At 49.4% G+C, this 140,826-nt stretch overlaps 4 protein-coding genes across 8 annotated transcripts in view; 3 read left to right on the top strand and 1 right to left on the bottom strand.

Moving 5' to 3' along the window:
- Positions 1-12,335: 12,335 nt before the first annotated feature.
- GOT1L1 (glutamic-oxaloacetic transaminase 1 like 1) lies at positions 12,336-18,126 on the top strand. The gene is made up of 9 exons (XM_025394879.1): positions 12,336-12,547; positions 13,550-13,731; positions 14,689-14,800; positions 15,058-15,167; positions 15,387-15,479; positions 15,574-15,724; positions 16,539-16,704; positions 17,191-17,333; positions 17,922-18,126. Exons 1-9 carry the CDS (start codon positions 12,433-12,435, stop codon positions 18,095-18,097), a joined length of 1,248 nt encoding a protein of 415 aa, XP_025250664.1. The 5' UTR covers positions 12,336-12,432; the 3' UTR covers positions 18,098-18,126.
- A 32,971-nt stretch (positions 18,127-51,097) lies between these two features.
- Positions 51,098-90,193, top strand: RAB11FIP1 (RAB11 family interacting protein 1). 2 transcript variants are annotated; one of them, XM_025393984.1, is made up of 6 exons: positions 51,098-51,530; positions 73,836-74,278; positions 76,615-77,422; positions 78,762-80,660; positions 81,410-81,518; positions 89,789-90,193. In XM_025393984.1, exons 1-6 carry the CDS (start codon positions 51,160-51,162, stop codon positions 90,005-90,007), a joined length of 3,849 nt encoding a protein of 1,282 aa, XP_025249769.1. In that variant the 5' UTR covers positions 51,098-51,159; the 3' UTR covers positions 90,008-90,193. The 2 variants fall into 2 exon arrangements, with proteins under 2 accessions (XP_025249769.1, XP_025249770.1); XM_025393985.1 differs by lacking the exon at positions 78,762-80,660.
- A 13,173-nt stretch (positions 90,194-103,366) lies between these two features.
- On the top strand, positions 103,367-109,118 carry BRF2 (BRF2, RNA polymerase III transcription initiation factor subunit). The gene is made up of 4 exons (XM_025393337.1): positions 103,367-103,644; positions 104,614-104,673; positions 105,779-106,100; positions 107,786-109,118. The coding sequence occupies exons 1-4, from the start codon at positions 103,491-103,493 to the stop codon at positions 108,507-108,509; spliced, it is 1,260 nt and encodes a 419-aa protein (XP_025249122.1). The 5' UTR covers positions 103,367-103,490; the 3' UTR covers positions 108,510-109,118.
- Positions 109,024-140,826, bottom strand: part of ADGRA2 (adhesion G protein-coupled receptor A2) — a 46,487-nt gene continuing 14,684 nt past the window's right edge. The window contains exons 2-19 of one of the 4 annotated variants that reach the window (XM_025393333.1): positions 138,224-138,295; positions 124,197-124,268; positions 123,845-123,916; positions 123,619-123,690; positions 123,165-123,328; positions 122,260-122,473; positions 121,639-121,803; positions 119,712-119,910; positions 119,080-119,229; positions 118,789-118,950; positions 117,498-117,722; positions 117,129-117,345; positions 115,071-115,279; positions 113,934-114,061; positions 113,384-113,507; positions 112,743-112,888; positions 112,160-112,249; positions 109,024-111,923 (exon numbers count right to left, since the gene is read on the bottom strand). In XM_025393333.1, coding sequence (XP_025249118.1) covers positions 110,651-111,923; positions 112,160-112,249; positions 112,743-112,888; positions 113,384-113,507; positions 113,934-114,061; positions 115,071-115,279; positions 117,129-117,345; positions 117,498-117,722; positions 118,789-118,950; positions 119,080-119,229; positions 119,712-119,910; positions 121,639-121,803; positions 122,260-122,473; positions 123,165-123,328; positions 123,619-123,690; positions 123,845-123,916; positions 124,197-124,268; positions 138,224-138,295 — 3,754 coding nt within the window. In that variant the 3' untranslated portion in view covers positions 109,024-110,650. The remainder of the gene's footprint in view (positions 111,924-112,159; positions 112,250-112,742; positions 112,889-113,383; positions 113,508-113,933; positions 114,062-115,070; positions 115,280-117,128; positions 117,346-117,497; positions 117,723-118,788; positions 118,951-119,079; positions 119,230-119,711; positions 119,911-121,638; positions 121,804-122,259; positions 122,474-123,164; positions 123,329-123,618; positions 123,691-123,844; positions 123,917-124,196; positions 124,269-138,223; positions 138,296-140,826) is intronic. The other 3 variants (XM_025393335.1, XM_025393334.1, XM_025393336.1) reach the window with 3 other exon arrangements.

Genomic DNA, 140,826 nt, shown 5'->3' with positions numbered 1-140,826 from the left:
ATATTCGTAAAAAGCAAAAAAAGGTTGAAGATGGGCCTCAGACTCCCATACAGGAAAATTGGCCTTCAAAGTTTTTAACTCCAGAGAGGAAGCAGCTGAGGCTGCAGAGCTAGACAAGGAGAAAAGAAGGGCTGTGCTTCAGGCACAAGCTCTAGTGGCTGCCCTCCAACCAGCGTTGCCCACTCTGCCGGCAGGGAAGACACAGGGCAAGTCTCCCAAGGGCGCTTGCTTCAAATGCGGAGACCCAGGACACTAGGCAAACCAGTGTCCCCAGGCCAAGCCAGCCACTCTGTCTCGTCCATGCTTTAAGTGTGGCACAACTGGGCATTAGGCAAAACTGTGTCCAAATCCTCACCTGCCTACCACGCCATGCCCAACCCGCCAACAGGAAGGACACTGGAAGTCTGATTGCCCCGCCAGCAGGGCAGGCATTGCGCCTCAATGTGGTGCCTCTCCTCAAGGGTCGGAAGGCTCCTTCCAGCTCCTACACCTGGACGACGACTGACGGTGCCCACACTCGGAGACCCCTGTCACCCTCGCCGAGCCTAGGGTAACTCTACAGGTAGCGGGTAAGCCAATTTCTTTTCTCATCAATACGGAGGCTGCCTATTCTGTTTTGTCAACCTATGGAGGTCCTAGCCAGCCATCCACTATCTCAGTAGTTAGGGTAGACAGTAAACCGTCTAACCCTCGCCAGACCCCAATGTTAAGTTACTGCCCGGACTATGCATGCTTTGCCCACTCTTTCCTCATCATGCCCTCTTGTCCCACCCCCCTCTTGGGACGAGACATCTTAACCTAACTCAAAACATCTATTCCCCTTCCCTTTCTCCAGGTGACCAGGTTCTACTCAAGGATCAACACCCTCCTCAAATTTTCCCGCTACCTCACCATTTTTCATCTTAACTTAACTGACTTTTCCCTCATAAACCCCATAGACACCCTCCTTCCCGATCCATCCCCCAACCAGTGGGTTTCCCAAATTTTTACTCTCATAGAAGACCTAGCTTGGCATGGTGCCCTTTGTGAATTCCTAATTCCCATACTAATCCTCTGCCTTATGTTATGTCTTGCTCCCATTTTAATAAAATTTCTCCGAGCCAAGGTCCAAGAGATCACCCGAGTCACCTTCAACCAAATGCTCCTGCATCCCTACACCCAACTGCCAACCTCAGACCCTAACTACGCCCCCTAACAGCAGGAAGCAGCCAGCCAGACAACGGCGACCCAAATTCTTATAATCAATAAGAGGTTGGACTGTTTGGGTGAAGGAGAAAGGACAAGATGGAGGAAGGTGAACAAGAAGGCATAAGACATGTTGCTTCCGGGTTCTTCCTCACCAACTTTCCCGCGCGTGGGAAAATGCAGCCCACCCCGGGAAGATGCAGATCAACCGAGCATGCGCCAGGTGATGTCAATCCGAAGAGATCGAAACTTACCCAGCCACACCTATGGAGACGCCCCTATCACACCCTTATCCCACCCACTGCCCTCCCCCTTCCAGTACCAATGCATAAAAGTCTGCCACTGGCAGGAGCCAGCGTGACTTCTTCGGCCCCCGCATTTGTGGACCGGAGAACATCACCTGAGAGCGCCGGCGCGACTTCCCTGGCCCCCCACACCTGAGGACCAGAGAACTTCGCCCGAGAGTGTGTGCATATTTGCAATAAAAGACTGCCACTTTCTTATGTTAAAAAAAAAAAAAAAGAAAAAAAGAAAATGTTTTAAGGAGGAAGTGGTCAGTTGTATTACATGCTGTGGAAGCATCAGATCAGAAGAGGACTGAGAGCACATAACTGAATTTGGCAGCGTGAAGTTCTGGCATTTGTGATCTCAGTGAGACCAGCTCTGTTGATGTGGTGGTGATGAAATGCTGATCAGATTGGATCTGAGTCTATTTAGTGTTGCCATAAAGGCACACCTGAGGCTGGGTAATTTATAAAGAAAACAGGTTTATTTGGCTCACACTTCTGCAGGCTAGAAGACTGGACATCTGGGGAAAGTCCCAGGCTGCTTCTCCCACTCATGGCAGAAGGCGAAGGGGAGCTGGTGTGTGCAGAGATCACAGGGCGAGAGAGGAAGCAAGAGAGAGCATAGGAGGGAAAGCTGCCTGGCTCTTTCCATAGGTTGCTGCAAAAGTAATTGCGTTTTTTGCTATCTTGTTTTTTTAATGGCAAAACCTGCAATTACTTTTGCACCAACTTATCAACAACCAGTTCTCACAAGAACTAATAAGAGTGAGAGCTCACTCACCACTGTGAGGAAGGCACCAAGATGTCCATGAATGATCTGTCCCCAAGACCCAAAGACTTCCCATTAGGCCCCACCTCCAACATTAGGGATTGTATTAGTCCATTTTCACACTGCTGATAAAGACGTACCTGAGGCCGGGCGCGGTGGCTCAAGCCTGTAATCCCAGCACTTTGGGAGGTCGAGGCGGGTGGATCACGAGGTCAGGAGATCGAGACCATCCTGGCTAACATGGTGAAACCCCGTCTCTACTAAAAATACAAAAAACTAGCCGGGCGTGGTGGCGGGCGCCTGTAGTCCCAGCTACTCGGAGGCTGAGGCAGGAGAATGGCGTGAACCTGGGAGGCGGAGCTTGCAGTGAGCTGAGATCGTGCCACTGCACTCCAGCCTGGGTGACAGAGCGCGAGACTCCGTCTCAAAAAAAAAAAAAAAAAAAAAAAGACGTACCTGAGACTGGGAAGAAAAAGGGGTTTAATGGATTCAGTTCCATGTGGCTGGGGAGGCCTCACAGACATGGCGGAAGGCAAAAGGTGTGTCTTACAGGGTGGCAGACAGGAGAGAGAACTTGTGCAGGGGAACTCCTCCTTATAAAACCATCAGATCTCATGAGACTTACTCACTATTATGAGAACAGCACAGGAAAGACCTGCTCCTACAATTCAACTACCTCCCACTGGGTCCCTCCCATGACACATGGGAATTGTGGGAGCTATAATTCAAGATGAGATTTGGGTGAGGACACAGCCAAACCACATCAGGGATCAAATTTTAACATGAGATTTGGACAAACATCCAAATTATAGCAGATTGAGCCCAGTAGAATATGGGAGGGGAAGAAGTGGAGATACAGTACAAAACGCGCTTTCGTTTGCTGTCGTTCTGAAAAGGAGCAGAGAAGTATGATGTGGCTGATCACCATGTTGTTATTTTGGTTTGTCTGGGGACTGTTTCCCAGAATCCTTGTTAGATTCTGGGTTAGAGCTGGACAAAAGAAGAACATATTTTGTTCTTTCGGTTCATCTGGGGACTCTGTTTCCCAGAATCCTTGTTAGATTCTGGGTTAGAATTGGACAAAAGAGGAACATACCCAATCTCTGGGAAGTGGAAGTGGAGCAGCAACCTTAACGTCTGAGACCCAGGGTGAGACACAGAAGCCAAAGTAGTTGGAGGCCCCCACTTGCTTTAGACTCTCCTTCACCCACATTCAGCTCTGTTTCCAGACTGTTGGCCCTGTACAGCACTGGAGGACCTGGGCCCATCAAAACACACCTGGCTGCAACACACAGAGGCAGTAGCTATACAGAAGCCACACCTTTTGGCCCGGTGCGGTGGCTCACGCTTGTAATCCCAGCACTTTCGGAGGCCAAGGCAGGTGAATCATTTGAAGTCAGGAGTTTGAGACCAGCCTGGCCAACATGGCAATACCCTGTCTCTAGTAAAAAAATACAAAAATTAGGCTGGGCGTGGTGGCTCATGCCTGTAATCCCAGCACTTTGGGAGGCTGAGGCAGGCAGATCACCTGAGGCTGGGAGTTCGAGACCAGGTTGACCAACATGGAGAAAACCCATCTCTACTAAAAATATACAAAATTAGCTGGCATGGTGGTGCATGCCTATAATCCCAGCTGCTCAGGAGGCTGAGGTAGGAGAATCGCTTGAACCTGGGAGGCAGAGGTTGCAGTGAACTGAGATCATGCCATTGCACTCCAGCCTGGGCAACAAGAGAAACTCTGTCAAAACAAAACAAAACAAAAAAATTATCCAGGTGTGGTGGTGGGTGCCTGTAATCCCAGCTATCTAGGAGGCTGAGGCAGGAGAATTGCTTGAACCCAGGAAGTGGAGGTTGCAGTGAGCCAAGATCACGCCACTGCACTCCAGCCTGGGCAACAGAGTGAGACTCCATCTCCAAAAAAAAAAAAAAAAAAGAAGAAGCCACATCTACCCTTAGACCTCTCTACATGGTCCCACTTCTGTAGCTGCATGCATGTGGCTCCTCAGATTTCCCTGCAAGCGCAGAGATGCCCACCCAGGTGGGTTCTTTCAGGAGCCTGATTAGTGATTGTCTCCGATTCTGCAGCTTCCATCTCTGGGTCTTCACTTCCCCAACCCCTCCCCTGGTTGTGTGAGGTCGGATCCCCATAATACCTACATCACTCACAGCACCTCTGTTTCCTTAGTGAACTCTTGCTTGATAGATACATGGGCTAACAGCTGGAGGATGTGAGGTCAAGGGAATGTTGTTTGTTTTTAAGATGGGGGTTTAGCTGCCTGTTTATGCCAAGAGAATATTCTAGTAGAGAGGGGGAATTAATGATATAGGAAAGGAAGGACAACTGCAGGAGGAATGCAGGCTGTGAGCAGCAGGGCTGGGACCCAGGGGACCAGGGAAGACGCTGGACTGAGATAGGGGCACAGGGCACTCATCCATTGTTTTGAGGGAAAAGGCAGAGTAGGTGGACACCTGTGTGAGCAGACAGATAGCTATGATGGCAGCCTGTGGATATCTCTTCTGGTTGGCCAGGCTCTGCGGCTCACGTCTGTAATCCTAGCACTTTGGGAGGCTGAGGTAGGTGAATCCCTTAAGCCAGGGAGAAGGTTGTTGCAGTGAACTGAGATTGTGCCACTGAACTCCATCCTGGGCGATAGAGCCAGACCTTGTAAAAAATAAAAATAAAAAATAAAATAAAGTATCTTCTGATTGCTTTTATTGTCTCAGAAATAAGATCAGCAGCTGACAGCACCGGGAGGAAGTGCTGGTTATTTGAGAGAGGGAAAGGTGGGACCTAATTCTGAAATTTGGTCTTTTGTGGCTGCCTGGTCTGTGAACCACCTTCTAAAGCTTGGAAAATTCTTCATTTTCTGAGTGTTGGTGGTTGCTAGATCCCACATCCCACCATGGAGGCTGAAAAGACCAGACCTTCACTCCGGCTACGCCTTAGCGAGGGCATGGGCGGGACACGGGTCATATGAGGAGGCTCAGTCAATCAGACGCAGACTTCCTGATCTCAGCCTGGGGCCAGTGAAGTAAGGTAAGGAGGTTGGAGAATCTTTTCCCAGAGCAGCAGCCTCAGTGGGGTGGGCGAGGTTCCATAGCTCTCTAGGACCTGTGGGGCAGCAAGGGCGTCAGAGGAAGGTGAGGGTGGAGCCAGTCACAACATCCTCTGCTGTTTGGCAGTGGGATCCTCCTCGCCAGCTTCCATCAATTCATCTTTTTTTTTTTTTTGAGACAGAGTCTCACTCTGTCGCCCAGGCTGGAGTGCAGTACTTGAGAATCTTGGCTCACGGCAATGGCAACGGCAACCTCTGCCTCCCGGGTTCAAGTGATTCTCCTGCTTCAGCCTCCTGAGTAGCTGGGATTACAGGTGCTTGCCACCACACCTGGCTAATTTTTGTATTTTTAGTAGAGACGGAGTTTCACCATGTTGACCAGGCTGATCTCGAACTCCTGACCCTGTGATCCGCCCTCCTTGGCCTCCCAAGGTGCTGGGATTACAGGTGTGAGCCACTGCACCCGGCCTTGAGACTGAGTTTCACTCTTGTTGCTCAGGCTGGAATACAATGGCATGACTTCAGCTCACTGCAACCTCCGCCTCCTGGGTTCAAGTGATCCTCCTGTATCAGCCTCCCAAGTAGCTGGGATTACAGGCATGTGCCACCATGCTCAGCTAATTTTTTTCTTTTTTAATTTTTTTTTAGTAGAGACAGGGTTTCACCATGTTGGCCAGAATGGTCTCGAACTCCTGACCTCAGGTGATCCACCTGCCTTGGCCTTCCAAAGTGCTGGAATTACAGGCGTGAGCCGCCATGCCTGGCCATCACCAGCTTCCTTCTGTGGTTTGGTCTTGGTGGTGCTCTGTGCTGAAATCTCCAGCCTCCCTGTCAGTTACAAGAGCCACCTGATATCCTTTCAATAAATTCCTCTTGGACTCAGCCAGAATTAGTTTCTGTTGCTTGCAATCAAGAATCCAAACTGATACTGAGAGGAATTAGAGGCTTGACTCAATGAACGTTCTTTCCAACTTCTCTCTGCATCTGCATACAGTTGGCATCATTTTTTCTGAGTTTCTTGCATGTTAGAGACCAGTAGCTTCTGGAAGCTTTAGGATCATTTCTTTATAGTTCTATGACTGGAGAGTAATGATGGGTGCTTTTTCTCTTCCGACTCCAACAGAAAATCCCAGGAAAGTACTCCGAAAGGCCAGGCTTGAGCCACATGTCTCTTCTCAGAGCAAGCACTGATCTGAATGCTGGTGTTCTCTCAAATGTGTATACTGAAACATAATACCCAATATGAGAGTGTTAAGAGGTGGGGCTTTTTGGAAAGTGATTAAGTCTTGACGGCTCCACCTTCATGAATGGGATTAGTATCCTTATAAAAGAGGCTGGACTGATGAGAGATGGGAACTTGGGGCCACAAGCATGTCATCCCCTTTTATTGGCTGGCCAGCTACCAGGCAGAGCCTCTGGCATGAGCCAACTTCCCTCTCCATTTACCTCTCTTCTCCTCCCACTCCCACTCCCCAGCCCTGGGCACTCCACATAGCCTGCAGTTGTCCAGAGAAAAACCTCTGTTCCCCTCACTGCTGGGACAGTACTGGGGACCTTGGAATTTTTACCAGGTTTGAAAGTGTGAGGCCAACAGACAAAAAAAAATAGCTATCAAAAGATGGTCTTTAAGAATTTAATGGGCTGGGAGCTGTGGCTCATGCCTAGCACTTTGGGAGGCCGAGGTGGGTGGATCACTTGAGGTCACGAGTTCGAGACAAGCCTGGCCAACATGGTGAAACCCTATCTCTTCTAAAAATACAAAAATTAGCTGGCTGTGGTGGTGGGCGCCTGTAATCCCAGCTACTCAGGAGGCTAAGGCAGGAGAATCACTTGAACCCGAGAGGCAGAGGTTGCACTGAGCTGAGATGGCACCACTGCACTCCAGCCTGGGTGAGAGAGTGAGACTCTGTCTCAAAAACCAAACAAGCAAACAACAACAAAAAAGAATTTGGAGGCCAGGCTTAATGGCTAACGTCTAATCCCAGCATTTTGGGACTCGGAGGCAAGAGGATCACTTGAGCCCAGGAGTTTGAGACAACCTGGGTGACATAGTGAAACATCATCTCTACCAAAAATTAGAAAAATTAGCTGGGCCTGATGGTGCACACATGCAGTCCTAGCTATTCCAGAGGCTGAGGCTTGATCCTGGGAAGTTTGAGGCTGCAGTGAGCCTTGGTCTCGCCACAGCACTCTAGCCTGGGCGACAGAGTGACATCCTGTCTCAATAACAACAATAATAATAATAATCTGTAATGAATGATGCAGCAAACACTGCTGACTGTCTTCCCAGGATCCCTTCTCCCCTCTCCCATTCCTAAGAGCACCTGGAATCTCAGGAGGAATCTTTCTCAGCTGGACACCACCCTAGGCTCTAGGTGGTTGGTTTAAACTGACCGAATATTCCATTCTCAGCCGTGATAAGATTAGGGATGGGCAAGGGACTCAACTGAAGCCAAGGAGAAACGACAAAGGGGCCCAGGGAATTCAGGAAAGAAAAAGTAAACGTTTTATAAAGGAAAAATCTCAAATATCAGGACCCCTCCAAACTTCTTTTTTTTTTTTTGAGACAGAGTCTTGCTCTGTCACCCAGGCTGGAGTGCAGTGGTGCTATCTGGGCTTACTGCAACTTCTGTCTCCCAGGTTCAAGCGATTCTCCTGCCTCAGCCTCCATAGTAGCTGGAATTACAGGTGCCTGCTACCACACCCAGCTAATTTTTGCATTTTTAGTAGAGAGCAGGTTTCACCATATTGGCTGGGCTGGTCTCAAACTCCTGACCTTAAGTTATCTGCCCACCTCTGCCTCCCAGAGTGCTGGGATTACAGGTGTGAGTCACTGTGCCTGGCCTAATTTTTGTATTTTGGTAGAGACAGGATCTCAAGTGCCTGTAATCCTAGCAGATGGGGAGGCTGAGGTGGGAGGATCACTTAAGGCCAGGAGTTTGAGACCAGCCTGGGCAACATAGCAAGATCTTACCTCTGCAAATTTTTTTTTTCCCAAAAAGGGGGCTGCCGAGAATTCTGTTGTATGGATATCACTATTAATTTAAACATTCTTTCAGTAATTGAAATTTGGTTTATTTGCAGACAAAACTGACATGTAGATTTCCTTAAGTGTGTATCATTTCACTCATGTGCCGCGTCCCATCCATCATCCAAAGCTTTTTTCTTTTTTTTTTGAGACGGAATTTCGCTCTTGTTGTCCAGGCTGGAGTGCAATGGCTCAATCTTGGCTCATTGCAACCTCTGTCTCCCTGATTCAAGCGGTTCTCCTGCCTTGGCCTCCTGAGTAGCTGGGATTACAGGCACAGGACATCATGCCCGGCTAATTTTTGTATTTTTAGTAGAGACGGGGCTTCACCACGTTGGCCAGACTAATCTCAAACTCATGACCTCAGGTGATCTGCCCACCTCAGCCTCCCAAAGTTTTGGGATTACAGGCGTGAGCCACCGTGCCCAGCCCCATCCACTTTTGTTCTCACACCCATAGTCAGCCAGAGAACCAGCCTGAAGCATTCAGGACAGCAGAGCCAAGGGGACGCCAGAGAATGAAGCTGGGGCCCTGATGATAACTGAGTCCCTCTGGACTGAACTTCGACTGAAGTCAGATGTACCCTGGCCTGCCCAGTTAGGTGCCAATACATTCTCTCTGTTGCTCAAGCTGGTTTGGACTAAGTCTTTTTTAAATTACCTGCAGCATAAAAGGTTCTCATTGGCACACAATAAAATCCTCACAGCTGAAATGTTTTTTGTTTGTTTGTTTGTTTTTTGAGACAGAGTCTTGCTCTGTCGCCTAGGCTGGAGTGCAGTGGCCGGATCTCAGCTCACTGCAAGCTCCGCCTCCCGGGTTTACGCCATTCTCCTGCCTCAGCCTCCCGAGTAGCTGGGACTACAGGCGCCCGCCACCTCGCCCGGCTAGTTTTTTGTATTTTTTAGTAGAGACGGGGTTTCACTGCGTTAGCCAGGATGGTCTTGATCTCCTGACCTCGTGATCCACCCGTCTTGGCCTCCCAAAGTGCTGGGATTACAGGCTTGAGCCACCACGCCCAGCCAGCTGAAATGTTAAGTGAAGAAAGTATGATGAAAATGACACTTAAATGTTGATAGCAATTACCTTAAAATACAAGTGTCAAAGAACAGAAACCAGATGGAGGTGCACCCGGACTGAGGTAATGGATTGGTTGTAGGGAATTTGTGTGCTTCATTATAATTTTTTGATGCTTTTGAGTTTTCTACAATAATATGGACTACTTTCATAATCATTTGCCTCAAAACATGTTCCCTGGAAGCATAGCCTGAGACAGGGGTTCTGGGGCATGTGACTTAGGGAAGGAGTGCCCTTCAGGAAGAACCTGGAAGGGAGTGAGGGAAGCAGGATTGTGAAGGGGAACGAACCAAGCAAGGATGTGGCCTCAGGTCAAGTCTAGGCTTTGCCTGGTTGGGGAATGGGCCCTGAAGTGTAGACTGAGCAACAGAGGTGAACCAAGACAAGGAAGTTGGCCATTTTTCTTTTTCTTTCTTTCTTTCTTTCTTTCTTTTTTTTTTTTTTGAGACTCTAGCTCTGTCACCCAGGCTAGAGTGCAGTGGTGCGATCTCAGCTCATTGCAACCTCCGCCTCCTGGGTTCAAGCGATTCTCCTGCCTCAGCCTCCTGAGTAGGTGGGACTACAGGAGTGTGCCACCATACCTGGCTAGCTTTTGTATTTTTTGTAGAGACAGGGTTTCACTATGTTGGCCAGACTGCCCTCGAACTCCTAATCTCAGGTGATCTGCCCGCCTTGGCCTTCCAAAGTGCTAGGATTACAGGTGTGAGCCACCACGCCCGGCCATTTATTTTTATTTTTTGTTATTTATTTATTTATTTATTTATTTTGAGATGGAGTCTCACTCTGTCACCCAGGCTGGAGTGTAGTAGAGAGATCTTGGCTCACGGCAACCTCTGCCTCCCATGTTCCAGCAGTTCTCCTGTCTCAGCCTCCCTCCCTACAGGCGCCCGCCACCATGCCTAGTTAATTTTTTGTGTGTGTTTTCAGTAGAGACAGGGTTTCACCTGTTAGCCAGAATGGTCTCAATCTCCTGTCCTGGTGATCTGCCCGTCTCGGCCTTCCAAAGTGCTGGGATTACAGGCGTGAGCCACCATGCCCGGACTTTTTTCTTTTTTAAAGACAGGATCTCACTCTGTCAACAAGGCTGGAGTGCAGAGCCATGATCATAGCTCACTGCAGTACCACCACGCCCAACTAATTTTTAAACTTTCTGTGGAGATGAGGGGTGTCTCTATGTTGTTCAGACTGGTCTTGAACTCTTGGGCTCAAGTGGTCCTCCCGCCTCAGTCTCCCAAAGCGCTAGGATTGCAGGTGTGAGCTACCATGCCTGACTGTGGCTGACCCTTTGTATGCCTAAATCAGGCAGTCATTGGCTACCCCTGTCGGTGGGGGTGAAACCTCCAGGTGGTCTCTAGGCTAGCTGACTCCTGCCAGCCAAGCGCAGTTCTCCAGAGAACGTAGGCATCTAAGCCTTGTCCACCCGCGAAGCAGCAGCTGGGGCAGGACACATTGGTGGTGGTGAAGGCCTTCTGGGTGAGACATCAACAGTGTTTGCAACAATCATTTAAAGAGTTATTTAACATCAGGCTGGGCGTGGTGGCTCACATCTCTAATCCTAACACTTTGGGAGGGTGAGGCAGGCAGATCACTTGAGGTCAGGAGTTCGAGACCAGTCTGGCCAACGTGGTGAAACCATGTCTCTACTAAAAATACACACACACACAAAAGCCAGGCGCAGTGACTCATGCCTGTAATCCCAGCACTTTGGGAGGCCGAGGCGGGCAGATCACCTGAGGTCGGGAGTTCAAGACCAGCCTGGCCAACATGGAGAAACCCCTTCTCTCTACTAAAAATACAAAATTAGCTGGGCGTTGGTGGCGCATGCCTGTAATCCCAGCTACTTGGGAGGCTGAGGCAGGAGAATCTCTTGAACCTGGGAGGCAGAGTTTGCAGTGAGCTGATATCACACTACTGCACTCCAGCCTGGGCAGCAAGAGTGAGATTCCGTCTCAAAAAAAAAGAGTCGTTAAACATCAAAAGGGAAAGAAAGCAAGCAGTGTGCAGACTGACTCTACAGAGGCTGGCTCTTTTCTCCCCTTAGCCTCTGCTATCTATACTTACTAGTTGGCTATCATTGAAACTTAACAAATGGCCAGGTGTGGTGGCTCATGCCTGTAATCCCAACACTTTGGGCGGCCAAGGCAGGCAGATCACCTGAGGCAAGGAGCTCCAGACTAGCGACAAAGCGAGACTCCATCTCAAAAAAAAAAAAAAAAAAGAAAGAAAGAAAGAAAGAAAGAAAAGAAAAAGAAACTTAACAAATGTATATAGAAGTCTTGGCTCTAGATAACTGAAATGGGACTAGCTTAGTGAACTGCCAGTTACATTACTTCTCATAATAGGATTCTTTATTAAAACAACTGTGGAAGAAAACAGTTCTTGCTTTCTATTCCTTTTTAAATCTGGGGCATTTTGCGAAATGGAAATTAACGCCTCGACTTGCATTGCTGTGTGATCTGGGGTTTTCACTTCTGCACGGGAAGCCCTGCCTGGCTTATTGGCTGCCTGCCTTGCCCTATGTCTTTTATTTTTAATTTGTATAAATGTGTGGAGTACAAGTGTAATTTTGTTAGATGCATACATCACATAGTGGTGAAGTCAGGGCTTTTAGGGTATCCATAACCCCGATAATGTACATCATATCTGTTAAGTAATCTCCCATTATCCTTGCCCTGTTGTTGAAGCAGTTGGCTTGTTATTTTGGATTGAGCCACTTGGTGCTAGAGAAGAGAAGGCATTGAGTGAGGGAAACGTGCTTGGGAATTCTGGAGATTGTTATCCTGCCCTGCCCACTCTCTCAGGGGGTTCTCCTCAAGTACCCTGGAATGGTCCCGTGGCCCCTGTGGATCGCCACCACAAAGATTATGAGGTTCTGTTGTCCTGGCAACCAGTTGTCCAGCGCCTCTGCATTGGAGTTGCTAAGGTTCCAGGAAGAGGCAGGACTGCCCGGCCCAGCCTTGGAGGAAGACTTCTGGGCAGAAACGGAACACAGGAGCAGAGACACATAGTCTTGGCCCCAGTTTCATCTCAGTTATGCCCACCCTTTCAGTGTTCATGGATGTGCCCCTTGCTCACAAGCTAGAGGGCAGCTTGTTAAAGACCTACAAACAAGATGATTGCCCAAACAAGATGTTCTTAGCCTATAGAGGTAGATGCCTAGCAGTTCTGAAGTATAAGACTTAAGTGATGGTAACTGGCTCTAGGAGGACAGTGTTCCCTGCTGCAGGGGGAGAGGTGCGGCCCAAGCTTCTGCGGGTGGAGAGATCTTTTCTTATTAACAGAATTACCCAGTGGGGAAAAGTGCAGATAAGGTCCCAGGTCATTCCATGCTCTCTGCCCTTCTCTGGGGGCTTCTAGGGATTTGGTGAGAGCTATGTCCTCTTCCACAACTCTATGCTTGGGGGCCTGCAAGGCCATCCCACACTTCTTCAGCCTCTTACCTCCTCTTCCTCTCTTTCTCTTCCTGTTCTTGAACCAAGAATGGTTCTCCAAATTGAGCCTTCTGATATGCAACTGGGGCTCCCCGCTGTGAAAGTCAGGGTTAGCTTTATTTAGCTTCATCTACCTATAACTCTCATTTTGCATATTATTATTATTATTATTATTGTTTGTTTTTGGAGATGGGGTCTCACTCTGTTGCTCAGGGAGAAGTGCAGTGGCAAGATCTCAGCTCACTGCCACCCTTTGCCTCCTGGGCTCAAACCATCCTCCTGCCTCAGGCACCTGAGTAGCTGGGACTACAGGCGCTGGCCACCATGTCTGGCTGTTTTGTATGTTTTTATAGAGACAGGGTTTCATCATGTTGCCCAGGCTGGTCTTGAACTCCTGAACTCAAGTGATTCACCCACCTTAGCCTCCCGAAGTGCTGGGATTATAGGCTTGAGCCACTGATCCCGGGCTTGTATAATTTTTAACTTTTAAAATGACATAGGTTTCATTTGTCTTTTTTAAAAAGACAAAAATGATACACGTTCACTAACAGCATATTGTTTTCATCAAGCAGAAAAGAAAAGGGAAAGTTGTGTTTTCACAGGCACCTTCCCACAGCCCCACAGAGTCCAGGACAGACTTTTTTGCGGGCTGTCTGCAGAGCTCAGCCCCAGGGGCCCAAACCAGGCATCTGGAGCTTCCTCTGTGGTTTTCCTCACAGTCTGCATGACAAATGAAGGCCATCCCTGGATTTCTCTCGTGGTGCAGAAGACCCGACTACAGATTTCACAGGATCCCTCCCTGGATTATGAGTACTTGCCCACCATGGGCCTGAAATCATTCATCCAGGCCTCTCTAGAACTCCTCTTTGGAAAGCACAGCCAAGCCATTGTGGAGAACCGGGTGAGAAGGCGGGCCCTCCCCTGGCTCATCCTGACACAGAGAGTGGGGCTCTGGGTCTGCACAACCTTAAACCTGAAAGGGACCTTGGAGGGCACCCTGGTATTGATAAAGGAGATACCTGAGGCTCAGAGAGTCCACAGCTTTAGCCATAGAGTCAGGATCGGAATCCTAGTCCAGGTATTCCCTCCTCACACTGCTGATTTGAAAGCTCTTTTGAGATACGAATGATCTGAATTGGAGGTGGTGTTAGTATTCCCGTTACTGTTTTATTTTTCAATGTATTATATATATATTTTGAGACAGAGTCTCACTCTGTCACTCAGGCTAGAGTGCAGTGGTGCCATCTCGGCTCACTGCAACCTCCACCTCCCAGGTTCAAGCAATTCTCGTGCTGCATCCTCCTGTGTAGCTGGAATCACAGGCGTGTGCCACCACGCCTGGCTAGTTTTTGTATTTTTTGTAGAGACAGGGTTTCACCATGTTGGCCAGGCTGGTCTCAAACTCCTGGCCTCAGGGGATTCACCCACCTTGTCCTCCCAAAGTGCTGGGATTACAGGCATGAGCCACCGTGCCTGGCCTCCATTACTGTTTTAGAGTGTTATTTCTATTTCTTTTTATTTTTTAATGTTTATTTACTTATTATTTTTTTGAGATGGAGTCTCACTCTGTCACCCAGACTGGAGTGCAGTGGCCTAATCTCCGCTCACTGCAACCTCTGCCTCCCAGGTTCAAGTGATTCTCCTGCCTCAGCCTCTTGAGTAGCTGGGATTACAGGTGCGTGCCACCACATCTGGCTAATTTTTGTATTTTTAGTACAGACGGGGTTTCACCATGTTGGCCAGGCTGGTCTCAAACTCCTGACCTCAGGTGATCTGCCCACCTCGGCCTCCCAAAGTGCTGGAATTACAGGTGTGAGCCACCGCGCCAGGCCTATTTCTGTCTATTTCTTGATGGCAGGTAGCGGGTGTACATACTGTTGGTGACAGTGGTGCCTTCCAGCTTGGGGTCCAGTTTCTCAGAGCTTGGCATAAGGATGCTCGTATAGTTTACATCATCTCTTCTCAAAAAGGTTAGTCTTACCCAAGATGAGGGTGACAGCAAATCCCCATCCCCTGTTCCTAATCCTCATCCCATTTGCCATCTTCACTGTTATCCCTCATTCTCTGTCATGAGCAAAATGGCGGACAAGCCAAGCTATTTATGTCCTTTTCCTGTTAATGTCCCACCTTCAGCCAGTGACTCTCAGCCTCACACTCCAGTACCTCTGCCTCCGTCTCTCTGTTTCCCATGTACCAGTTAGTGGGGGGGGGGGCTATGTTCCCACAGAACTGCATGGACTCGTCTTCCAGGACATGGGCTTTACAGTTTGTGAATACTCCATCTGGGACCCCAAGAAGCTATGCGTGGACCCCGACATACTCCTCAATGTGGTGGAGGTAGAGGGGCCCTGCTCAGAAACTCCTCCCCAGAGCTGACTTACAGCCTAATGTTCCTCTCCTCCCCACACCTCTTAAGTCATCCAAGACCTTTTCCAGGTTTGAATTTGCCTGGCCCTTCAATGGTAACTAACATGGAGGAGGACTTCACCCCCAAATGCCCTGGGGCCGCCACTCCTGGGTAAAGGTGAAGCCTGATGAGACTGTCTGTACTTGCAGCAGATCCCACATGGCTGTGTCCTTGTGATTGGGAACATTATCGACTGCAAGTTGACACCAACTGGGTGGGCAAAGTTGGTGTCCATGATAAAGGTAAACCCAATCTCCCGCCCAGCCTTCCTGTCTTTGACTCTCTGCTCTCTCCTCCATCCATCTCATTCTTTTTTTGTTCTCCTTTCTCCTACAGAGCAAGCAGATATTCCCATTTTTTGATATTCCCTGTCAAGGTTTATACACCGGTGACTTGGAAGAAGATACTAGAATCTTACAATACTTTGTGTCTCAAGGCTTTGAGTTCTTCTGCAGCCAGTCTCTGTCCAAGAATTTTGGCATTTATGGTATGGTACAGGCAGAAGAAGGGAGGGTCTATTGCTGAAGTGAGGCCGGGCTCACAGCAGTGATGTTTTTGATATCTCCTCCTTAGGAGGGAGCCAAGGACTCCAGGGAGAGCACTATAGAGGCAGAAGTGGGGAGCACTGAGCTAGAATTTTGTTCTGTTACTCAATCTAGCCACCCAACCCAACTTGACTTAGATCATTTCACCCCCTCAGGCCTCTGTTTCCTCAACTATAAGATGAGAGGGTGGGGCTGGCATGGTGGGTGACACTTGTAATCCCAGTTGACACTTCCCAGTCCCTCCTTTGGGAGGTCGAGGTTAGGTGATCACTTGAAGCCAGGAATTCAAGACCAGCCTGGGCAACACACCGAGACCCTGTCTCTACAAACAATTAAAGAAATCAGTTGGGCATAGTGGTACACACTGGTAGTCCTAGCTACCCGGGGGGCTGAGGCAGGAGGACTGCTTAAGCCCAGGAGGTTGAAGTTGCAGTGAGCTATGATTCCACCATTGCACTCTAGCCTGGGTGACAGACAGAGAGATAGTCCCTTAAAAGAAAAAAAGGAAAGGAAAAAACAGAAGAGTAGAACTTAGTGATTTTTCAAGTTCCTTCCTCCTGTAAGACTCTGACTTATGGGTACTTTTGCTGGAAGGAGAGCCTCTGGCAACTTCCCAGAGCCTGAATAGCACCCTGGCTGGGCTGCGATGAGGGTGGCTCAACCCTTTTTTCTGCGAGGTTGGAGGTTGAGATCTAGGTGAAGGCCTTAGGAGTGGAGGAAGGGGCTGAGGCTGAGGCTGTCTTCCCAACACTGCAGATGAAGGAGTGGGGATCCTAGTGGTGGTGGCAGTCAACAACCAGCAGCTGCTGGGTGTCCTCTCCCAGCTGAAGGGATTAGCTGAGGCCCTGTGGCTAAATCCTCCCAACACGGGTGCACGCATAATCACCTCCATCCTCTGCAACCCTGCTCTGCTGGCAGAATGGTAAGGGTGAAGGCTGGAGCAGGAAGGGATAGGAGGGGCCCTGGGTGCCTGCAGACCTGCTGATCCACAGGATTCAGCAGGGTGCTTCTCTCCTGCCCATGTGAACTTTTTACTCCATTCATTCATCAACATTTACTGAGGACCTGATGTATACCAATGGCGGTGCCTATACCAAGGGTTGCCTTAGGGGACAGAGTGATAGGACATTTGTTTTGCACCCAGGCCAATGTTATCTGAACTCTTCCAGGTTGCTCGGGGAGATTAGACAGCATCAGGGGCTTGCAACTCTGGCAAAATCTGCCTGGGAGCCTCCTTGGCTTGCTTAAATTAATAAGGGATCAAATCTCCCTCCCACTCATAACCATCCCAGAGCCTCAGGCACTCTGTTGGGGACCTTTGAAGGTAAAAAGAGTGGACTGGCAATGAGGGAGGTTTGAGGGCAAGGGAGTCCTCACGCCCTCCTTTCTCATTGTCCTTCCTTGGTAGGAAGCAGAGTCTAAAAGAAGTTGTAGAGAACATCATGCTAACCAAGGAAAAAGTGAAGGAGAAACTCCGGCTCCTGGGAACCCCTGGGTCCTGGGGTCACATCACTGAGCAGAGTGGGACCCATGGCTATCTTGGACTCAACTGTAAGGGTCTGGGGGCAGGTGTCCCCCTTTCTGACCTTTGGCCTGTATTTGAGCATTAAACTTCACTGACTAGGTGACCAGTTCCTAGCCTCACTCCAGATTTTGATTCTGTCCTCTGGAAAACGGGCTGCTTTAAAGACACCTCTGGACCCCCAGAAGTACCGACACTCCCTGTCCTTCACAAAGCAGCCTGGGTGCCTGGTGCAGTGGCTCATGCCTGTAATCTCAGCACTTTGGGAGGCCGAGGTGGGTGGATCCCCTGAGGTCAGGAGTTCGAGACCAGGCTGGCCAACATGGTGAAACCCTGTCTTTGCCAAAAGAACAAAAAAGAAAAAGTAGCCGGGCATGGTGGTGCATCCCGTAATCCTAGCTACTTGGGAGGCTGAGGCAGGAGAATCACTTGAACCTGGGAGGCGAAAGTTGCAGTGAGCCGACACTGTGCCATTGCACTCCAGCCTGGGCAACAAGATCAAAACTCCATCTCAATCAATCAATCAATCAATAGAAAATGAGAAAAGAAACCAGCCTGGGCTAGAGGAGAATTCGAGATGGCCAGTCTCAGGATCTGAGACCTTGTCGTGATTTTAGCCCAGCAGGTGGAATACCTGGTCAGGAAGAAGCACATCTACATCCCCAAGAACAGTCAGATTAACTTCAGCTGCATCAATGCCAACAACATAAATTACATCACTGAAGGCATCAATGAGGCTGTCCTCCTCTCAGAGGGCTCAGAGATATGTCTTCCAAAGGAAAAAAAATCCTGATTGGAATAAAACTTTAGTCTTTGCAAAAATCTTGTGCTGATTATTCATTGCTACAATTAATTTATTTACAAAGCACTTTCTTCGCTTATTTATGAAGCAATGGGCTGGCCTCAGTACAGAGAAAGAGAGAGAGAAAGAGAGAGAGAGAAAGCCCCGGAGGGGAAGGGTATATCTCCCTTCATTGGCCATCTTATATTTATTGAGCACCTACTACATTAAGGCCCTGAGCTGGCCGTGAAAGGGAGTACAAAAACAGGTATGAATCAGCCTGTTTTCTCCAGACACAGGAGACAAGCCTTAGTCGGGAGACAAGCCTTAGTCACATAAAACACTTAAGTAACATTTTAAGGCTGAATGTGATAGAAGTCAGAATGTATAAACAGAAAATGTGCCAGGAATTTAGAAAAGAAATACCTCAAAGTGGGCCGGAAGAGATGGGGAGCATCTCATGAGGAGGTAGGACTTGATTGGGATATTGTTAGATGAATGGATTGGATGAATAACAACTAATGGAAGCTGGAAGGACATCCTAGGTCAATAACAGCCAGAGCAAGTGTCACTGACATGATAAGAAAAAATAAATGTTTTATCGGGCATCTACTAATACATGGGACTCTGTAAACCCCCAGTATACCAATAGGTATATGACAAAGTTGGTGCCCTCCACTCTTGTTGGGGAGACACAATTTACGTGGTTGAAAGGAAAAACTCACTTTTCTCTCTCCTCTACTGTGATTCTCCATTCTGACACAAGATTGTATAGGGTTTTCCCCACACAATTAATTCAGTTATTTGGTGGACATCAGTTGGGTGCCTTAAAATTCAATAGATTATTTTTTTTTCTTTTCTTGAGACGGCGTCTCGCTCTGTCGCCCAGGCTGCAGTGCAGTTGCACAATCTCGGCTCACTGCAACCGCCACCTCCCAGGTTCGAGCGATTCTCTTGCCTCAGCTTCCCAAGTAGCTGGGACTACAGGTACGTGCCACCAGGCCCGGCTAATTTTTGTATTTTTGTTAGAGACGGGGTTTCGCCATGTTGGCAAGGTTGGTCTTGGACTCCTGATCTCAAGTGATCCACCCGCCTTGGCCTCCAAAAGTGCTGGGATTACAGGTGTGAACCACTGTGCCCAGTTCAATTCAATAGATTCTGATACTATCTACCTGGAGTTAGCATCAAATTCCAGAGGTGAAGGACTCAGTTCTGCAAGACTGTACCCCACTTCAGATGCTAGTCACATATCCAGTGGTGTGACCTGTGCATCTGCTATAAACTGGGGGTTCCTACCACTCCTTCCTTGGGTTTGATAATTTGCTAGAACAATTCGCACATCTCAGGAAAATAGTTTACTTACTAGATTATCAGTTTGTTATAAAAGGATACAACTCAGGAACAGCCAGATGGAAGACATAGGGAAAAGTGTGAGTAAAGGGGCGTGGAGCTTCCATGGTCTCTCCTCCTGGTTCCCCCTCCCAGTTCCTCCATGTGTTCGCCAACCTGGAAGCTCTCCCAAACCCTTTAGTTAGGGGTTTTTATGAAGGCTTCACTGCGTAGGCACGATGGACTGAAACACTGGCCGTTACTGATTAACTCAACCTCCACCCAGTCCCTCTCCTCTCCCCAGAGGTCACATGTGGAGCTAAAAGATCCAACGTTCTAATCACATTGTCGGCCCCTCCCACAACAAGTCAGCCCTCCTCATGGGCTTTCCAACAGTGACCTCATTAACATAAACTCAGCTGTGGTTGAAGAAGTCTCATTAGGAATAATAAACAGTGCTCCTTTCACTCTACACTTCTTAACGCTTTGGAAATTCCGAGGGTTTTGTTTTATTTTTTTGAGATGGAATTTCGGTCTTGTTGCCCAGGCTGGAGTGCAATGGCATGATCTCGACTCACTGCAACCTCCGCCTTCTGGGTTCAAGCAATTATCCTGCCTCAGCCTCCCAAGTAGCTGGGATTACAGGCATGCACTACCGCGCCTGCCTAATTTTGTATTATTATTAGTATTTTTTTTACTAGAAACGGGGTTTCACCATGTTAGTCAGGCTGGGTTCGAACTCCTGCCTGACCTCAAGTAATCCACCTGGCTCAGCCTCCCAAAGTGCTGGGATTACAGGTGTGAGCCACTGCGTCCGGCCTCCAAGGGTTTTTACGAGTTCTGTGCCAGAAACTGGACAGAGACCAAATCCATTTCTTATCATAAATTTTAATACCACAATGATAAAAATGTAGATTACAATAAAAGGTGACATGTAGTAAGTGCTAATGACTGTTTTAGTAAAGGGTTAGCCCAGGAGGACTTAGTTACCCAAGCCCTGCATATTCCAAGGGTCTTCAGGACTGGGCCTCACTGGCTTCTGGGGTATGCATCCAGGCCCTTGAGTGTCCTACCCAGTAAGAGTATCTTTGTGGCTCAAGACCTTGGGATGCATCTATTAGTTTGACTTCTTGGGACTGGAGACTGAGCAGCTAAGCTCTGTTATATGGGTACTGCATGACTATGTAATTGATCCCCAGTAAAAACTCTGGACACCAAGGCTTAGGGGGGCTTCCCTGGTTGGCAGCACTTCACACGTGCTGTCACACACTGGTGCTGAGAGAATTAAGCACTGTCTGTGTGAATCCACTCAGTGAAGACAACTGGAAGTTTGTGCCTGGTTTCTCCTGGACTCCACCCTGTGCCTTTTTCCCTTGCTGATTTCATCCCGTTGCCTTTCATGTAATAAACTGTAACCACAAGTGTAACAGCTATGCTGAGTCCTGTGAAAGCCTGCAGGTGGCCTCAGAGACCTCCAACACACACGTTCAATTAGATTCAGAGCTGGGTTTAGCAGGAAGATTCAGGCAAGCCCATTTTCAGCTTCCTTGCATCCCCTGAGGATTGCTCCTGCAGGGAGTACAGACAAGTGATCAGCCTCATAGGGTTGGGCTTGAGATCCCAAAACCTGGCTGCCAAGGTTAGTAGGCTCCTGCCTGGAAAAGAAAGTCCCCTTTCCATAGACTGTAATTCTTATGAGAGGTAGCAGAGTGATATGGTTTGGCTGTGTCCCCACCCAAATCTCATCTTGAATTGTAGCTCCCATAATTCCCACATGTTGTGGGAGGGACCCACTGGGAGATAATTCAATCATGGGAGTGGTTTACCCCATACTGTTCCCGTGGTAGTGAATAAGTTTCATGAGATCTGATGGTTTTATATGGGATTTCCCCTTTCACTTGGCTCTCATTGTCTCTTGTCTGCCACCATGTAAGACGTGCCTTTTGCTTTCCTCCATGATTGTGAAGCCTCCCCCGCCACGTGGAACCATGAGTCCATTAAACCTCTTTTTCCTTATAAATTAGTCAATCTCAGTATGTCTTTATTAGCAGTGTGAAAACAAGCTGATACACAGGGCATCTGAGTAGAGGTGATTGTGAGGAGGCTTGCAAGAAAGTTCATAGAACAAACATAGCCATCTCCTCTGGCTTCCTGTTTAGAAATGGGTTTTATTTTGAGCCCCTGTATTTGTCCACAGTCTCAGGTTCTTCTTCAGGTCTTCTGATGGCTCCTTTGTCACCAGGTTCTAAAGACTTCTTGTCCCAATGTCAGAATAACTCTAGAGAACCCTCAGTGCTTGCAGATGGCGGGTTTTAACTATTCTCAAAGGCATACTAGCATGAGGAGATAATTTATTCAGCCAACGTTCTCCCCACCCTCCTGAGCCTAAGACAACAATGAACTCTCATGTTATGGAGGTCAGAAAGCTTTGAACTACTAAAGCAAGACCACTGTTTTTGACCTTTCATACTAGTGGCTTACTTGAGCCACAAGGATTTCTAGTGTACCCAGCCCAGGATGCTGGCAGGATTTGGCAGAGAGACTGGTTGTCCTCTCAGCCTTTGTTCGTAATTGGCTTCCATACCCCACTATTGACTTCACACTCAAGATTCACTTCAACCCTTCTTGAAAGTTTTTTCTACCGAAACCACCTCTTTTTTTTAAAATACAGTTTTAATACAGAGTCTCGCTCTGTCACCCAAGTTGGAGTTCAGTGGCACGATCTTGGCTCACTGTAACCTCCTCCTACCGGGTTCAAGCAATTCTCCTGTCTCAGCCTCCTGAGTAGCTGGGATTACAGGCACCTGCCACCGAGCCCAACTAATTTTTGTATTTTTAGTAGAGACAGGGTTTCACCTTGTTGGTCAGGCTGGTCTTGAACTCCTGACCTCAGGGGATCCACCCGCCTTGGCCTCTCAAAATGTTGGGATTATAGGCATGAGCCACTGTGCCTGGCATAAATCACCTCTTAAAGTTAGTTTCAGATACCTGGTTACTGTTATTGATTGATTGATTGATTGATTCTTGTGCTTTAGCCACCTGAATAGCTGGGACTACAGGGGCATACCACCATTCCCCACCAATTTTTGTATTTTTTGTAGAGATGAGGTTTCACCATGTTGGGCAGGCTGGTCTCGAACTCCTGACCTCAGTAATCTGCCCGCCTCAGCCTCCCAAAGTGCTGGGATTACAGGTGTGAGCCACCGTGACTGACCTTGTTTAAAGTATTAATGATTTAAAATGTTTTATTGTAAACATTTGCAAACACAGTAGGAAGAATTATAAGTCTCCTTACACCCATCATCCAGTGTCCATGATTGCATTGTAGGTAACCTTGAGGCTACAGTGAGCTATGAAAATGCCACTGCACTCCAGCCTGGGAGAGAAAGTGAGACCGTGTCTCAAAAAAATAAATAAAACAGGTCGGGCGCGGTGGCTCAAGCCTGTAATCCCAGCACTTTGGGAGGCCGAGGCGGGCAGATCACGAGGTCAGGAGATTAAGACCATCCTGGCTAACCCGGTGAAACCCCGTCTCTACTAAAAAATACAAAAAACTAGCCGGGCGAGGTGGCGGGCGCCTGTAGTCCCAGCTACTCGGGAGGCTGAGGCAGGAGAATGGCGTGAACCCGGGAGGCGGAGCTTGCAGTGAGCTGAGATCCAGCCACTGCACTCCAGCCTGGCGACAGAGCGAGACTCCGTCTCAAAAAAAAAAAAAAATAATAATAATAATAATAAATAAATAAAATAAAATAAATAAAAATGACAAGAGAATGAAAATGGCACACTAGAAAATGTCTATTTAACACAAAAGGGCCTGGCATGGTGGCTCATGCCTGTAATCCCAACACTTTGGGAGGCCGAGGCAGGCGGATCACCTGAGGTCAGGAGTTGGAGACTTTTAATAGTCCAGTTTCAACAATGGGTAGAACAAAACAGAAGGTTAACAAGAAAATAGAAGACTTGAACAATACTAAAAACAACCTAGACCTAAAACACATCTATAAACCACTCCACCCAACAACAGAAGTGCATGTGAACAGTCTCCAGTATAGGCCATAAAACAAGCCTCAGGCCGGGCGCGGTGGCTCAAGCCTGTAATCCCAGCACTTTGGGAGGCCGAGGCGGGCGGATCACAAGGTCAGGAGATCGAGACCATCCTGGCTAACATGGTGAAACCCCGTCTCTACTAAAAATACAAAAAACTAGCCGGGCGTGGTGGCGGGCGCCTGTAGTCCCAGCTACTCGGAGGCTGAGGCAGGAGAATGGCCTGAACCTGGGAGGCGGAGCTTGCAGTGAGCCGAGATCGCGCCACTGCACTCCAGCCTGGGTGACACAGCGCGAGACTCCGTCTCAAAAAAAAAAAAAAAAAAAACAAGCCTCAATAAATTTAAAAAGATTGAAATCATATAAAGTATATTCTCCAACCACAATGGGATGAAATTAGAAATCAGTAACAGAAGGAAAGCTGGGAGATTAATAAATACATGGAAATTAAACAGCACACTCCTAAATAACCAATGGGTCAAGGAAGAAATCACAAGAGAAATTGGAAAATACTTTGAGATGAACAAATGTGAATATAACATAGCAAAACTTATGAGAGAAAGTAAAAGCAGTGCTTAGAAGGAAATTATAGCTGTAAATGTCTATTTTGAAAAAAATAAATATGATCTAGCAATTCCACTTCTGAGATACAATTCAGTCCATAGTGGTGTGGCTTATATCAGATGACATGAACTGAAGTAGCTGGTAGATATGGAGGGGGGTGTCTGTGTGTTGTATATTTCTACATGGCTCTGTTTAACTAGGTGCCAGTTGTCTGTATTCACTTTCTTGCAGAAGAAACCACATATAAGTTATGCTCAAACTGTTCCCAAACATATCAACAGTATTGGAACAAATTCAGGTTTTCAAATCAAGCATTATAGCAGAACTGACTGTATCACCAGGATTTTTTGTAGATATTGACAGCTGATTCTAGAATTCATATGGAAAAGCAAAAGACCTAGAATAGCCAAAACTATCTTGAAAAAGAACAAAGTTGGAATACTAACATTACCTAATTTCAAGTGTTATAAAGCAATAGTAATCAAGATAGTGTGGTATAAACATAGACGATCAGTGGAACAGAATAGAGGGTCCAGAATAAACATCTATATATGGACAACTGATTTTTGACAAAGATACAAATGCAATGCAATGAATAGTGCTGTAAAAATTGGATAAACACATGCAAAGAAGAAAGAAATTCAGAAAGGAAGAGAGAAACAGAAGAGCTTTAATTCATACCTTGCACCATATATAAAATTTAATTAAAAACGGATCAAAAACCTAAACGTAAAACATAAGATTATAACACTTCTAGAAGAAACGATAAGAGAAAAGTTTCATGATCCTGGGTTAGGCAAATATTTGTTAGCTACAACACCAAAGCATGATCCATGAAAGACAAAAATAGATACATTTGATCTATTTTATCTATTTAATCAAAATTTAAAATTTCTGCTCCTTCAAGTCATTGTTAAGGGAATAAAAAGATAAGACAGAGTGGGAGAAAATATTTGTAAATGATATGTCTAATAAAGGGCTTATATACAGAATATATAAATAACTCTACAAACTCAGTAAAAAGAAAACAACACAATTTTTCAAGTGGGCAGAAGATCTGAATAGACACTTCACTGAAAAAAGAAGAGATAAATGACTGGCAAATAAAGCATATGAAAAGCTGCTCAACATCAGTAGTCAATAGGCAAACAAATTTTTTTTGAGACAGGTTCTCACTCTGTCGCCCAGGCTGGAGTAGAGTGGTGTTCTCTTGGCTCAGGCTTACTGCAGCCTCCATCTCCTGGGCTCAAGGGATCCTCCCACCATCAGACCTAACTAATTTTTTTCTTTATTTTTGGTAGAGACAGGGTCTCGCTGTGTTGCCCAGGCTGGTCTCAAACTCCTGGGCTCAAGTGATCTGCCCACCTTGGCCTCCCAAAGTGCAGAGATTACAGGTATAAGCCACCATGCCTGGCAGGAAATTAAAATTAAAAGACCAATCACACCAAGTGTTGGTGAGGAAGTGGAAGAACTGGAACTCTTATACACTGCTGCTGAGAATGTAAAATGATGCAACCACTTTGGAAAACAGTTTGGCAGTTTCTTAAAGAGCTAAACATATACCTACCATATGATTCAACTATTTCACTACTACATATTTGCCCAACAGGAAAGGAAATATATGTCCATACAGAGTCTTGTATATGAATGTTTATAGTAGTTTCATTTGCAATGGCCAATAACTGGAAACAACTAAAACGTCCATCAATAGGGGAAAGGAATTGACTAGGTTAACAAATTGTGATGTATCTATAAATGGAACACTACTCAGCAACGAAGAGGAATAAACTGTTGATATACATAGCAATATGAATGGATCACAAAACAATTATGCTGGATAAAAGAAGCCAGACAAGGCTGGGCGCAGTGGCTCAAGCCTGTAATCTCACCACTTTAGGGGGCTGAAGTGGGAGGATTGCTTGAACTCAGGAGTTCAAGATCAGCCTGGGCAATATAGTGAGACTTCGTCTCTAAAAAGAAACAACAAAAAACCCACAACATAAAAAAAATAAATAAATAAAGCCAGACAAAAATTAGTACACACTATATGATTCCATTTGTATAATGGTCTAGAAAATGAAAACTACTCTGTAGTGACAAAAAGCAGATCAGTGGTTGTGTGGGGAAGGGGATGAGAGTTTTGGGCAGGGGAGAGAGGGAGGGATTGCCAGTGGACACAAGGAAACTGTACGGGTGATACATATGCTCATTATTTTGATTGTGGTGATGATATCACAGGTACATACATATATCAAAGCTTATCAAATTACACACTTTATGTAAGTGCAGTTTATTACGTGTCACTTTAGCCACAATTTAAAAAAAAAAGATACTTTTACTTTAAAAAGCTCTTATTAACAAAGATTGCATTGCAGCATTATGAAAAGCTGTAAACATCTTAAGAGCCCAACAATAAGGGTATGGTTAAGCAATTATATCAATCTTTGGGACTATAATGTATCAATTGAGATGACAATTATTAGCCAGGCATGGTGGCTTGTGCCTGTAATCCCAGCTGTTTCAGAGGCTGAGATGGGAGAAGAGCTTGAACCCAGGAGCTTGAGGATGTAGTGAGCTATGATGGTGTCACTTCACTCCAGCCTGGGCGACAGAGTGAGACCCTGTCTCTAAAAAGATCCCAAAAGACAATAATTACAATCAGATAGCAACAACAAAGGAAATACTTGTATAACAAATGATAAAAGAATATGAAAGAATATAAAATTACATGGATGTAAGCCAGAGATAATATGAAAGACAGAAAATAAATGATTTGTTAGGAATAATAAGAGGTGGTTAATTTTTCTTTTTCTTTTCTTTCTTCTTTTTTTTTTTTTTTTTGAGATGGAGTCTTGCTCCGTCATCCGGGCTGGAGTGCAGTGGCAAGATCTTGACTCACTGCAAGCTCCGCCTCCGGGGTTCACGCCATTCTCCTGCCTCAGCCTCCTGAGTACCTGGGACTACAGGTGCCCGACACCACTCCCGGCTAATATTTTTGTATTTTTAGTAGAGACGGTGTTTCACCGTGTTAACCAGGATGATCTCAATCTCCTGACCTCGTGATCCACCCGCCTTGGCCTCCCAAAGTGCTGAGATTACAGGCATGAGCAAGAGGTGGTTAATATTTTTATCTGAATTTCCTCATGCTGGAGTGGAGTTAACATGGGAAGGAATATATTTTCACTTTTTGAACTTAGGGGCCTGTCCGCCTTAGCGACGTGGCCTAGGACACGGGAAACACAGGGACTTAGCTTGAGTAAATTGTTAGTGAATGCTTCTGGCTCTCACGAGGAATCCACATGGTAAGGGCCATGATTCCTGCTATTGCCAATGGTTTTCAAGTGCTTGCCCCAGCTGTGTCTTCTAAGCCTTTGTGTCCATCATCTCATTTAATGCTGACAACAATCCAATGAGATATAGGTGGTTATTATTATTATCCTCATTTTATGGTCTTTTTAAATATTTATTTATTTATTTTTTGGAGACAGGGTCTGGCTCTGTTACCCAAGCTGGAGTGCAGTGGCTTGACTACAAGCTCCCTATATCCTCAAACTCCTGGGGTCAAGGGATCCTCCCGCCTCATCCTCCGGAGCAGCTAGGGCTACCACGCCCTGCTTTTTTTTTTTTTTTTAAATAGAATTGGATGGGGCTCTTACTATGTTGCTCAAACTGGTCTTGAACTCTTGGCCTCAAGCGATCCTCCGGTTCTGGCCTCTCGAAATGTTGGGATTACAGGCGCGAGCTGCTGCCCCCAGCGAGCGTCTGTAACCTGCCCAACCAAGGTCACGCAGCTGGCAAGAGGCACCGGTGGCGTCCATGTGTGGCGCCCTGACCCCTGCTATAGCGCTGTCTTCCCCATCCAGGCGGCCCCCAGCACCCCTTCATTCCCGTCTCCAGGGGACAGGCTCTGCCCTGAGGAGATGTTAAGCACCCAGGGCAGGACCCAGAGGAAGCCAAGAGCTCTTGGAGTCCGTGCACGCTAGGATTAGCCCACTGGAACACCTTGCACAGAGCAAAGAACGGTGGAACTGCATATCCGCCGGCAGACAGTGTTCTCGGTGAGGGAGGAAAACTTGCCCACAGCGGGGCTGGCACAACCAAGGAAATGAAGGAATGGGCAGGAGGGAGGGGCGGGTCCACAGCCTTTCTTACCTGGAGGAATCCCTATGGAGAGGACAAGCCGGCCGGGCGCGGTGGCTCACACCTGTAATCCCAACACTTTGAGAGGTCGAGGCGGGCGGATCACCTGAGGTCAGGAGTTCAAGACCAGTTTGGCCAACATGGTGAAACCCCGTCTCTACTAAAAAAAACCCACAAAAATTAACCAGGCGCAGTGGCGTGCACTTGTAATCCCAGCTACTCAGGAGGCTGAGCCAGAAGGATCGCTTGAATCCAGGAGACGGAGGCTGCAGTGAGCCGAGGTCATGCCACTGCGCTCCAGCCTGGGCGACTGAGCAAAACTCCGTCTCAAAAAAAAAAGAAAAAAGAAAAAACAAAAAAGAAAGGACAAGCCGCCCCACCAGCTGCGCACCAGCCCTCGCGCACTCAGGTGGCTTCAGAAAGGCCCGGGCTCAAGGCGGTTTCAGCAGACAAGGTGACTCTGCGTTTTCTGGTGTCTGTCAGTTACCACGCCGGTACTGCTGACGGCCCACGTGGACCTGGCTGGCCCAGGCTTCTGCAAGTATTGGGGTGGGGTGTTGGGGAGTGGGTCGCCAAGAGGAAGTGTTCCAAAGTGCAGTACAGGACCCCCCAAACCTGCCGTCAGGGAGGTTAGTCTTCAGGTGAATCCGCCTTTGAAAGCGTCTGGCGGCCGAGCACGCTGACTCATGCCTATAATCCCAGTACTTTGGAAGGCCTAAGCGGGTGGATCATCTGAGGTCAGGAGTTCGAGACCAGCCAGGCCAAAATGGCGAAACCCTGTTTCCACTTAAAAAAAAAAAAATTCCTGGCAGTTCCAAGGTTCTCTCAGCGGGGCACACTGGGATTCCAGAGGGTTCCAGAGGATGCTGGGGACTTGTGTCCCCGGTTGGGCGCTAGAGCCCAGCAGTTTGTGGGTGTGGCACTGGCCTTCCCCAGCGTTTCTTGGGCTAATGAGGTCTTCACACCTTGAACTCTCCCTTAGACACCTAAGTCAGCTGCCTTGCAGGAGCAGAATGCCTGGGCCCTCACACAGGGCCTGGCACTCAGGAAAATAAATACCGAGTTCTGAGTGGGAGTGGGCCTCCCACAGCTGCCTGGGCCATCCCCTCTTTGAGACACACTCAGCACATCCCGGGGTTCCTGCAAAACTGGTCCCATGCCACAGCGCTGAAGCTGTCACGGGAACATGGAGAAGTGGATTTACCCCATATGGGAAATTTAGTAAATCCCCACTAGACTCCCCTGATCTACCAGTGGCCTTGTTTTCCTCCTCTTCCTCTTGCTTGTTTCTGTTAGAATCTCTCACATCTCTTAATGGCCTTGAGCAGATCAGTTCAGACCCCAAGCTTATACCCTCCCTTCGGTATAATCCTGCCTTTAGAAGGCAGTTCATAGAGCATGCTTCCCCGGATACACAGCTGAGCAGCTTAGTTAGTAGTCCTCCAACGAAAGTGGATTTCCTTGGTCAGTGGGAGTATATTCTGTGCTTAAGAAAAATTAGCTTTTCTCCATTTTATTACAATTAAAAAGTGTAGCCTAGGGGTTAGGAGACTGCACTTTGGCATGAAACAGACCTGGGTTCACATCCGTGTTCTGCATTGATCTGTGGAGCCTTGGCCAAGTTCTCTATTCTCCCTAAGGCTTGGTTTTCTCTTCTGTAAGATGGGGATAAAAATCCCTACTTTAAGGTCAGGCGTGGTGGCTCACACCTGTAATCCCAGCACTTTGGGAGGCCAAGGTGGGCAGTTCACCTGAGGTCAGGAGTTCGAGACTGGCCTGGCCAACATGGTGAAACCCCATCTCTACTAAAAATACAAAAATTAGCCAGGCGTGGTGGTGGGTGCCTGTAATCCCAGCGACTTGGCAGGCTGAGGCAGAAGAATCGCTTGAACCCGGGAGGCAGCGGTTGCAGTGAGCAGAGACGGCACCACTGCACTCCAGCCTGGGTGACAGAGTGAGACTCTGTTTCAAAAAATAAAATAAAATAAAATAAAATAAAATATCCCTACTTTTATGGGTTGTGGTGATGATGAATGAGATCATTTATGTAAAGAGCTTGGCACAGCTGGGCATGGTGGCTCACGCTTGTAATCCCAGCACTTTGGGAAGCTGGGGCTGGCGGATCACTTGAGGTTATGGGTTCAAGACCAGCCTGGCCAACATAGTGAAACCCTGTCTCTACTAAAAATACAAAAAGTAGTCGGGCATGGTGACGCATGCCTGTAATCCCAGCTACTTGGGAGGCTGAGGCAGGAGAATCGCTTGAACCTGGGAGGTGGAGGTTGCAGTGAGCTGAGATTGCATCATTGCACTCCAGGCTGGGTGACAGTGAGACTCCATCTCAAAAAAAAAAAAAAAAAACACCTTGGTACATGATAAGTGCTCAGTAAGAGTTATTATTAGCAGAGCTCTTCCAGAATTTCCGGAAGGTTAATTCATCACTAAAGTCCCCAGGAGGGAATTCAAGAAGCCACCACAGCCACTGTGGGTCATGAAAGGTTGCTGTGTAGCCTCTTAATTTCTCTGGCTTCCCAGGAATGTCTGCAGATGAGAATCCTTATCTCATGATCCCACTTCAATCTTTCTTCCTAGCTCTTTGTTTAAATTTCCCTTTTGTGATGCCCCTATACTTTCTAATGTCCTCACTCTCTCCCTCCACAACCATGGGCACATATGCAGCAGGGGGTACCACTGGGCATTGTGAGGTTCACAGCCCTCAATTGTTCAAGGAAGGAGTTGGATACATGAAAGTCCTGATGCCAGTGTCCAATGGTGTGTGCCAGTGGTTCTTAACGTTTTCTGGGTCAGAGACCCTTTTAGAATCTGATGAAAGGTAGGGACTGTCTCTCTAGAAAGATATATATTCTCACATGCACATGATACTTGCCTACAATCTCAGGGGCTCTTGGACGCAGGGAAGCCCATCCAGTGCCACCCAAGTGTTCCCAAGACCCAGGTAGCCCAGATGACACCTTCAGTACCTTCCCGGGCAGTCTCTCACAGAACTGCAGCAGCAGAAAAACAGACCTCAATTCTTCCCCCTTTTCCTGCCTTCCCTTTGTCAGGAGGTGCCAAGAGAAGGAAATAATAACTGCTCTAAGGGGATCAGGGAGAGAAAGAAACAAAATCAGGCTGGGCGAGGTGGTTCACGCCTGGAATCCCAGCACTTTGGGAGGCCGAGGCGGGTGGATCACTTGAGTCCAGGAGCTTGAGACCAGCCTGGCCAACATGGTGAAACCCTGTCTCTACTAAAAATATAAAAATTAGCCAGGCGTGGCAGTGTGCCCCTGTAAACCCAGATACTCGGGAGGCTGAGACATGAGAATTGCTTGAACCCCACTGCACTCCAGCCTGGGTGACAGAGAAAGACTCCATCTCAAAAAAAAAAAAAAAAAAATCATCCAGTACTTCGAGTCAGGCTGTGAGTAGTGAGAAATGACTAAGCCGACAGGAGCATGTTTTGTGAGCTTCACGAAGATTCATGGTTTCAGTGAAAGATACATGGTGACCAAGAGAACTCTGTGAATTGCAGGAGAAATAGGGGTTGGAATGGGAGGAGGGGGAGAATGGCCTGGCAATGTTACTGGGGCTAAGAGGAAAAGAGCTCTGAAGATTGGTTACACAACAACGTCAGTGTATGTAACACTAATGAACTTGAATGTAAGACACTTAAATGCTGAGACAAAGTCTCACTCTGCCACCCAGGCTGGAGTGCAGTGGCACCTTCACGGCTTACTGCATCCTCGACCTCCTGGGGTGAGCCCAGGCCAGGCTTATTTTTAAATTTTTTTTAGAGATGAGGTCTTGTTATGTTGCCTACGCTGGTCTCAAACTCCTGGCCTCAAGTGATCCTCTTGCCTTGGTCTCTCAAAGTGCTGGGATTACAGGCGTGAGTCACTGTGCCTGGCCTTTACCATAATTTTTAGTTACTGGCCATCACGTCCTCCATGAGAATGTTTAGGGTCTATCCTGCCAGACCTACCTTCTAGAAAGTGCATAAGCTCAATGACAGACTTTGGTCTAGGGCCTGTTTTGTCAATGGTAAGTTGATGATGGTGTGATCATTGATGGTGCCAGTGGTGGAATTAGTGTAAAGCTATAGAAAATGGGTAAGTTTAATTGAAGGGCCAGGCACAGTAATCCCAGAACTTTGGGAGGCCGAGGTGGGCAGATCACCCTGAGGTCAGGAGTTCAAGACCAGTCTGGCCAACATAGTGAAACACCATCTCTACTAAATATACAAAAATTAGCTGGGCATGGTGGGGTGCGCCTGTACTCCCAGTTACTCGAGAGGCTGAGACAGGCAAATTGCTTCGAAGCCAGGAGGCGGAGGTTGCAGTCAGCCGAGATCATGCCACTGCACTCCAACCTAGGTGACACAGTGAGACTTGTCTCAAAAATAAATAAATAAATAAAATAAAGAAAGAAAGAAAAAGAAAAAAAAAGTGAGTTTAATTGGAGGGGCGGGAGGAGAGAGCACAAAGCTGGCCTGCTGGTGTATCCTGTCCTCTGCCTTTCCGGAGAGTCTCACGGGCGCACCCTAATCGGGAATCTGGAAGGTTCACATGGGCATTGCTACTTTCCAGTTGCATGACTTCTGAGGCAGCAGGTGGTGCTGTTTAGCAAACTTGGGTGCCAAGCAGAAGAAACCTGAACTTTTAACTTGAGACATTGGCCCCTGCACCCGGGTAACTCTCCCTTCCGTCTACCAGGCCAGAGGAAGGTATGGGAGGTGGGAGTCTTCTTCCTCTTTAAGCTCCTTAGAGCTCCTCTGCTGGCCCCAGGGAGGAGGGAGGGCTGAGATCTGTTTTCATGTGTGTTTCCCACGTGTGTTGGTATCCCAAACGTCTCTGGAATGCGGCTCAGGTGCAGCCTTTCTGGGAGGGGTGAGGAAATTCGAGGGCATCCTCACACACCCCTCCATCGGCTGGGCTGACTCACCCTCTCCTCAGCTCAGGGTAGCTTCAACAGCTTTATGAGCTCCTCTTGACCCTAGGATTACCTCCTTTCCTTAGGAAGCTGGAATTGCTCTCAGGTTTCCGGGGCTCCACGGTCAAACAGACCAAACACTCGAAAAGCCTCTACTTACACGCATTTTTAAATTTCAGATTTTTATCCAGTGAACTCAGGTTCCAGAACTGTGGTGCTTTCTGTGTGGGCAGAGCGTGGGATTAGGGAAGAGGTCTCCTTCTACCCTGGGGATCAGTATTTGATTGTTTCACTGGGCTTTGCCCCCAACAATGCTAGGATTCTGGGATGTGAGAACACAACACTGGTCTGGCAGCTTCAGCAAGTTTTTAAAAGCCCTGCACTCCAAAGCCCGTGGAACCTCATGGCCCGCTGGTGTCTCTCTTAGCATACCTCTGTGTCCCTACCCTTGTTTTCCCTTGGCCTTACTTTTCTTTTCTTTTTTTTTTTTTTGAGACGGAGTCTCGCTCTGCCGCCCAGGCTGGAGTGCAGTGGCCGGATCTCAGCTCACTGCAAGCTCCGCCTCCCGGGTTCATGCCATTCTCCTGCCTCAGCCTCCCGAGTAGCTGGGACTACAGGCGCCCGCCACCTCGCCCGGCTAGTTTTTTGTATTTTTTAGTAGAGACGGGGTTTCACCGTGTCAGCCAGGATGGTCTCGATCTCCTAACCTCGTGATCCGCCCGTCTCGGCCTCCCAAAGTGCTGGGATTACAGGCTTGAGCCACCGCGCCCGGCCTGCCTTACTTTTCTCATGGTGTTCTAATTTATATTGTTTAACTTAATTTATGTGGTGTTGTAAACAACCTTAAATCTTTTTTGAAACAGAACAGGGTACAAATAAATAGAAAGAAAAACACAGCGCTAAAAGGTTAGATGTTTTGATATTTGCTGAACCTTGTGCTGATGTAAGAAAATGACTACATCCCTCAGGAACCATAAAATCTACAAGCCTCCAAGACTGGTGGGAGAGAGATGAACTCCTATGGGAAAAGGCAGCAGAACCACATAGCCATGACTTTGGGCCCCTGGGATTCCCCATGTTTCCCCTGGGCATTTTTCTAGGGTTGCTGCTGTTACCACCAAGTTTTCGGGTGGGGTGGAGTGGGACGCTTTAACCATCTTGTCATTATGGACTCATGAACTTTCCCTTGATGCCCCTAGCAGAGCTTCTAAAGCTCTGAACTCATAAGACTGAAACTTTCTTATTATTTGAAGGGGTGGCCTGCCCCTCCACACCTGTGGGCGTTTCTCGTTAGGTGGAATGAGAGACTTGAGAAAAGAAATGAGACACAGAGACAAAGTATAGAGAAAGAAAAAGTGAGCCCAGGGCACCAGCACTCAGCATACAGAGGACCCGCGCCGGCACCGGTCTCTGAGTTCCCTTAGTATTTATTGATCATTATCTTTACCATCGTAGAAAAAGGGAAGTAGCAGGATAATAGGATCATCGTAGGGAGAAGGTCAGCAGTAAGACATATAAATAAAGGTCTCTGTGACGTAAGTTTAAGGAAAAGTGCTGTGCCTCGATATGCATATGTAAACATCTCCATAAACCTTTTTAGTGCATAAAGAGCAGCATTGCACTAGCAAGTCCTACCTTCAGCCCTAAGGCGGTTTTCTCCTTTCTCAGTAAACAGAACATACAATCGGGTTTTACACCCAGATGTTCCATTGCCCAGGGACGGGCAGGAGACAGATGCTTTTCTCTATCTCAACTGCCAAGAGGCTTCTTTCCTCTTACACTAGTCCTCCTCAGCACAGACCCTTCACAGGTGTCAGGCTGGGGGGCGATCAGGTCTTTCTCTTCCCACGAGGCCATATTTCAGACTATCACATGGGGAGAACCTTGGACAATACCTAGCTTTCCTAGGCAGAGGTCCCTGCGACCTTTGGCAGTGTCAAGTCCCTGGGTACTTGAGATTAAGAGAATGGTGATGACTTTTAACCAGCAAGTTGCCTTCAGGCACTTGTTTAACAAAGCACATCCTGCACAGCCCAAAACCCATTAAACTTTGAGTCACCACAGCACATGTCTCTTGCAAGGACAGGTTGGGGGTATGGTCACCGATTAACAGCATCTCAAATACAGAACAAAATGGAGTCTCTTATGTCTACTTCTTTCTGTATAGACACAGTAACAGGCTGATCTCTCTTTCTTTTCCCCACAATTATTATTATTTTTTAGAGATAGGGCTTGCTCTGCCCCCCAGGCTGGAATGCAGTAGCATAATCATAGCTCACTGCAGCCTCCAAATCTTCAGCTCAAGTGATCCTCCTGCCTCAGCCTCCCGAGTACCTGGAACCACAAGCATGTGCCACCATGCCTGGCTAATTTTTAAAATTAAATTAACAATTTTAATTAATTTATTTAATTAAAATAAAAAAATAATTTTAAAAATTAAATTGTAGAGATGGGGTCTCGTTGTGTTGTCCAGGCTGATCTCAAACTCCTGAGCTCAATTGATCCTTCTGCCTCGGCCTCCCGGAATACTAAGATTACTGCCATGAGCCACTGTGGCTGGCTAGTTGATTCTAAAATGAATATGAAATGCAGTGGTCCAGGTGGGGTACAGTGGCTCATGTCTGTAATCCCAGCACTTTGGGAGGCTGAGGCGGTTGGATCGCTTGAATGCAGAAGTTCGAGACCAGCCTGGGTAATGTGGTGAAACTCTGTCTCTACCAAAATTACAAAAGATTATCTGGGCATGGTGGCACTCACCTGTAGTCCCAGCTACTTGGGAGGCTGAGACAGGGGGATCACTTGAGTCTGGGAGGATGAGGTTGCAGTGAGCCGAGATTGTGCCACTGCACTCTGGGCTGGGTGACAGCATGAGACCCTGTCTCAAAAAAAAAAAAAGAAAAAAAAGAAAAAGAAAAAGAAAGAAAAAGAAAAAAAAGAAATGCAAAGATCTAAGAATAGCTGATAAATCATGACAGAGGAAGTACAAAGCTGAAGACTTTACACTACTAGATATTAAGATATGTTATGAAACTGTGGTAATTAAGACAGTATGGTATTGGTTCAGTAATAATGAAATAGACCAGGGAACAGAATAGAGTTCAGAAACATGATATTGACAAGCTGATAGGGGAAAACTGGGTTATTCCATAAATGGCACTGGGTCTATGGGATATTGTAGGGGCTGAGGAAAAACTTCCCCTCTACCCTCTGAAAGTTCACTGAAAAATCAACTCACAAAAGGCAGATTAGGAAGAGAAATGGCCTACAAATTTTTTAACATGAACAGGAATCTTATCAAAATATAAGATCTCAAAGAAAAATATCATTGATGCTTTTATACTATCTTGAAGTTACAGAAAGAATAGGGGCTTGGATTGGTGGCAAAATAGGTTATGGGAGGGAGAGAAGAGGGGACTGGCTAGCAAAGGTGTCTTGTTATATGGAGATCTCACATGTAGGAGCCTTCAGAGAGAATAGGTGGTAAATGTTCCTTTCAGACCTTTAATGGTGTTCATCTTTCCTGGATCCAGGCAAGGAAGGACTTCAGAGAAAGCCTGACTGTATCACACAGATTCTCAACCGATGCAAATCTCCCTCATGAAAGACAGCTTGGGGCTGGGCGCGGTGGCTCATGCCTGTAATCCCAGCACTTTGGGAGGTCTAGGCAGGCAGATCACTTGAGGTTAGGAGTTCGAGACCAACCTGACCAACATGGTGAAACCTCATCTCTACTAAAAATACAAAAATTAGCCGGGTGTGGTGGAGGGCGCCATAACCTCAGCCACTCAGGAGGCTGAGGCAGGAGAATTGCTTGAATCTAGGAGGTAGAGGCTGCAGTGAGCTGAGATGGTGCCCCTGCACTCTAGCCTGGGCTACAGAGTGAAATTCCATCTTAAAAAAAAAAAAAAAGACAACTTGGTAGGACTCCTTCTGTCCACAGGTCCTCTGAACAACCATCTCAAAATAGGCTGGTCAAACTAGGCCGGATGTGGTGGCTCATGCTTGTAACTCCAATACTTTGGGAGGCTGAGGTGGGAGGATTGCTGGAGCCCATAGTGAGCTGTGATTGCATCTCTGCACTCCAGCCTGGGGGACAGAGAGAGATGCTGTCTCAAAAAAGATTTAAGATTGGGCACGGTGGCTCACGCCTGTAATCCCAACAGTTTGGGAGACCAAGGCAGGTAGATCACTTGAGGCCAGGAGTTTGCGACTAGCCTGGCCACCATGGTGACACCCTGTCTCTACTAAAAATACAAAAATTAGGCCTGGCGCGGAGGTTCATGCCTGTAATCCCAGCGCTTTGGGTGGCTGAGGTTGGCGGATCACCTGAGGTCAGGAATTCAAGACCAGCCTGGCCAATATGGCAAAACCCCATCTCTATTAAAAATACAAAAATGAGCCAGGTGTGGTGGCTCATGCCTGTAATCCCAGCTACTTGGGAGGCTGAGGCAGGAGAATCGCTTGAACCCAGGAGGTGAAGGTTGCAGTGAACCGAGATTGTGCCACTGCACTCCAGCATGGGCAATGACAAAAAAAGCAAGACTGTCTCAAAAAATAATAATTAGCCAGGTGTGGTGATGCGTGCCTGTACTCCCAGCTACTTGGGAGGTTGAGGCAGGAGAATCACCTGGACCTGGGAGGCGGAGGTTGCAGTGAGAGATGGTGCCACTGCACTCCAGCCTGGGTGACAGAGTGAAACCCTGTCTCAAAAAAATTTTTTTAAATGCCAAAGTACATTTTGGAGTGAAATCTTTTGGGTTCTTTCAGTATTCATATGGGGAAAAATGAATCTTGGTCCCAACAGATACTATGTGGTAGGGAAAATTTTGTGCTTCATTGGAAAACTGCATTATCTATAGCACATTCTCTGGATTATCTGATTTTGATTCTGTGGTAGCTGTTTTACAGCTCTGTGTCTGGTAGACAATTGATAGCAATGCAAAATTCATAAAAGCAAATTGTCTAGTGGAGGGACACTCCCTGCCAACCTCCTCCAGAAAAAACAGCTTTGCCTCCATTTGCGTATTCATTTCAATATTTCTGGTCTCTAAGTGTGTCTATTCTTTGGATTCACCTTTGAACTGGTTGTAACACCTTGCTAATTTTTCTTAATAATAAGTGAAATAAAATTTTAATATGTTTATTTTCATGTCTGTATGAAAGTTCATAATTTTATCTTTTTAAAAAAATTAACTTTTGGGTTGGGTGCAGTAGCTCATGCCTGTAATCCCAGCACTTTGGGAAGCGGAGGGAGGTGGATCACCTGAGGATGAGTTCGAGACCAGCCTGGCCAACATGGTGAAACTCCATCTCAACTAAAAATACAAAAATTAGCTGGGCGTGGTGGCTCATGCCTGTGATCCCAGCTACTTGGGAGGCTGAGACAGGAGAATTGCTTGAACCCAGGAGGCAGAGGTTGCAGTGAGGTGAGATGGAGCCACTGCACTCCAACCTGGGTGACAGAGCAAGACTCTGTCTCAAAAAAAAAAAAAAAAAAAAAAAAATTAACTTTTGCCCAGGCACAGTGGCTCACGCTGTAATCCCAGAACTTTGGGAGGCCGAGGCAGGTGGATCACTGGAGCTCAAGAGTTTGAGACTAACCTGGGCAATGTGGAGAAACCCCACACCTACAAAAACTACAAAAATTAGCCAAGCATTGTGGCTCATGCCTGTAGTGCCAGCTATTCACACTTGGGAGGCTGAGGTAGGAGGCTCACTTGAGCCTGGGAGGTTGAGGCTGCTGTGAGCCATGATCATGCAGCCTGGGTGACAGAGCAAGACTCTGTCTCAAAAAAAATTAACTTTGAATAATACAAAAAATTAAGTTAATTGCTAATATAAAGGTGGAAGGCAAAGTAAAATGCTTTTAGAAGACAATAAAGGAGAATATATTCATGACTTTGGGACAGCAATGATTTCTTAGACAGGATTTAAAGCCCTAACCATAAAAGAAAAGACTGATCATTTGGGTGTCATTAAAATTAAGAACTGCTTTTCATCAAGAAACACCACCAGAGAGTGAAAAGGCATTTCACAGAGTGGGAGAGGATACTTGCATTACATTATAGGTTTGATATCTCTATCTTTGTATTGACATCTACAAATCAATACAAAGACAGAAGAAAAATGGGCCAAAGATATGAATAGGCCCATCACGAGAAAACCACATCCAAACAGCGAAAAAGCTTAAGAAAAAGCATAGGCCGGGCGCGGTGGCTCAAGCCTGTAATCCCAGCACTTTGGGAGGCCTAGACGGGCGGATCACGAGGTCAGGAGATCAAGACCATCCTGGCTAACACGGTGAAACCCCGTCTCTACTAAAAAATACAAAAAACTAGCCGGGCGAGGCGGCGGGCGCCTGTAGTCCCAGCTACTCGGGAGGCTGAGGCAGGAGAATGGTGTAAACCCGAGAGGCGGAGTTGCAGTGAGTTGAGATCCAGCCACTGCACTCCAGCCTGGGCGACAGAGCGAGACTCCGTCTCCAAAAAAAAGGAAAAGCATACAGCCTCATTAGTCACCAGGGAAATAAAAATTAAAACTATTGCACAGCCGCCAGAAGGGTGAAATACAAAAGACAATACTAAATGTCTTCGTCTGCTTGTGTTACTATAAGGAATACCCAAGGCTGGGTAATTTATAAATAAAAGAGTTTCATTTGGCTGCTGGTTCTGCTGGCCGTACAAGAAGTTTAGCACCAACATCTACTTCTGATGAGGGCCTCAACCTGCTTCCACTCATGGCGGAGGGCAAACGGAAGCCTGCGTGTGCAGAGACCATAGGGTGAGAGAGAAAGCAACAGAGAGAGGGGAGGTAGCAGTCTTTTTTTTTTTTTTTTTTTTTTTTTGAGATGGAGTCTCGCTCTGTCGCCCAGGCTGGAGTGCAGTAGGGCGATCTCGGCTCACTGCAAGCTCCGCCTCCCGGGTTCATACCATTCTCCTGTCTCAGCCTCCCGAGTAGCTGGGACTACATGCGTCCACCAACACGCCTGGCTAATTTTTTGTATTTTTAGTAGAGACGGGGTTTCACTGTGTTAGCCAGGATGGTCTCGATCTCCTGACCTTGTGATCCGCCCGCCTCGGCCTCCCAAAGTGCTGGGATTACAGGCGTGAGCCACCGCGCCCGACTTTTTTTTTTTTTTAAACAACCAGCCCAGGTTGGACGTGGTGGCTCATGCCTGTAATCTCAGCACTTTCGGAGGCAGAGGCGGGTGGATCACTTGAGGCCAGCAGCTCAAGACCAGCCTGGCCAACACAGCAAAACCCCGTCTCTACTAAAAATACAAAAATTAGCTGGGCATGGTGGCAGGAGCCTGTAATCCCAGCTACTCAGGAGGCTGAGGCAGGAGAATTGCTTGAACCTGGGAGGCGGAGGTAGCAGTGAGCCGAGGTCACACCACTGCCCTCCAGCCTGGGTGACAGAGCGAGACTCCGAGACTCCGTCTCAAAGAAAAACAAACAAACAAAACGAAAGAAAGCAATCAGCCCTCACAGGAACTTACAGAGCAAGAACTTACTACTTCCAAGACTGCACCAAGCTGCCTTGAGGTCTTGAGGGATCCGCCCCCATGACCCAAACACCTCCCATTAGGTCCCACCTCCGACACTGGGGATCACATTTCAGCATGAGGTTTGGTTGGGTCAAATATTCAAACCATAGCACTGAGGTTGACAACGATGTGGAGAAACTGGATCTCAAACATTGGTGGGAGTATAAATTGGTATAACCTATTTAGAAAATTGTTTAGCAATACCCCTTAGTGCTGAACATACACTCACCCTTTGATCCAGCAATTCCATTCTTGGGTGTGGGTGCACACTTATGTCTATGCACTGAAAGAGGAGAATGTAGAGCAATTTTATTCCCCATACCCCTGTATTCGCTTCCTGTGGCTGCTGTCACAAATTACCACTAACTGGGTGGCTTAAGACAAGAGATGGCCGGGCGCAGTGGCTCACACCTGTAATCCCAGCACTTTGGGAGGCCAAGGTGGGCAGATCACCTGAAGTCAGGAGTTTGAGACCAGCCTGGCCAACATGGTGAAACCCCGTCTCTACTAAAAATACAAAAATCAGCTAGGCATGGTGGTGGGCGCCTGTAATCCCAGCTACTTGGGAGGCTGAGGCAGGAGAATTGCTTGAACCTGGGAGGCAGAGATTGCAGTGAGCTGAGATTGTGCCACTGCACTGCAGCCTGGGTAACAAAACGAGACTCCATCTCAAATTAAAAAAAAAAAAAAAAAAAAAGACAACAGATATTTATTTTCTCACTGTCAGTTCTGGACGTCGAAAGTCCAGAATGAAGGTGTCAGCAGGGTTGAACGCTGTCCAGAGGCTCTAAGGAGGTGTTGTCACTTGTGTCCTCTGGCTTCGGTGGCCTTGGGCATTCCTTGGTTTGTGGATGCATCAGTCTCATCTCTGCCTCCTCCTTCTCAGGGCTTTCTCCTCTTGTTTCTGTAGTCTCACTCTGCCTTGTTCTGTTAGGACACTTGTCACTGGAGTGAGGGTCCTTCTGGATAATCTGAGATGATCGTCTCATATCGAGGGCCTTAATTTAATTACATTGGCGAAGACTCTTGTTATATATATAAAATTTATTTATTTTAGAGATAGGGTCTCACTATATTGCCCAGGCTGGAGTGCCGTGGCTGTTCACAGGTGTGATCCCACTACTGATCAGCACAGGAGTTTTGACCTTCTCCGTTTCCAACCTGGGATGCTTCACCCCTCCTTAGGCAACCTGGTGGTTCCATGCTCACAGGAGCTCACCAGATTGATGCTGAACTTACTGCAGACACCAAAGCAACCTAGTGCACTACAGTCCAGAACTCCTGGACTCAAGCAATCTTCCAGCCTTAGACTCCTGAGTGGCTGGGACTACAGGTGCATGCCTGTATGCATGTGAGACTCTTATTTCTCACATGCCCCATGAGACTCTTATTTCTAAACAAGGTAGCATTCACAGGTCTGAGGATTAAGACATGGACATATCTTCTGGAGAGCCATTGTTCAGTCCACTGCAAGCCTTAGACTACAAATAACATGAATGCCTATCAGCTTTAGAATGGAAAATAAACTGTGGTATATTCATACCATGGAATACTATAAACCAATATGAATGAAAAAATTATTGCTACAGGAACAGCATTAGTGAATCTCATAAACATAATGCTGATTGAAAGAAGCCAGACTGGCCGGGCGTGGTGGCTCACACCTGTAATCCCAGCAGTTTGGGAGGCTGAGGTGGGTGGATCACCTGAGGTCAGGAGTTTGAGACCAGCCTGGCCAACATGGTGAAACCCCGTCTCTACTAAAAATACAAAAATTAGCCAGGCATGGTAGTATGTTCCTGTAATCCCAGCTACTCAGGAGGCTGAGGCAGGAGAATTGCTTGAACGCAGGAGGCGGTGGTTGCAGTGAGTCGTCCAGCCTGGACGACAGAGCAAGACTCTGTCTCAAAAAAAAAAAAAAAAAAGCCAGACCCAAATGTCTGATAAGTGTTTGATTCACTTATGTTCAAAAACAGCAAAACTAAGCTGGGCGAGGTGGCTCACACCTGTAATCCCAGGAGGGGATTTGGGAGGCTGAGGTGGGAGGATCACTTGACCCCAGGAGTTTGAGGCTGCAGTGAGCTATGATCATGCCACTGCACTCCAGCCTGGGTGACAAATGAGACCCTGTCTCTTAAAAAAAAAAAAAGAAAAGAAAAACTAATGTATGAAGATAGAAATTAGGACAGGGGTAACTTTTGGAGAGGAGGGGGACTGGGAAGGACTCACAGGCAGATTTCTGTAGGTGCTGATACTATTTCTTTACCTGGGTGGTGAAAATTCACCAAACCAAACATTTTGGTACACGTTATCTTTTTTTTTTTTTTTTTGAGACGGAGTCTCGCTCTGTTGCCCATACTGGATTGCAGTGGCACGATCTTGGCTCATTGAAGGCTCTGCCTCCTGGGTTCACACCATTCTCTTGCCTCAGTCTCCTGAGTAGCTGGGACTACAGGCGCCCACTACCATGTCCGGCTAAGGTACACTTTTTCTACATAGGATGGCTATAATACATTTTTCTTTTCATCCTCTTTCCTTTATTATAGCTATGCTACATTTTAATGAAGTTTGTTTTAAAAAATCTTATTACTGGCTGGGTGCGGTGGCTCACACCTGTAATCCTAGCACTTTGGGAGGCTGAGATGGGCAGACCACCAGAGGTCAGGAGTTCCAGACCAGCCTGGCTAACATGGTGAAACCCTGTCTCTATTAAAAATACAGAAATTAGCCTGGCATGGTGGTGTGTGTGTGTAATCCCAACTACTCAGGAGGCTGAGGCAGAAGAATCGTTTGAACATGGGAGGCGGAGTTTGCAGTGAGCCAAGATCGCATCATTGCACTCCAGCCTGGGCAATAGAATGAGACTCCACCTCAAAAAAAGAAAAAAAAAATGTTACTATACAGGTGTGAGCTACCATGCCTCACTTACGATGAACAGATGTATTTTTAGCATCAGAAAACAAATATATATATATATACACACACACACACACACACACACATATTGAGATGGAGTCTCACTCTGTTGCCCAGGCTGTAGTGGCGTGGCACAATCTCAGTTCACTTTAACCTCTACCTCCTGGGTTCAGGCGATCCTTGTGCCTCAGCCTCCTGAGTAGCTGGGATTACAGGTACCCACACCGGGCTAATTTTTGCATTTTTTTTAGTGGAGACAGGTATTGCCATGTTGGCCAGGCTGGTCTCAAACTCCTGACCTTAAGTCATCCACCCTCCTCGGCCTCCCAAAGCGCTGAGATTATAGGCGTGCCCAGCCAAACAATAATTTTTAAATTTAAAGATAGAGATGGGGGTCTCACTATGTTACTACCCAGGCTGATCTTGAACCCCTGAGTTCAAGGGATCCTCCCACCTCAGCCTCCCAAAGTGCTAGGATCACAGGCATAAGCCACTATGCTGGCCTAAACCTTATATTTTAGAAAGCTAATTATACACGGTGTAGTGCTAAAGGTGGCAAGGATTGAATGGACAGATGCTGAAGCTTTGCAAGTTATTTATGTCTGTTCTACTTAACTTGAACTGCCTTCTATTTACAAAGAATCAGGAGAACTAGAAATGGTGATAGAAAGGTGAAGCACTGGCCAGCTACAGTGGCTCATGCCTGCAAGTCACTGATTTGTGAGGCCCAGGTAGGAGGTCAGCTTGAGGCCAGGAGTTTGAGACCAGCCTGGGCAACACAGTGAGACCTCATCTCTACAAAAAATAAGAAAGCCGGGCATAGTGGCACACAGCTGTAGTCCCAGCTACTTGGGAGGTTGAGGCAGGAGGATCGCTTGAACCTAAGAGTTCAAGGTTGCAGTTGAGGCAGGAGAATAGGGAATTAGGGTAACTAAGGGTTAAGGCATAAGCAAAAGAACAACAAGTGCAGCCAGTTCTAGGCAAGATTAGGCAGCATCCAGGCCACATCCTCACTCCTGTGATAACACTTCAGACTCTGATTTGTTGTGTACCAATCCGTCATAGGGTATAACCAATGGAGGCCTCTAAAGGGCACCTGGGGTGTTACCAAATTCTTTTAGCTTAATAAAAACCCTAAAGAACATTGCAGTCGGGGCTCTTGAGTCACTTGCTCGAGCCTGCTCCCACTCCGTGGCGTGCACTTTCACTTGAATAAATCTGCACTTTTGTTGCTTTTTCCTTTTGTTGCTTTGTGTGTTTTGTTCAATTCTTTCTTTAATGCATCAAGAACCTGGACAACTCACAGTCAAGACTTTCTATCCCATAACACCGTGAGTGATGATTGCATCATTGCACTCCAGTTTGGGCGACAGAGTGAGACCCTGTCTCTAAAAACAAACTAACAAACAAAAAAACAAAACAAGAAACAAAGGTGAGGTGCCCATTTCCTGCTTTTGAGATGATTCCAACTGAATAAAGCAAGTCCTGAATAAAGCATAAGAAATCAACTAGGAAACAGAAGCAATCTGGCTAGGACAGGCCTAAAGGAGGGATTTGTGTAGTGGGAAGGGAAGGAAAGGGGTGCACATTTTCTACTACATTGTATTTATGGGGTTCAGGGGTCTTCTTTGAGGGGACCTGACAAATTGGAAAGACATTACGTTTGCATTATCTATAACATAAGCTTTGTTCAACAAAGCCATGCTCTTAAGAAGGTTGCAGGGGAAATGGTTAGCCACTTACCTGTTGAGATCATTTTCTGTCCAGTTTTCTGTCCATGCCGAAGGGCTGCACGTCATTTATGGATCTACTTACCTTGAACTGCCTTCTATTTGCAAGCAATCAGGAAAGCTAGAAATGGTAACGCAGAGGTGAAGTACTGGCTGGCACGGTGGCTCGTGCCTACAAACCACTGCTTTGGGAGGCCGAGGCAAGAGGATTGCTTGAGCTCAGGAATTCAAGACCAGCCTGGGCAACACAACAAGACTCCTGTCTCTATAATAAAATTTTAAAAAATTGGCCAGGCATAGTGGTGTGTGCCTGTAGTCCCAGCTACTTGGGAGGCTGAGGCAGGAGGATTGCTTGAATCCAGGAGTTTGAGGCTGCAGTGAGCTGTGATTGCAGCACTGCGGGGACTGCAGTGAGTCTCAGGACAATGTGTTCTGCCTTGGTGAAGGGGAGAAAACAGCCACCAAGGTGTCTGGGCCACGGTTTCAACTTCCACATTGCCACAGCTATTGGAGCAAGGGAAAGAGAACCCGATGTCAGGCACTTCGACCTCCCTGCTTCTCACTGACCCCACAAGGCAGGAAGCCCTTGCTCCTCAAACCTACACCTGGAAGGTGCCCACGGCCAACCAAGCAGGCAGGAGGCTGAGGCAGCTGGACACGGGGAAGCCCGACACCTGTTCAGAGCCAGGTGAGTGAATCACCCTGTGTGGATGCTTGTCACCACACCCCAGAGTCTGAAGGAAAGCAGAAGGTCAAGGAGCCATTTCCGGTCCCTTTCTGCTCCTCCATAGGATAGCACAAGAGCCCATCTGGAGTCCCCAGAGATGGTTTCTGAGCTAGTGTCCCTGCAGCAGGGTGATCGGGGACACTGAAGGGCTCTGGGGGAGTGATTGCCAGGAGGGTTCTCTCCCTGGAACCCCTTTTCTCCTCTCCCCCAGCATGACACCAGAGACTCTCTTATGCAAGAGGTGCTTCCTGCTGGCCTAGACACAGCCCTGCCTTCTCATCAGCTCTAACTGCACAGCTCGGCTGCCCAGGACCATCCACGTGGTTGAGAGTCCTAGCACTCTCTGCTCTGCTGTTTTTGAAGTAGGACAGGTGTCTCACCTGTCCAGTCTAACCTGCCAGGCTTGTCCACGTGCTCAGGGCTGATTGAAACTCTTCCTCTTTCAGTCCGAGCTAGAGGCGGGGCAGGGTGGGAGGAAGGTGCAGCTCTCCTGTCCCGCCGCTGCACCCTGGCTGCGGGAGGTATTTACAAACACTCCTGGAACTCAGTGACCCTGCGCGGGTTCAGTCGGCCAGCACGGCCTGGCCTTTGGGAGCGGGGAGGGTCGGCCACGGTGGAGTCTTCCCAGGGCTGGCAGGGAGCCGGGGGCCTGCAGGGTGCCCGCCTTGTCACTGCCCTTGCTGTTGTCCCTGTGCATCCCCCAGCCTGGATTCTGGGTCTGGAAAATTGGGAGAAGACAGTGACTCCTGGGCAGAGAGTCGTGGGGACAATGTGCTCTGGGCTGGTGGAGGGGAAAAAACAGCCACCAAAGCAGCTGGAGGCAGCAAGGCAGCTCTGCGGCACACCTGGTGCTGGGGCTCCGGCCGTTCTCTTCTCTGAAAAATTTCCAGTTCCTGCCTTGGGAAGCCCCCACTCCTTTGAGCTGACCCCTGCCAGTGGCCAGTGTCTGAAGAGAATGGTCTGGATTTCTCCTGGGTGGTGAGGCAGCTGCGCCCGCCTCCAAACTACCACATCGGCTTTCACCAAAGTCTATTTGTGTCTCACAGAAACTCAAACACATGAGGTCCTTCCCCACCCTCTTTGTCCTCTAATCCTTTCCATGAGTGGAAGACACGCTTTGTTTCATACTCAGCTGGGGAGGCTGTCCAGCTAGGCTTTATGCCTTGTTCTCTTTATTGGGGGAGCAGCACTAAAAATGTGAGTGTTGGAGAGCAGGCGGGGACTAGAACTGAAAAACTTCCTCCCAGGCTCTGTTGTTTGTTTGTTTTTAAAGATAGGGTCCCACTCTGTTGCCGAGGCTGAAGTGCAGTGGTGCAATCATAGCTCACTGCAGCCTTGAACTCCTGGGCTCCAGCAATCCTCCCACCTCAGCCTCCCTAGTAGCTGGGACCACAGGTGGACGCCACCACACTCAGCTAATTTTTGAAGTTTGTTTTATAGAGACAGAGTTTCAGTATGTTGCCCAGGCTGGTCTTGAACCCCTGGGTTCAAGTGATCCTCTAGCCTTGGCCTCTCAAAGTGTTGGGATTACAGGTGTGAGACGCTGTGCCCTACCTCCCCAGGTCAGTTTTGAACTGAAATCTATGACTTTGTTAGGCTAGTGTGTAGTAGAACATTGGACAGGTAGGATAATCAAGAGGAAAGTGTATACCCTCTTATTTAATTCAGTACCAACTTAGAAGAGACTCCAAGATGGGGAAGGGGTAGACAGATTGGGGCAGAAGGCAGACAATCCCCAGGTGAAAATGAATGAAGGCATCTGGCTGTGACCTGCCTGCCAAGCTGTTGGCTGCTGGGCTCCTTCTGCTCATATCTCCTTGCAATCTGAGAACAGCCTAACCAGGTCACTGCTCAAAGTTCTCTGAAGGCTGGCTCCCCGGTCTCACACTGTGGCATAAACTCCTTAGCCTGGTGTTCATGGTCTGAGCCCAGCCTGTCCTATTTCTGTCTTATTTCTACCACTCATTCTCAGTGGCCTCCTAAAGCATCCTACACTCCAGTCACAACGGCGTATGTGAAACCTGGAAATGCCACGACTCTCTGGTCCCCATATCTTTGCATAGGCTGTCCTCCTGTTGTCTCCTGAAATGCTCTTCTCATATGTCTCCTCCTCTTTCTGTCAAATCTGATACATCCTTCAGGGCCCAGCTGAGCCCCTCCTCCTTCACAAAAATCCACCAACTTACAGAAATCGCTCTCTCCTCAAAACACCCAAAGCATCATAGTAATCAGGATTTCTTTTAGATGATGATGGAGTACCTTGGAACTGAGTCTCATTCAGCTTTGTGCCCTTGGTAGCACCTGGCACATGCCTGGCAGAAAGCAAGTGCTCAATAAATCGTAACAGGGTCTCGCTCTATTGCCCAGGCTGGAGTGCAGTGACATAATCATAGCTCACTGTAGCGTCAAACTCCTGGGCTCCAGTAATCCACTCACCTTAGCCTCCTGAGTAGCTGGGACTATAGGTGCGTACCACCATGCCTGGCTAATTATTGGTTTTATTTTTTATCTTTTTGTAGTAATGAGATCTTGCTGTGTTGCCCAGGCTGGTCTTGAAGTCCTGGCTTCAAGCGATCCTCCCACCTCTGCCTCCCAAAGCACTGGGATTACAGGTGTGAGTCACTGCATCTGGCCTCAAGAAGCCTTTATGGAAATTAATTGAGCCATAATATTGAATGAGTATAATGGATCATCCAGAAGGGAAAATGGCACAAAAACAACACAGTCCTGTTAGGCTTTCTTGCCCCTTCTATGCCTGCTGGGTCCTTTCCCCCGCTCCTCCCATCACCTTTACATATTTCCAACATGGCCAGGTGCAGTGGCTCACACCTGTAATCCCAGCACCTTGGGAGGCAAAGGTGGGCAGATCACTTGAGGTCAGGAGTTCAAGACCAGCCTGGCCAACATGGTGAAACCCCATTTCTACTAAAAATACAAAAATTAGCGGGCATGGTAGTGTACACCTGTAATCCTAGCTACTTGGGAGGCTGAGGTACAAGAATTGCTTGAACCCGGGAGGCAGAGGTTGCAGTGAGCTGAGATTGCGCCATTGCACTCCAGCCTGGGTGACAGAGCAAGACTCTGTCTCCAAAAAGAAAAAGAAAAAAGAAAAAAAAAAAATCCAACATACTAAACAGGTCCTTCCCGCACTGCAGCTGCCTTCAGTTGCAAACCTGAGGCATACCTCTGTCTTCTAATTTCCTACATGGTAAAAGGAAACACTTGGTCCTCATGGTTGGCCGACTTAACCTGCAAACTCTTCAGTTCAGTAGCACTTCCTAGGTACCTACTGTGTACCCAGGTTTGTGCTGGAGGCTGTGAAGGAGACAAGTTGAATAAGTCACCGCCTGGTCCCTGCCTTCAGCAGGGCATAGAAAGTAAAATCTTGGAGAAATATGAGTGAACCCTTGCAGTGAGAGGTTGGCAAGGACAGTCAAGGGTACAACATAGAGGCCTGGAGGTAAAAAGTGTCTGGGCTACAGCTTTGCTTGTTCGGGAGATAGAGGAGAATGAGGTAGGGTGGGGCCAAAATGGAATGTCTTGAAATCTCTGTTCAGTCCGAAGATAATGTGGTTGCTGGTGAGGCAGCCAGCAGGTTAGTGAAGCAATGTGCAGTGTGGACCAGAGGGAGAGCCTGGAGATTGGAGGGACATGAGTAGCCATCCACGACTGGGGTTCTGTGGATCTGGAAGAATCAAGAGATGCACTGAACAGCTGATTGGGAGTCAGAACACTGGGATCCCAGTCCCAGCTCTGCAGAGGGACCTTGGACATGTCACTCCTCTCTTCTGAGCCTTTCCTTAACTGTAAAACTTTAAAACCTTCCAAGTGACCTTTCCAATCTGATGACTCAGTTGAACAGTTGAGCCTTTGAACTAGGACCTGGGAAATGAAGGGAAGCAGCCAATCTATTAGGCATTTGGAACAAGAAAAGGACTGCCTGGGAGCCCAGGGATAGAGGCAGGGAGAGACTAAAGAGGGCCTGGCAAGGGAGAAATGGGGAACTGCAGGCTAGGGGCCTGCCACTGTCCCGATGTTTGATTTGGCAATCCCATTTTCAGTTCCTCCTTTCTTCCCTTTTTCTAACTCAGCCTTGCCTTATCTGGTGAGGGGAGGGCAAAATAGGACACTCCCACATTGAACTCATGCCCCCCAGGATACCTTCACCTTTTCCGGCCCTCACAAGGTCCTCACCTTCCTCTGCAGCTACCTTCCTCCAGAGCAAGGCTTTCCAGCGAGAGAAGTAGAAAGCGTAGTGAATTGGGTGGGCATCTTCCTTAGCACTCTCATAGTTACCAACTTTATTTTTTTGAGACAAGGTCTTGCTCTGTTGCCCAGGCTGGGAGTGCAGTGACACAATCTCGGCTCACTGCACCTCGACCTCCTGGGCTCCAGAGATCCTCCAGACTCAGCCTCCCAAGTAGCTGAGACCACAGGCGCTTGTCACCACTTCCATCTAATTATTTTTATTTTTTTTTGTATTGACAGGGATCTGGCTATGTTGTCCAGGCTGGTCTCGAACTCCTGGGCTCAGGAGAGCCTCCCATCTCAGCCTCTCAACGTGCTGGTCATGGTTATTTACTGACAACTCACCATGAGCCAGGCACTGGGCCAAGAACTGTAATGCATTATTATTATTATTTTTTACAGCAATCCTAGGAGGTGCCTGTCAGGTGAAGAAATTGAGACTTGACGTTAGGTAACCCGCGCAAGGCCACGACTGGCGCTGTGACCCAGGAAATGAGGTCTGACTTCCAAGTCAGTGCTTCGGCCAGCTCCTTCCCGCCGTGCGACCTTTGGCAGCTGGGGACCCCATCGGTCACCTACCACATCTCAGATCGGATTCTCGATGCACCCGCCCCTGCTCACGTGATTCCCCCGCCTACCTGGCCGCGCCAGCCCCGCCTGCGGCGCCCGGCTGCCCCTAGCTGCCCGCTCTGCTGAGGCCGGTGGGGCGGGGCGGGGCGCGGCGCGGCGCGGCGCAGCAGGTGGAGCAGGCGACTCGGGCAGGGGCGTGGCCTTAGCCGTGAGGGGCGTGGCCTGGCGGGGGTGTGGCCGGAAGCCTTAAAGTGGCCTGGTTGCCGGGGCGGGCCGTAGAGGCCGCCAGTCGCCGCGATCTTCTCCTCGCGTCTGGGGCGTTATCGTCACTATGTCCCTAATGGCCTCGGCGGGCCGGGGCCTGGGGGCCGTGTGGTCCCCAACCCACGTGCAGGTGACGGTGCTGCAGGCGCGGGGCCTGCGTGCCAAGGGCCCCGGGGGCACGAGCGACGCGTACGCGGTGATCCAGGTGGGCAAGGAGAAGTACGCCACCTCGGTGTCGGAGCGCAGCCTGGGCGCGCCTGTGTGGCGCGAGGAGGCCACCTTCGAGCTGCCGCCGCTGCTGTCCTCTGGGCCCGCGGCCGCCGCCACCCTGCAGCTCACCGTGCTGCACCGCGCGCTGCTCGGCCTCGACAAGTTCCTGGGCCGCGCCGAGGTGGACCTGCGGGATCTGCACCGCGACCAGGGCCGCAGGAAGACGCAGTGAGTACGGGCGGGGAGGGGAGGGCCCTTCCTGGGGGCGCGGACCCCTCTGGCAGGGAGGTCTGGGCGCTGGACCCTTCGAGAGTAAGCCGGGCAGCGTCAAGGAAGGCCTTTCGGGACTGAGCCCTCGGCCGGTGCTGGTCACCTGGCTTCCCCTTCTGTCCCGCCCAGCTCTCCCAGCTTTGGGGTTTTTTGGAAGAAGGGGCCGTGTCTGGGGCGCTTTTTTTTTTTTTTTTTTAAAGAGTCTCTGTCGCCCGGGCTGGAGTGCCAATGGCAATGGCACGATCTCGGCTCACTGCAACCTTCGCCTCGCTGGTTCACGTGATTCGCCTGCCTCAGCCTCCCGAGTAGCTGGGATTACAGGCGCGCACCACCACGCCCGGCTATTTTTTTTTTTTTTTTGAGGCGGAGTCTTACTCTGTCGCCAGGCTGGAGTGTAGTGGCAAGATCTCGGCTCACTGCAACCTCCGCCTCGCGGGTTCAAGCGACTCTCCTGCCTCAGGGACTAGAGGCGTTCGCCACCATGCCCGGCTACTTTTTGCATTTTTAGTAGAGACGGGGTTTCATTAGATTGGCCAGGATGGTCTTGAACTCCTGACCTCGTGATCCACCCCCCTCGGCCTCCCAAAGTTTTGGGATTACAGGCGTGAGCCACCGCGCCTGGCCCGCCCGGCTAATTTTTGTATTTTTAGTAGAGACGGGGTTTCACCGTGTTGGCCAGGCTGGTCTCGAACTTCTGACTTCAGGTGATCCGCCCACCTCGACCTCCCAAAGTGTTGGGATTACAGACGTGAGCCATCGCGCCCGGCCTGGGGCGCTTTTGAGTCTGCAGGACGCCCCTCAGCGTCTGGCACACAGTAAGCACTAAGTGAATTTGAGATGAATTCCAACTAAACATGGGCAGGTGCCTTCTTACTAGGGTGGTAGTCCGTGTCTGATACTCGTCTTCGCTTGGGTGGAAGGCCTCCTGGGTATTTCACTGAATGGAAGAACACTTCGAGCCCAGAATGACTGGGCTAGGGCTCAGGGCAGATGAACCGGAGGCATGAAACCAGCTGACACCCCCGCCCTAAAGGCTAACCCTGGTGGCAACGCCTTTACAATGCAGGGCGGGTGGAGGTTGGGGGAGGGGAATGGTGTATGCGGGCTGTCACCTGACTGCTAACCCCTTCTACCTTGTACTTGCCTGGGGGGTTGGTGAAGAGAATTTGCCCCTCCAGAAAGAATGTTACAACAGTGTGGTATGTGCCCTGGGCCCCACGTTAGTAAATATTTCCCCGGGTTGGAGGGAGCCCGGATGGGCCCTTGGCCGAGCAGAACTGGGCATTGTTTCTTTTTGGAGTTGGTAGAGTTATTCTCTCTGGTCCTAATCCTGGTGGATGTAGCTCCCAAAGATTGTGTCACGGTATTTCACTTCCACAGTAAAAACGGGGCAAAAACCATTCACTCCATGATATTACCGAATTACTTGTTCCCTTTCACAGGTGTTCAGAAAGGGCAGTACTTCACCCAAAGGAACGTTTGATTATATTCATCTAGTATACCAAAGCTAGCCTCGATTAGCTTAGCTGGTTACTTTGTTAGATCTTAAATATGCAGGCCAGTCAGCACCAAAAGCCTACAGTTTAGGAAGCACACTGATTCGCTTTGTGTGTTTTAGATATACATAGCCTTTTAACTTTCCCTTGTGAGGGAGACAGGAAAAGCCAGAGGGTTTGTCCTCGGAGGCTCCCTTTACTGTGGGGTGGGTTCCATTTCAGCATGTAGGCTTGCAAATGGAATATCTGATGATGCACTTACCTGGCCAAAGATGATCAGGCATTTCTGAACTCAAATCAGATAAAACTAGCCTTGATGTGAGGATGGATGTGGGGTATCTCACAGCATCAATTTACAAGCCATAAGGTGAGCAGTGTTTTTGCTAAGGAGGGGCTGCAGCAATGCTGATCTTCCCTCTGATTAAATGACACTGGGGGCGGTGGGTCAGCTTCCCTTCCAGCTTCAGACGGGTGCTGTTGGCCATCCATTGTCTTGCGCCATCCCAACAAGTGTGTATTCACTTCCTTCTCTGCCACCTGTTTCTTGTGGACGTTTTATCCCCTTGAGAGGTAGATCACATCTCCCTGCCAGAGATGGAGATTCCAGAGTCCCAGGTCCAGTGCCCACAGCAGCCCTGACTCATTGTTGGGCTTCTCTGTCCCTAAACAGCCAAGTTTCCCTATTTGTAAATAAAGCATGTTGCCAGACTTAATTGATGTTTGTAAGATGTTTCTGGGTTCCTGGATTAATGGGGCCAATGTATTCAAGAAGTGATTGAAAAGGTTCTGTAACTGCTTTGTGAAAGATTGAAACCTCCTTGAGCTCTTTTTTTCAGGAAGAGTTCAGTCTCTGCATCTTCATTTTTCTCATTTTATCCAATGTAACCCTAAACCTACACGATAACTCCCATCTATTATATGAACCAATTACCACCTAGTCACAGTATTGACTTCCAGGAAAATGGTGCTTAATTGATTTTTTTTTTCTTTCTTAAAATAACTTCAAAGGAAGGCTTCTTTGCATCTCTATGGGTAGATGAAATTGCAAGCTTTCCACTTTCCATCTACAACTTTCTGGGACTTTCCAAGGTGCCAAGGGTGCTGTCTGATGCCCCGGTGCCCAAGATAGCTGAGATTTAAAGAATAAAATATGCATTGAAAGGTGGAATTTTTTTTTTTTTTTTTTTTTTGAGACAGAGTCTCACTCTGTCCCCCAGGCTGGAGTGCAGTGGCACGATCTTGGCTCACTGCAACCTCTGCCTTCCGGGTTCTGCAATTCTCCTGCCTCAGCCTCCCGAGTAGCTGGAATTTCAGGCTCCTGCCACCACGACTGGCTAATTTTTGTATTTTTAGTAGAGATGGGGTTTCACCATGTTGGTCAGGCCGGTCTCGAACTCCTGACCTCAGGTGATCCACCTACTTTGGCCTCCCAAAGTGCTGGGATTACAGGCGTGAGCCACCGTGCCCGGTGAAAGGTGGAATTTTAACAGAAGGAAATGAGGAAATGAGTTGTGCTACAAAAGTCATTTGAACTGGTTATTAATGGTTCGACTCCATTTCAGACATTAAAAACAAGAAACAAAAGCTAAATCTTGGTCTGTGTGTGTGTCTGTGTTTCTGTGTGTCTGTCTGTCTTTGTCTTAATCTCTAGCAAAGAAGAGTTGCTGCAACAGAATATGACTTTTATCTTGGGTCCAGAAGCTGAAACTCAAGGAGTTAAAAGCTAACTGTGCAAATATTTCCATTTGTTTTATTGATAAGACCCCAGTGTCATTTATTTAGAGTCACGATGTGATGATGTACACTTTTAAAACACCAGAGGCTAACAAATAAATAGGATACATCTAATAGGGAAGAATGTGTGGCCCATTAGGAAAAATTGAAATGAATTGACTTTGCACTTACACATCTGCTAAGGACCTGGGGTCTCAGTGGGTCTCAGAAACTGGGAATCGGTCAAGTACTGTGACTGCAAAACAGACATGAATCGAAGAGGTAGAATCGGGTGACCAATTTGAGGGATTCTCTGCTCAACTCTCTAGTCTTATGTAGTTTGGGATCCTAGACTGATAGAAACCTTTTTAGGAGGCTAGACCTGGTGGTTCCTACCTGTAGTCCTAGCAATTTGGGAGGCCGAGGCAGGAGGATCACTTGAGCTCAGGAGTTCAAGACCAGCCTGGGTAACTTGAGACCCAAACTCTACCAAAAAAAAAAAAAAAATAGCCGGGCATGTTGGCAGGCATCTTTAGTCCCAGCTATTCCGGAGGCTGAGGTGAGAAGATCATTTGAGCTCAAGAGTTAAAGGTTAGGGTGAACTGTGATCAGGCTACTGCACTCCAGCCTGGGCAACAGAGTGAGAGCCTGTCTCAAAGAGAAAAAAAATATGCTGGGCATGGTGGCTCACGCCTGTAATCTCAGCACTTTAGGAGGCCAAGGCGGGTGGATCACCTGAGGTTAGGAGTTTGAGACCAGTCTGGCCAACATGGTGAAACCCTGTCTCTATTAAAAACACAAAAAATTAGCTGGACATGGTGGCGGGTGCCTGGGTGCCTGTAATCCCAGCTACTCGGGAGGCTGAGGCAGGAGAAATGCTTGAACCCAGGAGGTGGAGGTTGCAGTGAGCTGAGATCACGCCACTCTGCACTCCAGCCTGGGCAACAAGAACAAAACTCCCTCTCAAAAAAAAAAAAAAAATATATATATGTGTGTGTGTGTGTGTGTGTGTGTGTGTGTGTATGTATTTATGTATATATAAATCAAAATGAAAAACCTTTTTAGGATACTAAGAGCAAGAAAATTTAGGGAAATAATTTCTTAAGTATAGATTAGAACAAATATTTATGCAGCCTGGTGACTAGAAGGCCGTTGTGTAACTAAGCACCATGAAACTTAATATTGCGATAGTCCTCCCCACATGAAGAGAGAGCGTGAGTGATGAAGGGCCATGTTCTTATACCTATTAAAACTTAATTTAGTTGCATATGAAAGGACGTAGGTATTATAAAGGGTTAGATACTTGGAAGAACTGCAAGTTTAATAAGATGATGAAATAAGTTGCCAACAGAAATGTGGGTTATTAAAAAAAAAAAGCAAGGGCTAGATAGTTGTTTTTCTGGGAGAGTTGGATGCAGAAAAGTGACATAGATGACCACAGAGGTTCATAATTCACAAATTATAAGCAATGGGTGTTTGTTTTTATACCTTTAGGTTTCCTAAGAACATTTAGATTTTGCTTAATAGGTTGGAAAATTCGAGTAATGTTATTACTGATTAAATTTTTCTTTTCTTGGAATTTCCCTTAAAGATAATATTGAGCCTTACTGGAAACCTCCGCAGGTCTTATGAAGCCACAGTCCCCTCCCACTCTAGTGTAGGAAACTGAGACAACTCGGTGCTCAAGCCTGAATTCTCTGTAGGTTCTAGAATAAATAACCCTAAACTGCTTATAACAAAGGAATCAAATGACTAAAAAGGATGAGAGTCCTTCAGAGTTGTTTTGGTGATGTGGAGGATATTCCCTCATGGTTTTTTTTTTTGATGGTATTGTTTATGATTTCATTTGTAAGACATTCAGTTAGTATGGAGAAAGTTCTACCTGCTTTTTTTCCATCTTCTTGTTTCTAAAGGTCATCTTTTTTTTTTTTTTTTTTTTTTTGGAGACAGGGTCTCACTGTTTCCCAGGCTGGAGTGCAGTGACACAATCACAGCTCACTGCAGCCTCGACCTCCTGAGTTCAAGCAATCCTCCCCCTCAGCTTCCGAGTAACTGGGACTACAGGGGTGTGCCACCACACCGAGCTACTTTATTTTTTGTTTTTGTTTTTGCAGAGATGGAATCTCACTATGTTACAGGCTGTGCTTGAACTCCTGGGCTCAAGCAATCTCCTGCTGTAGCCTCTTGAAGTGCTGGGATTACAGGTGTGCGCCACCGTGGACAACCTCATCCATTCTTGTAGTCAGTATTTTTTATTGCCTACTAAGTGTCAGGTGCTGGATATACAGTATAAACAATGGTGAAGAAAACAGGGATGATCCCTGCTTTCAGGAAGCCCAGAGCCTTCTGGGGGAGAAGGCATTAAACAAGTGGACATGTAATCCCAGCACTTTGGGAGGCTGAGGCAGGTGGATCACCTAAGGTCAGGGGTTCGAGACCAGCCTGGCCAACGTGGTGAAATCTTGTCTCTCCTAAAAATACAAAAATTAGCCAGGTGTGGTGGTATGCGCCTGTAATCTTGGCTACTTGGGAGGCTGAAGCAGGATAATCACTTGAACCCGGGAGGCAGAGGTTGCAGTGAGTCGAGACTGCTCCACTGTACTCCAGCCTGGGTGATAGAGTGAGACTCTGTCTCAAAAAACAAAAACAAAAAAACAAATGAACTCACAAATAAATAATCATATATTGTGGTAAGTACTGTGGAGAAAGAGGACAGGGTATTATAGAAGAAAAGGGCAGGAAGGACATGATTTAAAGAAGGAGATTGCAGGTAGCCTCTCTGAGGCAGAGAGCTGAAGAATGAAGAGGAATTTTTCTAGTGAGGAGCGGCGGAAGGGGGCCTGGTGGAGGAGTAGCAGCCCGGGCAAAGGCCCTGAGGCAGGAATACCTGGGAAGTAGGAGAGTACTTGCGTAAGATGAGGCTGAAGAGGAAGGCGGGGCTTTACTTAGGAATGGGAAGCCACTGACTGCTAAAATTAAAAGCAGTGGGGGCTGGGCACGGTGGCTCACACCTGTAATCCCAGCCCTTTGGGAGGCCAAGGTGGGTGGATCACTTGAGGTCAGGAGTTTGAGACCAGCCTGGCCCAACATGGGCTCTACTAAAGATACAAAAATTAGCCGGCTGTGGTGGCGGGCACCTGTAATCCCAGCTACTCAGGAGGCTGAGGCAGGAGAATCGCTTGAACCTGGGAGGCAGAAGTTGCAGTGAGCTGAGACTGTGCCATTGCACTCCAGCCTGGGCAACAAGAGCAAAACTCCGTCTCAAAATAAATAACGACAAATAAATAAATAAATAAATGTAGTGGGTTGATATGATCCAATTTATTTGTCAGAGATCACCATGGCTCTTGGGTAGAGAATGGATTTGAAGCTGACCTAACCTAGATTGAACAGACAAAATGGGAAGCTATTGCAGTAATCTAGATGGTGGACGGTGGTGGCTTGGACTAGAATGATGTCTAAGCCACCTGTGGAGGTGGACAGAGGTGGGTGGATTTCAGAAATATCTTAGAGGTTCAACTGACCTGACATGTGATGGATTGGATATGGTAGGGCGGGAGGGAAAGGAAGTAATAAGAATGAACACATAAAATCAGGAGAGCTTGGTGTTGAAAGTGAACCAGGAAGTGGCAGCTGCTTTCTTTCCCTCACAGTCACTGTGATACCAGGGTGAGGTCACCATTACAAAGACAGCTTTGGGCTGTGACACCTGGCTGTGAGTGGAGATTTCTGTTGGAGTGAATTACTAGGAAATGCCATTGAAACCAGGGCGTGTATGTATGTGTCTGCAAGTGTTTACCCACTCAGTACCGCCAAGTCTTTGTCTTGTAACAGCAGAGCTGCTATGATCTCATTGATGTGCTCTCACACAGCAGATGAAGTCACTGCTTTAAGGGATATAGGACTAAGAAAAGGAGAACATAATATATAACATTAGTAAAGTTAGACCCATAAATGAAAAAAAAATTCTCAAGTAAGTGAACCAGTTAAATGTTCTTTGCATTACAAACTGTAAGCATAGAAAAGAGTCTTGTGCCTTTTTCATTTTACTTAAACTGCCTTTGGTTACAAAGACTTCTATTGTGTTTCTGTAACTCCCATCAGAGGAAGATTTTTATAAAGAGTATCTGATATGTCATTTTAATTGTAGTTATTAACTAAAAAAGTTATAATTACATTACAAGCAATCCACATGCTTATTAAAATGCCATCAACTCCAACATGTATTTGCTGACATTACTCTTCCTCTCCCTTAACAATAATCTTAGATATCCATTAAGATACTATGGTTTTCATAGCTATACGCCCTGGAAAATTGTGCTTCTTACCCTATACTTTTGAAGGAGGAACAGCTAGCTTTGGCTTAGCTCCAGAAGGATTAAGAAACTCTAGCCCTGAATAGAGAGAGTGATGGGAGGTCATTTTAGGCCTTCATCTCAGAGCACTTCCCTAGGTGGCCTTTGGTTCTGGGTCTGGCACAGATCTCCAGACCTAAGTGTCTCTGAATTCCAACAAAATTAACACCCAGACCCTTGTATTGGCAAAGAGAGGGGTTCTGCTCTCCATAAGGTGTCCTGGTTCAGATCTCATGCCCCAGCTGACTCAGGAGGAGACCAAGCCTGACTTTGCCCTATTTTCCTCTGGGACAGGGACCACTTCTGTCGTGTCCTTTGCTGTGTGACCCAGCGCAGGGGCTCAATAAACGCATCTGCGAGGGAGGTGGTGGTTGTGGTTCCTGTAGGCACGGGGCAGGCAGTAGATTGCCTGGGTGAACGAGGAGACACATTTAATCTTATGTGTAGCTCCGTAGATTATAGACTGGGGATGTCTGAAGTATGATATCAAAGCTCTGCTTCTTTCGGTTTCCCAGTTTGGAGTATGGCTTTGTGGTCAGTGCCCTTTTCTTTCTTTCTTTTTTTTTTTTTAAGGCGGAATTTTGCTCTTGTTGTCCAGGCTGGAGGGCAATGCAGCAGTCGGCTCACTGCAACCTCCGCCTGCCAGGTTCAAGCAATGATTCTCCTCCCTCAGCCTCCTGAGTACCCTTTTCCTCTTGAAGAAGCAGGTTACCTTCTGCGGCTTGCTGGCTAATGATGCCTGTGGCAAAGGAGGCGGTTTTCACCACTAATGAGACAGAAATTCCTCTCCTGCAGGGAGACGCCTGTTGATAATCTGTTAGAGGAAAATCAAGGGCTTTAGTCTCCAGGGTGTTCCTGGGGGACACATTTAGGAATGTGCCTGTAGAGAGAAAAAAGGCAATGGTAATTAAGTATCTTTTCCTGAATACTGGCCTTTGAATGAAGTAGAGGGAAGGTATTTATAAGAAATCCCTAAAAAATATTTCTAGAGGTGTGACTGCCACACACTCTTCACTTTTTAAAAAGGACATGGCTAGGCCGGGCGCGGTGGCTCAAGCCTGTAATCCCAGCACTTTGGGAGGCCGAGACGGGCGGATCACGAGGTCGGGAGATCGAGACCATCCTGGCTAACACGGTGAAACCCCGTCTCTACTAAAAAATACAAAAAACTAGCCGGGCGAGGTGGCGGGCGCCTGTAGTCCCAGTTACTCGGGAGGCTGAGGCAGGAGAATGGCATGAACCCGAGAGGAGGAGCTTGCAGTGAGCTGAGATCCGGCCACTGCACTCCAGCCTGGGTGACAGAGGGAGGCTCCGTCTCAAAAAAAAAAAAAGGACATGGCTAGGCTCTAGGTAAAACAACTAAGCCTCTAGAAAGCCTGGTCTAAAGAGGCCTCTGGTTATTATAAAAGAATGGGCATCCTGTGTGAAATACAGTAGCAGCCGGCTGAGGCCCCAGATGTTTCTTCAATCTGCCCCTTTCCCATGCAGAGCACTGTGACGTGGTTCACCAAAATAGAACTTTTCATTTTTACTAATCATTTGTTATTAAAACAGGATTTAGAAATGCTTTTGGTGAGGCCGGGTGCGGTGGCTCACACCTGTAATCCCAGCACTTTGGGAGGCTGAGGTGGGTGGATCACTTGAGGTCAGGAGTTCGAGACCAGCCTGGCCAACATGGTGAAACCTTGTTTCTACTGAAAATACAAAAATTAGCCAGGTATAGTGGCAGGCACCTGTTATCCCAGCTACTCAGGAGGCTGAGGCAGGAGAATCACTTGAACCCGGGAGGTGGAGCTTGCAGTGAGCCGAGATCGTGCCACTCTACTCCAGCCTGGGTGACAGAGTGAGACTCTGTCTCAAAGAAAGAAAAAAAAAAGATGCTTTTGGTGTAATTATTTTCCCTTCATTTGGACTTACCTTGCTTATGGAATAAATCACAGATACTCTGTTCCTTGCCAGGAACTCTCATAGAAGTGTGGGAGTTTATGTGGTGAGGAAGGGCTGAGTGTTCCCTGATGTCGGTCATGCTGAAGTTTGTTTTTTGTCCTAGTTAAGAGGTGGTGAACCAAACTATTGCATTTTGTTTTTCCATTCTTAAAGTCTCTGTGTGTGAGGACCCCATGGTTGCCACAAGACAGTATTCTTTGACAGAACAAATAAATGCATCAGTGGCAGTTACATTTGACCAAGAGGTGAGATACTGGATTTGATGGTAGAATATTAACATGTGTGGCTTTTTGAGATAGGATCGGGCTTTGAAAAAGAATTGGTAAGTCATGATGGTGAGTGTGGTAGACTTAAATATTTAAAAATGAGTTAATTTTTCTAATTCTTAGAGAATTGCTAAAATAAAGATGCTTGGTATTTCCTTTGGTTTTCACCTACAAGAAATTTAGTATTGCTTTCCACTTAGAAAACCTATCTTGATTTATAGACTTAATTATGCCATCTTGGCCTATTTCTGAGAGTTTGAGAGCCCTTTGTTTCTTGTCTCTTTCTTTTCTGTGTAGAAACCCTGAAGGGGTCCATGAGGATCATGACATCTCTCAATAAGTTACAGAAAGTATACATTGAGGGGCTGGGTGCAGTGGTGGCTCATTCCTGTAATCCCAGTACTTTGGGAGGCTGAGGTGGGAGGATCACTTGAATCCAAGAGTTTAAAACCAGCTTAAGCAACATGATGACACCCTGTCTCTGCAAAAAATAAAACATTAGCAGGGTATGGTGGCGCACGCCTGTAATCCTAGCTACTCGGTAGCCTGAGGTGGGAGGATTGCTTGAGCCTGGGAGGTTGAGGCTGCAGTGAGCCGTGATGGCATCACTGCAGTCCAGCTTGGGCGACAGAGCCCATCTGAAAAAAAATAAAAACAAACACATTCTTTTTTTTTTTAAAGAAAGTACACACTGATCATGGTTTATTAAAAATTTTATATATTTTTTAAGTTTGGAAATTTAGCTAGGTGCGGTAGCTCATGCCTGCAATCCCAGCACTTTGGGGGGCCAAGCGGGGCAGATTACCTGAGGTCAGGAGTTTGAGAACAGCCTGGCCAACATGGTGAAACTCCGTCTCTACTAAAGATACAAAAATTACCCGGGTGTAGTGGTGGGTGCCTGTAATCCCAGCTACTCAGGAGGCTGAGGCAGGAGAATCACTTGAACCCAGGAGGCAGAGGCTGCAGTGAGCTGAGATTGCGTCACTGCACTCCAGCCTGGGCGACAGAGTGAGACTCCGTCTCAAAAAAATAGATAAACAGATACATCATTTTGGAAATTATGTAATACAAACCAATTTTGGAAGTGAGTCATTTCTGTTCCCTTCAAATGCAAATCATTGTTATTTATATTTGGTCAATAAGTTAGGGTAGTTAATAATACAGTGTGTTGAAACTATTAAAATCCTAAGTTCCCTTTTGAGAATCATCTGAATGGGTAGATAAACTATGGCGTATACCCATTTCACAAAATATCATTTAGCCATTCAAAATTAAAAGTTTGACAATTATAAGGCAGTAATGTATAATGCACTACAAAGAAAATTGCATATGTACAGCTAAGTAGTAATTATAGCTAAGACTTATGGCCAGGTTACTGTTCTAAGCACTTTGCATACATTAAGCCATTTAATCTTCCTAACATTCTTATGAGGTGGGTGTTTCTAACCCTGTTTCAGAAGAGGAGCCTGTCCCACAAAGAGGTTAAATATCTTGCCGAAGGTGTCTCAGCTGCTAGTTGTTAAAATGTATGGGAAAAAGGCTTCAGGAAGATTTATAAAAAGGCAGTGTTCAGATTAGCATGGGACTGAGTTCATTTTTGCTTTTCTTTTTTTTTGAGATGGCGTTCTCACTCTGTCGTTCAGGCTGGAGTGCAGTGGCGCGATCTCGGCTCACTGCAACCTCTGCTTCCCAGGTTCAAGCAGTTCTCGTGCCTCAGTCTCCCGAGTAGCTGGGATTACAGGTGCGCACCACCACACCCAGCTAATTTTTGTATTTTTAGTAGAGGCGGGGTTTCACCATGTTGGCCAGACTGGTCTCGAACTCCCGACCTCAAGTGATCTGCCCGCCTTGGCCTCCCAAAGTGCTGGGATTACAGACGTGAGCCTCCGTGCCTGACTGTCATTTACCAGTTCTTAGAATTCAGTTTGGTGGCTACCAACGGCCTTTCCATGCTGCTGGAGTGGCTGTTTTAGGAATTAAGGCCAAAAAAATGAGCCATGACCGATTTGCTACCCTCGTGATTTACTAGTTTTTCCAAGTAGCTGACAGTGGGCAGAGGGGAAGGTCTAGGGAGGCAAGCTTGGCTGATGGGTAATTCTGTGTTCAGAGTTAGGTTATGATGACTAGCTACCTTGTTCAATACCAGCACTCATTAAACTGCATAGCTTCTGGAAGGTACACAGCACAAACATTTTATAGGTCATAAACATTTCTGTCTGTTTGCTGTGCATTGCTTCTAGGTGACCAGAAGAAGAAACTGGACATTTTACCCATGTGGAATCACTCCTTTTCAGACCCTTTTAAAAAGATGTTCTCAACTGCTAACCACATGATTTGCAGCCTGATTTTTTATTTCCTGGGGAAGACAGTTCATGAACTGCTTTTGAAATTTCTTCATCTAAGAAAGGTTAAGTGTGTCCTCTGTCCCACACTAGGTCAGGGGTGGTTCTGTTCTTCCTGCTTCTTTCCTCACTTGAGGCCATCATCCCCTGTGTCATGATGCCTGGTTAACGTGGAGATGACTCATGCTGTAAATCAGGATTGGGATTTTGTACAGCCAAGGAAGTAGGCAGTACTCACCAAACCAGGAGTCCAAACTGGATGCAGAAACAATGATCCCTTGAAATTAACACTGACACGTGTAAAGTGTGGAGGTAACCCAGAGAGCTGGTGATCCTCCTTGCCTGGCCTTTCCTGGAGACTCCTGTGTTTAATATGGGGATGCAGTATTTATTCACTTGCTGAACAGTCCCTAGATAGGTGGTTCTGATAGCCCGTTGGGGCTTAAATGACCTGAAACCTTATTTGTACGTAAGTCATTATTTGTGATGAAATTGTGTATTTTAGCAGGAGTTTTACCTGTAATTAATTTCTCTCATGCCTGAAAGTTAGAAAGTTGGAAACAGTTGCCCCAGTGTGACAAATGCTTTGTGATCTTGGGCGAGCCTGTTCCCCATCCCATTGTAGGGTAAGCTTTTTAGTCCTCTTCATTCTCTGTATTTCCAGCGTTTGGCATGTAGACACGTTGGAACTGAATCTCCGAAGACATTTCTCTGCATATGTCTGCTCTCCAGAATGTTTTCAAGGGAAAAAACATGTTTGTTTCGGCTGCAGAAAGATTATTTTTGAGACATACTAGTCAGTCCTTTACCAGTGTAATCGTGAATATCTGCAGGGCTGCAAGGGAAGGCTTTTCATTTCCCGATAGCAAGAGCCAGGCTGCCCTGACCCTGCCCCATTCCAACAGAAGGCCCCCTGGGGTCAGCTCTGGGTGTGTCTGGGAAGCCAGCACCACGTTCTGAGGCACACCGGCCCTGAGAATAGGCATGGTTGAATGGTCTTAGCTGCTCCAGAAGGACTGAAAAGCCCAAGAGATTTCGCAGTATGGATGCAGGCACGGGCTCTCCAGTGGGCTACTCTGGAGGCGGGCTGGTGCCCTGCACCCCGCTCTTGTGTGTGGGCACAGGCTCGTGTTTTTTTCTGCACTGTACTTAGTTCATTCTTTTTCTGTGTTCCCTTATTTCTCTTCATAAACATCTTTTTGAAAGTATAGAAAACTTAAATGACTTTTTGGATACTTTTATTTGTGCCTTGTCTTGTGTTTGACCAAAAAAATAAAATCCCCAAAAACAAAAACCGCAGGGTAGCCTATTTGGATAATACACAGTTTTGCTTGTTTGTGGTGAGACCACCATTTGGGTGTATAAAACTGATAATGGTGGTTGTCTCTGATACGGAGACTGAGGGGCATGGGATCAGGAGGGGTTTTCTTTTTTTTTTTTTTTTTTGAGACGGAGTCTCGCGCTGTCGCCCGGGCTGGAGTGCAGTGGCCGGATCTCAGCTCACTGCAAGCTCCGCCTCCCGGGTTTGCGCCATTCTCCTGCCTCAGCCTCCTGAGTAGCTGGGACTACAGGCGCCCGCCACCTCGCCCGGCTAGTTTTTTTTGTATTTTTTAGTAGAGACGGGGTTTCACTGTGTTAGCCAAGATGGTCTCGATCTCCTGACCTCATGATCCCCCCGTCTCGGCCTTCCAAAGTGCTGGGATTACAGGCTTGAGCCACCGCGCCCGGCCGGAAATTTTTCATCCTATACCATTTTGTGTGATTTGAATTTTTACCCAATGCTTGTTATTACTTAAAAATATAGGCTGGGGACCGGGCGCAGTGGGTCACACCTGTAATCCCAGCACTTTGGGAGGCCAAGGTGGATGGATCATCTGAAGTCAGGAGTTCGAGACTAGCCTGGCCAACATGATGAAACCCTGTCTGTACTAAAAATACAAAACTTAGCCTGGTGTGGTGACACACGGCTGTAATCCCGGCTACTCAGGAGGCTGAGGCAGGAGAATTGCTTGAATCCAGGAGGTGGAGGTTGCAGTGAGCTGAGATCGTGCCACTGCACTCCAGCCTATGCAACAGAGTGAGACTCCATCTCAAAAAAGAAAAAAAAAAATTAAAGAATATAAGCCAAGTATAATCCCAGCACTATGAGAGACTGAGGTGAGAGGATTCTGTGTGGCCAGGAGTTCAAGACCAGCCTGGGCAGCATAGCAAGACCCTATCTCTAAAACAAAACAAAAGACTAGCTGGCATAGTGGTTCACACCTGTAATCCCGGCACTTTGGGAGGCTGAGGCAGGTAGATCATTTGAGGTCAGGAGTTCGAGACCAGCCTGGCCAACATGGTGAAACCCTGTCTCTACTAAAAATACAAAAATTAGCTGGGCATGATGGTACATGCCTGTCATATCAACTACTCTGGAGGCTGAGGCATGAAAATTGCTTGAACTCGGGAGGTGGAGGTTGCAGTGAGCCGAGATCATGCTACTGGACTCCAGCCTGGGCAACAGAGCAAGACTCTGTCTCAACAACAACAACAACAACAACTGGTTGGGTGTGGTGGCACATGCTTTTAGTCCCAGCTCCTCAAGTGGCTGAGGTGGGAGGATGACTTGAGCCTAGGACTTCAAAGCTGCTGTGAGCTGTGAACGTGCGCTGTACTCCAGCCTGGAAAACAGAGCAAGACCCCGTCTCAAAATATATATATGTGTGTGTATATCGTTTATAGAAATTTTATGTTGGCCGGGTGCGATGGCTCATGCCTGTATTCCCAGCCCTTTGGGAGGCCAAGGTGGGTGGATCATGAGGTCAGGAGTTTGAGATCAGCCTGGCCAAGATGGTGAAACCTTGTCTCTACTAAAAATACAAAAATTAGCCGGGTGCAGTGGCGTGCGCCTGTACTCCCAGCTACTTGGGAGGCCGAGGCAAGAGAATCACTTGAACTTGGGCGGCAGAGGTTGCAGTGACCTGATATTGTGCCACTGTACTCCAGCCTGAGCAATAGAGTGAGACTCTGTCTCAAAAAAAAAAAAAAAAAAAAAAGTCACTTTCTACATATCCAGATATCCTTTTAATTCTTGCAGAACTGAGTTTAATGATAAGCCATAATGATTTGCTTATTGAAGGAATATTTGATTTTTACTTTCGATAGATGGCAAGATTTTTTCAGAATATAGGCTTAAAAATAAACTTGCTACATTGGGATTATGGCTGTCTTTTTCTGCCCTTTGGACTAGGGAAATGGACCCAACCCTGATTTCTGAGATAATTCAAGCTTTCAGGGCCTATGTGAAAGATAATACAGGAACACACCCATGCCGCCATCACATGCTATGTTGCTAAGCTGGGACTTTATTATTTATGAGCGACTTCTGTGAGGTGCAGGAATTAAGTGAACTGAAAAACGCATGGGCAGTAACACTTAGAAACTGAGTTGATCTTAAATATAAAAACCCACAGATGTGTTCTTCTGGTTTGGGATTTCTTAGGGCAAGATATTTAAGCACTGTGGCTTTCACTATCTTATCAAAATATGCTTGTATCAAACATCCCTTGCTTAAACTGTTTTTGAATTTGAGGATAATATTGCTAGTGAAAGAAAGAATTCTTGGCCAGGCACAGTGGCTCATGCCTGTAATCCCAAGACTTTGGGAGGCTGAGGCAGGCGGATCACCTGAGGTCAGGAGTTTGAGACCAACCTGGCCAACATAAAATTAGTTGGGCATAGTTGTGCACACGTGTAGTCCCAGCTGCTCTGCAAGCTGAGGCAGGAGAATCGCTTGAACCCAGGAGGAGGAGGAGGTTGCAGTGAGCTGAGATCATGTCAGTGCACTCCAGCCTGGGCGACAGAGCGAGACTCAGTCTCTCAAAAAAAAAACAGAAAAAAAAAAAAGAAACAATTCTTGTTTTCCTTTCCGGCTTTAATACATTGAGCACACATTTGTAAATTCTGCCCCTTTGCCTGGGCTATTTCCCTGCTGGTCTGTGATTCAGCCTGTTTCATATCCTTCAATAGCCCAGTGGCTATGCCTGGCTACTTGATGTTTGGTTTTAGGTTTGCTTGTGAAATGAAGCAGCAAGAACAGTCGGTGACGTTTTTATTTGCATTTCCTAATGGTGTTGGAAGTTTCCAAAGAAAATCCCACTTTAGGACCCAGGGATTGGACCTGAGAATCAGGTAATAATTGGTCCCGAGGGAGGATTCTGGAATTGGTTGTAGCTTTGCTCAAAAACCATTAGGAGTACAAACAAAACCTCACTGATACTTTTGGAAAGGCAAGGCTGGCCCTTGGAATTGTCAAGTGGCTGTGTTACAGGAAAGGAGTCCTGATCCAGACCCCAAAAGAGGGTGTTTGGATCTCCTATGAGAAGGAATTCAGGGCAAGTCTGCAGTGCAAAGTAAAAGCAAGCTTATTAAGAAAGTAAAGTATTGAAGGTACAGCTACTCCATAGACAGAGTAGGACTTTCCCGAAAGTAAGAGGAGAACGCATCCACTCTAGGTAGTATGCTTATTTATATACAGGATAAAAAGATCATCAAGAGATGTGCCCTACTACAAGGGTTTGTGATAAAGGATTAATTTTCTTAATTACTATATTTTTCAAAAAGCAGTATTAGTATCTTTAAAGCAAAATTAGGATTGCCTTTGTTCTCCAGATTTGGGATATTAGAACACTCCTAAGTCTGAGTCTGTTTGGTAAACATTATCCATCTGTTCCCTTACCCATAAACATCTAGAGGCTAGGAATACCTAACTTTCTGGGAATGCAGCGCAGCAAGTTCCAGCCTCATTTTCCTAGCCCTCACTCAAGATGGAGTTGCTCTGGTCTGAACGCCTCTGACAGCACTTTGGAGGCCTGTCACATTTTTGCATCCCGGGGGAGGGCTAACAGAAGGGGCTATGTGGAAGAGCTGTGGAGAAACCCCTGCCTGATGCTCCTGCCTTGGGCGGGGAGGTGAAGCATGCTGCCTGCCTGCGGTTGGCGAGGTCATCATCGAAACCTCCTCGGTCAGTGTTCAGCAACTTCTCCTTTTCAGGGGCCTGCAACCGGTATTTACAAAAGCTAAACACCCTTCATCACCAAGGCGACCATTTACCACATGACTGTCAGAAGAGAAAAAATATAAATAATCCTCTCAAAATCGAAGTGACAAATATGCAAACGATTCCAGGCCAGGCCCTGGAAAATGTACTGGACAGACACTAGGCTGGCAGGGGTGACATTGTCTATAAAGACCTTGCATCTTCCACTTGAGCCCAGGAGTTCAGGGCTGCAGTGAGCTATGATCGCACCACTGCACTCCAGCCTGGGCAACAGAGTGAGACCCTGTTGCAAAAAATAAAAAATAAAAAAAGACCTTGCATCTTGCAACACCCACCACTCTCCGCCTGCCCAGCTGTGGATTGGGGTTATAAAAACCATAAAAGATTTGTCTCCTAAAGGTCCAAAATTATAGCTCATGTAGTTTTATCCTCTCTTTGCTGTATTTTGTGAATTCATTTTAAGTTCTTCTTGATGACTTTGTATACTGGCCTTTAAGTAATCTTAACGATTCATGACCGATGGCAAGCTATGTTAGATTTATGACTGATGGCAAGGTATGTTAGTTTCCTTCCTTTCTTCTTTTAACATTTAAATTAGAAGCTTAAATGTTTCTCAAAAAGAATTTAAATTTGAACCCTCCTTTCTCTAAGTTACAAAAGATGACCCGTCCAAGATAAATTAGAGAATTTAAAGCAGGAATCTTGGTGTAGAGGAAAGAATAGGAGCTTTGGGGAAACTGATTTGGAATCCCATTTGCAACCCCATAATGGTTGCAAGACCTTGTGCCAATTTTCAGACCTCTGAGCTTCAATTTCTTCGTCTATAAAATGGGTATAATATCTACTCTGTCGTTCTTGTGAGGCTGAAATGAGGATGTCTCTGTGCGTATGCAGTGTCAGGTATGCCACAGGTGCTGTTTAGGTGTTAGGTTAGGTTTCGACTTTCCCCTGCGCCTTCCCTCTAAGTGTAGAAGGAGCCATAGCAGTGGGGGCAGGGATCTGCCCTGTGAATGAGCCGCCAGCCATGGCTGAAGGTGAAAGAGGAAGTTGTGCTCATTTGGGCAAAACCATCATTTCCTTTAAGTCCACTACCCTCAGCTCTTAAATAGGTCACCGAAAAGAACATCAGAATGTGAGTTCTCAGTTTGTGAGGGTGACCCGGTAGACAGCTCGCTATAGACCAGGTATTTGGAGTTATTTGTTCCATTGTATGGTCTTGCTACTAATGTGCATATATATATATATATATATATTTTTTTTTAAGAGATAGGGTCTCACTCTGTTGCACAGGCTGGAGTGCAGTGGTGCAATCATAGCTCTTACTACAGCCTCGAACTCCTGGATTCAAGTGATCCTCCTGCCTCAACCTCCCAAGTAGCTGGGACTATTAAGTGCGCACCATTGCACCCAGCTAATTAAAAAAATATATTTTTAGCCACGCTTGGTGGCTCATGCTTGTAATCCCAGCACTTTGGGAGATCAAGGTGGGTGGATCACTTGAGGTCAGGAGTTTGAGACCAGCCTATCTAACATGAGGAAACTCTATCTGTACTAAAAATACAAAGAATAGCTGGGCATTGTGGTATATGCCTGTAGTCCCAGCTACTTGAGAGGCCGAGGCAAGAGAATTGCTTGTACCCAGGAGGCAGAGGTTGCAGTGAGCTAAGATCACACCATTGCACTCCAGCCTGGAGAGACAGAGCAAGACTCTGTCTCAAAAAAAAAAAAAAAATTTTTTTTTTTTTTTAGAGAAGTGGGATCTTGCCTTGTTGCCTATACTGTTCTCAAACTCCTGGATCCAACCAATCCTCCTGTCTCAGCCTCCCAAAGCACTGAGATTACAGGTGTGAGCCACTGTACCCAACCAGGCTCACATTCTTAGAGTTCACCAAAGGTAAAGGGTTCCTAAGTAGAAAATGAATGCCATGAGATTTCCTTTTTCTTAACCTTGTCTCTCAGTGAAGTTGGACTGGTATAATGTCATTTTTCACATCTTAAAGTAGGTTGCAAATGACCAAGTGTAATACTTGGATAGTGTTCGAAATGTTCCTTTTTCTGATTATTAAGCTAGGGAAGAAGTCCCATTTTTTTTTTTTTTATTGTGGTAAAATATACATAACATTAAATTTACCATTTTAACCTTTTTTTTTTTTTTGAGACAGAGTCCTGCTGTGTCACCCAGGCTGGAGTACAGTGGTGTGATCTTGGCTCACTGCAACCTCCGCCTCCTGGGTTCAAGCGATTCTCCTGCCTCAGCCTCTAGAGTAGCTGAGATTACAGACATGTGGCACAACCCCCAGCTATTTTTTGTATTTTTAGTAGAGATGGGGTTTCACCATGTTGGTCAGGCTGGTCACAAACTCCTGACCTCAAGTGATCTGCCAGCCTTGGCCTCCCAAAGTGCTGGGATTACTGGCCTGAGCCACTGCGCCTGGCCCCATTTTAACCATTTTTAAGTGTGTAGTTCAATGTCATTAAGAACATTCACGGCCGGGCGCGGTGGCTCAAGCCCGTAATCCCAGCACTTTGGGAGGCTGAGACGGGCAGATCACGAGATCAGGAGATCGAGACCATCCTGGCTAACACGGTGAAACCCCGTCTCTACTAAAAAATACAAAAAACTAGCCGGGCGAGGTGGCGGGCGCCTGTAGTCCCAGTTACTCGGGAGGCTGAGACAGGAGAATGGCGTAAACCCGGGAGGCAGAGCTTGCAGTGAGCTGAGATCCGGTCACTGCACTCCAGTCTGGGTGACAGAGTGAGACTTTGTCTCAAAAAAAAAAAAAAAAAAAAAAAAAAATTCACATTGTTGTGTGACCATCACCGCCATCCATCTCCAGAACTTTTTCATTTTCCGCAACTGAAGCTCTATACCCATCAAACATTAACTCCTCATTCTGTCCTTCCCCTCCTCCGGCAATCACCATTCTACTTTCTGACTCGATGAATTTGACTAACCCAGGAACCTCACATAAGCGGACTCATATAGTGTTTGTCATTTTCTAACTGACTGATTTCACTCTTTTTTTTTTTTTTTTTTTTTGAGATGGAGTCTGGCTCTGTCGCCTAGGCTGGAGTACTGGAGTGCTGGAGTGTAGTGGCATGATCTTGGCTCACTGCAATCTCTGCCTCCCAGGTTCAAGCAGTTCTCCTGCTTCAGCCTCCTGCATAGCTGGGATTACAGGCGCTCGCCACCATGCCCAGCTAATTTTTGTATTTTTAGTAGAGACGGGATTTCACCATGTTGACCAGGCTGGTCTTGAGCTCCTGACCTCAGGTGATCTGCCTGCCTCGGCCTCCTAAAGTGCTGGTATCACAGGTGTAAGTCACCATGCGTAGCCTAATTTCACTCTTTAAAAAAGTTCTTTATTTTTATTTATTTATTTTTGGAAACAGAGTCTCACTTTGTCATCCAGACTAGAGTACAGTGGTGCAATGATAGCTCACTGCAGCCTCGAATTCCTAGGCTTATGTTGAGTAGCTGGGAGTATAGGCGCACACCACCATGCCAGCAAATTTTTAAAATTTTTTATAGAGATGCAGTCTTGCAATATTGCCCAGGCTGGTCTTGAATTCCTGGCCTCAAGTGATCCTCCTGCCTCAGGCTCCCAAAGCTTAGGGATTACAGGTGTGAGCCACCATGCCCAACCCCCTCCCCACCTTTTTAAAATTATTTTTTTAAATTCTGTGTTTTTTTTATATATATATATTTACTCCCTCCAGGGACTATTCCTTACTACAAACTCAATTTTCTCTGAGATTTAATTATACATAATTTGCACGCCACCCTTCTTAGCTGTTTGTGTATGATCTTTGCTTTTTTTTTTAATCCTTTTTGAGATGGAGTCGCACTCTGTTGCCCAGGCTGGAGTGCAGTGGTGCGATCTCGGCTCACTGCAACCTCCACCTCCCAGGTTCAGGTGATTCTCTTGCCTCAGCCTCCCGAGTAGCTGGGACTACAGGCGCCTGCTACCACATCCGGCTAAATTTTTATATTTTTAGTACAGACAGGGTTTTACCATATGGGCCAGGTTGGTCTTGAACTCCCGACCTTGTGATCCACCCGCCTCAGCCTCCCAAAGTGCTGTGATTACAGGTGTGAGCCACCGTGCTGGCCCTGATCATTGCATTTTTACCCTACTGAAGGAAAACATCAGTCAACGGAAGTGATTCCATAGAATATTTTTTTTTCTTTATTTTTAGAATGAGCTCTTGATTGAATCAGGATCTGAGGTGATTATACACTAAGCACAACACTGGATCCTATCTTTGTCTAGTGCATGTCTTAAAAGTGCAAAATAAAAAACGAAAGAAATAAAAGTGCAGGCCGGGCGCGGTGGCTCATGCCTGTAATCTCAGCACTCTGGGAGACCGAGGAGGGTGGATCATGAGGTCAGGAGATCGAGACCATCCTGGCTAACATGGTGAAACCCCGTCTCTACTAAAAAAATACAAAAAAACCCAAAAAAACCAAAAACATCAGCCGGGCGTGGTGGCGGGCACCTGTAGTCCCAACTACTGGGGAGGCTGAGGCAGGAGAATGGCATGAACCGGGGAGGCGGAGCTTGCAGTGAGCCGAGATAGCACCACTGCACTCCAGCCTGGACCACAGAGCGCGACTCCGTTTCAAAAAAAAAAGTGCAAATTCTGCTGTCAGCCAGGCGCAGTGGCTCACGCCTGTAATCCCAACCTTTTGGGAGGCTGAGGCAGGCAGATCACCTGAGGTCAGGAGTTCGAGTGCAGCCTAGCTAACATGGTGAAACCCTGTCTCTACTAAAAATACAAAAATTAGCCGGACGTGGTGACGAGCTCCTGTAATCTCAGCTACTCAGGAGGCTGAGGCAGGAGAATCACTTGAACCGGGGAGGCAGAGGCTGCAGTGAGCCGAGATCACTCTATTGCACTCCAGCCTGGGTGACAGAGCCAGACTCTGTGTCAAAAAAAAAAAAATTCTGCTCTCATTCTGCTTTCCCAAAGAGAAAGTGTGAGAATGCATGCATTGAAGAGGCTGCTGGTAGCAAAGAGGAGAGGCCAGTTCATGGGAATTGTGAACATTGTTGCAGTTGCTTCCATTCAAAAGTAACTCCTCGGCCTTTCTCCTTTCAGGTGGTATAAGCTGAAATCCAAACCAGGAAAGAAGGACAAGGAGCGAGGAGAAATTGAGGTTGACATTCAGTTTATGAGAAACAACATGACTGCCAGCATGTTTGACCTTTCTATGAAAGACAAGTCTCGGAATCCATTTGGAAAACTGAAGGACAAGATCAAGGGGAAGAATAAGGACAGCGGGTCAGACACCGCCTCAGCCATCATCCCTAGCACGACACCTTCGGTCGACAGTGATGATGAGTCTGTGGGCAAAGACAAGAAAAAGAAATCGAAGATCAAGACCTTATTTTCCAAGTCGAATTTGCAGAAGACGCCTCTTTCCCAGTCCATGTCTGTCCTGCCGACTTCAAAGCCAGAAAAAGTGCTGCTTCGTCCCGGAGACTTTCAGTCCCAGTGGGATGAAGACGACAATGAGGACGAGTCCTCCTCAGCCTCGGATGGTGAGTTTCTGCCTCTTCCTGCTTCCACTTCCTGACATCTCTTCTTCCACTTACCATGCTTCATTCTGAGAGAGAAGAAACAGACAAATTTTAAGAGAAAGAGTTTAATTCAATTCCTCAGTTACAAAATCATGGTGATGGTGGTAATGATAGTGGTGGTTAAGATGCCGTCTCTCAAACCAGGCATGGTGGCTCATGCCTGTAATCCCAGCACTTTGGGAGGCCGAGGCAGGCAGATCGCTTGAGCCCAGGAGTTTGAGACTAGCCTGGGCAACATGGTGAAACCCTGTCTCTACAAAAAGTACAAAAATTAGCCAGATGTGATGTCACACACCTGTAGTCCCAGCTACTCAGGAGGCTAGGCTGGGAGGATTACTTGAGCTCAGGAAGTAGAGGCTGCAGTAAGCTGTGATCGTGCCACTGCACTCCAGCCTGGGTAACAGAGTGAGACTGTCTCAAAAAAAAAAAAAAAAAAAAAAGCCCTATCTGTTTCTTTTTTAAAAATATTTTTTGTTGGCTCATGCCTGTAATCCCAGCACTTTGGGAGGCCGAGGCGGGTGGATCACGAGGTCAGGAGATTGAGACCATCCTGGCTAACATGGTGAAGCCCCGTCTCTACCAAAAATACAAAAAAAAAATTAGCCAGGCGTGGTGGTGGGCGCCTGTAGCCCCAACAACTCAGGAGGCTGAGTCAGGAGAATGGCGTGAACCCAGGAGGTGGACCTTGCAGTGAGCCGAGATTGTGTCACTGCACTCCAGCCTGGGCGACAGAGTGAGACTCTGTCTCAAAAAAAAGAAAAAATATTTTTTGTTTGTTTGTTTTAGAGACAGGGTCTTGCTCTATTGCCAGGCTGGAGTGCAGTGGCACGATCATAGCTTACCGCAGCCTCCAACTCCTGGGCTCAAGCAATCCTCCCACCTTGGCCTTCTGAGGAGCTGGGACTACAGGTGTGCACCATCACACCTGGCTAATTAAAAAAAATTTTTTTTTAGAGATGAGGTCTCACTATGTTGCCCAGGCTGGTCTGAAACTCCTGGCTTCAAGTAATCCTCCTGCCTCATCCTCTCAAATGGCTGGTATGACCCGTGTGAACCACTGCCCATAGCTGAGATGCCCTCTCTATTTCTAAGCCCTCTGGTTTCTTTCTTTCTTTCTTTGAGATGGTGTCTTGCTCTGTCACCCAGGCTGGAGTGCAGTGGCACGATCTTGGCTCTCTGAAACTTCTGTCTTCTGAGGTTTAAGCGATTCTCCTGCCTCAGCCTCCCGAGTACCTTGGATTATAGGTGCCCACCTCCACACCCGGCGAATTTTTGTGTTTTTAGTCGGGGTTTCATCATGTTGGCCAGGCTGGTTTTGAACTCCTGACTTCAAGTGATCTGCCTGCCTCGGCCTCCCAAAGTGCTGGGATTATACCCTCTGGTTTCTTTTTTTTTTTTTTTTTTGAGACGGAGTCTCGCGCTGTTGCCCAGGCTGGAGTGCAGTGGCGCGATCTCGGCTCACTGCAAGCTCCGCCTCCCGGGTTCCCGCCATTCTCCTGCCTCAGCCTCCTGAGTAGCTGGGACTACAGGCGCCCACCACCGCGCCCGGCTAATTTTTTGTATTTTTAGTAGAGACGGGGTTTCACTGTGGTTTCGATCTCCTGACCTTGTGATCCGCCCGCCTCGGCCTCCCAAAGTGCTGGGATTACAGGCGTGAGCCACCGCGCCCGGCCCTATACCCTCTGGTTTCTAAGAATGCATAAATTCCTTTTCCAGAGTTTCTGGCTCTATAAATGATGTCCGTTAGTACAAGCTTTTAGAGCTAATAGAACGAGTGTCTTCAAAGTTGTTTTTTTTTTTTTTTTAAGGGTAAAACCATGAAACCTTATAGTAATTCTGATATTTCATTAATTCATCAGGTAGTTATTGAGTTCCTGTGATGTGCTTAACCCTTGTGGGATATAGCCTTATCAGAAGCCAAGGAATCTGGTTCCTTTAGCTCTGAGTTAATTATGTATTTTGAACTTCGATTTCAATGTCTAAATCCCTCCCACTGGCTGGATTCTGCTACTCTACCTTCTACTGCTGCCCTTTTCATTGGTTTAATCCAGGGTTTCTCAGCCTCAGCACTGTGGACAGTTTGGACCAGATAGGCCTTTGTCGGGGGGGGACTGTGCTATACATTGTAAGATGTTCAGTATCATCCTTGTCCTCTACCTGCTGGATACGAATAGCAGCACACCCCCTCCAAGCTGTGACAACCAGAAATGTATCCAGACATTGACAGATGCCCCCACGCTGCAAACCACCCGTTTAACATCTTATCCCCTTTCTGTTCTTTGTTTTTCTTCCCAAAGTCATGTCTCACAAGAGAACAGCGAGTACAGATCTTAAGCAACTGAACCAGGTCAACTTCACCCTTCCCAAGAAGGAAGGACTTTCCTTTCTTGGCGGCCTTCGGTCTAAGAACGATGTCCTTTCCCGCTCTAATGTCTGCATCAATGGGAACCATGTTTACCTGGAGCAGCCAGAAGGCAAGGGTGAAACCAAGGACAGTAGCCCATCCTCCTCCCCATCCCCCAGGGGCTTCAGAAAGAAGCATTTGTTCTCTTCTACGGAGAACCTGGCGGCTGGGTCTTGGAAGGAGCCTGCTGAAGGAGGTGGGCTGTCTTCTGACAGGCGGTTCTCCGAATCTTCCACCAAGGACTCCTTGAAGTCTATGACCCTGCCGTCCTACCGACCTGCCCCACTGGTCAGTGGGGACCTCAGGGAAAACATGGCCCCCGCAAACTCGGAGGCCGCAAAAGAAGCCAAGGAGAGCAAGAAACCAGAGAGCAGGAGGTCCTCTTTGCTGTCTCTGATGACGGGGAAGAAGGACGCGGCTAAGAGCAGTGAAGGTGAAAACCCTCTCACGGTCCTGGGGAGGGAGAAGGAAGGCATGCTGATGGGGGTTAAGCCCGGGGAGGACGCGTCGGGGCCTGCTGAAGACCTTGTGAGAAGATCCGAAAAAGATACCGCAGCTGTGGTCTCCAGACAGGGCAGCTCCCTGAACCCCTTTGAAGATGTGCAGATCACAGAACCAGAAGCTGAGCCGGAGTCCAAGTCTGAACCGAAACCTCCAATTTCCTCTCAGAGGGCTCCCCAGACCAGAGCTGTCAAGCCCCGGTGAGTTTTGGCTCTTCTCATGCAGGGCATGTCTACCTCGCCATTGGTGGTTTTCAGGCTGACGTTAGACCCGCTCTTGCCGGTTCCATGATGTCACAGTACCCGTACATGCCAAAGGTTTGCTGGCCTAAATTCTTTTTTTAACGAGTCCCTACTGCCAGCCTGGCCTGCCCTGTACAAATTGCAGTGATGTTTCCTAGCCCAGAGCTACCGCCCTGCAGGCATGGTCTGTCCTTTCTGTCAGCTTATCAGATCTCAGTGGAATGCAATGGTTTGTAGCAAGATTCTGGGTGTTGCAAGTTGGGAATACTGGGTTTGGGTTGTAGTATATGCCGTACCTGTGTTTACGAAGTTCTTATCTCATATTTCCCCTTGAGCCAGATGTTATCCTGCCTCATTGCATTTTGGCATTGGTTTCCGGTAGGAGAGACCCTTGGTCTCTCGAGTGACAGTGACAGTGACGAGTGACAGTGACGGTCCTCTCTTGAGTGACAGTGACAGTTCTCTGTGTCCACTTTGCCCCTTGTTGTGAGAGCCAGCGTGAGACTTGGGGACTGGCCTTGGGGACTTGTGCTTTTCTGTGTGACTCACATTGACACTGACAATATTTCTGTGGTCTGGGGAGTGAGAGATTTGTTTTTTGAGAGATTCTGCTTACTTTGACATGCACACATACACACTGTTCCTCTTGAACTTATCTGTGCCTATTGCTTTGTGTTAACATCTTTAACCACTTTGAAACTTTTAGGTGCATTTTGTCCTGTAATAATCAAATGCTCGGGCCTTGTGTTAATCACCACAAGAAACCAGATCTTTACTGGGATCTTTTCACTCTATTGCAACAGACTTTTGTGTGACAGATCTGCTTGGTTGTAAAAGTGTCTGTTAAGTGTTAGTGTTCCTTTTTTTTTTTTTTTTGAGACGGTCTTCCACTGTCACCCAGGCTGGAGTGCAGTGGCGCGATCTCGGCTTACCGCAACCTCCCAGGTGCAAGCAATTCTCCTGCCTCAGTCTCCTGAGAGTAGCTGGGACTACAGGTGCACACCACCACACCCGACTAATTTTTGTATTTTTCAGTAGAGATGAGGTTTCACCATGTTGGCTGGGCTGGTCTCGAACTCCTGACTTCAGGTGATCCGCCCGCCTCGGCCTCCCACAGTGCTGGGATTACAGGTGTGAGCCACTGCGCCTGGCTAGTGTTCCTTTTTTAACTTCTTAAGGTACTGCCCCACGTGTAAAGACGTTCTCCCCTGGTGAATGACTTGATTTTTGTGTATTTTCTTTGTCTCTCATGATGCATCTGCACTGACCTGCAGATTTTATTTTGTCCTTTTTGCAGACTGGAAGTGTCTCCGGAGGCGCAACCCACAGCCAGGCTTCCTTCCCCCGCTGACTCCCCTTCCTCTCTTCCTCTCCCTTCTAGTTCTGGCCAGGCACCTGTCCCCTCTGAATTGGGACATGGTACAGACACACAGTCTTCTGAGAGTCTTTCTGTCTTCTCCTCTCTCTCATCTCCCATAGCAGCTCCCATTTCCACATCCACTCCAATTGAAAGCTGTCCTCTCATAGATAGGGGCCAGGCCAAGTCTGAAGAACCACCCTTGCTCCCTAAGGCAGAGTTGCAAACGGAGAGTTTAACACCAGTTCCAAATTCTGGTTCTTCTGCCCCGGGATCACTTTTCAAACAGCCATCCATTCCAGCGAATAAAGGGACAGAAAATTCTCTGATGGGCAGGACCCGTGAGACAGGCACAGAGAAGAACACCAGTAGCCTTGAGTTGGAGGAGTCTCTCCCGGAGCAGCCTGAAACGGGGCGACAAGAGGAAGAACTTCCGAGATTCCCCCACAAAAAACAAGACTATAGCCCATCATCTGGAGAGGCCCAGGAAGTACCGTCTGCCCTTTCACTCGGCAGTGATGGAGCTGCGAGCCCTGTTGGGGAGCTTGTGGCAGGAGGAGACAAAGACTTGGAGAGTCAGGCTGGGTCTCTTGTGGGGAGCAAAGCTAGGGATGCAGTTGAAGAAGCAGCACCCCCTCTTCCCATGGGAGAATCGGTCCCTTGCATTGATTCCACGATGCAGAAGCTGGAAGAGATGGGTCTGAACCTCCGTGAGGGCCAGAAGAAAACCAAGAAGCGCGTGTCATTTTCTGAGCAGCTCTTCACAGAAGAGGTGGTAGAGAGGGCCGTCCCGCTGGTGGAAGGACACAGCAGTTGTCCCCAGGAGCTGACCCCTGCATGGGCTGTTGCTGGAAACGCCTCTGATGGAGAGCCTCCTGGGTCTCCCCACACAGAGGACTCAGAGAGGGAATCGGTGACCACACCTGGGCCAGCGACGTGCGGTGCGCCAGCCTCCCTGGCGGGTCACCTCCTCCTCCCCTCCCAGGAGGAGAGTTTCTCCGAAGGCCCCACGAGTGAAGCAAGCTCAGCGAAAGACACTCCACTCTTTAGGATGGAGGGAGAGCATGCCCTTGTGACTCAGTATCAGAGCAAAGCCAGTGACCATGAAGGTTTATTGTCTGACCCCTTGAGTGACCTTCAGTTGGCCTCGGATTTTAAATCTCCAGCCACAGCCGATCTGAACTTAAGCCTTCCTTCCATTCCTGAAGTCGCATCAGATGATGAAAGAATAGATCAGGTTGAAGATGACAGAGATCAGGTTGAAGATGATGGAGAGACAGCAAAGTCGTCAACTCTGGACATAGGAGCTTCGTCCTTGAGCTTGGTAGTCCCCTGTCCTGAGAGGGGAAAGGGGCCCAGTGGCAAGGCAGATAGGTTGGCACTGGGGGAGGGCCTGCGTGATTTCAGCCTGCAAGCACCCAAAGCATCTGTGACAGCTCCTTCAGAGCAGACCACAGAGTTCGGAATTTACAAACCACATCTTGGCAAGAGCTCAAGTTCTGATGAACAGCTGCCAGGCCCCAGTGGTGGTGAGGAAGAAAAACCGATGGGAAATGGGAGTCCAAGCCCGCCTCCTGGCACGTCCCTGGACAATCCTGTACCCAGCCCCTCCCCTTCTGAGCTCTTTCCTGCCACACAGTCTTTCCCCAGCTCTGCACATTCTGACACTCACCACACCAGCACAGCAGAATCTCAAAAAAAAGCCACAGCAGAGGGCTCCGCTGGTAGAGTTGAAAATTTTGGCAAGAGGAAGCCACTCCTCCAGGCCTGGGTCTCACCCTCGGAGACACATCCAGTCTCAGCTCAGCCAGGCGCTGGAACTGGGTCAGCTAAGCACAGGTGAGAGATGGGGGAGATTGTCTATGTAAATGTCAGCAATGTCCCCCTTTGCTTCCTACCTGCAGAGGTTACGGCTTTCTAACCACACAGACGTCTGACAGGACGACCCGCCTGTCACTGTCCTGCTGGTAGGACTGCCCCTTGTGGTGGTAATACCTCAAGACGCTGCTGCGTTTATAGCAAGAACATAATAGCAGTCTGTAAATATAGCTTAGGAATTATTCTGCACAGTCAGATTTGGAGCACTCACATTGCAGAAACGCAATGCCACCAGTATCTTAACAGTCTCAGAACTAACTGGCATTGAGCGGTGGTAGCATCTAGCAGTGTCAAAAACTTCTTCAAGCACTGCCCAACGTGAAGCTTGTATGTTTGTTTTGAACTCTCTTTACTATGGAGAGACAGAAGCCTCTGCAAAGTTTTACAGTGAACGCCTAGGCTCTAGTTGACTTCAGAAAATAAGAGACTGCCTTTAATGTTCTGATGTTTGTAAGAAGACCAAGGGTCCCGTGAAGATACCAGGACATCTGGGCAAGGACGTGCTTTGCTGGCTTGCATGTGGTGGCCCAGTCCTGACTACTTTTGTTTCCACAGGCACTGAGACATTGGAGTGTGTTGGCCCGGAGATGAGGGCAGCATGTGACCCACCTGCCCCTTGTCTGGCTTACTGGCTGCCATTTTTGTGGTGGGCAGTTGCTCAGTTTTGCCATGTCAGGAGGGTCTAAAGATCCTTTTCCCCTTCTCTTTAGACTTCATCCTGTGAAGCCAATGAATGCAACGACCACCAAGGTTGCTAACTCCAGCTTGGGAACTGCCACCATCATCAGTGAGAACTTGAACAACGAGGCCATGATGAAGGTATGTCTTCTGGGAAGCTGGTGCATTCGTTAGGGATTGACAGAGCACCTGTTTCCATAGTCACCATCGTATACCTCACCCTGGGCAGCTGGTGGTGCCAGGAACCACTTAGTCATACATCTGGAGTCTTTAAGTAAACTTTGGAAGCCCCCAGACATTCCACTGGATAATTACTTTATTCCCTTATACTTGTTTACTTGTTTAGTTATTGTTAAATTTTTTTTTTTGTCTCAAGCAACATGATTGACGCTGGTCCTTCTTTTTTAAAAAAATTATTGGCCGGGCGCGGTGGCTCAAGCCTGTAATCCCAGCACTTTGGGAGGCCGAGACGGGCGGATCACGAGGTCAGGAGATCGAGACCATCCTGGCTAACACGGTGAAACCCCGTCTCTACTAAAAAATACAAAAAATTAGCCGGGCGGGGTGGCGGGCGCCTGTAGTCCCAGCTACTCAGGAGGCTGAGGCAGGAGAATGGCGTAAACCCGGGAGGCAGAGCTTGCAGTGAGCTGAGATCCGGCCACTGCACTCCAGCCTGGGCAACAGAGCTAGACTCAGTCTCAAAAAATTTAAAAAAAAAAAAAAAAAATTATTTAAACATTTTCCTTCTTAATAGAGATGGGGTCTTGCTATGTTGCCTAGGCTGGTCTTGAAATCCTGGGCTCAAGTGATCCTCCCACCTTGGCCTCCCAAAGTGCTGGGGTTACAGGCGTGAGCCACCACACCCAGCCTGGCGCTTCTTTTTAATGAGAAGAAAATGTCACCCACAATCTGGCCCATTCAGGTCAGGTATTTTCTTTTTCCCTCTTGTTTCCTTTCCTTTGGCAAGAATGTAAAATTCTGATAATTGCAATCATTGCATAGATATACTTTTCTGGTAACTTTATTTGGAATAATTTCAAATGTTAAAAAAAAGTTGCAAGAACAGTACAAAGAGCTCCTATAAACCCTTCCTCCCAGTTTGTTAGTGGTTAACATTTGACCACATTTGCCGATCAGTCTCATCCTCTCTGCTTCCTCTGCCTGACCTTCTCTCTTTCTGAATATACACATGCAGGTGTATGCATAATTTTTTTTTTAATCATTTGGAAGTAAGTTGTGTACCTCATGTTCCTTTTAACCCTAAATACTTAACTGTGTAATTCCTAACAATAAGGACATTTATCAAAATCAGGGAACTTTTTTTTTTTTTTTTTTTTTTGAGATGGAATCTCATTCTGTCACCCAAGCTGGAGTGCAGTGGTGTAATCTTGGCTCACTGCAACCTCCCCATCCTGGGTTTGAGCAATTCTCCTGCCTCAGCCTCCTGAGTAGCTGGGACTATAGGTATGCGCCACTATGCCCAGCTAATTTTTGTATTTTTAGTAGAGACAGGGTTTTGCTATGTTGGCCACACTGATCTCGAACTCCTGGCCTCAGGTGATCCGCCTGTGTTGGCCCTCCAAAGTGCTGCGATTACAGGGATGAGCCCCTGCGCCCAGCCTACCTCATGCTCCTTTTACCCCTAAATATTTCTAACAGTAAGGAGATTCATCAAAATCAGGAATTTTTTTTTTGATACAGCATCTCACTCTGTTGCCCAAGCTGGAATGGAGTGGCATGATCACGGCTCATCATAGCCTCGACCACCTGGGCCCAATCAAACCTCCTACCTCAGCCTTCCAAGTAGCTGGGACTACAGGCGAGCGCCACCACGCCTGGCTAATTTATGTTGTTTTTTTTTTTTTTTTTTGAGATGGAGTCTCGCTTTGTCGCTCAGGCTGGAATGCAGTGGCCCGTGGTCTCTGCTCACTGCAAGCTCCGCCTCCCGGGTTCATGCCATTCTCCTGCTTCAGCCTCCTAAGTAGCTGGGACTACAGGCGCCTGCTACCACGCCCAGCTAATTTTTTGTTTTTTTTTTTTAGTAGAGATGGGGTTTCACCATGTTAGCCAGGATGGTCTCGATCTCCTGACCTCGTGATCCACCTGCCTCGGCCTCCCAAAGTGCTGGGATTACAAGCGTGAGCCACCGCGCCCGGCCTAATTTATGTATTTTTTGTAGAGATGGGGTTTCACCATGTTGCTCAGGCTGGTCTTGAACTCCTGGGCTCAAGTGATCCACCTGCTTCGGGCTCCCAAAGTGCTGGGATACAGGTGTGAGGCACAATGCCCAGCCTGTTTTCTGTTTTTCAGTATGAATTAACACTATAGTCAATAATTTTCTATATGGAACTTTTTCTCCTCTTTTGGATGATTTCCTTAAGCTAAATTTCCAGGAAGTATCTTGCTCATTTGGAGGGTCTCTTCTCTTTGAAAAGTATGGGCTCATATTAAAAAACAACTCCCCACAAAAGAAAACCAGCCTCCCAGATGAACTCTGCCTGGGAGTGTCTTCATCCTGCCCTTTCTGGTTCTAGAATCAAGGATTTAGAATACTGCCTTGCTGCGAATCCCTGGTCTTCAACTTATTATCTGGACTAGAAGAGAATGATTTACTGAGGGATTGGTGACCTTTAGTGGGCAGGATATGTTGTATTTCAAATAGGTAGAGAGGGACTTCCCAACTAACACTAGGAACTGCAGTCTATAGAAATACACTTTATTTTTATTTTAGTTCAGAGCAGCTAAAATTTCATTCCATCATAGATTTTACAGTCCCAGGGACTCTGGATATTGAATAGTTTTCTTTTTTGTTTTTTTTTTGTTTTTTTTGAGACGGAGTTTTGCTCTCATCACCTAAGATGGAGTGCAATGGGGCCATCTTGGCTCACCGCAACCTCCACCTCCCGGGTTCAAGCAATTCTCCTATCTCAGCCTCCAGAGTAGCTGGGATTATAAGCACCTGCCACCATGCCTAGCTAATTTTTGTATTTTTAGTAGAGATGGGGTTTTGCCATGTTAGCCAGGCTGGTCTCGAACTCCTGACCTCAGGTGATCCACCAGCCTTGGCCTCCAAAAGTGCTGGGATTATAGGGATGAGCCATCATGCCTAGCTTTGTTTTATTTTTTAATGGAGATGGGGTCTTGCTCTGTTGCCTAGGCTGGCGGGTAATGGCTATTCACACGTGCAGTCATAGCTTATCGCAGCCCCGAACTCCTGGGCTCAAGTGATCCTCCTACCTCAGCCTCCCAAGTAGCCAGGACTACAGATGCGCCACCATGCTTGGCTGAAAGTGTTTTTCAAGTGCTGGGTACTTGTTATTCCCTCTGGCTTCATTGCACATCTACCAGTAAGAGCTGGGATAAAGGTTCACAGGAAGCTGGAGGTCCAAGTTTTTGGTAAAAGAAGCCAAGTAATCCTAACTGATGATTGCTGAAAACAAGTTAGCATCTTCTTTCTTGCCCCACTTTTTTTTTTTCCTTCCTTCCTTCCTTTTCTTCCTTCCCTCCCTCCCTCCCTCCCTTCCTTCCTTTCTTTTTTTTTTTGATGGATTTTCGCTCTGGTTGACCAGGCTGGAGTGCAGTGGTGCGATCTCAGCTCACTGCAACCTCCACCCCCCAGGTTCAAGCAATTCTTAAACCTCAGCCTCCCAAGTAGCTGGGATTACAGGCATGCACCACCACACCCAGCTAATTTTTTTGTATTTTTGGTAGAGACGGGGTTCTACCATGTCAGTCAGGCTGGTCTCGAACTCCTGACCTCAGGTGATCCACCCGCCTTGGCCTCCCAAAGTGTTGGGATTACAGGTGTGAGCCACTGTGCCTGGCCCCCACTCTTTCTTTGTAGAACACATTGACAGGGCAGGTGGTAAGCATTGGTCTCAAAATTATCAGCCACAGCCAGAACTGTGTACCTACTACATTTCAGCCCTAGCCTAAAAATGTACAATATGTGAACCAGCTTGCCTGGCTTCTGTGTGGTTGTTGCAGATAGAAGAGGCAGCACTTGTCTTCCTGGAGTTAATGATATTTATCAGGAAATGGGATAAAAGGACAGCAATGAACATTAGAGTCATTCAGCAGCTTCCCATCCATCTTCCTTTTACTGTGGAATGCAGTGTGGCTCCAAAGAGAAACAAACACCTTGTTTCTGGGAAGTTAGCAAGACCTTTGGCTACCATTTTATTTCCTCTTCAAAGCTCATTTAATTCAATGGCTTATCTCCTGGCCCTAAGAGAATAACTTAGCTCAAAACAAAGGCAACTGCTGCTTATTTTGCTCATGATTTGTAAGCCTGACTGCCGCCCTGCTGCCTGCCTGCAACACATCTCTTGGTTCTGGACCATGCCTAGTAAACATTCTGGGTAAATACGGAACATTTCCTGGAGACTCTGCTATTGGCCTGCCGCATGATAGATGTTTTGTGTTAAGGGATAAGACAGTATTTATAAAGATACCTACTCTTTGGAATGTTGCAAAGTAAGAGAGGTTTAAGGGAAAGAAATTGCGTAGCTAAAGTTATGAAAAGCTAGCTGGATCATTACTACAGTGATTTTTTTTTTCTTGGTTGTTGTTTTAGGGTCTCCATCCTTTATAGATGATTTATAACTGGGAGTGTCTTATTTACCCAGGTGGCTTTAACATTTCCGTTTTAAAATAAAGCCAACTAGATCCAAAAATCATCTGTGATATGGAAAAAGTTGGATGCACATTTGAATGTATGTCATTATTACAACTACGTAAAAGGAAAAGTCCAGGGTAAGAATCCTGGTGAGAAATACATGACAATGGGCACCATTCTTTCTTGCATTTGTGGGTATTTTCTCTGTGCTTTTTCTTTAAGGCCATTACTCACTTTTTATGATACTGGATTATTTTATGATTTTTTTTTTTTTTTTGAGGCAGGATCTTGCACTGTTGCCCATACTCAAGTGCAGTGGCACGATCTTGGCTCACTGCAACCTCCGCCTCCCGGGTTCAAGCAATTCTTCTGCCTAAGCCTCCCGAGTAGCTGGTACTACAGGTGCCCGCCACCATGCCTGGATAATTTTTTTTTTTTTGAGACGGAGTCTGGCTCTGTCGCCCAGGCTGGAGTGCTGTGGCCGGATCTCAGCTCACTGCAAGCTCCGCCTCCCGGGTTTACGCCGTTCTCCTGCCTCAGCCTCCGGAGTAGCTGGGACTACAGGAGCCCACCACCTCGCCCGGCTAGTTTTTTGTATTTTTTAGTAGAGACGGGGTTTCACCGTGTTAGCCAGGATGGTCTCGATCTCCCGACCTCATGATCCGCCCGTCTCGGCCTCCCAAAGTGCTGGGATTACAAGCTTGAGCCACCGCGCCCGGCCTGCCTGGATAATTTTTTGTATTTTTAGTAGAGACGAGGTTTCACCATGTTGGCCAGGTTGGTCTCGAACTCCTGACCTCATGATCCACCTGCTTCAGCCTCCCAAAGTGCTAGGATTACAGATGTGAGCCACCATGCCTGGCCCTGTTTTATAATTTTTTAATATTGCAAAACTAGGCTCTTCTAATGATTTTAAAGTCCTTTATATCCTTTTTCCCTTTGAATTACATAATCCAAATTAAATAGCTGTTTGATGGTTCGTATGAAGTACCTTAAGTGTGTACACATTTTCAATTCTAGGCATTTATCTTAAGGAAGTACTTAGAGATATGGCCAAAGATTTATGTTCATACATTTTGATTAAAATGTTATATATAATTGTACAAATTAAAAACAACATAAATATCCAGCAATAGAGGAATAGTTAAAATATAATGGGATTTTAAGCATCCACTAGAAAAGCAAGTTTTGCTAAAATGTTATGATGGAAAAAATGCTTACTAAATAGTACAAAGCTGTAAAACTATTACTTTGTATGAGGCTGACATTATAAAACATATCATCAAGAACCCCAGGAAGGCCAGGCTCAGTGGTTCATGCCTGTAATCCCAGCACTTTGGGTGACTGAGGCGGGAGGATCACTTGAGGTCAGGAGTTCAAGACCAGCCTGGTCAACATGGTAGAACCCTATCTCTACTAAAAATACAAAAATTAGCTGGGTGTGGTGGCAGGTGCCTGTAATCCCAGCTACTCGGGAGGCTGAGGCAGGAGAATCACTTGAACCTGGGAGGCAGAGGTTGCAGTGAGCCGAGATCGTGTCACTGCACTCCAGCCTGGGTGTCACAGTGAGACTGTCTCAAAAAAAGAAAGAAAAAGAATCCCAGGAAAAATAAAGAGACCCAAATGTTAGGTGTTGGAATTAATTATAGGACACCCTACAGGTGTCAGCCTCTGTATCCCTCTCTCTTTCAAATTCCATGCAGAATATCTTATGTATTGCGACTTTAAAAAAACAAATAAATAAGATCCTTATATGACAGAAGTATAATCTAAAATCCCTTGAGGACATACTCTTTGCCATGATTTACAAAGGTGACTCTTTTTTCTTGATATAAAATGTAAGGCTGGGTGTGGAGGCTCATGCCTGTAATCACAGCACTTTGGGAGGCCATGGTGGGAGGATCACTTGAGCTTGGGTTTGAGACCAGGCTAGGCAACATAGCGAGACCCCGTCTCTATGGGGGAAAAAAAGGGCATTATGTACATTCACATTGTTGTACAACCAATCTCTAGGGCTTTTTCCCAGACATGCAACTTTGCAATGAAATATTGTTTTGGAAGTCACATCTACAGTGACTGAGGTCCAGAGAAGGTGCGCTATGAATGCATGCCTTCAAAGTTTTAAAAAACAAAGATTAGGGGAGAAGCAGGTTTTGGAAAAGCAGTCCAGTGTCTCGCCTCTGAATGTGCAGCCTGTATGGGGTTGAACTCACTCTGTCTATGGAAACATTGGTGTTGTGTGTCTAAGTTAGTACCGCCATCATCGTGCTTTTGTTCCTGGCCAGGATGGGAGGGCTGGGATCCCTCCTTTGACTTCTGGCTCGTGTCCAGGCAGTTTGCGTCACTGGACTGAACTGGGGCTTCTATCATGTCACTGAGGAGCGAGTGTTGATTCTTCTTGGAGAAGGTAGTCTCTTGGCCTTCCTGGTAGACAGTGAGACCGTTAGACCCTCAGGGCAATAAAGCTATTCCTGCCTCAGAACTCTGCCAGCAAAATCATCTTGATTCTTTAAACATGTAAATCTCAGGCTACAGATTTCAGGAAAAGTCACTTTTTTTTTCCTTACTGGGGACTTGCACAGCGTGTGACTTTTCATTTAAGCTTTATCTTGCGTGTCCTCCTGGTTCAGGCTGCTTGGGCTGGCAGGGGCCCCAGATCACAAATGCTGATAAAGCACAGTGACTCCACAGGGTGTGTGCTCTCCTCGGGAGCAGAACACTCAGCTCTGGGACAGGCCGCTGTGTACCCAAGGGCGTGCCTAGATGGCCACGGGTGAGGACGGGGCATGATGGCACCTGGCTCTGACTCCGCATATTTCTCAAGTATGAAGTATCGTGAACTGGAGTCCCTGGGTGTCCTCTGCATCCACCTGCTCACCGAGTCCTTCTGAGCACAGCTTTGGCAGGAGCAGACAGTTGGGCTGGACCTTGACCTGCTGCCCTGGAAGGAGAGCCCTTGCCCCCTGCACCCGCTGTCACAGCTATGTCTTCCTGGGCCCCCTCTGGCTTGGGAGTCGTCTCCAGCTCTGCACTGGTGTTTGGTCGTGTGAGCTCCTAGTGTTCCCAGAGGAGTGAGCACTCATTTGGAGAACTGAGTCCTCCCATGATGGCATTGCTTAAAATCCAAACCCAGAGTCAAGTCCAGAGGTCCTCGATCTGTGAGCCAAGTATGGTTTTTACATTTTTGAAAGGTCATACAAGAAATAAAACAAAACAAACAAATAAAAAAAAAAACACACAAGGAAGAATATATTAACAAAGGCCATCTGTGGCCTGCAAAGACTCAAATATGTGCTATCTGGCCCTTTCCAGAAAACTTCATCAGTCAACAACCTGTTTTCACCATAAACTGAAAATGGATTCCCTGGCTGGGCACGGTGGCTCATCCTTGTAATCCCGGCACTTTGGGAGGCTGAAGCGGGCAGATCACCTGGGGTCAGGAGTTCAAGACCAGCCTGGCCAACATGGTGAAACCTTGTGCCTGCTAAAAAAACCCCACAAAATTTAGCCAGGCATGGTGGCACGTGTCTATAGTCCTAGCTACTCAGGAGGCTGAGGTGGGAGAATCACTTGAACCCAGGAAGCGGAGGTTTCAGTGAGCCGAGATCATGCCATTGCACTCTAGGGTGGGTGACAGGGTGAGACTCAGTCTCAAAAAAAAAAGGAAAGAAAATGGATTCCCAAGAAACCCAGATCACTAGTCACTTTTTCCTCCTTTGTACTTCTTTTAGGTTTTAGATTTCTGTGCTGATTTTATAACTCCTTTTTCCCAACTTTCTCATCCTCTCCAAAGAAATACAGCCCCTCGGACCCTGCATTTGCGTACGCACAGCTGACCCACGATGAGCTCATCCAGCTGGTCCTCAAACAGAAGGAAACGATAAGCAAGAAGGAGTTCCAGGTCCGCGAGCTGGAAGACTACATTGACAACCTGCTTGTCAGAGTCATGGAAGAAACCCCCAATATCCTCCGCATCCCGACTCAGGTTGGCAAAAAAGCAGGAAAGATGTAAATCAGCAGGAAAAAAAACACCGAGACGTTTTTGTGACTTCACCTTCACCTGCTCTGGGGGTCAAGGACTCGCCCTGCCTGATAACCAGCCAGCAGGCTCCGAATCACCATCCCCCTCACATGTTATCTGGCAAGAGTGAATTCTACCAATGGAAGCCAGGTTAATGATTACAATGAATCTTTTACTATACATTCCCAGGGCTTTATTTTTAAATGCCACTGTGCCTTTAACTAGGTTGTAAATATTTTATGCCCACCAGAGACGTGGTCATAAGATCTGATCCTGGCCGGGCGCAGTGGCTCAAGCCTGTAATCCCAGCACTTTGGGAGGCCGAGACGGGCGGATCACGAGGTCAGGAGATCGAGACCATCCTGGCTAACACGGTGAAACCCCATCTCTACTAAAAAATACAAAAAAACTAGCCGGGCGTGGTGGCGGGCGCCTGTAGTTCCAGCTACCTGGGAGGCTGAGGCAGGAGAATGGCGTAAACCCGGGAGGCGGAGCTTGCAGTGAGCCGAGATCGCGCCACTGCACTCCAGCCTGGGTGATAGAGCGAGACTCCGTCTCAAAAAAAAAAAAAAAAAAAAAAAAAGATCTGATCCTGAGCCAGAGATTCAGATGGCACAGGAGGTATTCATGTATTTTAACACTGGGGTTTTCTTTCTTTCATACTGAGATTTTTTTCAATATGTATCCTCCAGCTCTTAAGGCTTACCTGAGAAAGCTTTAAATGAAAAAAGGACCATGCCATTGGTGCTGTGTTACATACACATACTTTCTTGGCTTTTGAGTAGCTCAGGTGTGGCTTTTGGCTGCAGATGTTAAATTTTGATACCATGTAAACCTACCCAGCTTCTCAAACTTGGGTCTTGTTTTTTGATGGGAGCAGGGGTGTTTAGAATAAGCCTCTGAGTGTGCCTTTCGGATTTCGAACAAGCGGCCTTTTCTAAACATCAACTTCTACTACTCTCTAGCCTTAAAATATGTTCTGCTTAGATCCAGGGCCCTTTTACTGGAGATTGGAAAAGTAGAATTCAGGAATTGAAAGAATTACTCTTTATTCAATTTGAGGAACTTGGTTAAAGCCCCTCTTCTTATGACAGCCAGGTTCCTGCTGGCTAGACCAGCCTGTTCAGCGCTTTGCTTGGGTGGTCCACGCACTCGCTCATACAGTTCTGGCAGGTGTGGAATGATGTCAATAGGATTGCTTGGCCTTTTCCCCCTGTGCCTTTGCTCGGTGCCCTGGTTTCCTCAGCAACACTCCTTGTGAGGGGCAGAGACAAGGGTCCACCAACTCCCCAAGATGAGGAAGCCCCTTCAGGCCAGGCGCAGTGGCTCATGCCTGTAATCCCAGCGCCTTGCAGGGCCGAGGAGAGTGGATCACTTGAGGTGAGGAGTTCGAGACCAACCTAACCAACATGGCGAAACCCCGTCTCTACTAAAAATACAAAAATTAGCTTGGTGTGGTGGTGCGTGCCTGTAATCCCGGCTACTTGGGAGGCTGAGGCAGAAGAATCACTTGAACTTGGGAGATGGAGGCTGCAGTGAGCCAAGATCATGCCACTGCACTCCAGCCTGGGCAAGAGGTTTTTTAAGACTCTTAAAGAGCCTGGGCAATTTTTTTAAGATTCCGTCTTAAAAAAAAAATAGAAAGAAAAAAGCTCCTTCACTGTGCAGGGGACAGGAGACCATGGACTGGACCACAAAGGGATTGAACTGCATCTGCATGTCTGTCCTTTGAACACTTTCTCTGCCTGCCCAAAAGGAAACCCAAATTATTTCTGGGATACTGGGGAAATTGTAGTGAAGGGCTTAATGTAGTTAATAAAAGTGAAAAGTCAGTAGAAAACAGAAATGCCTCAGCCTTCAAATGGTTGCTTTTTTTTCCATTTTTCCTCATGAATAGACTCACCAGTATTTTACCCCCTTGTTATAAAATTGTGCAGAGCAAGAAGATGATACTTATTTTTGAATTTGTATTTTTAAAACTAGATTTATAGACTTTTTTTTTTTTTAAACTAGGACACTTGCTTCCTTCTTAGCTAAAAGCACCAGTTCAGATTTTTCAGTTAATTTTGTTGTTACTCACTTAAGACTGGAATTAGTATGTTTCCGATATTGCTCATTTTTTCTCCTGGCTATGATAGAATCTCATCTAACCTTGACATCTCTCCTAGGGGAAGAATGTCACAGGCCAATAGCGTGGGCAGGGGTGGAGATGCTAGCAGTTATTAAATCGAGAATCACTTTTATGTATGTCCTTGTTACACTGAGGTTAAAAGGCAAAATCATTGGCAGTGCAATCCCTTTCCAGGATTTTGTTTGCTGTGGCATTGGCTGTATCAGAGCACTTTAATCTGAAGGATGATACTGTAACTTGATTTATCTAATTAGCTTTTAATTATCTACAGCTATTTTATTTCTCTCCTATAGTACTGGGATCACTGTAACACTGTAAACTTCTCAGATGACTTGTATTTTTGTAGTGTTATGAAATTTATTTACATACTTATAAAGAAAACTGTATATTCACTTGAACTCTGAAAATGTACAGGTATGGCTGGACGCAGTGGCTCATGCCTGTAATCCCAGGAGACCGAGGCAGGTGAATCACTTGAGGTCAGGAGTTCAAGACCAGCCTGGTCAACATGGCAAAACCCCATCTCTACTAAAAATATAGAAATTAGCTGGGTGTGGTGGCAGCCACCTGTAATCTCAGCTACTTGGGAGGCTGAGGCACAAGAATCGCTTGAGCGAGGGAGGTGGAGGTTGCAGTGAGCCGAGATCACACCATTGTGCTCCAGCCTGGGCAACAGGTGAGATTCTGTCTCAAAAAAAAAAAAAAAGAAAAAGAAAGAAAGGAAGTGTGCATGTATATATTTGTCCCGCATTATGTTTTTTACTTGATATAAATGTATTTTTACTGTGATAGCCCAAATGCACTGGGGGCAGTTGTGCTCTGCGTGGTTCTTCTTCCATTGGAGAGCTGGAGTAGAGACCTGCAGTGTTCATAAGGATGTTGGTTTGGAGATGTCTGCTGCTAGGACCTGGGGTGTGTGACTCAGTCCATATGAGAGGGACATCTGGGTGGAGGAGTGAATTCCTGTGCTCTGAAATGCCACTTGGGAGCTCTGGACAATGAAGGACAATTGACTCAAGGGTGCCTGGCTTCTGCTGCTGCTGAGAAAAAATTCAATTTATAGCATTTCTGCACCTCCCAAAGTAGATAACCTGGAGATCATTCAGTCAACAACTGTCCCTGAGGACTCAGTTTTGGGGGAGGGGTTATCTGGTAGAAGCTTTAGCCTGTTCTGAGCCATTAGCAGACATTAGTGAATTGGAGCACTGGAGAATCCTACAAATGGACTGTATCTCAGAAGAGGTGGGACCTCCTTCCAACTGCTGCAGATGCTGACAGGCCCTGGGAGGCAGCTGTGCTCTGGAGAAACTGGAGCAGCTCATTCTTGGCCTAGCCTGGCTGCCTCAGAAAGAGCAGTTAGGACTTGAAGGAAGCATCAAATTCTATACCCATAAACTGCAGTTAGAGGTCAGCTTTTTGAAATGTCCAGCATTTGCCCGATTGTTTCAGATCATCTCATTCCTCAGGCTTTGGCAGGTATCCTGCCCTCCGTCTTATTCCAGTGTGTTCACCTCATCAAGGCAGCAGAGTGGATGAAGGAGCAAGCCTGCCCTTTGCCATGCTGAACAGCTGTGGGCCCCGATTGGTGACGGCTCTGCACGTGCCTGTATGAAGGAGATACAGGTGTGTGTGCACATGCCTGTATGAAGAAGACACAGGCGTGTGCTTCTCAGTTTTGCTAACAGTGGGAGCTCAACGGGGCAGAGAGGGAGGAAGGTCCATGATGCTCAGCCATATACTGGAGAGGCAATTTAATGTTAAATGACACGCCATTCTTCCTTCCTGGGTCCCTTCTCCCAGTCAACTTTTTTCTTTTTCGAGAACTAATAATTATCTCTCACAACTGAAAAATTAATTGCCTTAGGTAGAGAACTTAATTCCTAGTATCCACCAAACTTAACTCTGTGGCGTCTCCGTATCTACTGTGTGAGCTACTTAACTGATGCCCCCTTCCTCCAACTGAAGGATCGCCCAATGTTTTTGGATTATAGAATTATTTCCTGCTTTCTTTCTTTGAGACTTTTGAATTTCTTTGGTTTCATTTTTAAGAAGTAACCCAACATTTCCTACAACACTAAATGAAATGGTACTACCTTTCAAAGATTTGTGTCTGTAGTTTGGTATGGGTGCAATAAAAATTTATTCTGTCTTCCTGGAAAACCTCTCTTGGTGGGGGTCGGGGGATGTTTCTCATCCCATGAGGGTCTCTCACTGGGATTTCTGCTGCTGCCATCTTGCCTGGTGCCCAGGAGTCCCAAGGTCCTTTTTCTCAGAGAGGACAGACATGTCTGGTCCCTTCGGATGCACCCTTCACCTTGGCCTGAAGTACCATGGCACTGGCCAGAGAAACTGAGTTGGAACGTGTTGCCCCCTTTTCCTTTGCAGCCAGTACTCTTGGCTGAGCATATGGACAGGGTCTTTCCTCAGTTCCCACCCCCACCACACACACAGGTTCCCACAGAGTAATGTCTTCACTTTGCGGGCATGAGTTGAATTCAGGCTGGGCTCAACTGCCCCATCTGGGAACCAGGTCCTTGTTCAGTTGACTTAGTTGGTCCATGTGTGAAAAGAGGGTATTAGGGATGCACAGGAGTCTCCTGGAGCTCATCTCGCCAAACCCCAGGCCCTTCCCAAGGAGGTGAGAGGTGTGCCTGCCCCGCAAGCAGTGCACGTGGTCCACACTCCAAGGTCCCAGACCTCTTGGAATAGAGGCAATGCTTTTGCTTTTACAGATGAGTCACATTGTACGACAGAGGCAGGCGGTGCCTGTGAGACTCCTGGGCTGGGATGGGGGAGCTTCCCTGAAGGCCTCCCTGGTTTTGGTGGAGAGGCCTGGTGATTCCAAGTGGACATTGATCGCCATGTGTAGTGACATGAAGACACTTAATACATGTTATTTTATTTATTAAATCTCTTAATAAACAGCCCTCTAAATGGAAGGTCTTCAAGGAAGGAAAGTTTAATTACACAAATGACCCCAACTTTTCTCTCTCAGATTTATCCCCCTTGCTTTGGAGTTCTCTCTGTTTGATTCCTGCTACTGCCACCAAACCTAGCTCTCAGAGCCAGGCAATTGTATTTTTCAAATTCCGGCCCAAGGAGGGAGACACAACCATCTTTTCTCTTGAGTCCCCTTAGCCCAGTAGCTAGTAATGGAAAGTTGAAAAAAATAAAATAAAATAAAATAAATAAATAAATAACCAGGCCTGGCACGGTGGCTCACTCCTGTAATCCCAGCACTTTGGGAGGCTGAGGTGGATGGATCACCGGAGGTGAGGGGTTCAAGACCAGCCTGGCCAACATGGTGAAACCCTGTCTCTATTAAAAATACAAAAATTAGCCGGGCATGGTGGTGCATGCCTATAATCCCAGCTACTTGGGAGGCTGAGGCAGGAGAATCACTTGAAACCAGGAGGCAGAGGTTGCAGTCAGCCAAGATCATGCCATTGCATGCCAGCCTGGGTGACAGAGCCAGACTCCATCTCAAAAAAAAAAAAAAAGAAAATAAGGGAAATAATTACAGGATATATGAACAACATAAAAGGCGAACTTTCCCAAATCCAGAATTCTGAGGCGAAGTCAAGTCCCAAAGGTCTAGAGGCGGCCAGCCACTCGGCTAGGTGGCCCCAGTTGTTCTTAGGTGACCTGAATTCCCTTGTGCTCCATTCTGGAGGAGCAATAGACACTGTTCCCCTCCTCCACTCCCGTCTGCTGACTCACTCTAGATTTTCCTTTTTTTCCTTTTTCTTTTTTTTTCTGTTTTTGAGACGAAGTCTCACTCTTGTTGCCCAATCTGGTGTGCAATGTCGCAATCTCAGCTCACTGCAACCCCTGCCCCCCAGGTTCAAGCGATTTTCCTGCGTCAGCCTCCTGAGTGGCTGGAATTACAGGCACCCGCCACCATGCCTGGCTAATTTTTCCATTTTTAGTAGAGATGGGGTTTCACCATGTTGGCCAGGCTGGTCTCGAACTCCTGACCTCAGGCAATCCACCTGCCTCCGCCTCCCAAAGTGCTGGGACTACAGGCATGAGCCACAGCTCCCAGCCCTCACTCTAGATTTTTCTAAGTAACATCATAACATGTTTGTTCTTGGAAAAGAAAAAAGTCCTAATTTCCCCACTACCAAGAGGTAACCACCGTAGTTTTGACTTGTCCTGGGATTTTTTCCTCTCATATAGAGCCACACCTTACAAGGAAGATAGGATCACACTGTCTGTACTGTTTTGAACGTATCTCCATGCCTTTTGGTAGCGGGCAGCTATGTGTGTTCTGCAACAAGGACTGATAGAATTCCCAGGAGAACTTTTCCTGGCTAACAATTCCCCTTGGCAAAAAAAAAAAAAAAAAAAGCTACAGCAGTCACAAAGACAATCTAGGTCCCTTCCGGCCCAGGTTACAATCGTAGCCACCTGTGGATCACAGTGGGGACTTGCCGGGGAACACCCTGCCCACCCCCAACCAGGAAAACAGTCACTTACCAGGCGTGGTTACCATTCTTTAACTGGGGCCAGTGGTCAGCACAACAGCCTCCATTAGCCCTTGGACCCAGTCTCAACAAAGGCAGCCTGGCCCCTGGGCTGCTCTGCGGGTGTCAGCTTTTGGGCCCTGCAGTTTTCCCCTACTGGGACATCATGAACTATCACTTCTGACTCGAAACTGGCTTCCTTGAGCCCTTTGAGGGCAGAGTTTTCCAATGCCAAAAAGCCTCCTGAGGGGTTATGTCCTTACTTGGCCTTTTGACTTTCTGTTACTTTACGCAGATACCTGTGTTTTGAGCCTGGGAAAGAGTCGCCTTGGGGACATGATATGGCTCTCACAGAGTTGAGAAAAAGCTGCCTCTGTCCTTATGGACCGCTCACTTCAGGCTAAATCCTGATTGCAAAAGGAAGGCCTGCTTCTTAAAGCAGCGAGATGTACTATTTTTAATAATTCTCATCCAGGTCAATAATGTCTCCATTGTGCAGCTGAGCAAACAGACCCAGAGAGGCAGCAGCACTGTCATTTGCCTAAGTCACACTGTGAGTTGTTAAGAGAGGATTTGATCTTATAACCTGTCTGACTTGCAGGCCTAGAACGGGTCAGCCAACTACAGCCTGCCTCCTGTTTTTGTATAACCTTCAAGAACGGTTTTTACTTTTTTTTTTTTTTTTTTTAAATGCTTCAAAAAAAGTCAGCTGGGTGCAGAAGCTCACACCTGTAATCCCAGCACCTCGGAAGCTGAGGCATGATACTGTGAGCCCAGGAGTTTGAGTCCAGCCTGGGCAACACAGTGAGACTCCCCTGCCGCCCCACCACCATCTCTACAAAATAAAGGATAAAAAATGAATAAGCTAGGCATGGTGCACATCTCTAGTCCCAGCTTCTTGGGAGGCCAAGTAGGGAGGACTGCATGAGCCCAGGAGTTTAAGGCTGCAGGGAGCCTGGGTGACAGAGTAAGACCCTATCTCCAAAAAATAAAGAAAAGAACCAAAACAACAGTATTTCCTGACACATACAAATTATATGGAGGGCTGGGCGCAGTGGCTCACATGTGCAATTCCAACACTTTGGGAGGCCGAGGTGGGCAGATCACCTGAGGTCAGGCGTTCAAGACCAGCCTGGCCAACATGGTGAAACCCCAACTTTACTAAAAATATGAAAATTAGGCCGGGCACCTTGGCTCATGTCTATAATCCCCGCACTTTGGGAGGCCGAGACAGGCGGATCACCAGGTCAGGAGATAGAGACCATCCTGGCTAACACAGTGAAACCCCGTCTGTACTTAAAATACAAAAAAATTAGCTGGGCGTGGTGGTGGGCACCTGTAGTTCCCGCTACTCGGGAGGCCGAGGCAGGAGAATGGCGTGAACCCAGGAGGCGGAGCTTGCAGTGAGCCGAGATGGCGCCACTGCATTCCAGCCTGGGCGACAGAGCGAGACTCCATCTCAAAAAAAAAAAAAAAAAAAAAAAGCCAGGCATGGTGGCAGGCACCTGTAATCCCAGGTACTCGGGAGGCAGAGGCAGGAAAATCGGTGGAACCTAGGACCAGGAGGCGGAGGTTGCAGTGAGCCAAGATTGTGCCACTGCACTCCAGTCTGGGTGACACGATGAAACGTCCATCTCGGGGGGAAAAAAAAAATTATATAGAGGCCTATAGCAGGGCAGGGGTGGGCCCTGAGGAGGCCTCTTGGCCAGACCAGGCTGCACCCAGAGACCACAGGCTGCCTGCCCACCTCATGCCCATCAGCTGCCCCTCCCCTCCCTGCTCCCAGTCCCCGGCAGGGCCAGAAAGGCCACCACCATGGTCCAGCAGGGATCTGGTGGGAGTCTGGTGAGGGGAAGCCGAGAAGTGGGTCCTGGGGAGGAGCTCACTGTGTTCCTGAGGGACAGGAGATAGAGGCTGAGTCATTCTGCTCATCGCTGGAGGCCGGGGTGCTGCCTTTCTAACGTGACCATTTGGCTCTCAGCTCTCACCCCTGCCGGTCTGATTCTGTTTTCCCTGGGTCCTGAATACCCACAGACTCAGCAGAATGTCAGCCAGTGCTGCTCCTGTTAAAGCACTTCTGGCTGATCTCTGTTAGTTTAGCTACTGTTCACTAGTTGATGCTGAAATTGCTCTTATTAAAGTTAGACAGCATTAGGATTGTATGGTACTACATTTCAAACAAAGATTGTTTAATATGATTCTTACGAATACATGACTTCCACATCTCTGGGCCCTCCAGAAGTACATAGGATAAGTATTGTATTTTCATTTACAGAAAGGGTCTCTTGGCTGGGTGCAGTGGCTCACGCCTGTAATCCCAGCACTTTGGGAGGCTGAGGTGGGTGGATCACTTGAAGTCAGGAGTTCGAGACCAGCCTGGCCAAGATGGTAAAACCCTGTCTCCACTAAAAATACAAAAATTAGCTGGGCGTGGTGGCACACACCTGTAATCCCAGCTACTCAGGAGGCTGAGGCATGAGAATTGCTTGAACCCAGGAGCTGGAGGTTGCAGTGAGCTGAGATGGCACCACTGCACTCCAGACTGGGCAACAGAGCAAGAGGAGGAGGAGGAGGAGGAGAAGAAGAGGAGGAAGAGGAGGAAGAGGAAGAGGAAGAGGAAGAAGAAGAAGAAGAAGCCCCTCTTACCTCAACATCATTGTGTTTGATATGGATAGGAAGGTTTAAAACAGACCAGTTCTGATCTATGAGCTGTTATTAAAAAAAACAGTACAGCAAGTTGGCCGGAATAAACTTTGGTTTTAAAACAAAACAAAAAATTATATGAAATTCAATTTCAGCACCCATAGATGACGCTTTATTAGAATACAGCCATGACCGTTTGTTTACGTAACTGTCTGGCTGTTTTCACATTGCAACAGCTGAGTTGAATAATTGCAACAGAGTATCTGTTGTTCGAAAAACCTGATGGCCAGGTAAGTCTGATGGCTGGGTGTGGTGGCCCCATGCCTGTAAATCCAGCATTTCGGGAGGCCGAGGCAGGAGGACTGTCTGAGCCCAGGAGTCTGAGACCAGCCTGGGCAACATAGTGAAATCCTGTTTCTAAAAAAAAAAAAAAAAAAGTTTTTAAATTAAAAATATTTTTAGAAAATACAGAAGAATAAGTTTGCCAACCCGTAGGCTAGGATCACTTTGAGGGGCAGGAATGTAACATTCTATCATTCACTTGGAATTGTGGAGGAGTGGGGCAGGCAAGGAAAATGGAGGCCATATGACTCAATCCTCTCTCAGGACTTTCCATAAGGCCAGATGAGCCTCAGCCTCCCAGCAGAGAGGAGTTCCAGGTCAGGTTGCCCTGGCCTACGCAGTGCACCAGGTCTGTGCTATGACCACCTTCCTGGAGTTACCAGATGCCTTTGTTCCTAGGAGTTCAAGAAATTGAATATGTGAATCCTTAGCCCGGAGAGAAGCAGCTGGGAGGGGCCGACTAAACTATGCAGAGGGGAGGCTGCATATGAGTGAGGAAAGGTGCTTGGCACAGAGATTTGGGAAGCCCTGGCCATGCTCTGCCCTCAGGCTATGTCATCAGGAAGTGCCCACTAAAGAGCGATGGGAAGGAAGTCCAGTCAGAAAAGCTCCAAGGCCTGAGGCAACTGCCAGGCCCAGTGCACAGTGCGAGCTGTACTCAGGGTTTGGTGAAACTGGGTTGGGGTTGCAAGGCATCGTCAGCTAAGCTGAGAGGAGCCCAAGGCTGAGACTAGAAGGCAGGCCTGGAGAGCAGCCCGCTCTCAGCAGTCACTTGCTCTAGATGGAAATGGGCCTGCTACAGAGGAACTGGGTCTATGTGGTGCTCCTTCTTCTTCTTTTTTTTTTTTTTTTTTTTTTAAGAGTCAGGGTCTCACTCTGTTACCCAGGCTGGAGTGCAGTAGTGCAATCATAGCTCATGGCAGCCTCTTAACTCCTGGGCTCAAGTGATCCTCCTGCCTTAGCCTCCCGAGTAGCTGGGACTCCAAGTACACACCACTATACCCTGCTATTTTTTTTTTTTTTGAGAAGGGGCGGGGTCTCACTATGTTGCCCAGGACAGTCTTGAACTCCTGGCCTCAAGCTATCTTCCCACATCAGACTCCCCCAGTATTAGGGTTACAGTCATGAGCCACGTGCCCGGCCAGTTTGGTGCTTTGGACAGGACCACCTAGGACAGGAATTCACAGGAGTTGAACTCCTTTACTGAATGCCAGCCTTCACTTTAGGAGGTACTCCTGGGGACATAAGGATGAGAAAGCCAGATTGCTCCCACAGAGACTTCCATCCAAAGAGAAAGTCAAACAACGAACTAGAATGTACACAGCCAAAGGAGGGAGGATGCACAAAGGACTTCATTCAGGTGCCAGATCCTCTTCTTCCTCAGTGCCTTCCTCTACTCTACCCTCTAGAAAACAATGTCAGCATTACACATCTGGACCACAGCTGGGCTGCTGTTCAATGACCTCCCTACGACTAGCTTTCTGCTCTGGCCAAGCCCACCCTGGGCACTGGGGGCATCTGTTAAAAAGATAATCACTGCCAGGCGTGGTGGCTCGCGCTTGTAATCCCAGCACTTTGGGAGGCCGAGGTGGGCAGATCACCTGAGGTCTGAAGTTTGAGACCAGCCCGGCCAACATGGTGAACCCCGTCTCTACTAAAAATACAAAAACTAGCCAGGCATGGTGGTGGGCGCATGTGGTCCCAGCTACTCGGGAGGCTGAGGCAGGGGAATCGCTTGAACCCGGGAGGTGGAGGCTGTAGTGAGCTGAGACTGTGCCACTGCACTCCAGCCTGGGTGACAGGGCGAGATTCCGTCTTAAAAATAAATAAATAAATAAATAAATAAATAAATAAATAAATAAGATAATCACTACCACGAATAATGGTAACTCTTAGACGAGTTGGGAGCAGTGGAGAGGGCACCAAGGATGATTTCCACGTCTGTCTAGATTTCCTGGAGCAAGGCAAATACATTTCCCAAATAAATGGACTTCCGAGAAAGTGCAGAACCCCAAACGTACACATCTTAGGAGAGGGCGCCATCTTCTGGCCTGCACCCTGCCGCCTCCCAGCCTGTGTGTGCCTGAGGACCAGGCTCTCCTAGGCTCCCAGTAAGTACACATCACACGTGTGACTGAGAAAGACAACCAGCTTTCTCCTTCCATGGCTGGCTACAGGATTATAAAACTGCTTTTCCACTTTACAATCAATCAGGTTGGGTCAGGCAGAATTTCAAGGCTTCTGTCATGGGTAGATGGGCTCTGGAAAGTCCCCCTTAAAAAAAAGTGGAGGTAGGTTCAAGATCTGCACACAACTGGGGATGAGGGGAGTCTGATGCTCTGCTGTGTGATCATGCAAGGAACTGTTCCCAGGGCAACTTATGTCGCTTTTAGGGACACCTTCTTTGTCCAAGTAAGAATGTCAACCACACTGTCTAAAACTAATGCCTGTTTCTGAGTGGTGTGTGTGTGCGCGTGCACATGTGCAAATGTATCTTAATATTTAACTGTCAGACAGCCAGAAATAAACTCTCATCCTATATCTCACGCTAGTGGGGCGGTCTAGAAAAGGGTGGGGGGGCTTGGACTGCCAAAGCCTACCATTATTAATGTCCTGAAGCCCCCTTCTGTTATGATACTAAAGTAATTCAAATTGAAGAGAAAGGACCCTTGGGTATTATTGTGTCCCTTGGCCCTCCAATGTGATCAAGCCCCATGGGAATGGATGGGATGTCTTTGAAAAGGAGTAGTGATTCTCACACTCTGAGAAAGCAGTCTCTTAGGGAGGGGATGGTGTCTTTAGGTTTGGATATCACGCGTAAAAACTGGGTGTGGAAAAGAAGGGACTGGCACTTCATAAAGGTATGTTTTGTTTTGTTTGAGACGGAGTCTCGCTCTGCCACCCAGGCTGGAGTGCAGTGGCGCGATCTCAGCTCACTGCAACGTGCGCCTCCTGGGTTCAAGCGATTCTCCTGCGTCAGCCTCTCGACTAGCTGGGATTAGAGACGTGCACCACCACGCCCAGCTAATTTTTGTGTATTTTCAGTAGAGACGGAATTTCACCATGTTCCCCAGGCTGGTCTCAAACTCCCGAGCTCAGGTGATCCACCTGCCTCGGCCTCCCAAAGTGCTGGGATTACAGGCGTGAGCCACCACGCCCGGCTAGCTCAAGGTTTTTTTTTAAAGAAACATCTGAATCTGCGTGCTTGCACTCCTCCAGGTTGCCAAAAGCTCCATCACTCCACATTCGTTCAGTCCAAACTCCTTTAGACATTCCTGCCTGGCCTCCAAAAGCATTTGGGTTTGCCACTCCGGATTTTATTTCAACTTCCTCGTTTTACAGTTGAGAAAAACAGGAGGTAAAGAGAGGAAGGTACCTGCTTTAGGAAGCAGCTCTGGAAAGCAGAACACAGTTTCCTGCTCTCGCTCTCTCTCCACTACTCTCCCTTTAAAAAATATACTTTCTTCTATGGCCAAATTAAACATTCATTACCAACCTGCGATTGCCTTAGGACTTTAAAAGGAGGGTTGTTCAGGGGTGACAACAATCACCTGTCTATTATACGTGTCCATGTAGGCAGAAACTTACCGAAATTCAAGCCCCAGTCTGGGTCCCAAAAACTAACTACACAGAGCAGGGAAACCAGAGACCTACAGTTCAGACCAGGAACCTCCTTTTCTAGCTCACGTTTCTACCCGAGCCCGCGGAGGAACCGACCGGAAGTGGCGCTCAGCCTCCCCGCGGAGGGAACTGCCTATCCCGCCGTGGCACTGGCCGGAAGACGAAGGTGCAATCCTCTGAAGGGTGGCCTTCTACTTCTTGCTGCCGCACGGTTGCTATTGCAGACGCAGGAGTCTCCGAAGGCTTCCGCGGCTTTGGGGCCGGTTGTGAGATGCCAGGCAGAGGCCGCTGCCCTGACTGCGGCTCCACGGAGCTGGTGGAAGACTCACACTATTCGCAGAGCCAGCTGGTGTGCTCCGACTGCGGCTGCGTGGTCACCGAGGGGGTCCTTACCACTACCTTCAGCGACGAGGGCAATCTCCGAGGTACTTGTGGCCATGGGGACAGCTTGGGGCGGTGGAGGGATTAACATCAGATTCCTTTTGTCTCCGCGCTCCCCCCGCATACTCCTAACTGTAATGCGCACTCCTAATATGAGAGAAAATGACCTAAAGTGAGCGAGGGAGCCGAAGGAGATGGGGGCTGCCATTCATCTGTGTTTTCCCAGCACTTAGTGTAGGGCATAGATGGTGCGGGTAATAAATGTTGAGTAAGTGACACAGAAAGTTCCACTCATCTTGCCATGTCTAGTCATTGTGGAAGGATTGCCGATATGATTATAGCATGTATTATTACCCTGAAATAGTTTTAAGCACAAACTGGAAAAACATTACTTTTCTTTGCTTTCCAAGTTTCTGACCATGGCAGCCCTCAAAATCTGCAGCCATTGTCTGGGTGGAGTGGCTTAAGCCTGTAATCCCAGCGGTTTGGGAGGCAGAGCCGAGAGGAATGCTTGAGCCCAGGAGTTCAAGACCAGCCTCGGCAACATAACGAGATACTTGCCTAAAAAAAAAAATTAAAAATTAGCCAGGTGTGGTGGCATACACCTGTAATCCCAGCTACCCAGGAGTCTGAGTTAGGAGGCCTACTTGAGCCTGGGAATTGAAGGCTGCCGTGAGCTATGATTGCATCAGTGCACTCCAGCCTGGGCTATAGAGGGAGACTCCTTAAACAAACAACAAAAAAATCTGCTACTAGAAAAATTGCCTGTATGGAATGTACTGGAAGGATGACTGGAAATTTCGAACACTTGGAGCTGCTTTAGTGCAGTCCTCACCTTTCCCAGTCTCTGTGTATTCGGAACCGCTTGTAGACAGAAAATCAGATGGGGCCTTTAACTGTGCAGCAGCAGATGCTCAATGATTTGAATTCTGTGTCCTGGTTTTGTGTGGTGGGAGGGCAGGGGTCTGATGTATAAAGGCTAAGCACACTATTTGTTGTTTATTATTTTACAGAGGTAACATATTCCCGAAGCACAGGGGAAAATGAACAAGTTAGTCGCAGCCAGCAACGAGGTGAGAATTGACCTTTTACAACACAGTGGCTTTAAAGAAAACTATCCTAGGCTGGGTGCTGTGGCTCACGCCTGTAATCTCAGCAGTTTGGGAGGCCAAGGCAGGTGGATCACCTGAGGTCAGGAGTTCGAGACCAGCCTGGCAAACATAGCAAAACCCCATCTGTACTAAAAATACAAAAATTAGCTGGGCATGGTGGCTCGTACCTGTAGTCCCAGCTACTTGGGAGGCTGAGGCAAGAGAATCACTTGGACCTGGGAGGTAGAGGTTGCAGTGAGCTGAGATTGTGCCACTGCACTGTAGCCTGGGTGACAGAGTGACACTCTGTCTCAAAAAAATAATAATTAAAAAAAGAAAACTATCCTGGTGGCCTAGTCCAGCTTTTCACTTTTCCTATTTTCAGCATTGCTGGTGTGAGGTAGAGTAGAAGAGAATGGTAATTAGGAATTTAAAATGGGGATGGTGGCTGACATCTGTAATCCCAGACTTTGGGAGGCTGAGACAGTCAGATCGCTTGAGGTCAGGAGTTCAAGACCAGCCTGGCCAACATGGTGAAACCCCGTCTCTACTAAAAATACAAAAATTAGTTGGGCCTGGTGGTGCACACCTGTTATCCCAGCTACTCGGGAGGCTGAGGCAGGAGAATCGCTTGAACCCAAAAGGAGGAGGTTTCAGTGAGCCAAGATGGCGCCACTGCACTCCAGCCTGGGCAACTGAGCCAGACTCTGTCTCAGAAAATAAAATAAATGAAATAAAATAAAACAGGGATGGTTCTGAGAGAGGCAGCAAGTCAGTATAAGGTTTGGGTTTGATCAGATGTATGTTTGAGGTAGCCTTTAAGAGCCTGGATAAAACTGGCTTGGCCCTGAATCAAATCAGCCTGCAAAAACTAGTGGGCTGAAATGTGACTTCTTTACACAGATGTTTTTGTGTCTTTAGAATGACTGTACCAAGTGTCACTCCTGTCTATCCAGAAAGGTACATAATTTGTGCGTCTGATATCTGAGGCAAGTTTAGCAGATCTAAATGAGTCCTCGCAGAATTTTCTAGGAGGTGCACGATAGCTCCTTTGACCCCTCTAACTTTTGCTGTGGGTTTTTCCTAGGCCTCCGCCGAGTGAGAGACCTTTGTCGAGTTCTGCAGTTGCCACCAACATTTGAGGACACCGCGGTTGCCTACTACCAACAGGCATACCGGCACTCTGGCATCCGAGCGGCCAGGCTGCAAAAGAAGGAGGTGTTGGTTGGGTGCTGTGTCTTAATCACCTGCCGACAGCATAACTGGCCCCTAACAATGGGAGCCATCTGCACGCTGTTGTATGCAGATTTGGATGTGTTTTCTAGCATTTACATGCAGATAGTAAAGCTCCTGGGACTGGATGTGCCATCTCTGTGCTTGGCAGAACTGGTGAAGACCTATTGCAGCAGGTACCTTCCTGGTGGGAGACAGTAGGATGGGATGGAATGGGTCCTTAGACCTGAATCCTTTGACCTTTGGCCATCTCTTTTTTTTTTTTTTTTTTCTTGAAATGGAGTCTCGCTCTTGTCACCCAGGCTGGAGTGCAGTGGTGTGATCTCAGCTCACTGCAACCTTCACCTCCTGGGTTCAAGCTATTCTCCTGCCTCAGCCTCCAGAGTAGCTGGGATTACAGGTGCCTGCCACCATGCCCAGCTAATTTTTCTTTCTTTTTTTTTTTTTTGCATTTTTAGTAGAGACACGGTTTCACCATGTTGGCCAGGCTGATCTCAAATTCCTGACCTCAGGTGATCCGCCCGCCTTGGCTTCCCAAAGTGCTGGGATTACAGGCGTGAGCCACGCACCCGGCCTTGGCCATCTCTTTTTGACCAAAGATCCATGTAAAAGGATGTGGGAGAAAGATCTATAGTTTATACTTGTACTAATACGGTTAATATTGTTTTACATTTTTATAATGCTTAATTTTCTTCCTTTTTTTCTTTTTTTTTTTTTTTTGAGACCAAATCTTGCTGTGTTGCCCAGGCTGGAGTGTAGTGTCATGATTTTGGCTCACTGCAACCTCCACCTCCCGGGTTCAAGTGATTTTTGTGCCTCAGCCTCCCAAGTAGCTGGGACTATACGGGTGCGTGCCACCATGCCTGGCTAACTTTTTGTTTTTAGTAGAGATGGGGTTTTGCCATGTTGCCCAGGCTGGTCTTGAACTCCTAGGCTCAAGCGATCCACCCATCTCAGCCTCCCAAAGTGCTGGGATTACAAGTGTGAGCCACTGCACCCTGCCAAAGAATGCTATAATTGTCAAACCCCTTTGCCCTCACAGCAACCTAATGACGTGGGGAAAATAGGTCTGAGCCTTGGCACAGGGCTGTTGAGTTGCGCCACTCATGTTATGTGCTCTGTGCGTGGCAGTTCCTAGAGTTGTGCTGTGCTACGGCCTTTGTGGCTGAATGCCCAGCTCCGTCTGAGCAGGATCATCTGCAGAGGAAGCTGAAAGGATATTAGTTAATGACAGAACTGGGCTTAGAAGCTAAGCCTTTTCTAGTTTTTTTAAAGACAGAGTCTCATTCTGTCACCCAGCCTGGAGTGCGGTGGCGCCATCATAGCTCACTGCGGCCTGGAATTCCTGGGCTCAAGCGATCTGCCCACCTGATCCTCCCAAAATGCAGATATTACAGGCATGAGCACTGTGCCTGGCTCTTTTCTTGTTTGAAGTAGCTATGTTCTTTTCTTTTTTCTGATAAACAACGTTAAAAGCAGAGGCTGTTGGTGTCAAATAGCCTTGTATCTGAAGCTTGGTTACCGCTTGGCTGGATGACTATGGGAAAGTTTCTCAATTATACATGCACATAAAATGGTGTACATCCTCGTAGATTAAATGAGAACGTTGTAAAGCACTCAGAATAATGGCAACTGGGAGGCGCCCAATAAATGTCTGCGCTCTCCTACATCCCTCCGCCTTCCCCTAACAAAGCGGAAGACGCCCTGTTTTCTCTCATGGCCTTTATTAACTTGCTGCCCAGTGAGCTTGAGTATTCCTGAGGGCAGAATAGCTTCCCCATCTTGAGTGGGCTGCCTTTCCTTACCGTGGGAGAGCAGTCCCCGTATCATTAAGATCCAACCCTCATTTTGGTTGTTTCAGCTTCAAACTGTTCCAGGCTTCACCTTCTGTGCCAGCCAAATACGTGGAAGACAAAGAGAAGATGCTGTCTCGAACATTGCAGTTGGTGGAGCTGGCAAACGAGACGTGGCTGGTGACTGGGCGGCATCCCTTGCCTGTCATCACTGCTGCGACTTTCCTGGCTTGGCAGTCGCTGCAGCCTGCAGATCGGCTTTCATGTTCCCTTGCCCGATTTTGTAAATTGGCAAATGTGGACCTGCCCTACCCCGCGTCCTCCCGCCTGCAGGAGCTTCTGGCTGTGCTGCTGCGGATGGCTGAGCAGCTGGCCTGGTTACGAGTTCTGAGACTTGACAAACGGTCTGTGGTGAAGCACATCGGTGACCTTCTCCAGCACCGCCACTCGCTGGTCCGCTTGGCCTTTCGGGATGGGACAGCAGAAGTGGAGACCCGAGGGAAGGAGCCACCGGCGTGGGGACAGGGGCAGAGAGAAGGGGAGGTGGGAAATAATTCCTTAGGTTTGCCCCAGGGGAAGCGGCCAGCCAGTCCTGCCCTTCTCCTGCCACCCTGCATGTTGAAGCCCCCAAAGCGGATCTGCCCTGCACCCCCTGTCTCCACCGTCACTGGAGATGAGAACATTTCTGATAGTGAAATAGAACAGTATTTGCGTACCCCTCAGGAAGTTAGGGACTTTCAGAGAGCCCAGGCTGCTAGACAGGCTGCCACGAGTGTCCCTAACCCTCCCTGATGGATATCCACTGGGAGCACTTCATCCTGTTCTGACAGCTTGATAACAGTCCTGTCATAACCAAGGACGGAAGTGTACACAAGTCCGTAGGTATTGCCTTTCTTGTTTGAAGGAACTAAGATGGGCTCTGCCATTCGTTGGACCCTGGGTCCTGGAGTAAAGTCAGGAGTGCAGGGATGACTGTAGGTAGGAGAGACTCCCATCCCTTGGGGTGGGAGAGCAAGTTGCCTATGTCCATGTTCTGTGAGATGGCTTTCCTCATGGATGGATGGGAAAATGTCAGGCTCTCTGCTGCCGGTTTGAATTGGCCACACTGCTGCTGCTGCTCCTGCAGGCCTGAGGGGGTGTCCCTCTGCTTGTGGAGCAGTTGGCATTCCCAGCAGTATCAGCCCTCAGAGGAGTGGGAACTGGGGAATTCCTGGCCCTACGTCCATTCACAGGCATTGGTGGGTTTGTGTGTGTGGTGTCATGAGATCCTCTGCCTCATAACAAAAGGACAGCGGGTAGACTAAGGCAGTAGCTCAAAGGGCTTTGCAAAATTTTAATATATTAAAACAAGAGGCATCTGCTAGAAAACATTCTATTGTATAAAACCCGAGCTCTTAAAAACATGTTTTCTTTGGCACTTTCATTCCCTCCCTCCCCTTTCCCCAGCGTATTGCAAAAAGCTCTCCAGTGCTAAGGCATTGGCAGGGTGTGTAAACAGCAGCCAGCATATGTGGAAGAATAATACAAAACTTTTTTTTTTTCTTCTTCTAATATGTCTGTGCAGCAAGCATAAATAGCAGGACCCATCCCAAGGAGTGTGTGTGGGTTTTCCCCTCCCCTGTGTCCTCTGTCACCTTGGTGATCAGGCCAGGATGATGTGAAGACTGGGAGGGAACCTAGGTCAGACCTTGGTTTCCTGTTGCTCTTCCCAAGACCCAGGGTTCCCTCTGTTTCCATTTGGTCCTGTAGTGAAATGCTGGTGGTTGGTTTTAGGTTGGGGAAAAGATGGGTGCCGGTGTTTAAGAATAATAAAGGCATAGGCCCCTCATGATCTGCAGGGACCCCAGCCACTGCCTCTGGGCTTGGCTTGGGCTCCTGGGAGTCAGGAAGCTGGTTTGACATTTTGTAGGTGTCTCTCTACTATGGAGCTGGAGATCAAATGATTGGGATGGTTCTTCCATCTGGCCTCATGGAGGCAAGGAAGCGCTCTTCCATAGTCTCTTGGTGTTGTAAGGCTGAGACTGGGGAGATGGGTCTTGTAACTGAAAAGTAACTGCTTCTCCAAACACCACCTGCATCTTTATGGGGGCGCCACTGTTTACAGGACTAGCTTTAGGGCATGACTAGATTCGGCCCCAGTTCCACCTGCCCGCTCCCTCTACTCCCCTCAGTTCACCCACAGGCACCTGGCAGTGAGCTGTTGAGGTGCAGGGCCTCGGCTTTGTCCCGGTGTGCCACCTCTGAACCCTGCTGTCTGGTTTAAGTACCACTCCTGTGGGAATGGTGAGTTTGTTCCTAGTTGTGCCCGGTTCCCACTCCCCTCCCCCAGGACTGGTTGATGTCTAGAGCTGCCTTTCACATGGCCCCGCCCTCCCCTCTTGCATAGTTGATCAGAAAAGCAGCACCTTGTGACTTCATATCACCTGCCTCATGTGCCGAGCTGGCTGTCGTGCCAGCCAAACCCCAGAGGAAAAGGGACTTAGGATCTAGGCAGGGGCTGGGCTGAAATCAGTAGAGGGCAGGGAGGAAAGGACACAGTTCCCACGCTCTCATCTCTGCTTTGCTGGTGAGGCTGATGGTCCCCAGTGAGGCCACATGGACAGTAGGCGGGGGTGGGAGTACTTGGGGAGGGTCCACCTGGGCTGTGCTGTGCCCTTTCACACAGACGGAGGCCGCCTCCCTTCCTGGGAGGGCACGGACAGTCCAGACTGCCCCGGGCTGGACGGAAATGTATTATGCATGTTTCTGGGATTGTCTGTCGCTACCCCAGAGGGATGCCCTCTAGGCAAGTGGGGGAACATCTGCCTATGGGCTTCCTCCAGCCATCGGCTCCTCCACCTCCAACCTGCTACTATGCAGACGCCTTCGAGGGCCCTGAGGAGTGGGGGAAGGAGCCGCGTGGCCAGCCCGTTTACCGCGTCGTCCACCCCACCCTAGACGGTGGTCTCGCTCTTCCAGAGTCCGGTCTTCATGCAGCCGCCGCTGACCACCTCCGCGCCCATCATGGTGACGTCGTCGTACTTGCCCCCCTTGGGGACGCCGTTCAGGCTGGCAGCGTTGAGCGGGTACGAGCGGCGCTTGCTCTCCTTCTCCAGCGCGCCGCCGCCCTTGAGACTGTCGCGGCTGGCGCTGCGGCGCTGGCCTGGCCGGCCAGCCTCAGAAAGCGGCGCGGCGCTGGTGTCGCTGCCCTCGGACGGCGTGAGCATGGGTTCGCCTTCCAGCTGTAGGCCGACGCCCGGGCTGTTGCGGCTGCTGCCCAGGTAGCTGTCGGTAGGGCTGTTGTGCAGGCTGCCGCTCTCGCTGGACAGCAGCTCGGGCACCCCGGTCGCGCCCCCGCGCAGGGCCTTGAGCCGGTTCTTGCCGCCGGCCTCCCCGGCGCGGTGCCCCTTGGCCCGGCCCTTGTGCGCCCGACGCCCGTGGTGCACGTTGTTGGGGTGGCGGGGGCCGAGGCTTCCCCGGGGGCCCGCGGCCTCCGGCTCTTCTTCCCCGCGGGCTGCCGCCCCCGCCTCGCACACCTGACTCTGGGCCAGCTGCAGGTTGGTAAGCTTGCAGGGGCCCAGAGCCAGCGGGTGGCCGCTGCTGCCGCTTGGGGAGGACTTGAGGGAGGGGGGCCCCTCCCCGAACACCGGGGAACCGTCCTCTGCGGCGGCGGCGGGCAGGGCCCGGGGCAGGGCGTGGGGGGCCGAGGGAGAGGCAGGGGGGCAGCAGGCGCGCCACGAGGCTCTCACGTCCCTCCTCCTGGCACAGTGGTGGGTGAAGACGAAGAGGCCCAGAGCGGAGGCTGCTGCTCCGTACAAGCAGCTGCACACCACCCGGGGCAGCCAGCGCTGGGACACGGCCAGAGCCCCGCAGGCCCACATGGCCAAGTACAGGAAGTGCGTGGTCACCAGCGCCCCTAGCTGGACTCCCGGAGAATAGAGGCTGTCACCATCCTCAGGGGGCCCGGGCGTCCCCACTCGAGCGCTCCCAGTAGCAAGAAGGGAACCTGAGTCACTCAGGAGGGGGCCGCTGCCCCTGAGCCTGGTAGAACCCCTAAGCTCCTCCCCTGCCTCCAAGGAGGCCCTGCTGTTGCCCCCCTTCGGCCTCTGTGCCAGAGGACCCCGTAAGCGCAGCCCTGCGCACAGGAAATAGATCCAGGTGATGAGCAGAATCAAAGCCACCGGGATGTAGAAGGCTCCAAGGCTTGGACGCCACACCAGCCAGCAGCTGCAGGAGACACAGAAGCAGTGATGAGGCCAGAGGGCATGGCCGGGATGGGGCTGGGGGCCAGGGTGGTGGGGGAGACAGGATATGGTGAGTGCAGAGACAAGGATGGCTTGGTCAGCATGCATGGGCTTGGGTTGGGTTATGGTTGGGTGGACCTGGCAGGTGGCCCTGCCAGTGGAGTGGAAGGCATCCGGTGTTAGGTAGGTGGGCTTGGGGCAGGAGGGAGGGGTGCTCACTAGGGGCTGTGGTCCCGGTAGTTGTGGATGTTGACTGCAGCCGTGATGCCACAGATAATGAGTGGAATCCCTCCAGCTATCAAATAGAACCTGGAGGGAATGAGGGATTGGGGGTCCCAGAGGTGGGGAAAGGGAAGGGAAGAACCGGGTGTTCAGAGCCCTTTCCTTGGTGTCTCTGTGCCATCGTTTTTCCCCTTTAAATTCTCAGAATTTTTTGCCAGGGATGCAAGGTCCCTGCAGGGACTACTTGGACTTGGCCATGACTGTTCTAAGGGGCAAAGGTCAGAATTGCTCTCTCACCCTAAACAGTGCAGAAGTTAGAGGTGCCACTCAGGTTCCCAGGATCCTTGCTATGACATCTGGAGTCATCTCCTTCCCTGGCTTTGTCATGCCTCAGAAGCCCGCAGGATGTCCCCTACTGCATGGTCTTGTGTGACCTGCTGAGTCTAGGGCCTAGCCTCTCCTGTCTTTGGAGAGTGATCTCCCAGGGACCTTGAACCCACCCTTCAACCACCCTGGGAGGTTTCCTACGCCTGCCTTGGAGTCCCTCCCCAATTGCAAAGCTGGAATTCAAAATATGTACCGGAGCATAGGACTGGGAGTAGGCAGGGCGGGGTCCCCTTCTTGCGGAGGGGGTGCCCTCCAAGTGAGCTCCTTGTGGAACACTCGCGCCTTCACCCCCATCCAGAGCAGCGTGGACAGGGAGGAGTAGTGCAGGGTGATGCCCACCTGCAGGGTCAAGGCACGGAGGCTGGGGACCTGGGGGCTACGACTGGACCCTCCCAGAGCCTCAGCCCTGCTGGTGTCCTCCCAGGCTTCCAGCCTCCGTTCCCCAGCTTTTTTACTTTACCCAGCCCACTCCCCGTACACTGGCCAAGCTTCCATCCCTGCTGCCACCCTCTGCCTCCACCCCAGGGTTCTCTCCCACTGCAAGACTTCCCATGACCCTGATATGGCTATCTGGCTGATCCCCCACCTCCCTATCACTGCAGGTCCCCATTTCCACTTTGAAGCCCATCTCCCCATTCTCTCTGATCTGGTTCTTACCCCTACTCTCACTCTCCATGCCCCACCATCCCTGCCTTCCAAGGCTGCCACAGAGGAAGCCATGGAGCCGCGGCCTATAAGCACCAGCCATTTTCTTCCAGTGCATCTCCCTACTCTATGCCTAGGTGCCAACACTCATCTTGAAGCACCACCCCCCAAGCCCCTTTGCCTGCTTACCGCCTGGCAGACCATCTGGTAATTGGTGAGTGTGATGCCCCCCGCAAAGACGGCAGAGGTCATGGCCATGTGGAAGCACAGGTTCAGCAGCATGTGCCAGCCCTTCCGGGACACACGGATGGAGCTGCCCGGAAACAGTCTTGAATTAATGACCGTTCAACCCAAGGTCAGGCCCATGGGGTCTCCAGGCCATTGGGAGAGCCACGGGGGGGCAGGCACATATCTGCGTGTGTGCATGGGTGGGAATGTGACAGAGGCCACAGGGCAGGGAGTCCTTAACCCCTCAAAGTGATTCCAACCCCAGAACATTCAAATGGGTGAGAGGCTGAGAAAGTCATGTGGACCTACCTGGGGAAAAAACCCCTGCCAAGTACTCAGTGAGCCCACCCTCCACCCGCGCTGGGAGGTTTCCTACACCTGCCTTGGAGTCCCTCCCCCATTGCAAAGCTGGAATGGAAAGTATGTACCAGAGCACAGGACGGGGAGTGGGCAGGGTGGGGTCCCCTTCCGTGCCTGCCCACCACACCCTCCCTCCTGCAGGAGCGCCCACCTGTGGTTGAGGATGTAGGTGATGATGGTGGCGAAGAGGCAGAGCAGCAGCAGGGCTGTGCAGGGGTATACCACAGGGTGCAGCCCTGCCCCCGCGCCCCCCACCTCCCTGGGAAAGGCACTCAGCTCCTGGGAAAGGGCAGGAAAGAGGACATGAGGAACATGGACACCTCACTAGGCCCCCAGGCCAGCTTTCCTCTTCCCAGGCCCCTTCAGCCTTGGTCCTGCACTTTGGTGCTTAGTTCATCTGGGCAGGGAGAAAAGTTTCAGGCTTTCCGCTATTAGGAAGCCAGCCCCATGGAGCCAGCTACTGCTGCCCCTTCCCTGCCTCTGGTCCTGCCTTGCTGGAGACTCTTCACACCCCCAGCCTGAAAGACCAGAGATAGGAGAGAGGGAGTAGGTGCTGCCTGTGACCAGCAGCAGGCCTGCAGGACTGGAGAGTGGTGGCACCACGTGCCACAAAGGAGGGGGTGACCAGGAAGGAGAAGGGTTCCCAGATTATTTTTTTCTACTTTGTAAGAATCTGGTCTGGGCTGGGCACGGTGACTCATGCCTATAATCCCAGCACTTTGGGAGGCTGAGGGGGGTGGATCATTTGAGGTCAGGAGTTTGAGACCAGCCTGGCCAACATGGTGAAACCCTGTCTCTACTAAAAATATAAAAAATTAGCCAGGCATGGTGGCACATGCCTGTAATCCCAGCTACTTGGGAGGCTGACTCAGGAGAATCACTTGGACCTAGGAGGCGGAGGTTGCAGTGAGCTGAGATCATGCCACTGCACTCCAGCCTGGCGACAAAGCCAGACTCCGTCTCAAAAAAAAAAAAAAAAAAAAAAAAAAAGTCTAGTCTCAGAAAGTGCAGGATGTGAAGGCCAGGCTAGGGAGTTCCAGATCCATCAGATCCATCTATCTGGTTATAGGCATGGAGGCCAGACCTCCCTGCCTGTCTCCTGAAAGATGGAGAGGTGGGAGAGGCCAAAGGGCCATTTCCCCACATCCCGCCAGTCATGGGGCCCAATAGGGGTGCTGTCCTTTCTGTATTTCTCCATGGTCCCAGGTGGTCAGAGTACTCCCACCCCTATTTTCCACCCAGTGCATGTCCCTGCACCCCTCCACCTCTCACCCCACCGCACACCCACCATGAGCACAGCCACGTTGCCCAAGTGCTGGCAGTGCAGGGCACTGACGTTGGGCTGGCTGGAGCGGAGCTGACAGCCCTCTGAGGTCCAGCCCCCGGCCCCCCCGGGCCCCTCCTGGCTCCACCAAGCGGCCACAGGTTCGGCTCCCTCAGCCCAGTGCCGCAGCGAAACGGCCACTGGCTCTGTCAGGTTTCCCACGCCACAGCCACCTACAGGGGGAGAGGGACGTCCACACAGACACACACAGGGTGTCAGGGAGGTGGGCTAAGCTGGGACTCAGCAGCAGCAGCGGTGGCAGGGTGCGTACTAGGCACCTGCCAGGCAGAGCACAGTGCTGGGCTGGGGGCATGCGGTGCAATGCCAAGGACTGTCTCAGTCTAACGGGGGACCCTGGAGGGCGAGGGGTGCGAATGATGATGGAAAATGTGAGCCCTGGGTGGTGGCCCGCCCTGAGTGCTGGATGAGCAGTGATGTCATGCTTCATGGTGAGGACTCAGGCTTGGGGGCTCAGGGACAAGAACAGAGAAGTGCAGATGGAGGGAACACAAGCCAGGTACAGGGAGGAGGGACGTGGGCGGGATGGAGGGAGGACTAGGAGGAGGCGTTCCCAGTGGGAGAGGGGCTCCCGGAGCAGGCCCTGGACTCCACGGACCCCTCACCTACCCACCTCTCCCCACACACTCCCACAGCCCACGCAGCTGCAGACACAGGGCTTTCACCTTCCTCAGGCCACCTTACTTGTCCTTTAAGTCTTAGTGGTTTTCGGGAAAGGCCTCCCTGGCCTCCAACTAGGTTGGGCAGTCCCTCATCCTGTGCCCTCCAAAACACTTCATGCAGCTGCTCCCTTACAATGAGCTGCACTTACAATGACTTGTCCACTGCCTGTGCTCTCTGCTGAAGGGTGTGTTCCTCAAGGACACAGCCATAACTGTCTGTGCACAGGTGTGTCCCAGCTCAGGCACAGTCTGGCACATACCACATACTCAGTGAGGATGCATGACCTGACAGCAAGAGTCTGCACTAGGAACAGGACGGAACCCAGGGTGGGGCGGCAGCGCCTTCTGGGTGGGCAAAGGGGGTACAGCCGCATTGCTAGGACCCTAGAGGGCTCATGGAGGGAGGCAGACGTCCTGATGATGGGAAATGGCCCAAGACTTTGAAGGGGCTCTCTGATGTGCAAAGTGCAGTTTGCGGAAGGTGAATCTGGTGACGGCATGAGGGATGGACTGAAGGTGGAGGTGCGGGGGCCAGAGATGGGCTGGTGTCAGCGTGGATGGTGAGAGCAACAGTGGAATCACCAACAGAAAGAAGGCAGGTGTGGAGGTCGCTGGTCCCGGGGAAAAGATGGAACGATAAGTGGGGGACTGCAGGTGATCTATCTGCTTTCTGAGTGCCAGGCCCCCAGCTGGGTGGTGAGTCAGACACTCAGTGTCTGCTCATGTTGTTATTCCTGTGCCCTGGTTTCCGCCCTTCCTTGGTGTCTCTCGAACTCCTGATCATCCCTCAAGGCCCATCTGTGTCAGTCCCACCTCCGCCACGACAGCTGGAGCCATGTTGCCTTTTCAGAATGCTGCTCACCTGGGCTGCCTGTGCAGCAGCCGCCTGGAACCTCTCCTGTGGCTGCCCTGGGAGGTTACTTCACCCTCTACTACTTAGGTGGCCTCTGGGAGCAGGGACCATGGCCTAGATGTTTTTATTCCTTCCAGCACCAACGACAGCGCTGTTTCTAGCAGGCGCCCATTCAGCATTACTTGTCTGCATTGGGCCCGTGGGGTGTGTGCGTGTGTGTGTTGGAGGGGGCTGTGCTCGTAGCCCTCTTGAAATTGAACAAATCTGGGATATAGAAGGCAATGTCTTCCTGAACTTTTCTCCTCCAAACCCTTTCTTTATGGGGTATCTCTGCCCTCTGCCCTGTTGGGAAAAGGTGAGGGCCGCAACATCCTGTCTCAGTTCCACTAGGGCACTGGGGGGCTGTGGGCCAGGGAAGGGCAGGATGAAGGGGTACAGGGCAGACACACGAGAGGCAACCTGGGCAGGGCAGGGAGTTCAGTCCCTTACTGGTTCCTGCGAAGATGACGGGGGTGGCCACGCCACGCCTCTTGCCAGGCCCAGCAGCTCCAGGGCGGGAGGCATTGCTGTGGCTGCGGAACAGGCGGCCATTTCGGAAGACGAGCAGTTGTAGGGTGCAGTCTGGAGGCACCGGGGGAGCCAGGGCAGCCGGAAGGGATGAGAACAGACTCGGTGGCAGCTGGATGGAGGCCAGGGCCACGCTGTTCTGGGGGGACATAGGAGCTCCTCAGAGACACCAGGACCCCCCAGAGCACTGATGTCTTGCAGCCCCCTCCTCCCACTCCTCTCACTGCCCCCACCAGGTACCTGCATCTGGGTGCCTCCCGACTCCCACCCCCACCCTCCCCCAGCGCCCACCTTGATGTGGAAGGACGACAGAGAAACATTGGGCCTCCCGGTGGTGCAGCGGAAGCGGAGCTGCTGGTCAGCTGGGGGCTCGGGCTCAGGTCGGGGGTTCTGGCCAGGGCTTCCTGGCTGTGTGCCCGGCACCCCTCCCTCCCTCCTCTGGAAGGCTGTGCAGGTCAGGCCCACGTAGCTGTGCGGCTTGATGAGGTAGGCCTCCAATGCCACATTCCTCGCATTCTGGGGACAGGGACCTTGTCATCCCACCATTTGAGATGGTGGCCTTCTGCTTGGGACTGCACATTCCCTCTCAATGGACCTGCTCAGGCTGTAGTCCTCCCCTTCAATCCTCAGTCTTTTCAAAGCCACCTCTCTCTCTCTCTCTTTAAAGGAACAGGTTCTTACAGTGTCACCCAGGCTGGAGTGCAGTGTCACAACCATAGCTCACTGCAGCCTACAAATCCTGGGCTGAAGTGATCCTGCCACCTCAGCCTGCTGAGTATCTGGGACTACAGGCATGCTACCATGCCCATCTAATTAAAAACATTTTTTCTTTTAGAGATAGGGTTTCACCATGTTGCCCAGACTAGTCTCAAACTCCAGGCCTTAAGTGATCCTCCCACCTTGGCCCCCGGAGTAGCTGGGACCACAGGCGCATGCCAACACTCCTGGGTAATTTTTGTATTTTTTATAGAGACCAGGTCTCTCTTTGTTGCCCAGGCTGGTCTCCAACTCCTGGCCTCGGGAGATCCTCCCGCCTCGGCCTCCCAAAGTGCTGGGATTACAGTGGAGCCACTGCACCCAGCCTCTTGCTCACCTCTTAACTATGCCAGTTCCGTTGCCCGACTCAGCTGTAGAGCAGGCTCCATGTCTCGCCCCTTTGCATCGCCCCAAGGGCCTAGCACAATATCTTGCACATACAGGATGCTCTACTGTGGTTATCGGATTGGAGCCCTCGCCTTCTCTCAGGGAACTTCCATTACTCTTCACTCAATCCCGAGTGCTGTCTGCCCTGCCACCAAGCCCTGCTCCCATCCCTTCTAATCCTTTCACCCTTCCTCCTGCTTATTCCCGTCAGGCTGGCCCTTTGGCTCAGTTCCCCACCACGGAGTCTGGCATCACTTTTCCAGGGTCACCGGCCACCTCTCCTAAGCACTGCCCCTGACAACGTGGAAGTGAACCCCGCGGCTCAGAACTTTGTCACGTCTGCTGCTCTTGCTAGCTGGGGCACAGCAGGTGCACGCCTGAGAGGGAGCGCCTCCCTCCTCTGTATGCCAGGGTCACCCCCAACGCTGACCCCCATTACCACCGAGATGTGCTGGGCATGAGGACTGAGGGCGGCACCCCCAATGCGCTCCAGGGTGCCCACGATGCGGCTGCAGGCCTTGTCCTCGCGCTGGGCCAGCCACAGCAAGTGCTCATCCACCAGCATCAGGTTGCTGGCCATGTCCACCATCACCTCTACCAGCTGGGGGGACAGGGGAGTTGCTGAGGGCAGGGGCGGGGCTTGGGAGCCAGGGGCTGGAGTGAGAGACAGGCTTGAGCAAATGAGGGATGGGGGCATTTTGCGAGTTCCCGAGGTCCAGCTGAGTCTCACCTCTTTGATCTGGTCGACATAACCCAAAAATTTCTGGATCATCTGAGCCACATAGACTACATCCATCATGTCTGAAAAGCTGGCAGCCTCAGCTGTGTACACGCGCAGCTGATGAGCCAGCGTCAGCGCATTGGAAGCATTGATGGGCATCTGGAGATTGGGGAAAGACAGAGGATCATCCCGCCTGTTCCTTCTGCCCCTGAACTGCCCCTGGGGACCCTCTGCTCTGTACCAGTGCTCAGTGCCTGGGGACAGGAGTCCAGCCTACTTGCTGGGTCTCATCAAGCTAGGAGGGCCGAGGAGGCTGAGACCATCACTGCCCAAGGCCACCACTGCCAGCACCCCTGGTGTAAGGACAGTGGGACTCTGCTTTTGGTGTTGGTGAGTAAAGGGGCGTGAGGTGTCCGGATGGGGACAGAGGACTTGTGCCCTTCCCCACTGTGGCCTCTGTGTCTGAATCCCTCGGCAGAGGGTGGCTAGAGGAGAGGAACTGGCTCCTGGCTCTGCACAGGCAGGGACGAGAGGCACAGCCCAGCGGCCCAGAGACCAGGCTCCCCTTGCTCATTAGGTTGGCTTCTCCCTTCCCTGTGCCCCCGAAGCAGAGCTGGGGGGGTGCCCCAGCCCCTCCTCACCAGCACGAAGGTGTACAGCACCCTGGTGATGTCGTTGGTGTAGAGACAGTGGGAGTAGTCCCCAGGCTCCCAGCGGCCGGCACGGTCACACCGGCGGGAGGCTCGGGTGCCCGGGGCACCTCCGCCCAGGGGCACTGAAGTGAAGGGATACTGCAGGCAGGACTGGTAGGCTGTGATGCCAGCCAGAGTTCGGGGCCACCTGGGGGCAGAGGCAGGAAGTTGCCGATGAACCAGGCTTCTCAGAACAACAGCCCTTCTCCTGTCTTTAGAACTGTGAGGCCAGACTCCTGGGGGCCTTGGGGAGGGATCCAGGAGCGGGGTTCAGATCAGCCTTCCAGGGGTTCCCAAGTTCCACTCTCTTTGTTCTGACTGGGCTGTCTCAGGTGATAGGGGGCTGGACTTTAGAGTTCTGAGTTTAAATTCAAGTTCTGCCACTTATTTGCTATGGCTTAAGGCAAGGCATTTATCCTTTCCCGGAGTCAATGTTCTCAGCTGTACAGTGGGGAGAATAATAGCTTCCCTGCATAACAGAGAGGGTCACTGGGATCTTAAAAGGTGATACTCTTGGCCGGGCGCGGTGGCTCAAGCCTGTAATCCCAGCACTTTGGGAGGCCGAGACGGGCAGATTACGAGGTCAGGAGATCAAGACCATCCTGGCTAACACGGTGAAACCCCGTCTCTACCAAAAAAGACAAAAAACTAGCCGGGCGAGGTGGCGGGCGCCTGTAGTCCCAGCTACCCGGGAGGCTGAGGCAGGAGAATGGCGGGAACCCGGGAGGCGGAGCTTGCAGTGAGCTGAGGTCTGGCCACTGCACTCCAGCCTGGGCGACAGAGCAAGACTCCGTCTCAAAAAAAAAAAAAAAAGGTGATACTCTTTGTGGATGAGCTTTTGCAAACTCTGAATGTAAGGAGGCAAATAAAAGCCTTTTTGTGGCCAGGCACAGTGCTTGAGCCCAGGGGTTTGAGACCAGCCTGGGCAACAAAGTGAGACCTTGTCTCTACAGAAAGTAACACAATAAACTAGGCATAGTGGCTGCGCCTGTAGTCCCAGCTCCTCAGGAGGCGGAGGTGGGAGGATCGCTTGAGCCCAGGAATTCGAGACTGCAGTGAGATACGATTGTGCCACTGCACCGGAGCCTGGATGAAAGAGCAAGACCCTGTCTAAAAAAAAGTCACAGTGGCTCAAGCCTGTAATCCCAGAACTTCGGGAGGCCAAGGCAGGTGGATCACTTGAGGCCAGGAGTTCGAGACCAGCCTGGCCAATATAGTGAAACCCCATCTCTACTGAAAATACAAAAATTAGCTGGGCGTGGTGGCACAGGCCTGAAACTCCAGCTACCGGGGAGGCTGAGGCAGCAAGATCATGCCATTGCACTTCAGTGTGAGACTCTGTCTCAAAAAAAAAAGTCTTTTTGTGCAGCACATCTCAGATGGTAATTTTGTTTGTTTGTTTTTGAGATTGAGTCTCGCTCTTGTCGCCCAGGCTGGAGTGCAATGGTGCAATCTCAGCTCACTGCAACCTCTGCCTCCCAGGTTCAAGGGATTCTCCTGCCTTAGGCTCCTGAGTAGTTGGGATTACAGGCGCCCACCACCATGCCTGGCTAGTTTTTGTACTTTTTGGTAGAGACGGGGTTTTGCCATGTTGGTCAGGCTGGTCTCCTGACCTCAGGTGATCCGCCTGCCTTGGCCTCCCAAAGTGCTGGGATTGCAGGCATGAGCCACTGCGCCCCACCTCAGATATAAGTTTATACATAAAGCCTATCTATTCGATAGCAAGGCTTCAGGCTGAATGACAAAAGGAAGACTTTTCTCCATCTTTAGGACCCAATGGAGACAGCGGATGGGGAAACTCTGGCCACCTGTGATGTCAGGTGCAAGAGTGGGGTTGGGGGCTGGGCAGCCCTCTACAGGGCGGAGCAGGCCAAACCTGAAGTCCCCGCGGTTGTTGGCGACACGCTCGGCCGGGCAGTAGGAGGCAGAGGTCTCCAGCACCACGATCTCCACCTTCTTGCTGGCGTTGCCCTGGGCCGTGGACACGGTGCACTCCCACTCGCCTGAGGCCCACACGCCGATGTGAGACAGTGTCAGCTCACTGCGGATGGCAGGCGGAGCTGGCTGGTGAGTCATCCTTGGGCCCAGCCATGTCGCCCTCCCTCAGCACCATCCTAGGACACTAGCTGCAGGTCCTTTTTTCTTTGATGAAACAAGGGATGCAAGTACACACTCCTTTTATTCTGCTTGGCCTTATGATACTGTTTTTTTGAGCTTTGATTTCCCCCTCCTTATCATGGAGCCGATAATATCTCTCACAGATGGGAGCCACTCTATACAGTGTAAGAGCCCTAAAGAGATATCAAGTATCATCATTTTGTTCTATCAGATATTTATTTCTAGCCTCTATCCAGAACATTGATAACTTAGTCCAAGCTTTCCATAAATATGCATGCACATTCTCCCGGGAACACATCTGGGTGCAGCTGTTTTGTGGGGTACAGCAGGCCCCCCCATCCCCATGCTGAGGCCTGACGAGGGGCAGAGCGGCTCCTACCTGGTGATGAAGGTGCAGTCGTGGATGAGGCTCTCGGCCAGGAGGATGCCCGCCTGCTCGTCACCCTCCACAGGGGCTCGGTTGTGGTACCAGCGGATGCGGGTGTCATTGCCCAGGTAGCTGGCAGAGCACTGGAAGGGCAGCCGATCCCCCTGGAACACCACTTGGCGTAGGGACGGGATGAGATGGTGTGTGTGCAGCTCCAGGGCCCCCTCTGTGGGAGGAGACACCAGGCGTGAGGCCCGAGTGCACACGCGTGTGAGGCTGCATGTGTGAGCGAGAGTCCAGCAGGATGGGGTGGGACGGGGCGGGGCCTTCAGCCTGTAGCCTGCTCCAGCTGGGAAGGAAAAGGGGTCAAGAGAAAGTCTCCAGGGATAAGGGTAAAGGGGAGGGACAGGCAGTTTTTGGACAAAGAATGCTCCTTTCTCAGTACACATGTTACCCCAAGAGGTGGGGCCAGATGAAAACATGAACAAGCACCCTCAAGGGGGCTTAGAAAAGCTGATGGAAGACTGACCCCGAGACACTGCAGGAAAGGGGATGCCCTGGAGAACACGCCCAGCACACAGTCATAGGCGGAGTGGGGAGAATAGCACCGGCCCCGCCTCACGGGGAGGGTCACTGGGATAGTAAATGTGATTCTTTTTGTGGGAGAGCTGTTGCAAACCAGTCATGAAAGAGAGCACAGAAAAGCCTTTTTGTGCTGGGCAGCACATCTCAGATAGTAATTTATACATAAAAATCAGGTATCCCTAAACGCCAGAGCAGGACTCAGTGCTGTGGTCTTTTGCAAACTGCAGTACAAAGGTAAAAATCTGTGGGTCTGAGGGAGGCTCGTGTCTGGGCCCTGGGTTGGTGGAGAGGCAGGGTCCCTGGTAGATGTGTAGTCGGGGGGACTTGCTCACCGCAGCGGAGCTGGGCCTCCTGGAGGCTGCCCAGGGCCTGGGCATGCAGGGCACTGGGGTAAGCACAGAGTGTGCGCTCCGACAGCTGCAGGGAGCGATTCTGGGCCCAGGACAGCAGCCAGCGCAGGCGGCAGTCGCAGGTCAGGAACTCGGTGCCCAAGTCCCTGCAGGGTAGGCAGAGGGGTCACAGAGCAGAGCAGAGGGGGCGTGGGCTCATGAGTGGCCTGGGGCCCCAGGGAGGGACAAGGCTGGAGGGGTAGGAGGGGCAATCTTGGGTCTATGTGCGCCGTCTCTGCCCCGGGCCATCGCAGGAAGGTGATCATGGGGGCATTTCAGGCACTGTCTGCTGTGCCCACTCGTGAGGCCAGTCACAGTGGTCACGATGCTTATACATCCCTCCTGGGCAGAGGAAGGGACAGGGGTCTGGGTCCTTGCGCTAGGAAGAGATACTCACACAACCTTAAGGGCTGGCAGCTCATCAAAGACCCCAGGTTGCAGACTGGAGAAGATGTTTCCAGATATGTTTCTGCAGGAGACAGGGGACAACTGAGATGGGGTCTTAGGGTCTCCATGGGCTGGTGGAGGGGAGCAGGTGCGATGTGGAAGGGTTGGGGGCCACCTTTTACTTCCTATGTGCTTCCTCCTTCTCCTCTCTCCCCACTTCTCATCCCATCACTTACAGTCGGAGAAGCTTGGGGAGGCCCCGGAAGGTCTCGGAGGTGAGACAGCCAATCCGGTTGTTGGAGAGATCTCTAGAGAGACACAGGCAACCTCAGCGAGTAGGCCACGCGGCAGCACGCGGGTCCACTTGTGAGGAACACATGGGTGGGGCCAGGGCTTGTGTGGGGGGCGGGATGAGAAAAGAGATGAGGTTGGGGCCAGGGCCGCAGCTGGACTGGAAATGGCGGCTCCTTGGACCCCAGCCAAGGCACCTGAGTGGAAAGGAGGGGCAGGTGTGGGTGGGTGAGAGGAAGGCGGTGGGCATGGAGCAGGAGGGGTGATTTTCTCCCTCGGGAGGGGCATGCCACTCACAAGCGCTTCAGTTCCCCCAGGCCCAGGAAGGCGCCCGGCTGCACTGTGCTGATGATGTTGTTCCTCAGGTCCCTGCGGAGGCAAGCAGGCAAGCGCAGAGCCCTCACACCTCTCCCCGCTGGGGCCGCCTTGCTCCCCTCCCCGGGAAGGGTCCTCACTGCCACCGCGGTGCTGTTCCTGGGTTTCTCAGGGACTTGACTTCCTGCTAAACCTCTGCTCTCCTCAGCACTGGGTGGGAGGTGGGATTCAAGAACCACTCCCGATCAAGGCCATCCTGGCCAACATGGTGAAACCTCGTCTCTACTAAAAATACAAAAAAGAAAAAAGAAAAAAGAAAAAGAAAAAATAAATGAGCCGGGTGTGGCAGTGCGCACCTGTAGTCCCAGCTACTCGGAAGGCTGAGGCAGGAGAATTGCTTCAATCTGGGAGGCAGAGGCTGCAGGGAGCCAAGATTGCACCACTGCACTCCAGCCTGGGTGACACCTGTAGTCCCAGCTACTCGGGAGGCTGGTCAGAACGGAAGGAGGACGAAGAAACCAAGAGATGGGATCAGAAGGGCCTCGGACGACACGGAGAACGCCCTGGATTGGGAGTTAGGAGGCCTCCTTTCCTACCCTGCTCCACCTCCGGGCTGCCCTGCAGGTCACCGGGGTTGCCCTGGGAAGCATTTGAAAATAGGTGTCATAGTCTTTTGTAAATTGCTATACAAAGGGAGAAGCTTCTTGAGCCTGGCCTTTGTGGGCAGGGGAGGGGGCGCATGGGAGGGTAGTGTTTTGTTTTGTTTTGATTTTGAGGCAGGGTCTCTCTGTCATCCAGGCTGGAGTACAGTGGTGTGATCATGGGCCATTGTAACCTCAAATTCCTGGGCCCAAGCCATCTTCCAACCTCTGCCTCCCAAGCAACTGGCACCACAGGTGTGCACCGCCACACTCTGCTAGTTAAAAAAATTTTTTTTTTTTGTAGAGACAGGGTTCCACTATGTTACTCAGGCTGGTCTTGAACTCCTGGGCTCAAGTGATCCTCTCGCCTCAGCCTCCCAAAGTGCTGGGGTTACAGATGTGAGCCACCACGCTCGGCCAAGGCGGGTATTTTTTATGGCTATTTTATCCCTGCGCCCATCTCTGTCTGACAGGCGAGGAAACAGGTCAGGGGTGTAAGTCCTGTCCATCCTCCTCCTTCAGATGAGGAAGCCAGTGAGGTGATAGCTTGTTCAAGGTCCTCAGTCTTGTCTTCTCCATGGGTCTCCGCAGGAGCCCGCAGTGCTGAGAGACAGGATAGAAGGGGGCTCTGACCCCCCAGGGATCCCAGGGGCCAAGCCTGGCCTGGAGCAGTGAGCTGCAGGTGAGTCCACAGGCTTCCAGCCCTGAGTCTGTGGCTCAAACTCCATGACGGCCATGGCACAACTCTCTGCCCCCTTCGTCACCTGCCCCCGGGGCTGCAGGGACAGTGCTGAGGAGACAGTACCCACCCACAGGGGACCTGCCTGCCCTAACCCCAAACCTGCCAGGGCAGCCCCTGGGCTTTTGGGCCAGGCAGGACCACAGAAGACCAAGGTGGGTGCCTGCTCAGTGGCCTTCTCCCTCACCCTGCACAGCCAGGGACAGGTGCCTAGAAGGCAGGGTGGGCGGGGCCAGTTGCCCACCTACTCAAAGGCCAGCCAGCTCTTTCCTGAGCTAAACCAGGACGGGCTTCAGGCCCCATAGAGCTCACGAGGCTCACAGCCCAGCCGGCCTCCCTGTCCTGGGTCTGAGATGGAGGCAGTGGCCTCTTGGCTCCCACCCAGTGGCAGGAGATTGTGAGGCAGCAGGCGAGGCTGGGTGGACCCCCGGAGCAGGCAAGGGTGAGGGACTCCTGTCTGAAGGTCTGTGGCGGGAAGACAGGAGATCCACAGAGATGTCTGGGGCCCACCTGCTTTCCCAGGCTCTGCCACCCCTCAGCCCAGATGGAGGAGGGGGTCAGGGGTTGGGGCTGAGGGGACTCTTGGCCCTGCCACCCCTCAGCCCAGACGGAGGAGGGGGTCAGGGGTAGGGGGCTGAGGAGGCTCTTGGCGCTGCCCACCACAGCCTCATCGATGTCTCTGGGCAGGAGGGGGTTAACCAAGCCGGCTACCCGCTGGGAGGAGAGGAAATGGGTGTTCTGGACGGGGAGATACTGTCCCACCAGGGGGCCTGTTTGTGCACTGAGGGACAGAAACACCGTGCACAGCCCTTCCCACGGCCAGGGGAGCCCTCACCCTTAGCTCCTTCCCACAAGAAGGACTTGAAGGACTCAGACGGCCTCCATGACCCCAAGTCCCTGGAGAAGGAAGGGAAGGGGCCACCAGAAGGGGCCAGTTCCCTAGAGGAGGGATGGCTTCCACGCTGGGGTGTGCTGGGAGGTGCCCCCAGTGGGGCGCATGTAGGGATTGTGCCAGGACACTGACCCTAGGCCCCTGGCCGAGGGAGAGGGATACAGGATAAGAATCCTGGCTGCCAAGGGGTGCCCCTCCGGCCCAGCCCCCACCGTTTGCCGCCAGACCCCATCCTCACCGCCGGCCCCACTCTGGGGCTGTCCCAGCATGTGCCCTCTGGCCCCTGTTGGGGTCTGGCCATTCTCAGGGCTCAGCCTCCCACCCCCACGTGGGGGACGGGCAGAGGGAAACACATTCCTCATTGTGTCACTTCCCTTCATGGGCTGCCAAGGGGCTTAGGCGCAGCCCCCCTTCCCTCCCCGCTCACTTGTGTTTATTCTCATTTCCTCCTTGGCCCCCCTTGAAAGCCCCCACCCGCCTGCCCCACTGATGCTCTGCAGATGGGAGCAAGGCGGCGCCCAGGCCCCAGCCCCTCTTCCTGCCCTCGATTTCCTGCAGCCCAGCCATGCTGGGGCCTTGGAGAGGGCACCTCCATCTCCACGGAGGGTGGGCATGCCTTCTCCCTTGCCTCGAGCCTGCCTGGGGAGGAGCCTCGGGGTGACCAAGGCAGGCCCCAGGAGTGCCCTTGGGAGCTGGCCTGTCTCGGCTCCCTGGGCTGGGCTCTAAGAGCCTGAAGGATCCATGGGAAACCGATGCTGCCTGGTCCCTCTGGGTAAGAAGCTGTGTCTTCCCTCGGGGCGGGAGAAATGCTACCACAAGACTTGGACATTTTTGGGACCTGCAAGGTTCCTATAGCTTGATTGTTTTGAGCCTTTCTTGCTTAGCACATCCCTTTGAAGATCTGTGAAGGCCATGAACTTCTACCCAAGAAAAACTCACTATACCCATTACTGTGCATACAATTTCCAGAGGGGCGTAGAGCCCGGGTTAAGAAGCCCCGGCTGGGTGTGGTGGCTCACGCCTGTAATCCCAGCACTTTGGGAGGCCGAGGTGGGCAGATCACCTGAGGTCAGGAGTTCGAGACCAGCCTGGCCAACATGGTGAAACCCCGTCTCTACTAAGAATAAACAAATAAAAAATAAAAATTAGCCAGGTGTGGTGGCAGGCACCTGTAATTCCAGCTACACAGGAGGCTGAGGCAGGAGAATTGCCTGAACCTGGGAGGTGGAGGTTGCAGTGAGCTGAGATCTCGCCACTGCTGCACTCCAGCCTGGACAACAGAGTGAGACTCTTAAAGAAAAATGATAGAAGTCATTTGCTGGATGGTCTGATCTGATCCCTCCGTTTCTCAGGTGAAGCTACAGTAGCTTGTGAAAGCATGCACAGATATGCTTCCACAGAGCCCTGTTCTTGGAACCTGGGAAAGACGCAGGGTGTTGATGGCACTTCCCCTCCCTGCTACCCACTGCCCCCTGACTCGAGGCCACCCCCTCCCTGTATCTCTGTCAATATGCAGGAGGAGGATTCCCCTGAGGCTGATGTGGAGGGAGGATTCCTGAGAGTAAATCATGCCCCATGCCCTTGTTGGGAACACAGAGGCTTTGGGAGCTGAGTGTGTAAGAGTGAGTTTGTGAGCAGAAGCAATGAAAGGAGGAGGGAATAACGGACGAATAAAAGTTCAGAAAAAGCAAAACGGGGTGAAATAGGAAACAAAGCAAAGATTGTTAAGTTGGACTTAATAACAACTTAAACATTTTACACCTTTGGCCAGGTGCGGTGGCTCATGCCTGTAATCCCAGTACTTTGGGAGGCTGAGGCAGGTGGATCACCTAAGGTCAGGAGTTCGAGACCAGCCTGGCTCACATGTTGAAACCCTGTCTTTACTAAAAATACAAAAAAATTAGCCTGGCATGGTGGCAGGAGCCTTGTAATCTCAGCTACTGAGGAGGCTGAGGCAGGAGAATCGCTTGAACCCGGGAGGTGGAGGTTACAGTGAGCCAAGATCACACCATTGCACTCCAGTCTGGGCAACAGGAGCAAAACTCCTCTCAAAAAAAAAAAAATTGCATCTTAAAGGATACCATCAAGAAAGTGAAAGAGAACACAGAATGAGGGAAAATATTTGCAAATCAGATCTGATAAGGGATGTCTATCTAGAATACATACAGGATTTGTACAACTCAATAGCAAAAAGACAAATAACCCAGTTGAAAAAAATGGGCAAAGGATCTGAATAGACATTTTATCCAAGAAGACACACAAATGGCCAATAAGCCCATGCAAAGATGCTCAACATCACCAGCAGTAACGGAAATGCAAATCAAAGCCACTTTACACCTACTAAGACAGCTATAATAAAAAAGAGGGACTCCAGCAAATGTTGATGGCAATGTGGAGAAACTGGAACCCTTGCAAATTACTGGTGGGAATGTAAAATGGTGCAGACACTTTGGAAAACAGTTTCCCATTTGGGTTACCATATGACCCAGAAATTCCACTCCTAGGTATATATCCAAGAGAAATACACAAACATCCACACAATAACCCATAGCTGAATGCTCACAGCAGCATTGTGCATAGTGGCAAAAAGTAGAAACTGGCCACATGTGGTAGCTCAAGCCAGTAATCCCAGCACTTTGGGAGGCTAAGGCAGGAGGATCACTTGAGACCAGGAGTTCGAGACCAGCCTGAGCAACACAGTGAGACTCCTATCTCTACCAAAACAAATTGGCCAGGCATGGTAGTGCATGCCTGTAGTCCCAGCTACTCAGGAGGCTGAAGCAGGAGAATTGCTTGAGCCCAGGGAGTCAAGGCTGCAGTTAGCCATGATCATGCCACTGCACTCTAGCACTCTAGCCTAGGTGCCAGACTGAGATCCTGTCTGTCAAAAAAAAAAAAAAAAGGCTGGGCGCGGTGGCTCACACATGTAATCCCAGCACTTTGGGAGGCCAAGGTGGGCGGATCACGAGGTCAGGAGTTGGAGACCAACATGGTGAAACCCCATCTCTACTAAAAAATACAAAAATTAGCTGGGCGTGGTGGTGCGCGCCTGTAATCCCAGCTACTCAGGCGTCTGAGGCAGGAGAATCGCTTGAACTCGGGAGGAGGAGGTTGCAGCAAACTGAGATCGTGCTGCTGCACTTCAGACTGGGCAACAGAGTGAGACTCCATCTCAAAAAAAAAAGTAGTATTCACCCAAATAGTCAAGAGATGAAGGGATAAACAAAATGTGGTGTAGTCGTACAATGGAATATTATCTGGCCATTAAAAGGAATGAAGTACTGATACGTGCTATAACACGGATGAACCCTGAAAGTACCATGCTGAAAGAATCGAGTTATGAAAGATCACCTATTGCATGATTTCATTTATCTAAAATGTCCAGAACAGGCAGATTTGGAGATCTATAGACAGAAAGCAGATTAGTGGTTGCTTGGGCCTGGGGAAGAGTGGGTGGAGGAATAAGGAGTGACTGTTAATGATTCAAGGTTTCTTTTGTGGATGATGAAAATGTTCTAAAATTAGATTATGGTGATTACACAATTCTGTAAAATATACTAGAAACCACTGGATTGCACACTTTTTTTTAAACGGGTGAACTTTTATGGCACATAAATTATATCTCACTAGAGCCATTAAAGAGCATGTGAGTTTTTATGACCATGTCTGTGTGTGTGTGTGTGTGTGTGTGTGTGTGTGTGTGTGTGCGCGCGCGCCCACATACAGGCAGGGTGGGGTGGTAGAGAGTCAGCTCCCTCTGGCCCTCACAGACCTCCCTGCTTGTGGGTTTGAAAACCAAATTATAGGTTTGGAGGCCACAAAGCAGCCTTCCTTGGGCCTACAAGACTTCCAGGGTTCACTAGAAAGTGGGGGCTGGCTGAGAAGTGGGCCAGGACACCCTGCAGGTATAGAAGTGTCTAGGGGAGGAAGGGAGAGGTTCTAGTCCCATCCTCCAGGTCCCTCTTGTCTCTGATCCAATCCACAGGTTATTTATTGAGCACGTACCCCATGCCAGGCACGGGGGCTACTATGGCCAACAAGCGGGCTGTCCCTGAACCTATCAGCCTCCCCTCCTGGGCCTCAGTGGTGCCGGAGTCCGGGCAGCTTCTCTGCGGCATTCCTCCCCGGTGTTGTTGGGGACGGGAAGGGGGGGAGGGACAGAGCCCCGCAGCCTTACCCTTGGCCCCGCCCATAGATTAATGGAAGCCACCTGGCGTGGGGCGAGCCGCACTCCACCCCCAGGCCCCCACTTTCGTTCGTTCCCATGAGCATCTGCTTCTAATGAGCGCCTCAGCACCCCTGCATACCAGCCCCCAGGGCTCATTAATCTCATTAAGTAATGACAAATCATCCCAGGGCTGACCGGGCTCCCCTCCCCAGCCTCTTTCCTTTAGCCATGCTATGGTGGCTAAAGGAAAGCCACCTTTAGCACAAGGCTTGTGCTTGTTGCACAAGCCTCTGGGGGCCAGTGTCCACACTGACCCACACGCTGGCAGGCATGCAGTCTCACTCCCTTGGCTCTCTTGGGGCTGTCTGCCCTGGGGCCGGCTTGGTCTCTGGTCTAGAGGCATCTTACTGTGACTGACACCCTCAGTCCAGAAAAGTCTTCCTGCGGCCTGCTCCCCATTGCATGTGCTTGGTGGGGGATCCCGGGGAATGAATCACCAGCTGTACTTGGAGCACGTATATTTTTCAGCTACACAATTGCCTGCTCAAGGCCGGGAACTCTAGGCAAATCTATGCAAATGACAGGCAGCCAGGGTAACATCTAGCAACTGGGAACTCTGCAGAGGGGAAGGGAACTGCCTGCCATGTACTGGAAGCCTGTGCTGCCGTGTGTTCTGTGTAAGGAACTCCTCCTCTGTTCCTGTAACAACTCCTCATAGCCCCATTTTCCAGGTGAGCAACCCGGGGCTGGGAGAGGCACTGGAAGGTAAAAGAAGGAGGGATGATTCCACTCCAAGCCGCTTTTCACACCAAATGGAGTCCAGTGCTCTTTCATCAGCTCCTGTCTGCCCGAAAATTCTTTCCTTTAAGAAACAGGCTTGGCCGTGCTGGAGGGTGGTGGGAGAGAGAGAGGGCCCAGAGGTGCAAGGCGGGGCTTCTGTACACTCCCTGGGTGGCCCAGGAGGTGTTTCTGCAGGGCTCTGTTTCCTGTCTTTTTTTCTTTTGGAGACGGAGTCTCACTCTGTTGCCCAGGCTGGAGTGTAGTGGTATGATCTCGGGCTCACTGCAACCTCCGCTCCCAGATTCAAGTGAGTCTCCTGCCTCAGCCTCCCAAGTAGCTGGAGTTACAGGCACTCGCCACCACGCCCTGCTAATTTTTTGTATTTTTAATACAGATGGGGTTTCACCGTGTTAACCAGGAGTGTCTCGATCTCCTGACCTCATGATCCACCTGCCTTGGCCTCCCAAAGTGTTGGGATTACAGGCATGAGCCACCGTGCCCAGCTCAGGTCTTCCTGTCTGTCCTACCTGGCTGATAAAGGTGTGTGCCCCCCATCTCCACCCCTACCCCCAACCTCTCTGGACCCAAGTCCTCCATACGATCATGTCTGACACATTCCCACTGGGCATCCGCTCTGTGGCCCCTTCCTTGCCCACCCTGCCCACGCTGGCCTCAGGATCCTGCATTGCAAAATGGACACCACACAGATCTACTCCCAGCTCCTGTCTAACAAGGTGACCCCCTCACATACACACAGCCCATTTGCAAAGGCCCAAGGGGATCTCAGCCAAGGAAGCCATGCAGGCACATTCTGCAACAGCCTGGACCTTCTGTTTCAGTTGACAGACTGGGCCCCAACCCTCCCACGGGACGTGCTGCTCATAGACTGTGGGATGTTAAGTTGCCATGGCCTCAGCCGCCCAAGCCTAGACATCTGAGTTTGACAGGACAGAGGGATCAGTGTTTCCTGAGCACCAACTACATGCCAGCCTGCAGAGTCTTATTCCTGATGAATAGGCCCTCAGTCTAGGGGTCATCTTGCCCACTGGCACCTAACCCTGGATGAGCATGAGAATTGCCTGTATAGCGTGTAAAAAATTCCCAGGCCCCATGGGACACATGAATTAGAATCTCCAGGAGGGAGGCCCAGCATCTATATTACCCAAAGGCCCTCTCCTTCTGGGGGATAGTGGTTGTGATGGTTAGTTTTGTGTCAACTTGGCCAAGGCTATAATACCCAGTGGTTTAATCATACATGAATCTAGATGTCACTGTGCAGGTATTTTGTAGCTGTGGTTGACATCTTCCATCAGCTGACCTCATATGAAGGAGATGCTCCTGTATGATGTGGGTGGGCCTCATCCAATCAGCTGAAGGCCTTAAGAGCAGACACTGAGGCTTCCTAGAGAAGAAATTCTGCCCCAAGACTGTAGTGTCTGCTCCTGCCTGACTTCTCAGACTGCTGGCCTGCCCTACTGATTTGGGGTCTGCCAGCCCCCATAACCATGTCAATCAATTCCTTTTTTAAAAAATGTCTTCGTGGCCAGATGCGGAGGCTCATGCCTGTAATTCCAGCACTTTGGGAGGCAGGCGGATCACTTGAGGTCAGGAGTTCGAGACCAGCCTGGCCAACATGGTGAAACCCCGGCTACTAAAAATACAAAAATTAGCCAGGTGTGGTGGCACGTGCCTGTAATCCCAGCTACTTGGGAGTCTGAGGCAGGAGAATTGCTTGAACCTGGGAGGTGGAGGTTGCAGTGAGCCAAGATCATGCCACTGCACTCCAGACTGGGCAACAGAGCGAGACTCTGTCTCAAAAAAGAAAAAGGCCAGGTGCGGTGGCTCACACCTATAATCCCAGCACTTTGGAAGTCTGAGGTGGGCGGATCACAAGGTCAAGAGATTGAGACCATCCTCATCCTAGCCAACATGGTGAAACACTGTCTCTACTAAATACAAAATACAAAAATTAGCTGGGCGTGGTGGCATGTGCCTGTAGTCCCAGCTACTTGGGAGGCTGAGGCAGGAGAATCGCTTAAACCTGGGAGATGGAGGTTGCACTGAGCCAAGATCATGCCACTGTACTCCAGCCTGGTGACAGAGTGAGACTCCATCTCAAAAAAAAAAAAAAAGAAGTATTTGTATATATAAATACAGCAGTGATCAGTGACCATGTTGGAGACCCTGAGCTCCTCCAGCCCTGAACAAGCACCATCCCTGTCCTGCTGCCCACGGTGCACCCTTCTGCCTAGATGGCCCCTCCTCTGGAAAGCCTGGCCCTGTCACTGGGTTCTGTGATCATCTTCTCCCTATGGGCGCTGTGGGTGTCCCACACACATCCAAGGATCATAGAATTTTAGATCCATAATGCACATCCCGAATCACCCCGTCTACCCCAGCTCTTCTGACAATGAGGAATCGAAGGCCACCCCGGTGGCCACCCCGGCATCACACCCTACTTGTCTCCTGCCACATCCCCCTGGCTCGCTCTGCCAGCTCACACTGCCCTTCTGTTTCTCAGACTACCCAGGCATTCCCTGAACCCAGGAGTCTTGGCAATGCCTGCTCTCTTCATCCTTCCTGAGAGCTCCAGGCTTCCTTTCTCGTCCCTTCAGGTCTCAGGCCCAGGCATGTCATCAGCAAGGCCTTCCTGACCTCACTACATAAAATAGCACCCCGGCCCTCTGGCTTTCTCTCCTCCTTACCCTGTCTTGTTTTTCTCTGCTGCATTTCGGCCTCCAGACATACCACACATCTATTTGCTATTTTCTGGGTCCTATCAGTAGAGGTAAGGGCCAGGAGGGTAGGCACCTGGTCTCCTGTGCTCACTCCCAATGCCTAGAACAGAGCCTGGTACATAGAAGGGCTCAGTGAGCACCTACAGAATGAATGGATGGGGTGACTAGCACAGAGCAGGAGCTGGGACTCAGCGTTTAGAATTCCCATTCTAGCGCTGCTCCTACATCGCACGACTTGGCATCAAGCCAGATGCCGCCCCTCGTGAGCTGCTGTTGCCCTCGTTCTTCTGATTGCCTGCCATGCTCAGGGTGTACTTGCTATGCAGCCTCTGGAGCCTTGGTGCTGGAGAAGGACAGGCCACCTTTTCATCTTCATCAGAAAAATGTGCTCTCATAAGACTGAAGGATGAGGAGACAGGAGCAAGGCTGAAGAAGGGGAGATGTCAGTGAGCCCACCAGGGGCTCTGAACAGCACCTTCTTGCTTGTGCTAAGGAGGAGGAGGAAGAGCCACTGCGGGAGGTGCCAGCCTGGGAGGGGCAGGGCAGGGGCTGAAGAGGCCACTGAGGCTTGCCTTCCTCCAAAGACCCCTGGAAGGACATCTGGTTTCCTGTGACTCAGCCCTCCAAGACCAAGCCTGGGCTAAGCAGAGGATGCAGAGCTCTCGAATGCTTAGCCACTTTCCCTCTTTGTTGACACCCAAGAGAACTTTTATTTTTATTTATTTATTTATTTAGAGACAGAGCCTTGCTCTGTCGCCCAGGCTGGAGTACAATGGCACAATCTCAGCTCACTGCAACCTCTGCCTCCCAGGTTCAAGCAATTCTCCCTGCCTCAGCCTCCTGAATAGCTGGGATTATAGGCACCCACCACCACGCCTGGCTAATTTTTGTATTTTTAGTAGAGAGAGGGCTTCACCATGTTGGCCAGGCTGGTCTCGAACTCCTGACCTCAGGTGATCCGCTGGCCTCGGCCTCCCAAAGTGCTGGAATTACAGGTGTGAGCCACCACGCCTGACCTATTTATTTATTTATTTAGAGAGACAGAGTCTCACTCTTTCGCCCAAGCTGGAGTGCAGTGGCACAATTATGGCTCACTGCAGCCTCAACTTCCCCAGCTCAAGCGATTCCCACCTCAGCCTCCCGAGTAGCTGGAACTACTGGTGCGTACCACCATGCCTGACTAATTAAAAAAATTTTTTTTCCTAGAGACCAGGTCTCATTATGTTGCCCAGACTGGTTTTGAGCTCCTGAGCTCAAGCAATCTGCCTGCCTCCCACAGCTTTGGAATTACTGGCATGAGCCACCATGCCTGGCACCAAGGAGACTTTTAGGTAGCAGCTTGGTGGCAGCCCTTTCTCTGCATCAGGACCACTGTCTGTGAGCCACAGAGAAGATGGTCAGAGGGACCTGGGCATGGAGCCGTGTGCGACTCCACTCACTGTCACCATCCCAGGTCCCCTGCTATCCCCAGCTTGTCCCAGATTGGTAGACAGCCTGCTCTGCCTTTCTGCCCAAATATGGGATTTGTGCCTTCCCACTCCCAGGAGCCCAGCCAGGCCATCACTCTTTCCTCACAGCTTCAGGGGTTCGGGGCCAGAGGCTTTCCCTTCCACAGTGGAATGGGTGTCATGGAGGCTCCATCACGAGACTGCTGTCATGGTGAGAGATCTCAATACCATGTCACATCCATACTGTGTCTCCATTACCTGTGAACACTTCTTTGGACTTTGCTGACACCTCCTTTGAACTTGACAGGAGCCCTAATCTATGTGTGTGTGTGTGTTTTGCTTTTTTTTGAGACAGAGTCTTGCTTGGTCGCCCAGGCTGGAGTGCAGTGGTACGATCTCGGCTCACTGCAACCTCCACCTCCCGGGTTCAAGCGATTCTTCTGCCTCAGCCTCCTGAGCAGCTGGGACTACAGGTACGCACCACCATGCCCAGCTAATTTTTGTATTTTTAGTAGAGACGGGGTTTTACCATGTTGGCCAGGCTGGTCTCAAACTCCTGACCTCGTGATCCGCCCACTTCGGCCTCCCAAAGTACTGGGATTACGGGTATGAGCCACCGTGCCCGGCCGTGTATGTGTGTGTGTGTGTGTGTGTGTGTGTGTGTGTGTGTGTTTGAGATGGAGTCTCGCTGTGTCACCCAGGCTGGAGTGCAGTGGTGCAATCTCAGCTTACTGCAACCTTGGCTTCCCAGGTTCAAGAGATTCTGATGCCTCAGCCCTCCGAGTAGCTGGGATTATAGGCATGCAGCACCATGCCCAGCTAGTTTTTGTATTTTTAGTAGAGGCGGGGTTTCACCATGTTGGCCAGGCTGGTCTCGAACTCCTGGCCTCAAATGATCCATCCACCTCGGCCTCCCAAAGTGCTGGGATTACAGGTGTGAGCCACTGCGCCTAGCCTGAGTGTGTGTGTTTTTAAGAGACAGGGCCTTACTCTGTTACCCAGGCTGGAGTGCAGTGGCACAATCATAGCTCAACCCCACTCCTACTGTAGTCTTGAACCCCTGGGCTCAAGCTGTCCTCCAGCCTCGGCCTCCCAAAAGTGCTGGGATTTACAGAACCACCACGCCCAGCCCCCAATATACTTAATTCTAATATACATAGCATTGTTTGTGGTATCCCCTGGACTGCAATCGCCTGGGCTCTTTTTGAGTAGGCGTCACACCTCACTCTTTTTTTTTTTTTTTTTTTTTTGAGACGGAGTCTGGCTCTGTTGCCCAGGCTGGAGTGCAGTGGCCGGATCTCAGCTCACTGCAAGCCCTGCCTCCCGGGTTCACGCCATTCTCCTGCCTCAGCCTCCCGAGTAGCTGGGAGTACAGGCGCCCGCCACCTCGCCCGGCTAATTTTTTTTGTATTTTAGTAGAGACGGGGTTTCACCGTGTTAGCCAGGATGGTCTCGATCTCCTGAACTCGTGATCCGCCCGTCTCGGCCTCCCAAAGTGCTGGGATTACAGGCTTGAGCCACCGCGCCCGGCCACACCTCACTCTTTTGTGTCTCCCACTGCACTGACCCAAAGCTTTTGGGCAAAATGGTGCTACAGGGGCCAAGGGCCCTCCCTGTCGGAGAAACTAGGAAAGCCTAGCAGGATGGGAGCAGAGATGGGAGAGGGGATGGGGCCATGAGAGAGAAAGCAAGAGTCAGGCTCTAGGAAAGGTGGGAGGCCCAGGCTTCCTCTTTGGAGGGGCAAGGACCCAGAGCTGTGGTCCAGGCTGTGGTCCCTGGAGTGTACCAACAGAGCAGGGAACTTAGACAAAGGGTGGTTCCATTCTCGAGTCTGGCAGCTTCAGTGACTAGCCCGAGTGGCTGAGTGAGGTCTCCCACCCAGAGCTTACCCTACCTCTCCACCAGCTCCCCATGCAGAGAGGGCAGGCCTTCTGTGTCCCCCCATTTCCCTAACAACTCACAGCCACCAGCTCCTCCTTGATAACCCTCTTCCCCACTCTGACCCCACCAGACACAAGGGCCCCAGCTCTGGGAATGAGGTTCCAGCCGGCTAGCAGGGCCCTGGCAGCCCCAGGGCCAAGGCCAGCCTGAAGGCTGCTGCTGCCCAGGCGGCTCTGAACCAGGGTTGGGTGGGCTGGAGTTGGGGAGAGGCTTGGAAAGGATCAACCTTCCCCACCCTCAGCCCCCTTGGGGCTTTGTTTGTTGATTTGTTTGTAGGAAAGGCGGAAAAGGGCCGCAGTCAGTCGCTTTAAGCCGCCTTCAGCCCTTTTATGCTGGGCCCCCAGCTGGGAGGGGGAGGCCAGCTGAGGGCTCGGCCCTCACAGCTTATTGCTCATTAAAGAGCGTTAATGAGCTTCTCAGAGCCCCTCCCCTCTTCTCTCGCCCTGTCGGGCAGAGGAGCTGGCCTCTCGTTCCATACCAGCCTCTCTGGCTTCCCCTTGTTGGCCAAGCCCTGGGCAGGGTCCCATTGGGTCGAACTCCCGTCCCTCCTCGGCCGGCAGGTTCTAAAGTCACTCAGTGACCAGCGTTCCTCCTCCTCCCCGGGGTGACCCCTTGCCGTCATGGCCAGCCCGCTCCTCCGCCCCACCTTCCCCAGCACTTACAGCTTCTCCAGCAGCGACAGTCCCAAGAAGGAGCCATTGCGGAGCCCCGTGATCTTGTTGTTGCTTAAGAGCCTGAAGGGACAGAGAGAACACAGACAGGAGAAGGTGCTGTTACGTGCTGGGCATCCGCTTTCACCACTGGTGGGGCCAGCCTGCATCTGTGTCAACGGCGCCCCCTGGAGTTGTGCGAGGCAGCAGCCCCACCCTCTACTCCCGGAGATTATAGGGAGAAGCCGGCCAACGGTCCACCTAGCCCCAAGTCTGACCTTTCTGCCCTGAGTCTCCCCCAAGCCGGGCTCCGACGTGGGGCTCTGTGTGCAAGTGGGAGGTGGGCTGAGCAGGTGGAGGTGATGCTGTGATGCCCCGTTTCCATTCTGGAACCACAGGGTTGACCCTCAGTGCCCCGTCATGCCCTTCACAGTTTCATCTTTGCTCAAGCCCTTCACCCAATATCCCAAGAAGAGTGGTGGGGAGAATGGCTTGAACGGGGCCAGGATGCCCAGCAGGTCTGGAGGCAGGCGGGAGCTGCCCTTCCTCAGAGCTTTGCGCACTCTTACCTGTGAGCTGAGGACCTCACAGGCCCCCATCTCAGAGGGCCTGTGTGCACAATGGCCGCACCCTGGCCTCCCAATCCTTCTGAAGCCTTGGCAGAAAGCTGATGGAGCCCCGAGTGTAGGGGAAGCCAGGCCTCAGCCTCAGTCACTGTGCCCTCCGGGTTCCATTTATTTATTCGTTTGTATTTAGGGGAGGAGGAAAGGGGCCCCAAGCGACTGACAGAGACCGAATGTGTCATCTCCGCCCACCCACTCAGCCTTTCTCTGCCAAGCTCCCTGCTGGGAGGAGGGAGATCCAGGCCAGCCAAAGGGCTCATCCCCCAGTTAATTGCTTATTAGAAAGCTTTAATGAGCCTCTCCGCCCAAACTCTTGCCTGCCCTGGGCTGAGGCAAAGGGTCTCCCTTCTTTGGTCTTAAGGGTAGAGAACTGACCTGGGAAGGCCGGAGGTGCAGGCCCTGGGCATTTCCTTGAGCGAGCAGCCTCCAAGCTGGACTGGAAGGGAGAGGGAAGTGGGAAGGAACAAGCCCCAAGAGGAGCTGGCAAAGAGATGAGCCTCGAAGCTTCCTAGAAGTGGTGGGTGAACAGATCAGGGGCAGTGGGGAGACCCCTGATGGCTGACATTCCAGCTGCTCCATCTTCCATTGGTTTGTGGAGAAGACAGTGGCCAGGATGGAGGGAAGCATGGAAAAGTGTGGAAGGGGCTTTCTAGGGCCATGGGAGGGGTGGAGACCTCATCTCCTTCCTTCCTTCTCCCCACTCCATAGATCCCTCCCACCCATCCAGTGCCTGCCTAATGGTCCCTCCAATGGTGACATTTCCTGGTGGGAAGTGATAGGTAGCGGGGTAGGTTGGCGGGGTTTCCAAAATGCTTACACACACACAAACACACACACAGATGCACAATGTTGATATGTCAAAAAGTACATCACAGTATTCATTACGGGATATTAGACCTTCTACTAACTCATTTTATTATTGTATTTATTATTCTCATTTTACGGGTTAGGATAGTTTTATTTTCACTTCATACATGGGGTGTTCATGGTAATCATAATCTTGACCATTCTTAGGGCCTCTAAGAGGCCTTTAAAGATCTCATCAGGCGCTGGTGGGGCTGGGGTGGCCTCTGAGCGGTGACAGGCTCTTTAAAAAATTTAAAAAAAACTTTTTTAGAGACGCGGTCTTGCTCTGTCACCCAGGCTAGAGTGCAGTGGCACAGTTAGAGCTCACTGCAGCCTCACTCCTGGGCTCAAGGGATCTTCCTGCCTCTGCCTGAGTAGCTGGGACTACAGGTGTGAGCCATTATGCCTGGCAGATAACAGGCTCTGACTTTAAAGTCAAAGCCTGCCTCACTCCACCCCCAGTTCATGCCCTTCCTATACCCTAGAGTTTACATTAAATGTTGGACAAGGGGCTGGGTGCAGTGGCTCATATCTGTAACCCAGCACTTTGGGAGGCTGAGATGGGCAGATCACTTGAGGCCAGGAGTTCAAGACCAGCCTGGGCAACATAGTGAAACTCTGTCTCTACAAAATAAATAAATAAATAAAAATAAAAAAAATTAGTTGGGCCTGGTGGCATGGTACCTATAGTCCCAGCTACTCAGGAGCCTAAGGGAGGAGGATTGTATCGCTTGAGCCCAGGAGTTCGAGGCTGCAGTGAGCTATGATGGCACCATTGCACTACAGCCTGGACAACAGAGTGAGACCCAGTCTCAAAAAAAATAAAATAAAATAAAAATTCTGCAATTCCCAATCCTCAATATTAAAACCTGAGATCTCAATTTGAGAGCTCTGCCCAGCCTGGGGCAGAGGTGGTGTTGGTGAGGGTGGTTCCTCACATTTTCCCAACTCTTTAGCCTTTAACCCACTTCAAATACCCCAGATTCTTTAACAGAGAGCTGACAACAACAACAACAACAACAACAAACTATTGCAAGTGCATGTCATTTTCAGTTTTCTTTTTTCTTTTTCTTTTTTTTTCTGAAACAGAGTCTCGCTCTGTGGCCCAGACTGGAGTGCAATGGCGCGATCTCGGCTCACTGCAAT

This window comes from Theropithecus gelada, chromosome 8, assembly GCF_003255815.1.
Source record: "Theropithecus gelada isolate Dixy chromosome 8, Tgel_1.0, whole genome shotgun sequence".
Classification (NCBI taxonomy): Eukaryota; Metazoa; Chordata; class Mammalia; order Primates; family Cercopithecidae; genus Theropithecus; species Theropithecus gelada.
The sequence above is the reverse complement of the archived record's forward strand: the minus strand, read 5'-3'. Positions and strand labels throughout refer to the sequence as shown.

Bases quoted from the DNA above. Each gene is read 5' to 3' on its own strand.
- GOT1L1 (XM_025394879.1), top strand. From the start codon at position 12,433: ATGCCCACCCTTTCAGTGTTCATGGATGTGCCCCTTGCTCACAAGCTA. The intron at 16,705-17,190 runs GTAAGGGTGAAG...CTTCCTTGGTAG, and splicing joins CCTGCTCTGCTGGCAGAATG to GAAGCAGAGTCTAAAAGAAG. The intron at 17,334-17,921 runs GTAAGGGTCTGG...TCGTGATTTTAG, and splicing joins TGGCTATCTTGGACTCAACT to CCCAGCAGGTGGAATACCTG.
- RAB11FIP1 (XM_025393984.1), top strand. From the start codon at position 51,160: ATGTCCCTAATGGCCTCGGCGGGCCGGGGCCTGGGGGCCGTGTGGTCC. The intron at 77,423-78,761 runs GTGAGTTTTGGC...TCCTTTTTGCAG, and splicing joins ACCAGAGCTGTCAAGCCCCG to ACTGGAAGTGTCTCCGGAGG. The intron at 81,519-89,788 runs GTATGTCTTCTG...TCCTCTCCAAAG, and splicing joins ACAACGAGGCCATGATGAAG to AAATACAGCCCCTCGGACCC.
- BRF2 (XM_025393337.1), top strand. From the start codon at position 103,491: ATGCCAGGCAGAGGCCGCTGCCCTGACTGCGGCTCCACGGAGCTGGTG. The intron at 103,645-104,613 runs GTACTTGTGGCC...ATTATTTTACAG, and splicing joins CGACGAGGGCAATCTCCGAG to AGGTAACATATTCCCGAAGC. The intron at 106,101-107,785 runs GTACCTTCCTGG...TGGTTGTTTCAG, and splicing joins GTGAAGACCTATTGCAGCAG to CTTCAAACTGTTCCAGGCTT.